This window comes from Equus caballus, chromosome 12 (genome assembly GCF_041296265.1).
Source record: "Equus caballus isolate H_3958 breed thoroughbred chromosome 12, TB-T2T, whole genome shotgun sequence".
NCBI classification, from domain to species: domain Eukaryota; kingdom Metazoa; phylum Chordata; class Mammalia; order Perissodactyla; family Equidae; genus Equus; species Equus caballus.
In genome coordinates, this window is record NC_091695.1 from 40,676,059 (window position 1) to 40,803,165 (window position 127,107).

Below are 127,107 nucleotides of genomic sequence, written 5' to 3' on the forward strand. Positions count from 1 at the left end.
CACTAGGACTGAGATCAGACTGAGTATGATTTAGGCTGGAATGAGTCTGGTGAGAGGCCTCATGTGAATATTAAATAAGGGCTAATTTGTAATGGGAATCTCTGAAAAAGTTGCAAAATGGGTGTGCTTGGGTCAAACATTTAAAGGCTGTTAAAACACTTGTCACTTCCCAACCCTACAGCAAGTCCCTCTTAGGTATTAGTTTGGCTCAGAGAAACCCAAAAGCCTTAGATAAAAGAAATGAGATCGTCAAGTTTCAAAGAATTGCGTGCACAACTGTTTATTTTACATCTAAGAACTATGGTCTCAGGAGTCATAGACTCCTTCAAAAATGGTGAAATTTGTCTAGAGACAATGTAGAACTGCAATGGTCATTCTGGGAAATAATCTAGTTAGATAAAATCAATGCAAAAGCTTAGAAAAGCCTTCAAGATTCAACAGTTAAAGATTCATTGCAAAAGAGTAATAAAAAATTAAAGAGGTAAGAGTTACCTAAAACGAAAGACTATACTGCTGATGTAACACTGACTTAACTCCTACTGCCTCCTCTATCCTCTCCTACTTGAGTACTTATTCTAGTAACCTTCTGAATGAATTGTTTTTCCAGTCTGAAAAGACTACATGACCATAAGCAAAAGCTGCCCAGGTTAATGGCCTTACAGATACTCCCAAATCTACCTTTGAAAAAGGACACCATATGGGCTCCAAAAGATGTTGATGGGACTCTGAGGAATATCCTGGTAAGCTGCTTTAGTTTCCCAAGGGGAAACTAAAATTATAATTAATCAAGTTATCCAATACTGCCAGATATATTTACTGTTTGTTCTGGCCGAAATCCGACAAGATATTTACAATGATTTAATAACTTTACGGTCAGAAATTTTGCCAAATTGAAAACTGATATTTAGAGCCTGATAGGAATTTTTCTGTAGCCTCCTCCACTAAGTTACAATGAAACTATAACCCAGAGGGAAAGAAACATCCCAACAGGAGGTAAATGCATGTTTCAGTCCTTTTTGTCAATCCCAAAACTTTCTTTACTCATGTCAAAATAATTGTACATACTGAGATATTAGAAACAGAATTATCCTGCAAATATGCCCCAAAATCCCATCTTGAAGAAACTTGGATACCTTCTTTGTACCTTTGTGATTTAGCAGTTGAAAGAAAATTAAGGTCAGTTTTACAGAACTACACTACTGATACTATATGTTAATTTAAAAACCGTTAAAATATTTAATTTTTGTCAGTCTGATCACACAATTAATAATCTTCTCTCTCTGGAAGAGAGGATTTCTCTGGATTTTCTTTCTCTATATATTTAATTTGCCCATCGTTTTTCTCCTTCCCGGACACTTCCCGGATGTAGAAGATGTCTACCCACATCTTCTCTAGGACCTAAAAGCTATTCTTTGAAATGCAATATTTCTCATCAAAAGCAAAAAGAAAAAAGAGATAAAGTACTTGAATTTGGGATAATAAGAAATCTCAGAAATTGTCTCCACAAATATTAGTAACTATAAGTTCTCTGTGTCTGTCTATGTATCTCTCTGTAAATCTCCCTATATATACATGTATTGTAGATGTGTGGTAATTTCTACCTCCTGATGGTATTGCTAAAATTGGTTTGTAAAAGAGCTCTATTTAATAGCATTAAAGGTCAAGCACTTGTAAGCATTGGGCATTTTAAAATTCTCAAAAACGTAATACACACTAACCCAAATTCTTTTCAAGTTCAAGTGATCTGGGAAAATATTAGGTATAAAAGCTAGCTTAAGTTTGTTGGTTTAATTAAACAGACATATGTTTAAAGTTACAAACATTGAGTATAATGCAGGTAAACAACTTTTATTCTACGTAGGTTTATTAGTCAAAATTATGTTATCTCTGTTGCAAAATTTGTCAGCAAAAAGTCACTTCAAATGATGGCTGATTTTGTCCAATGCCTAATGAAGTTTTTCTGGGTGATCTAAATATAATTGTTAGGAGCAAATAACTTGGTTAGATGTAATTGAGATAAGAGTTTATAGATAAGCTTTTTGGCAACATTATATTTTATGGCATGTTTACTTAAAAATAGCTCACAAAATGTTTTTGGTAACCCGAAACTTTAGAGTTTTGCTAAGTTAAATTAAATGATGAGAAATTTATTAAATATCTAGATCATTCTCAAATAAGATAAAATAGAGAAATATTAATTGTTGACCACAGGTTTATCTACCCTTGACTCCCTATTGCAGAGAAATTAAAGATAAATTTGGGTCTATTAGTAAACCTGTTTTACGCCATGCTAAAAAATTTTCTTTGAAAAAGCATATGCTTCTAGAAATTATAAAAAATATTTACAAATCTTCCAATCCACAGAATGCTGATATAAAAGACAGTTCATAGTTGTTTATTATCTTATTTTTCACAGAGAAATTAAGGATTCTAAAGTTAAAAATTCTAATATGAAGGTGCATTTTGTTAAGGGAATTGACAGTAATTTTGTTTCAGAACGGGAAGGAGAAAAACGATGGGCAAATTAAATATATAGAGAAAGAAAATCCAGAGAAATCCTCTCTTCCAGAGAGAGAGGATTATTAATTGTGTGATCAGACTGACAAAAATTAAATATTTTAACGGTTTTTAAATTAACATATAGTATCAGTAGTGTAGTTATGTAAAACTGACCTTAATTTTCTTTCAACTGCTAAAAGACAAAATTTTCTTGGACCATTAGGCCTGCATCTGATAAGAGATTATGAGAGAAAAGGAAAGATTTAATGTTGTATCAAAATTATCTTCTTTGCTTTGTCAGGGCTTTGATTATGTAGGAAAAATGGAGTCTTCTTAATATTAAAAGAACTAAGTTTTGCTAATAGGTAATTAAATATTAAGTTTCATATTGATTTCCGATCCTATTTAGTCTAGCGGCCAAACCTTTAGGTATCTTTGACGAAGTTCCCAAAATCAACTTCTAAAAGTGAAGTCTTTTTGATCTGGAAGAAACTGGGATTTTTCCAGAGAACACCTGGAACACTTCAAAAGATTTGTTAAACTAACCAAGCTTATTTGATATGTTAAATTACATAGGAAAAATTGTCGAATAAATGATAGTATGCCTTCTTTACGTTGTATTTGCACAAGTATATAAGTGTCCAAGAAATTGTGTGAAATTCCTAGAAATCTGATATGTCCTGGAATAATTCTATTACTTGTAATTCTAGCTATTATCGTAAATGTTGTATAATGTCCTCTGGGACCTCAATCAAAAATGGACAACAAGCGCATCGGGAAAATGCCCCAGCTGACTTTCAGGCAGAGCCAGCAGCAACAGAATGTGTACAGAGAGTGGCACACGTGGATGAAGTCCATCTGCTTCTGAAAAAAATGACACCTCATCGTCAGCCTTTTGCCATCTTGACATCCTTGTCACATGGAAACAATCTGCCGCTGAATCAAAGATGTTAAGATGGGTAAACAATTGTGGTAAATTAACAAACACTCAGGGCTAAGGGAAACACAAGATGGCCCCTTGGTTCTTTCCAGCTCCCTAGTAAATCCCATTTTTCGGTTTTTACATTCCTTTACCCACTATACTGCATTTAAGAAAAATTATTTTTGTCCCCTGAGGCTTCAGACAGCCTCTATCTGCTCCCTTTGAACACATGCAGCTGGACTTCATTCAAGTGCCACTTAGTATGGGTTATCAATATGTTCTTGTTAACATATGTATGTTTTCTGGATGGGTTGAAGTCTTCCCATAAAACAAGGCTGATAACTTCATAGTGACAAAGAAACTGTCAGAAAGTGTCTTTTCCACTTTGGGTATACCTTCCACAATCTCCAGTGATCAAGGCACCCAATTCACTGGGCAAAACATACAAGTCTCAATTAAAACCTTGCAAACTTTTTGTAATTATCACTGTTCTGTCACCCTTAACTATTGCACAAGGTCGAGAGAACTAATGGTTTTAATGTTTTTTCAGACTTAAAGAAATGTTTTCATTTAAGCGATCAACAATTTGGTAAGATATATCTTTGTGAAAAGAGATAAAGCATTAGTTCTTCTCTCTACTTGATCCCTCAGAATTCAGAAATACTCAGTCACTATTCTTGTTTCACTTATATAAATAATAGGGCCAATTTTTAATATAAAAACATTACGTTTACTTTGGTTATCTTTAGTAAAAGATATATGTAATTGTAGAAAGAAAAATTATGTTTGCACCTGTGTAGATATTAAAATCTAGTCCTGTTAATTGTCCTTGAGGTTTTGTTATATATGTGTAGACTGGACTCCTCCAGCCTAAAACATTTCCTTTGGTCATGCTGACTGTTTGCAGTACCCACTTTGGAAAACATAAACTCCACACGAGAGAGTCACTGGCAAACCAATGTCTATTGGTATACAACCTTCTGCTGATCCCATGCTGTTTCATGCTAGTATGATCAGCTGCTGTCAGTTTCTAAGTCTTATGCTCAAGTCTATCATCAACAGGTTAAAGAAGCTTTCCTAGATCCTCATTTAAATGATCCTGTTAGTCACACTCTAGAGCCTAGTGACTAAGTATTCTAGAAGCTTCATCAGAGGAAGACAGGCTTCAAGCCCTATTAGGAGGGACCTTACTAAGTGCTCCTGACCACTGACACTACTACAAAACTAGAAGGCATTGTATAGGTCTGAAATCTGATCCTGTAGAAATACTGGAGGCTTCCAAATCAAATTGACTATGAATAGAAGTAGCTGATGTCAACATAGACTGCTTCTACCCAAGTCACCAGAAAAAAACTTCCTACTTTTTTTTTTTAAAGATTGGCACCTGGGCTAACAACTGTTGCCAATCTTTTTTTTTTTTTTCTTTTTTCTGCTTTATCTCCCCAACCCCCCCCCCCCCCCCGTACACAGTTGTATATCTTAGTTGCAGGTCCTTCTAGTTGTGGGATGTGGGACGCCGCCACAACGTGGCCTGACCAGCGGTGCCATGTCCGCGCCCCGGATCCGAACCCTGGGTGGGCCGCAGTGGAGCACATGAACTTAACCACTCGGCCATGGAGCCGGCCCCCCTACTTTTGCTAAACATGAAACACTTTTCTATTTTATTTCTTTCCTTTACTCTGGCATTGACCTGGGAAGATAACGCCTTCATCTGTAATGCTCAGGCCACTGCTAAGGGGAGTAACCTCTGGAATTTAGAACAACTTTTAATTTCAGGCTAGGAGAAAATGCTCACTGACCCCCAGCTTGAACAGGCAAATGCAACAATTCCTGTGAATGAATCCATTAACAGTGCCACCTTAGTGGAAGTAGTTTGTGCCCCAACAGGATGTATCTATGTCTTCAGTGTTTATCACTCTCTTTGGACTTATGAATGCCTAGATGATTGCTGGGCAATGCCTCTTAGGATATGTAGCTATGCCCCCATCTATTCTACATAGGACCTACCAGGAGACCTTCATTAATTCAAAATTAGCTCCCTTTCACAAATCCCTAGTTCCCTGGTTAGGGGTAAATATAAGTGAGGCTGTGATCAGAAACTTCTCCTTAGCTCTTGAAAATATTACAGACTCCACTGTTAAAGCAGTAGCTGCTCAACAAAAATCCTTAGCCTCTCTGATGTTCTTGGTAATAGATTAGCCCTTGATTTTCTTTTAGCTGAGCAAGGTGTCTTTGCTATGGCTACACCACCTGCTGTACCTGGATCAACATTCCTGGGGAAGTTGAAACTCAGTTACATGAGATGGTTGACAAAGCCACTTGTCTTTAGATGGTGACTCCTTTAGTGAGGTCCTTCTATGATGGGTTTGGGTCTTAGGGACCGTGGCTCCAAACCATACTCCAAACATTGGGAATTATCCTGGTTATTGTAAATATAATAATCTCTCTGGCAAGTTACGTTCTGTCAAAGGCTTTAAGTGCATGTTTGCAGCTGCTAACCACCAAGCAAATGATCTCCTTGAGACTGGAATGTCAGAGAAGGAACAAATAATGACCAATTAAAGACTCTGAACCTCAAGATGTGACCTGTAAATATCACAGGGATTAAGCAAAAACATCATGACTTGTGAATATCACACAGAAGATGAGAAAAAGTGATGAGAACCACGGAGTGGTGGCTGACAGTGCAGCAGTGCCTTAATTTTTTTTTAATCACATCTCTCAGTGAGGCTGAAAGTTTTAATCAAATGAGGATAATTGATAAAATAAAAAATATCAAACCCAAAATGGCCCCCATGACAGCAAGCCAAGACTGACTTACAGTTTCAGCCCTCCAAGGAATGTGACCTTTAAACAGTCAATTTGAAATTTCCTAAGTTGCACAAGTAAGGTAATTGGCATGATAAAACCCATGCCAGTTCTATTTCCTCAATAAAGAAGATGTTCTGGCCCGAAATAACCCTTTCTTTTCTTTTGCTAGTGATTTCCTTACCTTATAAAAACCTTCCATTTTGTGTAACACCTCATATTGCCCTTCTAGTAACTGGATGGGATCCTGATTTGTGAATTGCTTAAGAAAGCCAATTATATCTTCATATTTACTCAGTTGAATTTTGCTTGTTAACAGATGCTATGTGAATTATATCTCAATAAAGCTGTAAAAAAAGAAATTTTAATGGATGACTTAGTGCTAATCTATAGTGCTATGACATTTTATCTCATATTTTCTCTTCAATTCTTCTCTAGCATATCATGCATGTACCAGATAGGAATTTTATGACATCACGGTGGAATTATTTATTTGTTTCTCCCTTACTCACTGGACTTTAAGAGCCATGAAGACCTTATCTGAAATATTGCTTTATTCCTTGAACTAGCACAGAAAAGGTCCTCACACGTGTTATCTGGATGAATCAACAAACCAATACAAATAAGCCTCAGTATGTGTTTACCACCGGTTTGCCTTTCTGGCCACCATCACTGTCCATTCCGCCTCCATTTCTAGTAAATTACTGTCAGTGTGAATTTGTGATATGATTTTAATGAAGCAGAATGTCAGTTATGAGAAGGACATGATTACACCAGATTTCACTGGCTTTAATTTAACTCAGGATTGTTTTCCCTAACTCTTTTAATCAAAATTCAGCATTAAACAAGCAAAATGCTTTCTTTTCTTTTCAAAGGGAACTTAAACAGCGTTTCATTTTTGAGTGAAATTAGATTTTCTGGGAAGAACTGCATACTATGTAGCGGGTTTATTTTAGATTATTTGCTAAGATTCTGTAGATCAAAGTCCACTGCTGACGTTGAAGCACTGCTGAGGACAAAAATTTTTACAAAGTACACCTTTAACAGGTTGAATTGTCCACCACTGGAAGTACCTGAGCAAAACATTTCCTGCTGTAACTAAGGAAAACGGCTAACTACAGGCCCTAACACAATCTTGAGAAACAGCTTCCATGGCCCTGCTTTGGAAGACAGACAGGGTCAATTGAGGAGAAAGTGTGGTCATCACACATTTAGCGTCACGTGTGGAAGGAAATATTTTCTCTCAAACTTTTCTAGATACAGTCATTTTGTCTCATCTTGGGGATCACCCGTTGAGCCTCCATGGCCTTTCAGGACCTCCTGGATCAAGTTGGAGGCCTGGGGAGATTCCAGATCCTTCAGATTGTTTGCCTTTGTATTTCCAGCATTATAGTGTTCCCTCATGTGCTATTGGAGAACTTCACTGCAGCCGTCCCTGGTCACCGCTGCTGGGTCCACATCCTCGACAATGACACTGTCTCTGCTAATGGCACTGGGATCCTCAGTCAAGACACCCTCCTGAGAATCTCCATCCCACTGGATTCAAACCTGAGGCCAGAAAATTGTCGTCGCTTCCTTCATCCCCAGTGGCAGCTCCTTCACCTGAATGGGACCTTCCCTAATATGAGTGAGCTGGACACGGAGCCATGTGTGAATGGCTGGGTGTATGACCAAAGCTCCTTCTCCTCCACCACTGTGACTGAGGTAAGAAGCCCTGTAGATGTGCTCTGAGTTCATACTGTGGGTGTTTAGAGATAGAAAAAATAATGAAGATGCTTCAAGCCTTCAGTCATTACATAGGTGCTCATTCTTAAATCTTTCAGGAAATATTAATTGCTTCTTTATTAAATGCTTTACATTTAAATAAATAATAATACTAATGAATTAAAAAATAGACTACTATTGTAGTGATTTTATTCTTGAAAAGACCAAAGTGTAAGCAAGTAATTTATGTAATATGTTAAAAATGTTATGCTAGGTCAGTAATGCTTACCATTTGGTTGAAAATTATAAATACTTTGGAGATTGATGAAAACCTCCATGTTTAAACTGTACCCCAGTGCAGTCACATACGTTGTCTTCGAATAAATTCAGGCATAAATAAAATTTTAAAATTAAAATAATTGCATTCTATTGCCATGATTAAGCACCAGTTTGCATGAAGTAAAACAGAGAATTAGTAAAACTTATAATTTTAGAGGAGTTTTCCAGAAAAAATTTATGTTTAACCTGAGATTTAAATTAGAATGGCAGGTAATGTAGAAAGGGAAGCTGGAAAAGAAGATAGGGGCCTAATATACTAAAATTTGCAAGTAATGTTAAAGTGTTTCCATGCAGGGATTATAAAATGCTGTGGAGCTCTCCTTTGCAAGTTTCCTTCTCTTACAGTGGGACCTGGTGTGTGAATTTCAGTCACTGATCTCAGTGTCTAAATTCTTAGTCATGGCTGGAATGCTGGTGGGAGGCATCATATATGGCCATTTATCAGACAGGTGAGTGTCTCTGGATCACAGCTCTCTTTCCTGAGTATTTTCATCATTTCATGAATCATTCTTTCCTTCAGAAATAGATATTATAAATTACACTGTCCTAGAGCTTCCTTGGTCTCCACTTCCCAGATTTTCAAGAGGAGAACTAATGAGTGTGGTGAGTGCTACGTTTTCAACATTGACCTTGGTGTACAAGACACAGTAGTGACATCTCCATTAAATTTGGAAGCACATCAGGACAGTATGTATAGAGGAGGTGCTATAACATGTGGTTTAGAAACATGAGCAGGTATTAGCTACGGGAATGATGAGGAAAATGTTTCATGTCGTGAGATCCAGCCTGTTTGAAAACACAGATATGGAAAACTGCTATCTTGGCCTTGGCCAGGGGTGCCATATTCAATCCTTCCTGTACCCTGTGAGCTGAATGTTTGTGGTTTCCCAGAGAATGGTCATCATGGCCTAGTTGCCTTAGTATGAAGAGTAGATTTTTCTATAAAACCTGTGGGGTGTAGAACAATGTGTTCTTGGTAGTACATTGAAAAATTATGCCAGGAAACTTAATTTTTGTGTTTGCAAAAACAAGTTTTTAAAGGTAGGCTTTTCAGTCATGTAAAGTAATTAATCTGCTAACAGCTGATCAAAGTTTGTCATATGAGTAGTTTGGGATATTCTGTGCCTGACAGTATCCCTTCTGAAAGAGACTTCTTCTGAAATCATTGTCAACACCCAACCACGTCTCTTCTGAGGGAGGTGGAGTGCAGGATGTGCCCCTTAACATTCACCAGCATAATATTTTCTGTTGTCTCAGATGAGAAATGTGAACACTAAATATATCACAGTAAATGTAACATATAAATGAGTTCAGAGTCAGTGTGTTCACTTTCAGGAGCCCAGTAACACAGCCTTCTGGGACAGTGTCATGAGAAATTATAGATATATCAATTTTCATGTGTCATGGGGTAGCAGAGTTTGGGGATGGAAAGGGCCTAGTCACAGATTACAGTGGAGAAATAGGTGAAATGGAGGGGTCAATATAATCTAAGTATTTTGAACTTCATCAGAAAGCTGAGAGGAATAACTAAAGGATTTCCTTCGTCAACATTTATAGTTTGTAGAAACCATGCATGTTTTCCATTAAATTTATTTCTAATTAACTTAGTTTTTGAGGCTAAGAAGTTGTTTTTTGTAACTTTAATTTCCGATTATTCATTGCTGTTATTTAAAAAAATGAAATTTACACTTATATACTGAACTTACCAACTGCCACCTTGATAAATTTATTTTTTAGGTCTCATAGCTTTATTGTGAATTCCTTAAAGTTTTCTACAGAACTATGTTTTCATCTGCTAGTAATGAAAGTTTTACTTATTATTTTCCTTTCTTTTTCCTTTTACTCTTTTTCTGTAAATAGCTACAACATTCAGTATCATGCTTAATGAAAGTGGTGAGAGATGATAAAATCTTGCCTTATTCTGACCTTAGGTAGAATGCATTGTTCTTTCAAACTTGAGTATAATGTGAGCTATAGGATTATAGTAGATACCCTTAATTAGGTTTAAGAAGTTTTCCTCTATTTTTGGTTTTCTGAGCATTTTATGTGAAAATATTGTGACATACAATAAGGACTACTGAACACATTCTATAGACCATCTAATACCTGACAGAGAATCTTGCTTGAGAACCTTTGGGAAATCAAGACTTTCAAAAACAGCCATATATAAGGGGGAATTGATAAAGTCATGATCAAGGCCAGGCAAAGCACATTCTCAGAAAAGACATGAGAACATCTAAAGCTTTTACCTCAGCTTGATACCTACCCACAGTGCAAGCCTAGCTAAGCCTTTAAGGCTTTCCCAAAACCAGATCAAACATGCAAGCACTGGGGAGGAAATCTCCATCAAAACTTAGCTGAACATGAACTAATAGTTTTGCAAAGCAGTTTGGAAAGGTCTGAAAAGAATAGACTACCAAGCCCTGTGACAATTAATAAAAGAATGAGCAAACCCTGAGTAAGAGAGCATATCTAATTTCCAGATTTAGCATAGTATGATAACCAAATGCTCAATTTTCAACAACAACAAAAATATCAGAAGGCATGCAAAGAAACAGGGAAACATGGTTCTTAAAAAGGAAAAACTAAAACCTGACAGAGACTGTTCACATGAGTAAGCCCAGAAGTCAGACATTCACACAATGGCTTTAAAACAGCTGTCCTAAATATTTTCAAAACACTGAAGTAAAACATGGGGAAAAAAAGAAAATAATTCAGGAAAATACTCCATGAACAAAAAGAGAATATCAACAAAGTGATACAAATTATAAAAATAGAAACAAATAGAAGTTTTGGAGGTGAAATATATAATGAGTTGAAATTTTCTCTAGAGGATTCAACAGCAGTTTTGAGCAGATGGAGTGAACAGTGAACATGAAGATAGTACAGTTTAAATTATTGAGTCTGATGAACAGGCAGAAAAAAGAATGAGGAAAAGTGAACACAGCCTAAGGGACTTAGGGAACATCAGCAGGAACCAAAATACTAATTATGGGAGTCTCAGAAAGAGAAGAGAGGGAAAAAGGGGCAGAGAGAGTAAATGAGAAATAATGCAGGAAACTTCCCAAATTTGATGAAAGATATCAATCTACAATGAAATCCAAGAGCCTCAAGGAAATCCTAGTAGGATTAACTCAAAGAGACCCACACTGAGACCCGTTATAATCAAAATGTCCAAAACCAAAGACGGAGAGAGAATCTTTTTTTTTTTCTGCTGAGGAAGATTCACCTTGTGCTAACATCTGTTGCCAGTCTTCCTCTATTTTGGATGTGGGCTGCCAGCACAGCATGGCCACTGATGAGTACTGTAGGTCCATGCCTGGGAACCAAACTAGGGCCAACAACGTGAAGTGTATCAAAATTAACCAATAGGCCAATGAGGTTGGCTCAAAGAGAGAATCTTGAAAGCAGCAGGAGAGAAGCAACTCATCACACAGAAGGATCCTCATTGAGATCATTTATTAATTTCTCATTAGAAACTTTGGAGGCCAGAAGGCAGTGGGATGATATGTTGAAACTGCTGAAAGAAAAACACTGTCAGGGCTGGCCTGGTGGCAGAGTGGTTAAGTTTGCTTATCAAGCCATGCTGTGGCATGTTTCCCACATATAAAATAGAGAAGAATTGGCACAGATGTTAGCTCAAGGCCAGTCTTCCTCAAAAAAAAAAAAAAAAGTCAGTGAAGAGTTCTATATCTGGCAAAAGAATCATTTAAAAATGAGTTAAAAATTAAGATACTCACAGATGAACAAAAGCTAGTGGAGTTCAATATCACTAGACTTACCCTACAAGAAACATTAAAAGGGGAGATTCACTTTGCGATTAAAGGGTACTAGATAGTAACTTAAAAAAGAAATAGATATGAAGAGAAAAGTTCTCTGATAAAGGTAAACATATAGGCAAATATGAAAACAAGTATTATTGTAATTTGGTATTTATGTTTACTTTTTATTTTCCAAAGGATTTAAAACAAAAATGCATTAAAATAATTTAAAATCTATGTTTGTGTATAAAGTTGTAATTTGTGATATCAATATCATAAACAGGAGGAACAGATAGCGGTATAGAAGTAGAGACTTTTGTGCAATTGAAGTTATCAATTCAAACTAGATTGCTGTGACTAGGATGTTATATGGAAACCACAGAAAAAATATCTATAGAATATACACAAAAGGAAATGATAAGGGAAACAAAGAATGTCACTACAAAAAAATCAATGAAGCAAATAAGCAGTCAGCAAGAGGGAATGAAAAATAAATAGCTGTAAGACATACTGAAAACAAATAGCAAAATAACAGAAGAGAGTCCTTCCTTATTATTAATTACCTTATATGTAAATGGATAACACTCTCCATTCAAAAGACAAAGATTGACAGAATGGGTTAAAAAAAATAGGATCCAACTATATGCTGTATGACAGACTCATTTTGGATCTAAAAACACAAATAACTGGAAAATGAAAGGATGGAAAATGATATTTCATGTAAACAGCCACCAAAAGAAAACTTGATTGACTATTCCTAATTCCAGATAAAATAGACTTTAACTCAAAACTTGTTATAAGAAGGAATTCAAATATTGATTTTAAGAAAGTCAGTTCAACAAGAATATATAACAATGATAAACATAGATGCACAAAACAACAGAGCCCAAAACATACAAGGTAAACACTGACAGAGTTGATAAGTGAAATTGACAGTTCTAGAATAACAGTTACATAATTCAATAAATCACTTTCAATAGTGCACAGAGCTACCAGACCAAAGAACAATGAGAAATAGAAGACTTTAACACTATTAAGCTAACTAGACCTAATACACATGTATAGAACACAACAATAGCAGAATACACAAAATTCTCACATGCACATGGAATACTCTCTGAGGTAAACCACATGTAGGACACAAACAAGTATCCAGTGAAATAAGACAGGCACAAAAGGACAATTATTGCATGATTCCACTTGCATGATTCCACATAGTCTCAGAGAAAAAAAGTAGCGTAGACATGCCCAGAGGCTAGGGCAAAGGGAGGAAGGGGAGTTATTGCTTTATTGAGCACAGAATTTCTATTGGCAATGTTGAAAAATGTTTGGAAATAGATAGTAATGATGTTTGCAGAACATTGTAAATGTAATTGTCACTGGTTTATACACTTAAAATTAATAAAAACAGCAAATTTTCTTTTATATATATTTAATAAAAAATAAACACAAACGTTAATATAAAACGGAAAAGCAAATATGAACATTGATAGACACTGTATGTGGCTCAAGAAGCCTAAAACAATAGTTATCTGGTCTTTACTGGAAATATTTGCTGACTCCTGGTGTAGCAGCCCTCTGAGGCTCTCTGTCGATTTTTTTGAATCACTGTTTCTCTCTGTTCTTCACCTTCTATAGCTTCTATTGCTCTATCTTCAAATTCACATAGTCTTTCTCTTGTGTCCACGTGGCTATTAAGTCACAGTGAATATTTATAACAGCAACTATACTTTTTGAGTTCTAGAATTTCATTTATTGTGGTTTGTTTCATCAATTTCTCTGCTGAGAGTGCCTATTTCTGAGCTGTGATTTTCATACGTTATTAAATCATATTTTACTTGCATCTTTGAGGATACTCCTACTACCTCCTTAAAATACTTATTGGTTAAATCAAAATTTGTCTTCTCTCAGGAGAGGTTTGAATGATTTCTATTCTCTTCAGAATGGATTTCATTTCTTTGGTTCTTCACATACCAAGAAATATTGAATTCTATCTTTACTATTATAATCATTAAGTTGTGGAGATTCTATCTTCCAGTATTATTCATCAGTAGTACTGATTCTTTCATTTTAGTGAGTAATGTTCATCCTGGGATTGAACTAAAAACTGCTTCTTGGGCAACTGGCCTCAGTTCAGATCTTTGACTTTGACCAGCTTTGAGCTTATTCTGCACGTGTGTGTTTCAGAGACCAGTCAGGGATGTGTGGTACACACAATTTAAAGACTCCCTCTTTGTCACTTTCCATTGCTGGATCTCTCACTCTCATCAGTGTTTCCAATCTACCACAGTCTATCATCTGCTTCTCTAGGCCACATGAAGGCAGGTTTTACACATATACCCCAATCACTGTATTTACTGTGTGGTTTGCAGCTTACTCAGGTTATAGCCATGGAAACAGGATCTTCTTTATATTGTTCCCTATGTGCTCTCCTCTGAAGGGCCATACACACTCCACCACAGACTACTTGCTTCTGTGAACTCTTGAATACACCAGTACTCTCTTTGAGTAGTTGCTTTTTGTGTTATGCACAGTTTTATACATCTTTTCTGAGAGAGTGGAGGGAAGATTGTAGAGTAAAATTCTTTTATCCCTGGAACCTGACATGCACCCATCAAAGGCTTTTAGGAGAAGTATTTTGATAGAATTTTAATCTGCCTTATTAGTGCTTCATTGATAATTAACTGAGGGAGCAAAAGTGATGTAATGATATCATTTAAGAGACTATCAAATAATTCTAAGGAAAAAGGATGGGAACTTTAATTAGCAAGGTGACCATGGAAATGGTAACAAGGAGCTGGATTGGGAAGCTATCTGTGGAAAGATACAATAAGATTTCCTGATGGCTTGACATATTTAAGAAGGAGGCTATGATATGGCAAAAGGAGGATCAAGGATGATATCTATATCTTCAGCGTGAGCAAATGGATGAATGCTGATATGGTTAAATAATCTGAGGGAAGACAGGAAAAGGAACCCATATGGAGGAGAAAGTTAAGACTTCTGTTTTGGACATAATAAATTGGAAGTGCCTATTGGTGATGCGTCAGGAGATGTCAAGTTGGAGAAGGCAGTACTAAGAATATTGGCAGGCTTGAAAACAACTTACCCCAAATATAACCTCTACCAGGCTGATATTCAGCTCATAAATACCCAAGCATCCTAAGTATTCACCATCTCCCCATGACCCCTCCTTAGTAGGCAACTCTGCGTGAACACTTCAAGTGTCAAGGTCAATGTCCATTATTAATGATCAGCGACTCACAAATATTGATTGTTAAACATTTGGAATATCGCTTCTGCTCATTATAACATCCCTTTCAGCCAAAATTCAAAATTTACAGTCTCATACTTTTCTCTGGAGGCCTCAGTCCTTAAAAAAGTTGAATATCTTAATGTTCAGTTGTAAATAAAGCAACTAAAATCTTCATGGTTTGAATTTCTCAAGCAAACTAGACCTCACCTTTGCTCCATTGCAAGGGAAAGAGCCATGCTGGTGCCATTGTAGACACAAGTCATAGAAACTCTTGGTGAGGGTGACACAGGGTACTGGCACGGACTTCTGGTACTCAGACAGCTACCTTAGTGACCACGGTCTTGTGCTGATTGGACATTAGTCTGAGCTTAGACAAACCTACTAGCATCAGTTCCTAGAATCTCTTCTTCCTTGTGCATCCTCAATGCAATAGCCCAACTTCCCTTGTTGCTTGAGTGCCCAGTCATCCCACATGCCTGGGCAAGCTAGACTTAATTATGAATAACATACCTTTATTGGTCTCAAAAGTATCCCATCGAGGATGAAAATTTTACGGTCACTCTACTTATTCATGACAGAAAGAAAAGAGGATTCCTATGTCAGAGGTCGGAGAAAGGCAATAGTTGCTAAAGCATTCAAGCCTTTTGATAGTGATGAAGTTGTTAGGAACCCTGATCTAGGACACTGACTCTGAGAATATACAGAATGACATCAGATTCTTTTCTGCCTAGCGTCTTTCAGGATCATAGAAGCATTAAATATTTGGGGCAAAGAGAAAGAAATGATAAGCCACACTTTCTGCCAGAGACTAGAAACTGTTTACCAATGGTTCTTTGCATAATGTCAGTAACAAAAGCCCTTCGCTATTCCTACTGCATTTTTTTACTTAATATTATTATATTTCATTTTTAATACTTGCCTCATTGATATTTTGAATGAGTACACTTTTACCATCGTCACCAATTCTAGCCATAATGAGTCCAACTTTAAGAGAAGCCTATTCATATAAAATACAGAAAATGTATCCATTTAACTTATTTTAAAAGGTTTTTTTTTTTAGGGAGATTAGCCCTCAGCTAACATCTGCTGCCAATCCTCCTCTTTTTTGCTAAGGAAGATTGGTGTCCATCTTCCTCTACTTTATTTTTATTTTATTTATTTATTTATCTTTAATTGCAATAACGTTGGATTATAACATTATATGCCTTTCAGAGGTACATCACAATATATTTCAAATTCTGTGTAGATGACATCATGTTCACCACCCAAAAACTAATTATAGTCCATCCCCTCACATGTGAGCTTAATCACCCATTTTGCCCTCCCCCCTTCCCCTATGGTAACCACCAATCCAATCTCCAATGCTATGTGTGTGTTTGTCATTGTTTTTATCTTCTACTTATGAGTGCGATCATACGGTATTTGACTTTCTGCCTCTGACTTATTTCACTCAGCATAATACCCTCAAGGTCCATCCATGTTGTCACAAATGGCCAGATTTTTTCATTTCTTATGGCTGAGTAGTATTCCATCATGCATAAATACCACATCTTCTTTATTCATTCGTCCTTTGATGGGCACCTAAGTTGCTTCCAAGTCTTAGCTATTGTGTATAACGCTGCAATGAACATAGGGGTGCACGTATCTTTATGCCTTTGCGTTTTCAAGTTCTTTGGATAAATACCCAGCAGTGGAATAGCTAGATCATATGGTAGATCTATCCTTAATTTTCTGAGGATACTCCATACTGCTTTCCATAGTGGCTGCACCAGTTTGCCCTCCCACCAGCAGTGCACAAGTGTTCCCTTCTCTCCACATCCTCTCCAACATTTGTTGTTTCCTGTCTTGTTAATTATAGCCATTCTGACCAGAGTGAGGTGATACCTCATTGTAGTTTTGATTTGAATTTCCCTGATAGCTAAGGATGTTGAGCATCTTTTCATATGCCTGTTGGCCATCCATATATCTTCTTTGGAGAAATCTCTTCTCAGATCCTTTGCCGATTTTTTAATTGGATTGTTGGTTTTTTGTTGTTGAGCTGTATGAGTTCTTTGTATATTTTGGATATTAGCCCCTTATCTGATAAATGGTTTGCGAATATCTTCTCTCAATTGTTAGGTTGTCTTTTTGTTTTGTTGATGGTCTCCTTTGCTGGGCAGAAACTTTTTAGTTTGATGTAGTCCCATTTGTTCATTTTTTCTTTTGTTTCCCTTGCCTGGTCAGACATGGTACTTGAAAATATGCTGCTCAGACCGATGTCAAAGAGCGTACTGCTTATGTTTTCTTCTAGAAGTTTCATGGTTTCGGGTCTTACATTCAAGTCTTTAATCCATTTTGAGTTGATTTTTGTGCACAGTGTAAGGTAATGGTCTACTTTCATTCTTCTGTATGTGGATGTCCAGTTTTCGCAACACCATTTATTGAAGAGACTCTCCTTTCTCCATCGTATGTTCTTGACTCCCTTGTCAAATATTAACTGTCCATAAATATGTGGGTTTACCTTTGGGCTCTTGATTCTGTTCCATCGATCTGTGTATCTGTTTTTGTGCCAGTACCATGCTGTTTTGGTTACTATGGCTTTGTAGTATATTTTGGAATCAGGGAGTGTGATACCTCCAGCTTTGTCCTTTTTTCTCGGGAATCTTTTGGCTATTCAGGGTCTTTTGTTGTTCCATATAAATTTTAGGATTCTTTGTTCTATTTCTGTGAAAATTGTTGTTGGAACTTTGATAGGGATAGCATTGAATCTATAGATTGCTTTAGGAAGTATGAACATTTTATCGATGTTAATTCTTGCATCCAAGAGTATGGACTATCTTTCCATTTCTTTGTGTCTTCTTTGATTTCTTTCAACAATGTTTATAGTTTTCGGTGTACAGATCTTTCACCTCTTTGGTTAAGTTTATTCCTAGGTGTTTTTATTCCTTTTGTTGCAATTGTAAAGAGGATTGTATTCTTAATTTCTCTTTCTGCTACTTTGTTGTTAGTTTATAGAAATGCAACCAATTTTTTGTATGTTGATTTTGTATCCTGCGACTTGACTGTATTCACCTATTATTTCTAAAAGTTTTTTAGTGGATTCTTTAGGGTTTTCTATATATAAAATCATGTCATCTGCAAAGAGTGACATGATTTTCCAATGTGGATCCCTTTTATTTCTTTTTCTTGCCTGATTGCTCTGGCTACGACTTCCAATGCCATGTTAAATAAGAGTGATGACAGTGGACATCCTTGTCTGGTTCCTGTTCTTAGAGGGACAGCTTTCAGTTTTTCTTCGTTCAGAATGATATTAGCTGTGGGTTTGTAATATGTGGCCTTTATTATGTTGAGGTACTTTCCTTCTATACCCATTTTATTTAGAGTTTTTATCATAAATGGATGCTGTATCTTGTCAAATGCTTTCTCTGCAGCTATTGAGATGATCATGTGATTTTTATTCTTCATTTTGTTATGTGGTGTATCACACTGATAGATTTGCAGATGTTGAACCACACCTGCATCCCTCAAATAAAACCCACTTGATCGTGAGGTATGATCTTTTTAATGTATTGTCGTATTCGATTTGCTAGTATTTTATGAAGATTTTTGCATCAATGTTCATCAGTGATATTGGCCTGTAATTTTCTTTTTTTGTGTTGTCCTTGTCTGGTTTGTATCAGGATGATGTTGGCATCGTAGAATGAGCTAGGAAGCCTCCTCTCCTCTTCAATTTTTTGGAAGAGTTTGAGAAGGATAGGTATTAAGTCTTCTTTGAATGTTTGGTAGAATTCACCAGGGAAGCTATCTGGTCCTGGACTTTTATTTTTTGGGAGGTTTTTGATTGCAGTTTCGATCTCCTTACTGGTGATTGGTCTATTCAAATTTTCTACTTCTTCTTGGTCCAGTTTTGGAAGGTTGTATGTTTCTAAGAATTTATCCATTTCTTCTAGGTTATCCAATTTGTTGGCATATAGCTTTCCATAGTGTTCTCTTATCACCTTTTGTGTTTCTGAGGTGTCTGTTGTAATCTCTCCTCTTTCATTTCTGATTTTACTTATTTGAGCCTTCTCTATTTTTTTCTTGGTGAGTCTAGCTAAGGGTTTGTCAGTGTTGTTTATCTTTTCAAAGAACCAGCTCTTGGTTTCATTAATTCTTTCTATTTCTTTTTAGTCTCTGTCTCGTTTATTTCTGCTCTGATTTTTATTGTTTCCTTCCTTCTGCTAATTTTGAGCTTTGTTTGTTGTTCTTTTTCCAGTACCTGTAGATGCGCTTTTAGATTGTCTATTTGGGATTTTTCTTCATTGTTAAGGTAGGCCTGAATTGCTATAAACTTCCCTCTTAGAACCACTTTGCTGTATCCCACAGATTTTGGCATGTCGTATATTCATTTTCATTTGTCTCCAGGAATTTCTTGATTTCTCCTTTGATTTCTTCAAGGACCCAATCGTTGTTCAGTAGCAGTTTGTTTAATCTCCACATTTTTGTGGCTTTTCTGGTTTTCTTCCTGTAGTTGATTTCTAGTTTCATACCTTTGTGATCAGAAAAGATGCTTGGTATTCTTTCAATCTTCTTAAATTTATTGAGACTTGTTTCGTGGACTAATATGTGATCAATCCTGGAGAATGTTCCATGTGCATTTGAAAAGAATGTGTATTCTGTGGCTTTTGGGTGGAATGTTCTGTATACATCTACTAAGTCCATCTGGTCTAATGTGTCCTTTAAGGCCAGTGTTTCCTTATTGCTCTTCTGTTTGGATGCTCTATCCATTGGTGTAAGTGGAGTGTTAAAGTCCTACTATTATTGTGTTACTGTCTATTTCTCTTTTTATGTCTGTTAATAATTGCTTTGTATATTTAGGTGCCCCTATGTTGGGTGCATAGATATTTACAAGTGTTATATTTTCTTTCTTTTTTTTTTTTTTTTTGAGGAAGATTAGCCCTAAGCTAACTACTGCCAATCCTCCACTTTTTGCTGAGGAAGACTGGCCCTGAGCTAACGTCCATGCTCATCTTCCTCTGCTTTATACATGGGACACCTACCACAGCTTGGCTTTTGACAAGCGGTGCCATGTCTGCAGCACCCGGGATCCGAACTGGCGAACCCCGGGCCACCAAGAATCAGAACATGCGATCTTAACCGCTGCGCCACCAGGCTGGCCCCTACAAGTGTTATATTTTCTTGTTGCATTGTTTCCTTTATCATTATGTAGTGTCCTTCTTTGTCTCTTGTTACAGTTTTTGTTTTAAAGTCTATTTTGTCTGATATAAGTATTGCTACCCCCGCTTTCTTTTCTTTGCCATTTGCATGGACTATCTTTTTCCATCCTTTCACTTTCAGCTCATGAGTGTCTTTAGGTCGGAAGTGTGTCTCTTGTATGCAGCATATACATTGGTCTCGTTTTTTTATCCAATTGGTCACCCTATGCCTTTAGATTGGAACATTTAGTCCACCGACGTTTAAGGTAGCTATTGATAAATATGTATTTATTGCCATTTGTTACTCCTTTTTTCTGGGTATTTTAGTAGTTCTTCTCTGTTCCTTTCTTCTTCTCTTGCTCTCTTTCCTTGTGGTTTGATGCCTTTCTTTAGTAATACGTTTGATTTCTTTTGTCTTACTTTTTTGCTTACTTATTATATGTTTCTTATTTGTGATTACCATGAGAATCCTATTTAATATTCTATGTATATAACAGTCTATATCGAGTTGATAGACTCTTTAGCTTGACCTCTTTCTAAAACCTCTACTTTTTCACTTCCCTCCTCCCACATTTTATGTTTTTCAAATCATATATAGTCTCTTGTTTAGTGTGTGTCTATCCATTACCCTCTTATCATTGAAATAGGTTATTTTAGTACATTTGTCTTTTAACCTTCATATTATCTTCACACATAGTTGATCTGCTACCCTAACTATATTTTTACCTTTATAAGTGATTTTATTGCCTGGGTTTTTTTGTTGTTGTTTTGTCTTTTTAATAATTTTTTTAAATCTCTATTTGTGGTCATTTCTTTCCCACTTAAATAAGTCCCTTCAGCATTTCTGGTAGAACTGGTTTCTTGGTGATAAACTCCTTTAATTTTTGCTTGTCTGGGAAGCTCTTTATCTCTCCTTCCAATCTGAATGACAACCTTGATGGGTAGAGTATTCTTGGCTGTAGGTTTTTTCCTTTTAGCACTTTAAATATGTCGTGCCATTCTCTTCTTGCCTGTAGGGACTTGGCTGAGAAGTCCGCTGATAGCCTTATGGTCTTCCCTTTGTATGTCACTTGTGGCTTTTCTCTTGCTGCTTTTAGGATTCTCTCTTTATCTTTAATTTTGGACATTTTAATTATAATATGTCTTGGTGTGGGCCTCTTTGGGCTTATCATGTTTGGAGCTCTCTGTGCTTCCTCAACTCGGATGTCTGTTTCCTTCCTCAGGTTAGGAAAATTTTCATCTATTATTTCTTCAAATAAATTTTCTGCCCCTTTGTCTCTCTCTTCTCCTTCTGGGACACCTATAATCCGAATGTTAGCATGCTTGATATTGTCCCAGAGTTCCCTTAGACTGTTCTCATTCTAATTCTCTTTTCTTTTTTGTGTTCTGCTTGGGTGATTTCCTCTAGTCTTTTGTTCAGCTTGCTGATCCATTCTTCTGCATCCTCTACTCTGCTATTGAGTCCATCTAGTGAATTTTTCATTTCCAGTATTGTATTCTTCATTTCTGATTTTTTTTATATTTTCCACTTCTTTGCTGATGAGCTCACTGTGTTCATCCAATCTTCTCCCAATATCTGTGAGCATCCTCATGATATTTTGTTTGAACTCTTTGTTGAGTAGGTCACTTGTTTCTGTTTCAATTAGTCCTTTTTCTGAGATTTTGTCCTGTTCCTGTGCTTGGAAAGCATTTCTTTGTTTCCTGCTTATGCCTCTTTCTCTGTGCTTATTTCTATGTATTAGGTGAGTTAGCTATGTCTCCCAATCTTGGAGAAGTGGCCTTATATATGAGATGCCTTATGAGGCCCAGCAGTATGCTTTGCTCTCCTCACCAGTCCAGAAGATCCAGGAGTGATCCCTTTGTGGGCCAGCTGTGTCCTTCTGCTGTGGCAGGGTTGTTCCCACTTCAGGTACCCATGGATTTAGTCTTTTCTTCCCTGGCCAGCTGTTTGTAAATCCAGTTTGGGGAGCCTCAGCACCGTTGGCTGCAAAGTCTATCAGCATGCTCCTATTGCAGTTTCCCTCTTAATTGGGTTGGTACCCAGTGTAGCTGGTTGCTAGGCTCAGGGGTGTACAGTTGTGATAGACCTCAGGCCTACAAGGCTGTTGTCATTTCTCTTAGGAGTGCAGCTGAGTGGGGCTGGCCCTTGGCATGAGGGCACTCAATTGTTTCAGGCTTTGGAAGATGGGGTTAATTCTTTTTATGGCTATTTGTGAAACACAGATTTTCTGCCACTGATAAGCCTCACCCCCCATAGGACCACACACACCATCAACACAGTCTTGGTCCACGCAAACTTCTCAACCCCCTGGAGTGTACCCTGATGCCGCACTGGAGAGGCCCCCACCTCTCCACCAATGCCCCCGTTAGTTCACCTGGTCCTCACACCAACCCTGCCCCACAGAGGTGGACACCCGTGCCTGCCTGTAGAGGATCAAGGCACCCAGTTGATGCAGGCTGAAAAGTAGCCTGAGGGCTTGCTGTTAGGTGGGGCCAGACCTTAGGGTGGGTTGCCTGCTCTGACTGAACTGGATTAAATCTGTGCTCTAGTGGGCGTGGCAGACCCCTGGGCTAACAGGCCAAGGGATGAACTTCAACAGCACCTACCAAGGTCTTTTCGGATTTCAGACAACAGTTTTTCTGGGGGTATCCTCGCTGCAGTTAATAGCCAGCACAGCAAGACAGTAAGACCCCTGTCTCAGTTGGGCTGAGTCTGAAGGATGCTTATAGCAGTATTGGCCCCTGCTCCAGAGCTCACTTCTCCAGGGAGGGCTGCGTACCTTAGGGTGTCTCCCGCCTAGCCACTGCTCCCAAAGGTGGCTTTTTTCCTCTCCAGCAGGAATTTCTGCCTTTTCAGCCTTAGTCAGGACTGTCCCTTGTTGTGGGGGTTCTTTTTATCCAGTTTTCAGTTTTCGATCTGGCGTAATTTTTCCAAAAATAGTTGTAACCTGGTTGTGTTCATGAGAGGAGATGAGTTCAGAGTCTGCTTACGCCACCATCTTGACGAGATCCCTCTCCCTACTGCGTATTAAAAGCACTCTCAAGATGTCACTTTTCCTCAGCTTGATCTATAGATTCAAGGCAATCAAAATCAAAATCCCAGCAAATTATTTTGTGGCTATGAACAACTAATTCTAAAGTTAATATGGAGAGGCATAAGACCCAGAAGTGCCAACACCATATTGAAGAGGAAGAACAAAGTTGGAGGACTGACGTTATTTGACTTCAAGACTTACTATAAAGCTACAGTAATCAAGACAGTGTGCCATTGATAAAAAAATGGAACAGTGTAGAGTTCTCTGAAATAGACCTACATAAACAGAATCAACTGATCTTCAACAAAGGAGCTGAGGCAATACAATGGAGCAAAGATAGTCTTACTGACAATTGGTAGTAAAACAACTAGACATAAACATGCAAAAAAGTTAATTTAGACAGAGACCTTACACCCTACACAAAATTAATTCAAAATGGATCACAAAACTGAATGTAAACCATAACACTATAAACTCCTGGATGATAAGATAAGAGAAAATCTAAATAACCTTGAGTTTGATGATGACTTCTTAGATACAAGCCCAAAGGCCTAATCCATGAAAGAAGAAAATTATAAGCTGGAATTCATTAAAATTAAATTTTCTGCTCTACAATTGATGGTCAGGAGGCTGAAGAGAGCTGCCAGGTGGCAGAATGGTTAAGTTGGCACATTCTGCTTCAGCAGCCCGGGGTTTCTGGTTTGGATCTTGGGTGCAGACCTACGCACCGTTTGTCAAGCCATGCTGTGGTAGCCATCGCACATATAATGTAGAGGAAGATGGGCATGGATGTTAGCTGAGGGCCAGTCTTCCTCAGCAAAAAAAAAAAAAAAAGAAGAGAGAGAGGAAGACTGGTGGTAGATGTTAGCTCAGGGCTAATCTTCTTCAAATAGAAAAAATAAGAAACTGAAGAGACAAACCACAGACTGGGAGGAAATATTTTCAAAAAACATATATTTACCTAAAAAAATAATTTTTAGGTAAAAAATACAAGGAGCTCTTAAAACTCAGCAATAATAAAACAAAACAAATAACCTGATTAAAAAAGAGGCCAAAGACCTTAACAGAGACATCACCAAAGAGGATATATGGACAGCAATGAAACATATGAAAAGATTCTCCACATCATATGTCATCACAGAAATGCAAATTAAAAGAGCAATGAGATACCACTACAAACCTATTAGAAAGGCAAAAATCCAGAATGCTGAAAACACCAAATTCTGGTGAGAATGTGGAGCAACAAGAACTCTCATTCATTGCTGGAGGGAATAGAAAATGGTACAGCCACTTTAGAAGACAGTTTGGTGGCTTCTTACAATACTAGACCTACTCTTACCATATGATCTAACAATTATGCTTCTTGGTATTTACCCAAAGGAGTTGAAAAGTTATGTACACACAAAAACCTGCACATGGATGTTTATAGCAGCTTTGCTTATAATTGACAAAGCTTAGAAACAACCAAGAAGTCCCTCCATAGGTGAATGGCTATATAAACTGTGGTACATCAGACAATGAAATATTACTCAGTGATAAAAAGAAATGAGCCATCAAGCCATGAAAAGACATGGAGGAAACTTAAACACATGCTGCTAAGTGAAAGAAGCCAATCAGAAAAGGCTACATATTGTATGATTCCAACCACATGACATTCTAGGAAAGGCAAAGTTATGGAGACAGTAAAAAGTTCAGTGGTTGCCAGGGGTTGAGGTGGAGTGTAGGAAAGATGAATAAGCAGAGTGCAGAGGAATTTCATGGCAGGGAAAATACTCTGTATGATGCTATAATGATGAGTACATGTCATTATACATTTGTCCAAACCCATAGAATGGAAAACCCGAAAAGTGAACCCTAATGTAAACTATGGACCTTGGATTATTATGTTGTATCAGTAGTAGGTTCACCAGTTTAACAAATGGAACACTCTGGTGGGGAATATGATAATGGGGGAGGCTATGCCTATCGGGGGGTGCAGGAGCTATATGGGAAATCTCTATATCTTCTGCTCAATTTTGCTGTAAACCTAAATAAATCTACTCTAAAAAAGAGTCTATTTTAATAAAATTTTCTCAAAAGCATCAGCAAGGAATATGCAAATATATTTTTTACCTTTTTAATCTTTTGTTACTTTGTGACCAAAAAATGCTCCACGTAAAATTAGAATATAGATAAAAATTTAAAATACATTTGAAGTTGTCCTCAATTGACATTCTATAAGACAATGGACCTGGACTCTTCGAAAAGATAATGTCATGCAAAAGATAAGTGGAGTGATCATTCTAGATTTAAAAAGACTAACAAAACATAACAGAAAAGTGCAATGTGCAAACCCCAACTACATCATGGATGGAATAAGGAAAAATAACAGCTAGAAAGAGATTTTTTTGGATTTTGTGGCAATTTGAATATGGTCTAGCAGCTGATATTAAGGAATCATTGTTAGCATTCTTACTTATGCTAACGGAATTGTAAAAATATTGAAAACTATCCTCACTCTTAATAAACCATGTTTACGACTTTGGGAGAGATGTGTCATGTGATTTGTAACTGCCTTTCAAATGATTTAACAACAACAACAAAAAACAACACAGAAAGAGTGTGTGATGTGTTTGCATCCATACAAAGAAATACAGCCAATGCAGCAAAATGATATCTAGGGGTGAATCCAGTTGAGGTTTATACCAGCCTTCACTATAATATTCACTTAAGCTATCTTTCATATTTGAAAATTTTTAAAATAGAGTGGTTGGGAATAAATCCACCCAAGTGGGAGCCAACAGTAAGATCATTTTGTTATATTTACATAAATTACAAATACACATTTTAAGTAAAATTGGGATATGTGTGATATGTATATGTGTAATTGTATAACCTCTTTTGACATATTTGCAGATATATATCACATTTTCTTTCTTTTCAAATAAATTTGGTAACATATACAAAAAGAAATACACACAAACCTTCTCACACAAATCATTATAATCACAGCATTATTGTATTAATCAAGGTAACTGGTTGCAGGAAAAAAAAATCCAGAATCATAATTGATTACTTGAGAAAAAGAATGATTCTCACTGATGTCATAATTCGGTGTCAGTCAAAGAGCCATCCAGACCCCCATCCTCTAGGCAATGAGTCAGGAAACAACTCCTTCCATTATATGACTTTTTCATCAATGAGTTCTTTGTTTCCAGCCATGTTGTCAAATGGAATGCATAGATTCAAAATAGATCTTGTATGGACTGGCCTGGACATGGCCTGTATCACTACTGTCCACAGCCCATGGTCAACCCAAAGATACCTGGACCTTACTTAATTATAAGACTGGAAAGTACAGTCTTCATCTGTGTCCAGAAAAAAAGAGAAGGAATGGTGAGAATCTAGCCAGATCATACAAAAATTAATAACGAAACAAATAGACAAGCCATAAGAACATAAAGAATTTGAACAACAATAAGGACCAAATGGACCTAACAGATGTGTACAGAATATGAATTCAACAACAGCAGAGCACACATTCTTCTCAAGTGTACATGGGACATTTTCTAGGATAGAACCTATGTTAGGCCACAAAACAAGTCTTAACAAATTTAAGAAGATTGCAGTCATCTTCGCTGACCGAAATAGTATGAGACTAGAAATCAATAACAGGAGAAACACTTGAAAACTCACAATAATCTCCTGAACAACAGCTCCTAAACAACAGGAGAGTACAACTCTCCTATAATTAAGCAATACTCTCCTGAACAACAAATGGATCGAAGAAGAAATTAAAGGGGAGATAAAAAAAAATGTATCTGGAGAGAAATGAAAATGGAAATACAACATAATAAAATTTGTGGGATTCAACAAAAGCATTCCTAAAAGAGAAGTTCATAGTAGTAAATGTCTATATTAAGAAACAAGAAAGATATCAAATAAAAAGCCTAAGTCAATGCTTCAAGGAACTAGAAAAAGAAAAAAAATAATAAGCCCAAACTTAGCAGAAGGAAGGAAATAATAAGTGAAATAGAGAACAGGAAAACAATAAAAAAGGATCAACAAAACTAAACATTGGTTCATTGAAAAGATAAACAAAATTGACAGACTTTCAGCTAGAGTAACCAAGGAAAAAGTGAGAGGGCCCAAACCAACAAAATTTTAAATGGAAGAGGTAATATTACAAGTGATACCACAAAAATACAAGACGCCACTCTAAACAGCTGTATGCCAACAAACTGGACACACAAGATGAAATGGAAAAATTCCGTGACACAAACAACCTACCCAGTCTGAATCAGGAAGAAGTAGAAAATATGAACAGATCAATTACTAGTAAGGAGACTGAATCCAGCAATCAATATACTCTGAGCAAAAAAAAGTCCAGAAGCATACGGCTTCTCTGCTGAATTTTACCAAACATTTAAAGAATAATTAAGACCAATCCTTTTCAAACTCTTCCAAAAAACCAAAGAGGAAGGAGCATTTCCAAAGTCATTTTATGAGGCCAGCACTACCCTGATACCAAAGGCAGAAAAGGACACTACAAGAAAAGAAAACTAGAGGAGTGATATCAGCCTCATGGCAGTGTGAGTTCTTCCCTTTGTCTCTCCCCTCTAAGCTGTAAGCAGTAGGACATCCACTGGCCAACAAAGGACTCCCCACAGAGCACATCAGAATGTCTGAGAGATCCATGCATCTGTATGTCTGAAGGTGGGTGGTCTGGACCTTCAGGAGGCAGAGGAACTAGGGGATCAGCTCCTCCCTCTCCAGTGGCGAGGGTGATCCAAAATGCAGAGAACCCTGGCAGTGGCAGTAGTGCTCTGACTTGAGGTTCAACAATGGCAATAGCACCAAAGACCAGAAGTTGCAGGAGCAGCAACAGCATACATGGCTTACCCTTTGCCCTCCCTTAGTAGTGGCAGGGGGTGCCCACCATCTGAGGCTTCAGGAAGCACAGCAGTGCTGATGGCTCAGCTCCCTCCCTCTTCCCCAGAGGTGGCAAACCAAAAGGTGGAAACCCTTAGCAGAGGTCGTGTTGTCTTGATCTGAGGTTTCAGAAAGCACACCAGCACTGGAGGCAGAGTCTGTAGGAGCAGCAGCAGCACTCATAGCTGAGGCACCCCCCCCCCCCCCACTCTCACAGCAGTAGCAGGTAGCACTTGTGACATGAGGCTTCACAAACTACAGCAGAACCTGTGACTCAACCCCCAGCTGTGTCACCATTGACAGCAGCCCTACCAGCAGCAGGTGATGCATACAAGACCCTGGGTCCCTGGCAGTGGTTGCAACACCTATTAACACAGCCCCCAGAAGCGGCGCTGTCAGCACAACCAGACAACCCAAGAGAAGCAGCAGCCCAGGTGGTGCATGGGAAAGCAGCACCTGAGCCCATGGATAACCCAAATAAAGCCAGTGGGTGAATATAAGGCCCAGAAGATCTCAGAAGCAGTGAGGTGCTCACAGCCTGGTGACCCAGGAGGCAAAACCCGATACTGAAGCCACATTGTAAGCAACAAGGCATAAGCAGAACAAGGGGGCCACTGACCATGCCTGCTGCATAAGCAGAGGAGGGTGGAAAGTGCAGAATCTCAAATACAACCAGAAGCATATCAGAATCAAAGTAACCAAAGCCTTACCCAAGTAAGAAAGATGTGTACTACCACAAACGCACTGGCAGAGGATCAACTCATCAAGCACTGTGAATAATTGCAGCAGCAACATGGTAGAACAGAAAGAAAATGACAACTCTCCAGAAACCCAACTTGAAGTCAAAGAAGATTGCAATCTAACTGATGGAGAATTCAAAACAGCGGTCATGAAGAAATCCAACGAGTACAAGAAAACTCAAAAAGACAGTTCAAAGGTCTCATGAATAAAACTAATTAACAAAAGGAGTACTTCACCAAAGAGATTGAATCTCTAAGAAAAAAAAATCTGGAGATGAAGAACACAATTAATGAAGTGAAAAATAAACTTAAAAGCATTGGAAATAGAGCAGACCATGTGGAAGGGAGAATTAGTGAGCTCAAAGATAAAAATCTAGAAATGATTCAGGCAGAAGAGGAGAGAGGACTAAGATTTTTTAAAAGTGAAGAAATTCTGTGAGAAGTATCCAAATCAATTAGGAAAGGCAACATAGGGATAATAGTAATACACATTTTTCTCGGGTGCACATGGAATATTCTCCAGCATAGATCATATGCTAGGTGACAAAAAAACTCTTAGAAAATTTAAGAAGATTGAAATCATATCAAAGATCTGTTCTGAACAGAATGGTATGAAACTACAAATCAATAACAGAAGGAGACATTTCACATCACTTTAGCCTTAGCCTGCAGGAACCCCAGAGTCCCAAGTAGAAGTTAAAATCCACTGCATTCTAGACACTATCAGACTTTCTACCATGCTAAATGCATGTGTTAGTACAAGGAATATTTATGATGTACTAAAATTTCCAGTATCGCAGCCCATCTTATTTTGTTTCAATTGGTGTCAAAGGTCTACTGGTAACAGGTTAGATAGGACGGGTTTTGTACTCAGTATCTCTTTACAAACAGGGAGGGTTGCGTCTGAGAAGATCTATTGTTGATTATCTGTTTATTCTTTAAGGTTTGAAGTGCAAAGTTTCACTTGCGAAAACATTCTCTAAATTTCAAAAGGTGCTTCTTTTTACACACTTCTTTTCACAATAGGTTGTTCTCGTTCTCTAACTCATACCCATTTCTCAGGTTTGGGAGGAAGTTGATACTCAGATGGTGTTTGTTCCAGTTAGCCGTTGCTGGCACCTGTGTAGCCTTTGCTCCTACCTTCTTCGTTTACTGCACACTACGCTTCTTGGCTGGCCTTTCTGTCATGACCATCCTGTTAAATAGTAATATGCTCAGTAAGTCAACATTTTTGATCTTGTACATTTGCCATGCCTTAATTTTGAAGCAGACATTCCACCTTTGTTTAAAGTCAAAATCTTGTTTGTGTTTTCTTTCAGTTTTAGAATGGACGTTACCCCAATTCCAAGCCTTGGGAACGACACTGGCGGTTTGTTCCTATAGTGTTGGGCAGATAATACTAGGAAGTCTGGCTTATGCCATTGGAGACTGGCGCACCCTCCAGCTGGTGTTTTCTGTGCCCGTATTTGTCATCGTTCTGTCTTCAGGGTATAAGCTCTCTCTCGGTTTTAGAGGATCCTGGAATGAAAGATGCATGCAATCAGGACACATGAATTTTTTTGGTCCTTGGTCAATACTTGAGCTTGTGCTCTACTAATCTGTGTAATTCCAGAAGCTGAGCAATCAGGGTTGCCAGATAACATTGTGGACATTAAACTAAATTTGAATTTCAGATAAACAAGTGTTTTTGTATAATAACATCCCAAATGTTATATGGCATATAGTTACACTAAAAATTATTCACGATTTGTGTGAAATTTCTATTTATCTAAGAGTTCTGTATTTTTATGTGCTAAGTGGATAAAATACAGAATGTCTCATTGAATTCAAATTTTAGATAAACAACAAATAGTATTTTAGCATAAGTATGTCCCAAATATTGCATAAATATTGCATGGGACATAGTTATACTAAAGAGTGATTCACTGTTTATTTGAATACAAATTTAACTAGGCACAGGGAATTTTTAGTTTACAAAATTGGCACTTCTCCTGAATAAGAGGGGAGTCGACATGACTCCACTCCTGTGTTCCCAGCAGACGAAGTGTGCTGCATGAAGGTGCCATCCTTCTGTTTTCATAGTTATGGTACAAGAGAAGGTAAATTTATTTTCTGGTATAAACGAACTGTGGTACTTATTAGATAGGATGGGAAAGGCATCTGCAGGAGAGGAAAAACTTCCTCCTACCCTCTTAGGTTCTGTGGATGGCTGAAGAATTAAACTGACATAAGACAGATTAATAGCAGAAACACATACAAAGTTATTTACTGTTTTTACATGTACACATGAGTCTTCAGAGGGAAAATGAAGACTCAAAAAGCCATGAGGCCCAAAGGCATACATACATTTTTACACACAAAAATAACCTTGGAGATGTTACAAGACAAAGTGGCTTGGCCATGGGGCATTATTTTGTGGGACAATTACTAGGAAATATATGGGGAAACTAAGAGAAAAGAAGAGTTATTTTACTAAGTTTCTTTATAAAAGTCCATTTCAGTGTCAACTCTCGGTCTCCGGTGATAAGAATGTTCTTCTCTTCCTGGCACTGGATGGGCATCTTTAATAAGGGAAATTTTATGACCTACTCATAGGTAGAAAGGGAGACTTCAGAGAGATCTTCCTGCATCTGCAATTTCTCAAGTGCCTTCAGCTCAAAATTATCAATATGTCAAAGCAGCATATTTTGGGTGGTATATTCCAGACTCCTTCATATCTCTGGACCAATGTTATGTGAAAAGTGGGCGAGAATTAACAGCACTTTTGTTCTTTTCTTTGATAAGGTGGCTGGCAGAGTCTGCTCGGTGGCTTATTATCACCAACAAAGCTGAGGAGGCCTTAAAGAAACTTAGAAAAGCAGCACACAGAAATGGAAGGAAGAATGTTGCAGACACCCTAACTCTGGAGGTGAGGAGGATGGGAGCTGGATATGGGATGTAGGGAAGATGTGACCTACATCTAGATTAGTCAGTATCCATAAGAGGAATGGAGAATAGGATCTCAGGAATGGTTATGGGTTTTCTGACCTCACTGTCCTGGTTCTCAGTGAGTGTCAACATTGTTTGGGTGTACAGTAGGAAAAGACATGCTGTTGATGAAAGTACTGGACACATATTTTACTCACTGGGGGCAGAAAGCACTGAGTATTAACAATTATAAAGATTGTAGACTCACCAAAAGAAAAGAAGAAGGCTCAAATAAGTGAAATCAGAAAAGAAAGAGGAGAAATTGCAACAGATACAAGGAAATAAAAAGAATTATAAGATAAATCTATGAAAACCTTTACATCAAAAATTGGATAATCTAGAAGAAATGGATAAATTCTTAGAATTATACAACCTTCCAAAACTGAATCAGAAAGAATAGAGAATCTAAACAGATAGATCACTAGTAAGGAGATTGAAACAGTAATCGAAAACCTCTCCCCAGAAAAGTCCAGGACCAGGTGGCTTACCCAGTAAATTATACAAAATATTCAAAGAAGATTTAATACTTATCCCTCTCACTCTTCCAAAACATTGAAGAGGAGGAGATGCTTCCTAACTCAATCTATGAGGCCAACATTACCCTGACACCAAAATCAGACAAAGACCAAACCAAAAAAGAAAAATTACGGGCCAATATCACTGATGAACATAGATGCAAAAATCACCAACAAAATACTAGCAAATTGAAAACAACAATACCTTAAAAGGATCATACGCTATGATCAAGCGGGATTTATTCCAGGGATGCAATGATCGTTCAACATCTACAAATCGAACATGATTTACCATATTAACAAAAGGAAGGATAAAAAAACACGTGATCATCTCAATAGATGCAGAGGAAGCATTCAACGAGATCTAGCATCTATTTATGATAAAAACTCTGAATGAAATGAGAATAAAATGACAGTGTCACAACATATCACATATTTTATATTATAGAAAACTGTAAAGAATCAACAAAAACAACCTTTAGAAATAACAAAAACGCGTTGCAGGGTACAAAATCAACATATTAAAATCAGTTGTGTTTTTATACACTAGCAATAAATAGCAGAAAGAGAAATCAAGAATACAATTCCATTTACAATCACAACAAAAAGAGTAATATACCTAGGAATAAATTTAACGAAGGAGGTGAGAGACCTGTATCCTGAAACATATAAAACATTGTTGAAAGAAATTGAAGAACACGTGAAGAAATGGAAAGGTATTCCATGCTCATAGATTGGAAGAATTAACACACTTAAAATATCCATTCTTCCTAAAGCAATCAACAGATTCAAAGTTCCAACAAGATTTTTCATGGAAATGGAACAAAAATTTGAAAATTTACATGGAACAAATTATCCCAAATAAATAGCCAAGGCAACCCTAAGAAGAAAGAACAAAGAGGGAGGTATCACACATCCTGATTTCAAAATGTACTACAAAGCTGTAGTAATCAAAACAGCCTGGTCCTGGCAGATAAACACACACACAAAGATCCATGGAACAGAACTGAGAGGCCAGAAATAAACCCACACATCTATGGATAGCTAATTTTTTACAAAGGGGCCAAGAACTTACAATGGAGAAAGAAAGTCTATTCAATGAAAGGTGTTTGGAAAACTGGAAAGCCACATGCAAAAGAATGAAAGTAGACCATTATCTTACACGATACATAAAAATTAACTCAAAATGGATTAAAGACTTGAATGTAAGGCCTGAAACCATAAAACTCATAAAAGAAAATATAGCTGGTACGCTCTTTGACATCAGTTTTAGCACTATCTCTTTGAATATCATATCTCCTCAGGCAAGGGAAATAAAAGAAAAAATGAACAAGTGTGACTACATCCATCTAAAAAGCTTCTGCACAGCAAAGAAAATCATCAACAAAAACAAAAGACAACCTAACAATTGGGAGAAGATATTCACAAATCATATATCTGTTAAGGGGTTAATATCCAAAATATATAAAGACTGATACAACTCGCCAACAGAAAAACAAACAAACCATTTAAAAATGGACAGAGGATCTGAACAGACATTTTTCCAAATAAGATATACAGATGACCTTGAGGCACAGGAAAAGATGTACAATACCACTAGTTATTAGGGAAATGCAAATCAAAACCACATTGAGATATCACCTCACACCAGTCATAATGGCTATTATTAAAAAGACAAAAAGACCAAGTGTTGGTCAGGATGTGGAGAAAAGGGAACTCTCATATACTGCTGGTAGGAATGCAAATTGGTGCAGCCACTATGGAAAACAGTATGGAGATTTCTCAAAAAACCAAGAATAGAACTACCATATGATCCAATTATTCCACTTCTGGGTATTTATCCAAAGAACATGAAAACACTAATTGGAAAAGATATATGCATCCCCATGTTCATTGCAGCATTGTTCATAATAGCCAAGACTTGGAAACAATCTAAGTGCCCATCAAGGGAAGAATGGTTGCATATATAAATATACGCATATATAAATATATAAAGAGGTTGCATATATGAATATTATGGAGGACTACTCAGCCATAAAAAAAGAAATATTGCAATTTACAACAACATAGATGGACTTTGAGGGCATTATGCTAAGCAAAATAAGTCAGACAGAGAAAGCCAAATACCATATGATTTCACTGGAAGATAAAACAACAACAACAACAAACACATAGACACAGAGGACAGATTGGTGGTTACCAGAGGGAAAGGGGGAAGGGAGGCGGGCAAAAAGAGTAAAAGGGCACAAGGGTATGGTGATGGATGGCAATTAGACTTGGGTAGTGAATGTGGTGTAGTCTACAGAGAAGTCGAAATATAGTGATATACACCTGAAATTTACATAATGTTATACACCAAAGTTACCTCAAAAATTAAGTAATTGAAAATAATTATTTAAAAGAAGCTTGTATATTGGTCTCACCCTGTGTAAGAGAAAGTGATAAAAACTAATCCATTCCCTTCCAGTTAATGTTCTGATGGCCATAACACCAGCAGAAGGACTAGTGACCATGCAGAATAGAGCATAAAGAAGTTCTAGTTTTTCATTCACTTTCTTTCATGGTATATAAGTAAGTGCCTACCTGTGGCCATTTTTGTTCTGTCCCTGGAAATATGGCAGTGATCACAACAGTCCAAATCCACATTGTGTGGAGTTTGTATTCTCCTTATTACAAGTTCCAAGAACATGGCTGAGTGGGAATGCCTCAGAGAAGTCTTCCTTTTTCTTCTTTTCCATTCCAGGTATGGAAGGCAAATATTGCTGTGCATGATTAGTTAAATCATTCTTCATGTCATGCACATATATAAACTATTTATTGAAAAATTATGTTGTGCCAGGCATGATGCCAGATCATGAATATCAGAATCAGTCCTAGTCCCAGCCTTCAAAGAGCTTTCACATTAATGTGAGAGAGAGAAATTCATAGACATTTTTAAGTTCAAAGGTTTACAGTGATAACAGAATGTAAAGAATGCTAACGGAGTTAAGGAAAAAAATTTATCCTTCTTTTATTGATAAAGGAGAGGATTAGAAGTTGGCCACTCAAAAAGAAGGAATAAAACACTTCTGGAAACATGTATAATGGCACATCTGATGACAGATATTATAGTCCCAGAAAAAGCAGAGGTCCTTTAGAAGATTTCAGATAATGCTCCAGAGATTTCAGATCCCACTGAAGATGGCTGGAAGGAATCAGGTTTCCCCAGAGATGAAGCATTACACAGACAATGGCACTGAGTGTTCCTGATATGATGGGGAGAGCACTGGCTTGTGCCTTAAAAAAAAAAGAACGGAAGTGGACATTGAAATTTAGGTGGAGCTCTATGGCACTTCAATATTGTGTCAATATACGCCTAAATTATATAAAATTCTTTTGGACCAACTAACTTCTCCGGAATTATCTTTGGTTCCAATTATCTTTGGTTCTATCTATCTATCTTCTCCTAGTGTTTGACCTACCAGATTGGCCCAATCCAGAGAAGGAAAGCTTAAATATTTACAAGGGTCAGGCAGATACAAGAGCAAGTGACACTGAAAGCAGGGAAAAACCACAATGCATAATCAAGGTGAATGGCAACTGGCAATCACCTTACTGCCAGGTGGAAGAAAGAGAGCATGGCAAGAGTAGCAGTCAAAATGTGGTTTACGGAAGAGATTTTCTTCATGAATGGGTAGCTAATATGCCTTCATTTGATTTTTTTTTTAATTCTGTAAAGATAATGCAGAAATTTGTGGTCTTAGTTTTGTTTGAACCTCCATCTGATGGATTGGCAAACACACCTGCTTCAGACAATTCTTCTAATGTAAAGCTGCTCCACTTTATATTAACACAAATATGTTGATTACTCCAGATCTCTGGGAAGGGTAGACTTTCATTTCTCTAAATTCCCTTCATGCTGACATTTTCTCTAATGAGCTACATGGCATTGTTTCATGTGCAAAGATAGGATGAGAATGGAGCTAATATTATTTGAATAATTAATAAGTCAGTAAATGACTGAGCCGTGCTAGATATAATTCCATATGCACATTTGTGACCTCATGTATGCCTCGGAAATCCTTGTGAGAGAGGTATTATTTCTTCTACTATTTCTTCTCATGATCTTGATTTTTTTTACATTTACTTCTTTTTCATTTGAGGTATAATTGATATATAACATTATATTAGTTTCAGGTATACAACATAATCAATATTTGTATATATTGTAAAACGATGACCACAATAAATCTAGTTAGCATCTGTCACCATAAATAGTTATACAATTTATTTTTCTTATGATGAGAACTTTTTATATCTACTCTCTTAGCAACTTTCAAATATGCAATTCAGTATTATGAACTATAGTCACCATGCTGTACACTGCATCCCCATGACTTATATATTTTATAACTGAAAGTTTATACCCTTTGATCCCCTTCGCCCATTTTGCCTATCCCTTCATCCCCCACATCTGGTGACCACCAATCTATTCTCTGTGTCTATGAGCTTGGTTTTGTTTTGTTTTTTTAGATTCCAAATGTAAGTGAGATCATACAGTATTTGTCTGTCTCTGTCTGACTTATTTCACTCAGTATAATGTCCTCAAGTTCCATCCATGTTATCTTAAATGGCAAGATTTCTCTTTTAGGGCTGAATAATATTTCATTGCATATTTATATCTCACATTTTCTTTATCCATTCATCCATAGATGAGCACAGGTTGTTTCCATATCTTGGCTGTTGTAAATAACGCTGTGATGAACATGGGGATACGTATGCCTTTTGAAGTTCATGTTTCCCTTTTCTTCAGATAAATACCCTGAAGTGGAATTGCTGGACCACATAGTAGTTTTATTTTTAATTTTGGGGGGAACTTCCATACTGTTTTCCATAGTGGCTGCACTAATTTACCTTCCCCCCAACAGCGCACAGGGGTTCCCTTTTCTCTGCATCTTCATCAACACTCGTTATTTCTTGTCTTTTTGAGGATAGCCATTGTAACATATGTGAAGTAACATCTCATTGTGGCTTTGATCTGCATTTCCCCAGTGACTACTGATTTTGAGCACCTTTGCATATACCTGTTGTCCCTCTGTATGTTTTCTTTGGAAAAATTCCTATTCAGATCCTCTGTCCATTTTTAATCTGTTTGGTTTTTTGCTCTTGAGTTGTATGAGTTCTGTGTATATTTTAGAGATTAACCTCTTATCAGACATATGATTTGCAAATATTTTCTCCTATTTGGCAGCTTGCCACATCTTCTTATTCTTATTCAACTTTTTAATGAAAAAGAAATTGAGGCTTAGAGATGTCCTGTTTCCTTCCTCAAAGTATATGCCTAGCATGTGGCAGAGCCATTGTATAATGTCAGATTATAAAGTCTGGGTATAAATCATACAACATCAAGATCTCCCCTGAATTCATCTTCAGATGTAATTCTAGCCATCTCATGCATAGAGGCACAACATATGCCAAGATTTCTCTGAACGACACTGACCCAAGAACCAGAATAAAGGCTCTCAGAAAATTATTCTCCTTTCTGAAAAGAGCTGTTTTTCTACTGAGAGCAACTAGCTGAGAACACCTTTCATGCCCTTCCGGTATAAATGAAGCTTTGGACCATAATCCAAGCTACTCTTCATTTAGTCCCCTTCCTGATCTAAATCCCTAATGTACACACCTGTTTTGATGTCCTGCAGCCAAATTGAATGTCACATTAAAATATCCTTGCCTCTGCATAATTTCCCTTAGGCCCATGTAACTCCCTAAATCACCTTTCATACCACTTTTACACCTGTTGTTACATCTTCCATGGCTGTATTTTCCAAAGGACAAAAAGGGAAATTATCTATCTTGTCCTCTTTTAGGAATTCACAGTGTCTACCACTTTGTGACAACTAAACAGTTTGCTGTTGTTGTTGAAGGTTTTGAAATCCGCCACGCAGGAGGAGCTGGAAGCAGCACAGAACAAACCTCCTGTGTGTGACTTGTTCCGCACACCCAACCTGCGTAAAAGGATCTGTGTACTGTCCTTTATGAGGTAGGCTTCACACAGTGCATGAGGAACTTTAAATAGTGGAGACAGGATTCTATTTCTTATTTCAAAGTTATAGCATGTTATAGGGACAGACTTGAGATAAAACAAGAGGAAGCAATAAAGATAATTGCTATGTCTGGAGGTAGTGAAATTGTTATGAAAAGACCAACATAGAACCAATTATACAGTTAGGAGTTTTGTTATCACGTCACTCTACCAGGCTTATCACTGGAGATGAGGTTGAGAACTTCAGTTATGGTACAGACTTTGACTTTAAGTTTCTTCACTTGTTTGTTTTCATTTTAATTGTTTTAATTTTATTATAAAAAGTAAAGTCCTCAAATATATGCAGCTCAATGAATGTTTCCATGTGTAAATATATAACCATCACCCAGATGAGGATACAGAAAAAATTCTAAGACCCTAGAAGATCCCCTCATGTATCCTCCACAAAAACACTCTCCACTCCCACAAAAAACTAAGCAGCATTATAAGCTCCATTATCACACTGTTATTTTATGATAATTTTTAAATCATTAAGAAATTTAATCAGTTTAAATCCTGGGAAGGAAATTGTGTTTAAAATGTACACAAGATTTGTTTTAATCATCTAACAGACTCAGGAATGATTTTCATGAAGGAGTCTATACCACAGATCCCTGGAAAGAGGAGGCATGAAACAGCACACAGGGCCATTCAGAGAGGCAGCAGGGTCAGTTAGAAGGCAAAAGAGAGAAGAAATGAAAGAGCATGGCCCAGAGCCTTAATCAGTTTTTTTGTTGGAAGGAATGTAAGAGGCGGGTAGGTAACCTGAGTGAGCTTAGGATTGGATAGACTGAATAACTTTAGTGGACTCTGGACTGTAGTGGTGATCTGCAGTAGACCACTACAGGGCCCTCGGGTGATTTAGGGGAAGCGGAATATTGGCTTGTTGTGAGTTTGATAGAGGAGATAGTTGGGAGTGTGGGCTCTGGATTGGTGGCTTGTAAGGTTGGCTCACAGGGGAGTCATTTGCTACCTCTAGGAATTAGCTGGCCCTGGGAAAGGCAGTCTGTCCAGGATCAAGGCCCTAAATGCCAGAGTATCAAAAATACAGAAAATAAGAAAATATAATCAATGCAAAAATATTCTACAAATCAGACCACGCATTTATGCTTTACATCCATCCCTGGTTTCCTGGCTCAATATCATCATTGGTAGGACAGAGAATCTAAACCTTCTGATTTCTTTCCTCTTGTTCACCATAGATTTACAACCTTAATTCCCTATTTTGGCCTGAATCTCCATGTCCAGCACTTGGGGAAAAATGTTTTCCTGTCCCAGGTTCTTTTTGGTGTAGTCACACTTCCAAGCAATTATGTTGCACTTTTGGCACTGAATCACCTGGGCCGTCGAGTCAGCCAGATGCTTTTCCTGTTCCTGCTGGGAATCTCCATTCTGACCACCACGTTTGTGCCTGAAGGTGAGAAATGAGCACGTGTTGAAGAAAGATGTGTTCCTCCCATTCCTCATGAATTGTACTGGTCACACCTATTCGAAGCCAGAAGGAAATGCAGATTCAGTTCTAAAGTTCTCTGAAATCAGTCTGAAAGTGTAGTATATATTCTGCACTTAAGTTGCTGGGGAAAGAGCTCAAGGTCACTTAAGGTTGGCTCTGATATATGATGTATTCATTATATCCAAGAAGTATCTGGAAACTGGTGTCGTCTATTACTGGTAGTTTCTCTATGACAGAATTGCTCACTTACGTTAGGCAAGTCATTCTTTATATAGCAAGCACTGAGGGTCTGGATCTTGACATTGTATGCCATATGAGAACACAATACAGTCACTTTGTCTGGGCCCTTGCTTATTATTACAGCTTCAGTGACAATTTATTCTCTAATCTCTGTGTATCCACTCACATGTCTCATATCAAGTCTCCATAACAGAAACCCTAGTTTGGGAGAATCATCTTGACTTCAAGAAAACAAAAATTCCTTGTCTTCAGGCAAAGAAGTGACAGCGGGAACTAGGTACTATGCAGCTAAGAGCCTGTATCAGAATCTATTTTACTCAATTTAATGATCATATGTCACGAATAGGGTAACCCAGGTGATCATCTTGCTTCTCCTAACTCCCAACATAGTTATGTATGTTACAAGATACCAGATTGGAGCCTCCACTCTTCATCTTGAACATCAGCAATGATGCAAGTTTACTGCCTTACAACAGAGCCCACTCCAGTGTTGTGACTCTTGTAATGAAATTTTTAGTGAAGAGGAGGGAAAGCAGGCAATAGAAAACTGACTCTCTGAAACTTCCCTTCAGAGGTTTCCAAAGTCAGGCATTTTTTTTTTTAAGATTTTATTTTTTCCTTTTTCTCCCCAAAGCCCCCCAGTACATAGCTGTATATTCTTCGTTGCAGGTCCTTCTAGTTGTGGCATGTGGGACGCTGCCTCAGCGTGGTTTGATGAGCAGTGCCATGTCCACGCCCAGGATTCGAACCAACAAAACACTGGGCCGCTTGCAGCGGAGCGCGCGAACTTAACCACTCAGCCACGGGGCCAGCCCCCAGGCATTTTTTTACTAATATAGGTCCTTATACTTAATTATTGAAAAATTATTCTCGCCTAGCCTATTGATCAAGCTTGATCCAGCTTATCAATTAACATAGGAGTTCTATTCTTTTATTTTTCTCTTCTGCTTGACTAGCCCTGTGTCAATATTGTGTAAGCTCCTAGGTTTTAAACTCAAAGATGTGGATGAGTCTTACACCCTCAGTAATTGCCCACATGACAGTCTTATATTCTATGTTAAGGGCAAAGGAGATACAGAACAGAATTAATGGAAGACAGCACCTGTGGGACTCAACTCCCCCTCTCCTTTTCTGGAAAAACTCAGCTATGCAGGGAGAGTTGATGAAATAACTCAATCCTTTTATTCACGATAAGCCATAATATGTACATGTCACATTTCTGACCTGATTAGACATTGCACATTTTCTGCCTCTGTGCAGTTACTCTACAGTACATGTTGTCCTTGCAAACACCTCCAATAGGATCTTCTTCAGCTGTAATTGGAGGGATGTTGATTCCTTCAGCTCCCACTTCCTGAGCCTCACTGGTCTTCCTCTCTCCAGAAATGCAGACCCTGCGTGTGGCTTTGGCAACTTTGGGAGTAGGAGTTTGTTCTGCCGCTATCACCAGTTCTGCTACCCATGGAAATGAACTGATCCCCACTGTAGTCAGGTATAAAGCTCACGGGTGATGTGTCAGGATCAAAACAAGCCTTTCCCAGATAATGGACATGTATTGGGGGAAGAAAACTAAGACTGGTTAGTTTTTATCAAAAGTAAATTACAATGATAACAAAAGTTATAGCCAAATTTTATCAAAAGCTGACTTTTTGCCCTGCACTTTTATGTTTCTTCTCAAGTAATCTTCTGAACTACAAGAAGGGTAAATGTTATAGGTAACAGTGTTTTTTCAATGATCCAATTTTGTCTTAACGCACATGTGAACTTGAAAATAATTGCTAGTAAATGAGGAAATGTCCAAAACGAGTTGTTATCAATTTCCATGTCTAAACACAATGATGTGCTGTCTCCCATAACCAAAGCAAACTAAAAAATCATAAATTATATGTGTGGATTTTCACCAGATTTTTTTGTATTTTTGTTTGCACCCCAAGAGCACTAGTTTTAGGAGTCATTGGAATTGCTGCTAACATTGGGTCAGCTGTGGCTCCCCTCCTGATGATCCTAACGGTGTATTCCTCCCACCTGCCCTGGATCATCTATGGAGTCTGTGCCATCCTCAGTGCACTTGTTGTCCGACTCCTTCCTGAAACCAGGAATCAGCCCCTGCCTGACTCCATCCAGGATGTGGAGAATGAGTGAGTAGACCTCTGAGCTGTCCTTGAGGGTTGCTGTGCACTATAGGTCTGTAATGAGGAGGGCAGAATACCATTCAGGGTCATTATCTCCAGGGAAATGTTGAGACCCAGACTATTGCCATGTGGTCCGTGCTTTGGTTTGGCTACAACCTCATCCCACCCCCACAGTGACCTCAGATTCCTCCAAGCCTCCCCAGATCACACAGATCCACTCTGCCCAGCCTGCACCAGTAGGTTCAGTGGTAAAGAGGCCAAAATTTAGTATCCTAGTGTGGCTGTCACAGCCCTGAAGATATTTCACAAATATGCACAGAATCAAACATCAGATTCTCATCCCTCTGTCCCTGGAAGCCTTTAGCCCAGGGAGTGAAGGCAAGCTCTCTGAAACTTTTGGTTCCTGTAGGCCTGTATAATCTGATTCTGACTCTCTGTAGAAATAGAACCAATAGGATGTGTATATATACAGTGAGACAGATTTATTTTAAGAAATTTGCTCACGGTATTGTAGGGGCTGGAAAGTCTGAAATCTGCAAGCAGGCAGCAGCCTGGAGACCAAGGGAAGAGCTGAAGAAAGAAAAGAGTTCTCCAGTCTAAAAGCAATCTGGAGGCAGAATTCCTTCTTCCTCTGTGGGACCTGTCATTTTCCCTTAAGGCCTTCAAATGATTGGCTGAGGCCCCCCTCACATTATGGAGAGTAACGTGCTTTACTGACAGTCTGCTGATTAAAATACTAATAACGTCTAAAAAATACCTTCACAGGAACATCTAGACTAGTGTTTGACCAAATATCTGGGCACTATGGCCTAGCCAAGTTGACATATAAGATTATCCACCACAAGACCTGAGGAGTGGCCTGTTCACTGAAGAATCTTAGGGAGCTCAGGGAAAGGACAAGAGTCCCCTCTCCCACAGAAGACAGCGTATCTCAGGGAAAGGAGTCCTGTTGTGCTGCCTATGATAGTCAGACCATCTGGGTTTCACTGGGAAGGAAAGTGTTGAGAATACAGAATTTAAAGTGATAAATACCGGGAGAGGATTCTAAAACTTTTCTGTACTTCCTTTGCCTTTTCTAAAACGCTTCTTTCCAATGCCATGGTGTCCAAGGGTAAGAGTAGAAACTATCAAAGCTGCCTTCCCAGATCCTGCCTGAGACCTGGGTCTTTTTCTTCACAAGATTTACACAAAACCTTGTGGCAGCGTTCATAGTTTATAGTAAAGCTGGTTGGTGAAGGATAAGCTTGCTCTAAAGATTGCAAGACATGTATGATTTTCCATGTCTTTTCATTTTTTGTGTTCATTTCTTTATTGGTTTCATTGTATTTTTACCAGGAGAAAAGGCTGGAGAAAAGCAAAGCAGGAAGTTATTTCCATGAAAGTGACAACATTTTAAGGAATTCCAGGAGCTGATGCTGATTCAAGAGCAAAATATATGGGAGAAATGAGATAATTTCTCATAGGGGAAAATTTGTAAAATAAATAAATAAAAATATATAATGAAGAAATGGACTTTTTCCAATTGCAGTATTAAACTTCTAAGTATAAAATACCTATAATTAATCATAATAAGAAATGTGAAGGAAACCATAATATTTTCAAAGAACTTAGGACTTTTGTATAATTGTGGATAACCAGCCTGTTTCTGGATAGGAAGATTGAATAGTACTAAAAATAACAATACTTCCTGTAATTAATTGGTAGAATAATTGATGTAATTATAATGAAAATCTACTTACTTTTAGAAGAATTTAAAAAAATAGTTACAAGTTTATCTAGAAATTACAGGTAAACAAAGTGATTCCTAAAAAGAGGATCACAGAGTGAGGGGAGGCTGACTATCATATGGGGTAGCATATACTGGACTTTATTATAGATGCAGTAGTCAAAATAGCAGTAGCAGATGCATTTACATAACAAAGGAAATCCAGAAACAGACCATAGTAAATATAACACTGAATATATAATTTTGGAACTGTAAGTCACAGGGCAAAAGAAAAGATTATGCAGCAAATAGCATACATAACTATTTAAAAATAAATGACTAATAATGTGACATCATACCCCACACTGAAAAATATTCTGTTTTAACAAAAAGTAAAATGGGACAAAAAAACTAAAATTTTCACTAGAAAATTTAAATACAAAATAGTGGGATAAAAAAGGTTTTGAAAAGTAAAACAAATGTCAGAAATTTAAAGACAGGTGGATTTGAATAATACCCATTTAAAGCCTCTGCTGGGCTAAATCCTAACAACTTGCCAAAGAAAACTAGGAAAATATTTACCAAAATGATAAAAGCACTTAACTTTTGCTGGTGAATTTTTAAGTGATTGCTTCTTTCTTCTTTGTAAGTTTCTGTATTCAAAGCTCAAACAAAGAATATGTGAAATTCCAAAATATTATGTCAATAGATGTCAAAAATGAAAGAGCAAATGACAAAATAAGCAGTTTTCAAAATATACCTTTAAATATGTAGAATTCTATCTACCCAAAAGATAAATAATTCAATAGAAAATGAATAAAAGGCAGAATATATCATTTTCAAGAGAAAAAAGCCACATAGGCCATAGATTTATGAAAAACTGTAGAAACTCACCGGAAATTAAAGACAGACACTCAAAGGAAGACCAATTTAATGAAAGTGTGCTCAATTCAAGGTCGGTGAGAGTGCGGTTTAAACAGAAACTCATTGATTGATGGTGGAATTATAAAATAATTCATGCTGGAGAGCTGCTAAAAACGCAGTTTGGCATCATTATGAAGAGCTCTGAAATAAACACTCATGCATTCAGTGTCCATTTATTGAGCATGTAGTAACTACCAAGCAGTGTGGTAAGCACTGTGCACATTAATATAAAATGAAAAAAGAGACATAAGACAGATTAACAGGTATATATCTTAGCACACAAGTGCAGATGTGGTCTCACATTTTTATTTTCTGCAAGTCAACATAATTTTAATTTAAGTTCCCATTTCCTCCAGGTTGGCAGGAAATCACAGATCAGTTATCTTCAGGGATTCTTTGCACAATCCTTCCTCACCAGAACTATCTAGATCCCATGGGTATATGCAATACCACAATGATGAGGTGAGAACAAGTGAGGGCAGCTACTGGTTATCAGTACTCTGTTCAAAGAGATTACCAGGTTAATAGTGGCCTTTACATGCATGCTACAACTCCCCATTCACGACATGAGGTATTGGAATCTGGGGTTTCCAGTCTATCCGTTCAGCTCCCTATGCAGCCACTCTATTTGGGTCTTCTGCTTCTTTGGGGAACTAAGACGGGTCAGGTCTGGGTCCCTCTCCCCCATAACCTGAAGAGAATCCTCTAATTTCAACTCTTACCAATCACCCAACTTCCTTCCTCTTTTCTCACTACCTCTTCCGGAGACCCTCTAGTTCTTCTATGGACTTTAGATTTTGAAAATAAAATCAATCAATCTTACAAGCATCTTCTGTTTTTCACCTGTAAAATGCCTCCCAAGAGACAAAGAAGCATAAAAATGACAAACTATAGAATGTGGAAAAGAGACAAGGAAAAGAAATTTTGAGGAATCGTCCATAATGAATATCTTTGACTTGTCCAGCCTCATTCTTCCTCCTAATGAAATGTTTGAGATCTTATCATGGAAAAGACCAGGTAGGACCTCTTGTTGTTCACCTTGAAGGATGCTGGCCAGTCCACCGATTCTGGTGTTTCTGGGGGAAAGTGTCCCGCAGTTCTTCATGGGCATTTGATGTTGTAAGCCAGCAGCTGTGTTCCATGAGATGGTCAGTGGTGTAGGGCTTGAAAAAGAGTGAGGTATGGAATGACATCAGGGAACAGTAGGAATAATCAGAAATTCCTCTTTTCACATGGACAAGAAAAGGACTGGCAGAAACTATCTGGTTAAATTTTCTAGAAATATGAAGTATATTCAAAGCTAGCAGCTCCTAGGTGAGGGGTTAGCTGATAAATCATAATTAATTTCAGTTAGTTTCAATCATTACCATAGTAGTGGTTACCATCCACACACCTTGTCCCTATGGCAAGGAACCATACCCATGTTCCTGGAGCCAATTGAGGGAACCAGAGGGGGAAGAAAGGACCTCGTCCTTCAAACACCAGGGATCCATGTCCTGATTCCTGATTCTGATCACAGAGGTGCCTACATACAGGCAGCTGGCCATTCTTTCAAATACCACAGGCTGAAGCAGCTTCAAGAGATATAAAGAGAAAACACTTACTTTTTTTTTTCTTCTTTTCCTTTTTTCTCTTTTTGGGAGATATACATTTAAGAAGTAGGACAATCAAAATAAACCACATATACAGGGAAATTTACAAGTCAAAACACAAGCTCAGATAAAGATTCAAGCTCAGAAAAGAACTGAGAAGAGCTTAAGATTTCATCTTAAGCTGATCTCTGGCACAGAGACACCCTGTAACAACTTTTGTTGAAAAAGAAGAAAACAAACCCTGGGAAAGGCAGGAAATCTGACTTCCAGTTTTACCACATTAAGATTCAAATGCAAAGTTTTCAACAAAAAGTTGTAAGAGACACAAAGAAAGAGAAATATATTACCCATTCAAAGGAACAATGAAATCAGAAAAGCATCCCTGAAAAAGCCTAGAGGATGAATTTACTAGATAAAGCCCTTAAAACAACTGTCTGAAAGATACACAGTATTGAAGGGAGACTTGAAAAAAGAGAGGAAAATGATGTGTGGACAAAATGAAAATATCAATAAAAAGCTTGAAAATATAAGAGGGACTGAAAAGAAATTACAGAGGTGAAAAGTACAATAACAATAGTGAAAATTTCAATAGAGGAGTTCAAAAGAAAAGTTATGCACGCTGAAAAAAGAATCAGTGAACCTAAAGATAAGGCCATTGAAATGGTCAAGTCTGGGAAACAGAAAGAGAAAATATTTTTTAAAAATCAAAGAGAGAAAGAGCCTAAGAGACCTGTGCATCACCATCAAGATAACCAACAAATGCATTGTGAGATCTCAGAAGGAGTGACAGAAAAGAGAACAAAATAAATATTTGAAGAAATAATGGCTGAAATTTTCCCAAATTTAATGAAAGACGTGAATCTACAAATCCAAGAATTTCAACAAACTCCAACTATAATAAACCTAAAGAGACCCACACCAAGACAGATTTATAACCAAGATGTCAAAAGATGAAGAGAGACTCATGAAAGCAGTAAGAGAGAAGCAACACATCACATAGAGAGACATCCTCAATATTATCAGCCAATTTCTTCAATTTCTTGGAGGTAAGAAGGCAGTAGGCTGATATATTCAAAGTGCTGAAAGAAAAAAATTATCAACTGTGAATTCTATACCCAAAAACAGTCCTTCAAAAAGGAGGGATAAATTAAAATATGTCTGGATAAAGAAAGCTCAGGGAGTGAATTACCACAAGATCTGCCCTGCAAAAATACTAAAGGTCATTTTCAGGTTGAAATAAAAGAACACTAGACAGCAAATCAAAGCTCCAATTATGTGCTGTGTATAAGAGGCTCGCTTTAGAGGCAAAGAATCAAATAGGTTGAAAGTGAAAGGATAGAAAAAGATATTTTATGCAAATAGTTATCAAAAGGGATCTAGTTGGCAATAGTAGTACCAGACAAAATAGACTTGGAATCAAAACAGCTACAAGAGATAATAAAGAATATTATATATTAATAAAAGTTTCAGTACAAGAATATCTGACATTTATAAACATTTAAAAACCGAATAACAGAACCTCAAAATATATAAAGCAAGAGAGAGAAAGAGGGCAAGCTAGGAAACACAAAGCAATTATTCCCCTATGTCAACACTAATTTTAAAAACTAGAGACTGAATAAAGTAGCTTTATATGAGTTCTGGAAAACAGGCAAAGAACTACATCAAGAAAGTGAATACCAATCAAGAAAAAGGCATATTGAAAAAGATGGGAAATTTTTACTTACCCTTACCCCACCTGTTGCCCATTGCAGCAGAGTAATAGTCTGGAGGAAGCCACAGCCCAGCTCACAAACCTTATGCACAACTGGAGGGAGCATATACGATCTTATTTGCAGTATTCTAAACTGTCTGGGAACTGCAAGAAGTAGTGGCCTCCGTTTTGCCTAAGAGCTTGAGGCAGGAGAAGGAGCAAAATTCAGGACTCAGGCTGGAAACAGAGACTGAAAGTGGTAGGCAATGGTTGTAAAGGCTGGAGGGACTATAGTCATATACCACATGAGGACATTTGATCAACAGAAGAACGCGTATTCGATCATGGTCCCATAAGATTATAATGGAGTTGAAAATTTCTTAAAAGTGTGATACCTCCTCAAGAAAAGCCCCAGAAAGGTCCTCCAACACACATTCTATGGGAAGGCATTGTTATCATAGGAGATGACAGCACCATGCATGTTATTGCCCCCAAAGACCTTCCAGTGGGACAAGATGTGGAGGTGGAAGAGTGATATTGATGATCCTGACTCTGTGTAGTCCTAGGCTAACATATGTGTTCGTGCCTTAATGTTTAACAAAAAAGTTTACAAACTAAAAAAACATAAAAACCTTAAGAATAGAAAAACGTGTATAGAATAAGGATATAAAGAAAGAAAATGTTTTGGTGTTTTTACAGCTGTAAAATGTGTTTCTGTTTTAAGTTGTTACTATGAAAGAGTCAAAGTGTTAAAAAAAAATAGAAGTTTATAAGGTAAAACGGATAAGAAGCTAAGAATAATTTATTATCAAGGAAAGAAAAATATTTTTTTATAAATTCGGTGTAGCCTAAGTGTACAGTGTTTACTAAGTCTGCAGTAGTGTACAGTAACGTCTTAGGCCTTCACATTTACTCATCACTCACTCACTGACTCACCCAGAGCAACTGTCAGTCCTGTTAAGCTCCATTCATGGTAAGTGCCCTATACGGGTGTACCATATTTTGTGTTTTATACTGCATTTTTAGAGTATCTTTTCTATGTTTAGATATGACTAGATTCATGAATATTTACCATTGTGTTACAATTGCCTAGAGTACTCAGTACAATAACATGCTATACAGGTTTGTAGCCTAAAAGCATTCAGCTATACCATATAGCCTAGGTGTGTAGTAGGCTATACTATCTAAGTTTGTGTAAATACACTCTATGATGTTCGTACAACAACAAAATCTCCTAATGATTCATTTCTCAGAAAACATCCCCATTGTTAAGCAACACACGACTGTATTGATCGATAGAAGCCTGGGGCAGACATTAGTCATGGGGAAATACAACAGACCTTCTAAAGCTCCAAGTGGAAGCTGTGGTGAGACTCTTTGCAAAATAAATAAATTTAGAAGTGGCTGTGTATAGCTGGGAATTGATAAGGCCACAAAAGGACCCACACTGGATGCATTCTCAGAAAAGAATTGAAAAGACCTCAAGCTCCACTTTGAGCTGATTGCAAGTCTCAAAACACACTCTGTTAATTAATGAAGGACATCCTCACAGAGCCAGGCTACAAAGATTAGCAGAGGGAACTGTTTCTTCAAATGCCCAGTTTCCAACAAAGCGTCACAAGGCATACAAAGAAACAGAAAAACACAGTGCAATCAGTGGAAGAAAATGGCATCGGAAACCATTCCTATGTAAAAATAGACCTCGGACATACCATACAAAGACTTTAAAATGACTGTCTTAAATATGCTGAAAGAGCTAAAGGAAAACAGAGACAAAGAGCTAAAAATTGTCAGTAAAACTATATGTGAACTACATGAGAATGTAACAAGAGGTAGAAATTATAAAAAGGAACCAAATGGGAATTCTAGACCTGAAAACTGCCATAACAGAATTGAAAATATAAGGAATTCATGCAATCAATAGCAACCCCCTGACCCACCCACCACCCCCCCCCCCCCCCCCGCCAAATAACCCAATTTTAAAATGGGCAACGGAATGGAATAGAAAAATGGAATTTTTCCAAAGAAGAAAAATAAGTGGCCCATAGGTATATGCAAAGGTGCTGAACATCACTAATCATCAGGGAAATGCAAATCAAAACCACAATGAGATGTCACCTCACACCTGTTAGAATGGCTATGATCAAAAAGTGAGGAGATAACAAGTGTTGGTGGAGATGTGGAGTTATCTATTGCTGCAAAACAAATGACTCCAAAATTTAGCAGCTTAAAGCAACAAACATTCGTTATCTCACACAGTTTCTGAGGGTCAAGAATCATGAAGCAACTTAGCTGGATACTTCTGGCTCAAACTCTTTCATGAGGTTGCACTCAAGCTGTTAGCAGAGGTTGGACTTGTTTAAAGGTTTGACTGGTGCTGGAGAATCTACTTCCAAGGTGGCTCACTTTTTGGCTGCTACTGATAAAAAGGCTCCGTTCCTTGCTATATGGGCTTCTTCTCAGGGAATGTCCTCATGACATGGCAACGTGCTTGCCCAGGAGCAAATAACCCAAAGATGGAGCAATCAAGATGGCAGCAACAGTGCCTTTTTACCACTGCATCTCTAAAACCACACATTATCATTTCTTCTTTGTTCAGTTATTCAGAAGTGAGCCACTAAGTCCAGCCCATACTCAAGGGGGACAGGGCATTCCGACTGTTAAAAGGAGGTTTATCAAACTATGTGTGGATATATTTTTTAAAAAACCATGAACTGCCTCCCTGTTCAATTTCTACCTTCACATCCCTAATACGCTTACAAGAGCAGGTTCTAGAAACACCTCCCATAAAACTTCCTGATAAACATTTCTTCCTCAGATTCTCTTTCCCAGGGTAGTGACCAAAAAAATCTATGGCAATGGCTAATGAAATACAGTAATACTCTGAGCAAAAATAATGGACTGCCAACAAGAGTATTCCTTAATATAAACACTCAAAAGAAATCAAGGAAAGATAATCAGCAATTTGAGGGTAGCTGCCCCAATAAAAACTCACAACCCTTTGTCTAATTTCCACACCAGAGCTATTTCTCAGAACCCAAAACCACTGACTGGAGGAGAAGCCTCATCCCCAGAAGGAAGAATGCTGAAACACCACAGTAATTGCACACATGAATGATTCTACCCGTCCTTCTCAGAGAGATATTACACCAGTTACTTGGGTGAACACATGCTGCAAAAGTTTTGAGGACTGCAGTATACAGAGCTCATGGGGATAGTAATATAGAAGAAGTCAAAAAGTCATCATGCTGCCCCTCTTAGAACAGGAACTTGGTGGTCAGGTAACTGAGTATCCTGACTACAGCCTCACTCACAGTAGATCCACAGGGTCCACACTCTGAAAATGATTATGTCCCCACTCCATGCATGTATAATGGGATTGAATATGCTCAGAAGTTTGCAGGAACCCCTCATTGTTCCCTTGGCCACTGAGGTACGAGCTATCCTAGTGGAAAAAAACAAGTCATATTGTTAGGTGGAGCAGCAATCCATCCTTGCACAGAAGTGGTTCTTCTGGGACAAGCTCAGATAGGGACAGAGGACACAAATAAGCTGCATAAGAAGGATGTTCAGAGACCCTGTCGTCTACAAATTTTACACCTCATTTCAGTTCACACCAAGCCCCTCTGGGTGTCTGTTATGACTACATCACAGAGGAAGAAAGTAATTGAGCTAGGTTCACATGTGGAATGATTCAGTATATGGATAAAGGCCACAAGTGCACTGCTCTTGAACTACTGGCCCACTCTAGGTGAACTTGACAGTCAATACTGGCAGAAAATTCTCTAAATGGGCAGGGATTCAGGAATTACACCTGATGATGAAATTTGTGTAGAAAGAAAAGTACCCTTCCTTAAGATATAGGAATTAAAAAGTTTTCAAATGGCTGAGCTTGTTGGTCTGACATGAAAACAGAAAGATTGGATGATAGGAGGCCTTTGCAAGAGGCATGTAGAGGCACCTATGAAAGTACATGAGGTGTAAAGATCATTGTATCATATTCATCTATGACTAGACACCACAGACCATAGAAGAGGCATTTAAAAAGCAAGAAACCAAAATTAGTTAGAGTTGATACCAACCGTCTTCTTTCATCAGCCACTCCAGTGCAGGCAAAACTGGCTTCTGATTGGAGGCAAGGATTGAGGCTATGGACAGGTCCAACAGCATGGGCTCCCACTCACCACCACTAAACTATCTGCTTTTGCTGCCAAATGTCTAAACTACAAGGAACAGAGACATATTCTGTGTCATCAGTATGGCACCATTCCTCAAAGAGACCAAACAAGCACCTTGATGACAAATTGATTACATTAGACCCTTTTCATCTCCAAAGGGGCAGGGGTTCATATTGAATAGAATCAACATATATTCTGAGTATAATTTCTCTTTCTTGCCTTCGTGGCCTCAGCTGGCACAGCTATCCAAAGGCATTGAGAGTGGATGATCAACCAAAAAACTATGCTTCATAACATTTCATTGAACAGAGGGTCACACATAGAAGGAAAAGAGGGATGGCATTGAACTCAAGACCATGGGATCCCATGATTCTATCATACCCTGTGCCACCCAGAAGCTCTGAGTTCCAAGAGCAATGGGACAGCCTTTTGAAAGTGCCGATGAGATTTCAGTTAGGAAATGGTACTCTGCTAAAATGGGAGATCATTTTCCAGGATGCGGTATATACTCTAAATTGAAGGCACACTATATGGTGCTTTTTTCCCTCAGAGGCAGAATAAATGGCCTGGAAACAAAATGGTGGAAGTTGACATGGCTCCATTTGTGAAATTCTCTGTGCCCCACTTGGGGTCTTGTTCTGTCTGTCCTTGCAAATCAAGGCTCTGTGAGTATTGAGATCCTGTTATACAGAGTGTAAACATTTCCACCAAAAGAAACAGGGAGGGCCTCAAACATAAAGCTATGCCTACCCCTTAGTCACATCAGATTTCTGGGTGAAAGGCTAGGAGGCAAGGAAAGGAGTCACCAATCTGCCTGGATTAACAGACACTGATCATCAGAAGGAGTAGAGCTGAACTTTTCAATGTGCCCACATAATTTTCTCTGCCATCGGTAGTCCATTGGGGCATCTCTTGGTACTACTCTCCTTGATTTTGATAGTAAAGGGACATGAGCACTTGCCAGGACATGAAAATGGCATAGTGTTTAGGGTCTCTGACACTGAGGGATTGGATCTGTATCATTCCTTGTATGCCACCTAGACCAGGAGACTGAGAGATGCCTAGGATGGATTGTGGAGGAGAGAGATGATGAATAACATTTACAGCCCTGAGATCAACTATAATGGTGGGATGTGTGTGTGTAGATCATCACTCTAGCTCCCTTTTATATGTTTTCCCTGAAGCAGGTCTTCTCTGGTGAGATGAACTTATAGAAATCAAGTGGATCCTTGTAGCACAAATAGTGGACTGTGATAGATGCCATGATAGCTGTAATGCATCATCCAGGTTTCCCTTTCAGGATCAAAATACTAATTCCCCAATGCTCTGTTTTGGCAACTGATGGTTCATAGCTTCCGCTGGAATTTCCCTCGGCCAAAAGAAACTACATCTTCCAAGGTTATGCCCCACTAGTGAGGGACAGCCTGTATCCATTGACTAGTCAATGTGGGGTTACAACAGTTTGCATGATGGCTTCTTTCCAGACATTTCTGAAGGGCCATCCCATCACATTTGCCCATGGGCTGGCTTAAGGACTATCTATCATGATTCAACATGTACCTCTCAGTAATCATGCCTCCCTCACACACTTATAGATTGTAGTTCTAAAAGTATGCTCTTCTAAACCTCCTACGTGTAAATTTGTGCCTCAAAGTTTTTGTCCCAGGAAACCAACCAATGACAAATACTAAAATGTCTGTGGGCCTGCAGTGGAGCAGCCCAAGAGCATGAATAATGTTTCTTCATTTTTGACTGGAACCATATTGAGTTCCCTACAATTGAGAAACCTACAATTTTCTCTCTGGTCTTATTGTGATGACGCAAAAATATTTACTAGGTAAAATTGACTGGATTTGGAATTGACTGAGCTTTGAGTCATTGTAAAGGGAGAGTCAAGGGTATTGTAAAGGTTTTTGACATAGGTAACTGGTGGATGGGAGTACAATTTACAGAGATAAGCACAGCAAGTAATGGCAAGAGGAGGAGGATCTGAAGGAGATAGTAGCAATGATACATTTCTGTTTCTCTTGTGATTTTTCTAGCCATTCCTAATATCTACTTTGCTGGCTTTCAGGGCTGTGTTTAAAAACCAGAGCCACAAGACTTCATCCTTAGCCATCTTCTCTACTATTTTGACATAACTTCTTTGGTGCTCCCGACACTAATAGGGACTTAACTTGCATGTATATCTGCAATGTTTCCAGTCCATAACCTCTATTTACTCTAGACATATATTTCAAATACCAACTAGAAGACGCCACCTAGATATCCCCAAGCAAATAATGGAAGGAAAACATATATCTACTCTTCTTATATTTTGAATTTAGAGAATGTCGTTCAGATGTACAAGAAAGAAATATAGGAGTCAATTTAATTTCTTCCCTGTCCTTGTACCTAAATTCGATATTCAATGATTCGCAAAATTCTGATGATAAAAATATATCACCATATAATATCTCCATAAAACATCTCTCGAAATCATCTCTTTATGTCCATCCCCAATGCAACATCTTTAATTAAGACCTTTTTCTTAACTCACACAGCCTATTGCAATATCCTTTCAACTAGGTTTCCTTGACTCCAGTAATATTCTGCTTTCTCTTTCCTTTTCCACTTTCTTGCCACCCCTCTTTTAAAAATCCTTTGGTGGGTCTTTTAAGTGTGTGGCAAGACCCACTTATCCATTAAGTATGGTAGGCACAGTGCCTGAGACATATAATACTTTTAAACACATTTTTATTTACAAATGTTTTTACTTTTTTCTAAATTCAGGAGAAAAGGGAATATAATAATAATAATGATAATAATAATACTGCATATTTAATGATGAATCTATCCTGAATAATTATTCACCTTTATACCAAGCAATCATAAAACATGATTTTTGGAGGAAAGTGTGCACAAAGGCAAAGTTCTTAGGGCCCACAAAAATCATAATTTGATCATTAAGAAGAAAGGAATGGGGCTGGCCCACTGGTGTAGTGATTAAGTTCAAATGCTCTGCTTCAATGGCACAGTTTTTGCAGGTTCAGATCCCGGGCATGGACCTATACACCGCTCATCATGCCATGCTGTGTCAGCATCCCACATACAAAATAGATGAAGATTGCCACAGAAGTTAGCTCAGCAACAATCTTCCTCATGGAAGAAAAAAAAAGAAGGAAGGAATAAGAATACCCCCAAACAACAAATGACCTCTACACTTGGGATAGAATTAGTTGTCCTCACCACACTCTGGGGTATTCAGAAAAGCAGGTCTCTTCCCTCAAGCCTCACCCTAGACACAGAATCCTCTTTCCTGATGTTCCTCCTTATTGGAATCCATGTTGTTACTGTTACAATGTGTTAAGTGAAAGAACTCAAACACAAAATACTGCATACTGTATCATTCTATTTATATGAGAATCTAAAAAAGTCAAAACTTTAGCAACAAAAGGCAGATTGTCAGCTTCCAGGAATGTGATGCGGAGAGTGGGGGAGGAAAAGAGGAGATCGGGTGGTGGGGAAAGGAAGTGGTTGCCAAGGGGCTTCAGGGAATTTTTCCGGATGCTGGAAATATTCTCTATTTTGATTGTCATATGGTTACATGACAGAATACAATTGTTAAAACTCATCAAATTGTACACTTTGGTAAATTGTATTTGTGTAAATTATAACACAATAGAGCTGACCAAATGAAGGTGGGATGTTTGCCACACTTTTCCAATGTCTCTTCCACCTTTTAAGTGCTTTTAAACCAGCAGCAACAACCAATAGAGGGGCCAGCAATGGACATACAGAGAGTTCCCTGGGTGGGCAACAGTCTCATTTTTCCTTCACCATCTCCCTGAGCCCTGGGTATTTTTGGAGACGCTGAAGTTTAGGTAGGGGGGAGTGTATGGTAATTAAAAAGCCTGGATCTTAAAAAGTGAAAAGAGAATCCTGATGCACAACATGGGGATCTCTTTTCAATTATCTCATGGTAATTAAGAGACTGTTCAATGGGATTGCATAATGGCCCTGAGTTTCATGTTGTGACATGGATGGATCACATCAAGGTTTCACTCTCAATTTCTCATTATTAGGTATGCAGAGAAGCTAGAATCCACTACCTCAATCCAGAGGCTCTCCTTACTCATCCACTTTACATTAGGCGTAGACAGCACCTTCTTTCTCACTGAAGACATGGAACAGACAACCACAAATTGATTTATCACTGTGTGTGTGTCACAGGCTACAATTTTTCTGACCAGGAGTAAGGAATTGGAGTCTCACTGACTTTTGACTCATCTTCGCCTGGAAAAGAATTTCTGAAAATCAAACATGATTTATGTTCGTTTGGGTTCTTTAAACTGCAAGCAACAAAGCCAGCTAGCTTATGCAAAAAAGGAGGGTTTTGTGAAAGGATATTGGGGCAGCTTAGAAAATCAAAAGAAGACCTGAAGGACCATGTTTCAGGAAAGCAGGGACAGGGGCATTGCTGGAACCTGGGCAGCAGGAATCTGGAACCTTCTCTCTGAAGCCATTAAAATGACCCAGCCCCAACAATTTCCTTTCTCTGCATCTCTTTAGCCAAGTTTCAAATTCTCAGGAGAGAGTCATTCACTCAGAATGACTCCACAGTAACCTTATATGTGTTACCCATCCGTACCTCCTAGCCATGAATGATTCATCCAAGGGCAGAGGTATGGCACTTAAAATAGGTCAGTTTCACTCACTTACTCATCCATGGCCAGGGATAAATGGACTTGGTTCTTCTCTGAATAAAAGGCCTTCTGTCGCTCCTGTCTATCAGAAGACTAATGTATTTCAGGGTAGCTACTATCATTAAGGGAATAGCTTCATCTTTCAGACACTTGAGTTTCAGGTAAGTTTTGCAGTCATGTAATTAATCTAATAACAACTGCTGTCACAGTTTGTCGTATGAAATTTTGGGATATTCTGTGTCTGCCAGTACCTCTTCTGAAACAGCCCTCTTTTGATCACTGCCAGCACCTAACCGTGTCTCTCCTGAGGGATATGGAAGACGTGAGGTGCCGCTTACCATTCACTGGATATTAACTGTTGTCTTAGCTGAGAAATGTGGACACTAAATATACCACAATGAATGTAACATATAAAATGGTTCAGAGTTGGAGTGTTCATTTTCAACAATCTAGTAACCCTGCCTTCTGTGACAGTGTCATGAGAAAATATAGATTTATCAAAACAACAACAAGCAAACAAACATATAGATACAGAGATTATATTGGTAGTTACCAGAGGGGAAAAGGGTAAGGAGGAGACAAAAGGGGTAAGAGGGCACATGTGTACAGTGATGAATGGTAATTAGTCTTTGGATGGTGAACATCATGTAGTCTACACAGAAATCAAAATATAATAATGTTATAAACCAATGTTACCTCAATTTAAAAAACAGTTAATAAAAGAAAAATAAATAAATAGCATAATTTAGAATGAAAAAAGAAAATACAGATATATCGATTTTTATGGATCATAGGGTAGTAGAAGTGGGGAATGGAAGGGGTCTAGTAGCAGATTACAGTGGAGAACTAGCTGAAATTGAGGGAGCAAGATAACCTAAGAATTTTTAACTTCATCAGAAAGCTAAGAGGAAAAACTAAAGGATTGTATGTAGGAGAGGGGCTTGATACAATTGATATTTTTAAAATAACACTCAATTATTCATAATATCCGAATACTGGAAACAGTCTAAAAGTCTATCATTAATAGAATAAACAAATAAAATGCAGGATATTCACATAATGAATTCACATACAGTAAAATGAATGAGAAAACTACTCTTTGCAGTTACATGGATGAATATAAAAACAATTTAGTCTAGCAGAACAAGCAAAATACAAATGATTCCACACTAGACTATTGCATTTCAGTACAGTCAAAACCAGGGAAGCTATACTATGTTGTTGGAAGCCAGAAAATTAATTCTCTTTATTGGGGTTGCATTGAATCTATAGAGCAGTTTGGGTAAGATTGCCAGTTTTAACATATTGAATTTTCTGATCCATGAATATTATTGAGCTCTCCATTAATGTAGATTTTTTTTAATTTTCTTTTTCAACGTTTAAAGTTTGAAGGAATAGTCATGCTTTTTTCCATTAAGTTTATTTCTAATTAATACAGTCTTTGAGAATATCAAGCTTTTTTTGTAACTTTAATTTCTAATTATTCATTGCTATTATGTAGATGCAATTGACCTTTACACCCTGATTTACCAACCACCATCTCTGTAAGCTTTTTTATTAGTTCTAGTAATTTTATTGTGAATTCCTTAAAGTTTTCTCCTACACTATCTTTTCATCATAAAATAAGTAATGATAGTTTTACTTATTTTAATATCTTTTGCCTTGTACTCTTTTTCTGCCTATAGATACAACATTCAGTACAATGCTAAATGAAAGTGGTGAGAGATGATAACCTTGCCTTATTTCTGACTTTAGGTAGAAGCATTGACCCTTTCACTCTTGATTATAATGTGAGCTTTAGGATCATAGTAGATGCCCTTAATAAGCTTTGAGCAGTTTTCTTATATTTCTACTATTCTGAGTATTTTATTATGAAAATATTTGGACATACAATAAGCACTAATGAAGAAATACTATAGACCATCCAGGGCCTAAAAGAGAAGCTTTGTTTAAACTCTTGGGAAATCAAGACAATCAAAAGCAGTCAAACATAAAGTGGAATTTAGAAAGCCATGTGCAAGACCAGGCAAAGAAGGTGCTCAGAAAATATGTGAGAGGATCTAAGACTTTTCCCTCAGGTTGATATCTACCCACAGTGCAAGCCTAACTAAGTCCTTAAGGAATGCCCTTAAACAGATCCAATCTGCAAACATTCGGAGAGCACCTGGCATTCAAGGAAATCTTTGTCAAAAAATTAGTTGATCATGAGCTAATATTTTTGCAAAATAATTTGTAAATGTCTCAAAGAAATAGACTACTAAACCCTTCATCAATTATAAAAAGAATGAGAAGACCAGGGGAAATAGGAGAAACGTGATTTTCAGAGTTAGCACAGTATAATAGTCAAAAGCCCAATATCTGGCAAAATTATCATTTAAAATGAGTTAAAAATTAAAAGATTTACAGATAAACAAAAGCTGATGGAGTTCAATACCACTAGACATACCCTACAAGAAATGCTAAAAGAAGTCATTCAGATTGAAATTAAAGGGTGCCAGACAGTAACTCTAAGAAGAAATAGATGTGAAGAAAAAAGGTCTCTGATAAAGGTAAATGCATAGGCAAATACAAAAACAAATATTATTGTAATTTTGGTGTATGAAGGTACTTTTTATTTTCTAAAGGATTTAAAACACAAATGCATGAAAAATAATTTTAAATCTATGTTTAAGTGTATACAGATGTGATTTGTTATATCAAAGTCAAAAACAGGGTGGTAGCATATAGTTGTACAGAGACTTTTATGCAATTGGAGTTAAGTTGGTATCAATTCAAACTAGATTGCTGTAACTTTAGGATGTTATATGGTAACCACAGAGAAAATATCTATAGAATATACACAAAAGGAAATTGTAAGGGAAACAAAGGATGTCACTACAAAAACATCAACTAAACAAGAAAGAAGGCAGAAATAGAAGGAATGAGAAACAAAAAATGTGTAAGACATGCAGAGAACAAATAGAAAAATGGCAGAAGTAAGTCTTTCCTTGTTAGTAATTACCTTAAATGTAAATGGATTACACTCCAGTCAAAAGACAAAGATTGGCAGAATGGGTTAAAAAAATAGGATCCAACTATATGCTGTCTACAACAGATTCATTTTGGATCTAAAGACACAAATAATTTGAAAATGAAAGGCTGGAAAAAGATATTTCATGCAAATAGTCACCAAAAGAAAACTTGGTTTGGCTAATCCTAATATCAGACAAAATAGACTTTAACTTAAAAACTGTTATAAGAAACAAGAAGGAATTTATATATTGATTTTAACAAAGTCAATTCAACAGGAATATATAATAATGATAAACACAGATGCCAAAAAATCAGAGCCCAAAATCTACGAGGCAAACTCTGACAGAGTTGAAGTGTGAAATAGACAGCTCTATATCAACAATTATATAATTCTATACCACACATTCAATGGTTGACAGAACTACTACACCAAAGAGCAATGATAAACAGAGGGCTAGAACACTATTAAACCAACTAGACCTAACACACACATATAGAACCCAACAATAGCAAAATACACAAAATTCTCATGAGCATATCGAATACTCTCTGGGGTAAACCACATTTAGGACACAAACAAGTCTCAAGTGAAATAAGGCAAGCCCAAAAGGACAAATATCGTATGATTCCACTTATATGATTCCACAAGTTCGCAGAGAAAATAGGCCACTTATAAATTGTTAAATGTAGTGATATTTGTGTTATCAGACCTTTGGTGGCAATCTGGTAGTACTTTACCAAAAAGGGGTTAGGAACATAGTGATGGAGCCACACTGTGCAGCACTGTGCAACAATTAGGAAAATAAACCGGAAGCACACCATAAGTACCATGACTGAAATGAAAATTTCACTACAGGGGTTCAAAAGCATATTTGAGCAGGCAGAAGAAAGACTCAGTGAACTTAAAGATAGGTCCATTGAAATTATCAAGGCTGGGACACAGAAAGGCAAAATATTGAAAAAAGACAGACAGAGCCTAAGAGACCTGTGGGACACCATCAAGATGACCAACAAATTAATTGTGGAAATCCCAAAAGGAGTGACAGAAAAGTGGAAAACATACTCTTTGAAGAAATAAAGCTGAAATTTTCTCACATTTAATGAAGGACATGAATCTCCAAATCCAAGAAGATCAACAAACTCCAAGTATGATAAACCTAAAGAGACCCACACAAAGAAAAACTATAACCAAACTGTCAAAAGACTAAGACAAAAAGAGACTCATGTAAGCAGCAACAGAGATGCAACTCATTACATAGACAGAGCCTCAATATTATCAATTTCTTTAATTTCTTGGAGGTAAGAAAGCAGTGGCTTGATATATTCAAAGCATTGAAAGAAAAAAGTTATCAACTGAGAATTCTATATCTCACAAGTATGTCCTTCAAAAATGAGAGGTAAATTAAGATATACCTAGATAAAGAAAAGCTCAGGGAGATCATTACCACCTGGTCTTCCCTGTAAGAAATGCTAAAGGTAGTTTTCAGGTTGAAATGAAAGAACACTATATATACTGCAATGCAAAGCTCCATCTATAGCTGCATTCAAGAGGCTCACTTTAGAGGCAAAGACACAAACAGGCTGAAGGTGAAAGGATAGAAAAAGATATTTCATGCAAATAGTTATCAAAATGGATCTGGTTAGCTTATACTAGCATCAGACAAAATAGACTTGAAATCCAAAAGGTTACAAGAGACAAAAGAGAATTTTATATATTAATAAATGTTTCAATACAGAAAAATATCTAACAATTAGGAACATTTACACACCTAAAAACAAACCTTCAAAATATATATAAAGTAAAAGAAATAAAGATGGCAAACTGGTAGACACAAGGCATTTGTTCCCCATGGCAACATTACTAAAAAAAAAAAAAAACAGAACCAGAGACTGAATAAAATATTATAGGAGCTCTGGAAAACCATCAAAGGACTACAGCAACCAAGTGAACACCAATCAAGAAAAGGACATATTCCAAAGCTAGGAATCCTTGGTCACCCTTACGCCACCCTTTCCCCAGTGCAGCACAGTAATAGTTCAAGGAAGCAGCAGCCCAGCTCCCAATCCCTTCTGTAGAACCAGAAACAGCAGAGAAGACCTTCTGTGCAATGTTCAAAAGTGTAGGGGGACTGCATGAAGTAATGGACTTTGGTTTGCCTAAGAGCTCGGGGCAGGAGAAGGGGCATAAGTCAGATACAGGCATGAAAAAGAGACTGAAGGCTGCAGGCAATGGTTATAAAAGCTGGAGGGACAATAGTCGTGTACTGCATAATGTGTCAGTCAACAACGGACTGCATATATGATGGTAGAACCATAAGACTACATCAGAGCTGAAATTTTCTGAAAAGAGTGACACCTCTTCAAGGAGAATCTCAGGCAGATCCTTCAAGAGGTATTCCAGAAGAAGGCATTGTTATCATAGGAGGTGACAGCTCCATGCGTGTTAGTGTCCCTGAAGCTCTTCCAATGGGACAAGATGTGAAGGTGGCAGGCAGTGATATTGATGTAGGTCCTGTGTAGGCCTGGGCTAATGTGCGTGTTTGTGTCTTGGTGTTTAAGAAAAAAGTTAAAAAGCGAAAAAAAAATTTAAAAAACGTTAAAAATAGAAGAAAGCTTATAGAGTAAGGCTATAAAGAAAGAAAATATTTTTATAGCTATAAAATGTGTTTGTGTTTTAAGCTACACATTATTAGAAAAGAGTCAAAAAGTCTTATAAAAGTAAAATCTTATAAAGTAAAAAAATGACTAAACTAGGGTTAATTTATAATTGAAGAAAGAAAATATTTTTTATAAATTTGTGTAGCTGAAGTGTACAGTGTTTATAAAGTTTCCAGCACTGTGCGGTAAAGCCCTAGGTCTTCACATTCACTCACCACTCACTCACTGACTCACCTAGAGCAACTTTCAGTCCTGCAAGCTCCATTCATGATAAATGCTCTATACAGGTGTACTATTTTTTTTATGTTTTATATTGTATTTTTAAGGTACCTTTTCTATGTTTAGATACACAAATTCTTACCATTGTGTTAGAATTGCTTGCAGTATTCAGTACAGTAACAAGCTGTATAGGCTTGAAGCCCAGAAGCAATAGGTGATACCATAGAGCCTAGCTGTGTAGTAGGCTATAACATCTAGGTTTGTGTAAGTACACTCTATGACGTTCACACAACGATGAAACAGCCTAATGATGCATTTCTCACAACGTATTCCCGTCATTAAGAGACACAGGGCCGTATAGATCTGTAGAAGCCTGAGGCAGAGATTACCAGGGGAGAAACACAATAGACCATCTAAAGTCCCAAGGGGAAGCTGTGGTGAGACTCTGCAAAATAAAGAAATTTCAAAGCAGTTGTGTTTACAGGAGAATTGATAAGCCACACAAAGATCAACACGGGATGCATTCTCAGAAAACACCTGAACAGACCTTAAGCATCACCTTGAGCTGATTACAAGGCCCAAAACACCCCCTGCCAATTACTGAAGGACATCTCTGAAGAAAACCAAGCTGCAAAGATTAGCAGAGAAAGATGCATCTTCTTCAAACACCAAATTTTCAAGAAAGCATCATAAGTCTGACCAAGAAAAGGGAAAACATGGTGCAATCAAAGGAAGAAAATGGCGGCAGAAACCATCCCTGGGGAAACATAGGCCTCAGACATACCAGACATGGACTTTCAAACAACCGTCTCAAATATGCTGAAAGAGCTCAAGGAAAACAGAGACAAAGAACTAAAAGATATCAGGAAAACTATATATGAACAAGATGAGAATATAACAAGAGATAGAAATTACAAAAAGGAACCAACAAATTCTGGAGCTGAAAATACAATAACTGAATTGAAAATAGAAGAATCTCACACAACTCACTAGCAAAGAACCAAATAACTGAGTTTTACAATGGGCAGAGGACTTGAATAGACATTTCTCCAAAGAAGACATATGAATGGCCCACAGATATATGCAAGGGGGCTCAACATCAGCAATCATCAGGGAAATGCAAATCAAAACCACAATGAGACATCACTCACACCTGTTGGGATGGCTATTATCAAAAAGAGAAATGATGACTGTGTTGGTGGAGATGCAGAGTTATGTATTGCTGTGAAACAAATCACTACAAAACTTAGCAGCTTAAAACAACAAACATTTGTTATCTCACACAGTTTCTGAGGGTCAAGAATCCTGAAGCAACTTAGCTAGATACCTCTGGCTCAAGCTCTTCTGTGATTTTGCACTCGAGCTGTTAGCAGAAGTTGGATTTATCTAAAGGTTTGACTGGTGCTGGAGGGTCTACTTCCAAGATGCTCATTCTCTGGCTGCTACTGAAACAAGACCTCAGTTCCTTGTCATAGGGGCTTCTCCTCAAGGAATGTCCTCATGACATGGCAACCTGCTTGCCCAGGAGCAAATAACCCAAAAGACACAGCTACCAAGACAGCAGCCCCAGTGCCTTTTCACGACTTAATCTCCAAAACCACACATCATTCCTGCTTTTTTCAGTATTCAGAAGTGAGTCACTAAGTCCAATCCAAACTCAGGAGGTTGGGGGGGAACTTCAACTTTTAAAAGGAGGTTTATCAAATTATGTGTGGATATATTTCTATTAAAAACTATGAATTGCATCACCATCCAATTTCTACCCATGTCCCTTATGTGCTTACAAGTGTTAGTTCTAGGAGCACTCCCTATAAAACTTCCTGCTCATACATTTCTGCCCAAGACTCTCTTTCCAAGGGAACTGACCAAAAACAACCCATGGCAATGGCCAACAAAACACAGTAACACCTGCTTCATTAATAACAATAGCTAACAGAAAAATGGGCTGCCAAAAAGAGTATTACTTAATATACACAATCAAAATAAATCAAGGAAGGGGGCCGGCCCGGTGGCGCAGTGGTTAAGTTCACACGTTCCGCTTCGGTGGCCCAGGCTTCACCAGTTCAGATCCCAGGTGCGGACATGGTACCACTTGGCAAAAGCCATGCTGTGGTAGGTGTCCCACATATAAAGTAGAGGAAGATGGGCACTAATGTTACCTCAGGGCCAGACCTCCTCATCAAAAAGAGGAGGATTGGCAGCAGATGTCAGCTCAGGGCTAACCTTCCTCGAAATAAATAAATAAAGGAAGGATAATTAATAATTCAAGGGTAGCTGTCCCGATAAAAAATCATGACCTCTTATCTAATTTCCACACCAGAGCTACTTCTCAGAACCCAAAACCAGTGACTGGAGGAGAAGGCTTATCCCTGGAAGGAAGAAGTCTGAAAGACTGCAGTAATTGCACACATGAATGATCGCTCCAGTCCTTCTCAGAGAGATCTAACACTATTTACTTGGATGAACATACACTGGGAACATTTTGAAGACCGCTGGACACAAAGTTCATGCTGACACTAACATCGAGGACTCAAAAAGTCATCCTGCTGCCCCTCTTAGAGAAGGAGCATGGGGAGTCGGGTAATACGGTATCCTGACTACAGCCTGACCCACAGGAGATCCACAGGGTCCACATTCTCAAAATGATTGTGTCCCTACTCCCTGAATGTACTTGGGACTGAGTACACTTGGAGGTTTGAAGAAACGCCACATTGGTTCCTTGGCCTGTGGCGTACCAGCTATCCTAGTGTGAAAAACCAAGTAGAAACTGAAAACTACTGACTAAATCCTTCCCAAGAGAGCAAATCAGAAATAATAATGTATTCCTGGTGAGTAGCAGAAATTATTCAACTTTTAGAATGCCTACAGCACGCAGTTTCCATCGTGTATCCATTTAATTATTTGCAGGGCCAGAGTTAATTTCACTTGAGTCCGGTCTTGCAAATACTTGATGGATCTTGGAGGATAACAGTGGGCCACTGCAAATAGAACCAAATATTAGACCCAGTTAAGGCTTCTGGCCACGTGTGGTGTCTTTGCTAGAGCAAATTAACACAGATTCGTCTCATGGCACATGAGTACTAATCTGTGGAATGTGTTGTTTCCCTCTCTATTAAGTAGAGGCCTCCTAGGCACTGTGCTTGCTTCTTAGTGGTGGGAGATGCAAGGTACAATAATCTGTCTTCTATTTCGCAGGGTCTATTATGGCATGCCCCAGCCACCTGGAATTCTAAAATATCCCTGATGTTGTGGGCTCCTGAATATGTGCAGTTTATCTCCCCCAGTTAGTGTCACATATGTCTTGCCAAAGCCTTCAATGTATTGCTATTTCTTAATCATCTACTCTGATGAATATCATGTCATTGGTGTAAAGTACCAACCCGATATTCTATAAAATATGCACACTTTTATAAAATGATAATAACTAAAAGCATTTCATATTCACATGAGATTGCACTCTTGCCCCAGGAATGTTATCTCCCTGCCCTATCTTTATAATATAATGCAAAAACTTGGAGTGTGTGAATAACAGATCAAACATGCCATATATACCTCTTTCCACCCTTTTCTTAATATTATACATCTGCCAGGGTCCTCATGTTTAGCATCAGGGTATATGTTCTTGATGGACAAGCCTCTGTGAGCCTCCTCGACCCCACCTTCCTGAGCCCAGCCTTGCAGAGTAGTAACCCTGAGTGTGAGGCCCCAAAAGGCAGTTTCATCAATGACCTATAATCAGTTGTTAGAGGACTGTTTTCCTCTTGCCCTGTGAAGTCCCAGGGCCTTGGGGGAGGTGCCTCAGGGCGGCCCTGGACACCCACCCACAGAGTATAGGGGTATGCAAGAACAGAACGCTCAGCATCTGCATGTGAGCGAGACATACTGAAACTTCTTGCTCCATCCCTCTGAGAGCCAAGATGGTGGTGAAGCCGGCTCCTGCCACAGTATGCCAGGCTGGGCTCCCTGAGATGCCAAAGCTGCCCTCCTGAGAGAGTTCAGTGTTTGGGCAAGCTCTGCCACAGCCACAAGTTTGTGGTTAATTCACACCAAAGAGGTTCTGACATTCCATGGCTCCCTAGTTGCTCCCCAGACTGCGTTCCTCCCCCACCTCAAGCCCACATCCATAAAAGGACATACCTTGTTGCTTCAGCTCTGTGAGAAGATACTAAATGCGGGTAATCACAACTCAGTGTCTATACCCTGCAGAGAACTTCCATCCCAAAGGTGTCATAGATCAGCTTTGAAAGTTTATCCTTCTCACAGATATCCATTACTACTCACCTTATAGCCAAGGCCTGATGTTAGGATTATATGCAATTGATTCTGCCTCTGCTGGTGAGCCCCATGGATGATGTGGATGACTCATTCCTTCACCCTGCCCAAATTGTCCTTTTCCTTATATATCATCAGGTCTAAAGTAATCTCTTCCCCCCGAGTTCATTATAATCCAGCTCTTGATTTCAATTTCCTTATTTCACCAATGGAGACTAGACTGCTATAAATATTTACCCAGTTAAAGCACTGGATAAAGCTGGTTGGGTGGGGCAGACGTTTAAGGGGCCATAGAGTCTGTAACGGAGATAAGCAACACATGGAGCCACAGGCCAAGTGAGAGTCCTAAAGCATCTAAAAGAGCACCTGGAACAGCATGAACACTCCATGAATGTCGCTATTGTTGTTGTGATTACTATTTAACTCCCGTCAACTGTTGCAGAGCATGTCTGAGGGGGGCATCCAGGCTAGCAGATGCTGCTCCAGCTGCCTACATGAAGCGCTGGGCCCGGCTTCACCCAGAGCTGATCTATTTTTACACTTTTATACATCAGGTGGTTCAGTGACATCATTCCTGAAGGGAGGGTTCTGCTGCTAATGTAAAGTGTGGAAGTCATTGCTCTGGAAAATCACTTGAAGCCATAGGTTCCTTGTCTTTCCCACTCAGAACTTCTCCTTGCCACCTGATCACTGCTCACGGGTTCAGTCAAAGGTGGGAGAAGCCAGCTTCCATTAGGATGAAAACACAAGGGAGCTGTGGGCTCAAATGATTTTTTTAAAAGCCTTTCTTTTGAAGTAGAACTAGAAGAACCCAAAATCGCTCATTGACAAAGCATCCCCCACATTGCTGGAAACTCAGATATGCTTTAACTTTCAGGTTGAACTTTAAGCAATCTTTTTGAAAAAACATATAAAAATTAATCTTTTTATATTTAACCTAGCAAACTGAATACTCAAAGTTACCAAAAATGTTTTTTAAAAAAACACCATAATCAAGAAAAAACAAAAATCACTTCCTCTGTAGCAAGAAGCAACCTAGAATTCATAAATACTTGCCTTCTCGTAAAGAGTCTGCCTAGCTGATCGTCAGCTTCAAAAGCACTGGGAACAAAAACTTGGAGAGAACAGAATTTTAGTGACTCAAAGAGCCTTCTTAAGAGTTTGTATAACCATTTTCCATTCTGCTAAAGTGATGAAAGAAGTTTCAGTAGAATAGTGTAGGGGTCTAAATGGTCTATGATTGTCAAAATGTAGGGTATCCAATGCCCTCTGACTTTACGTGGCACTTGACTATGTGAGATGAAATCACCCAAGTCCTACAGATTCAGGAGTCATCTTTTCCTTTCAAATCTTACTTTTTGGGCCAAGCTCTCCTCCTACGTGACTGCAGGAAATCCAGTTGTCTCCCGAAGGATTCCAGAAGACATGGATATGGAACCTCTCTCGTCTTCTTGCTTGCTAAGAACTCCCTCTGGTGGTCCCTGAACCTCTTCTCTCCATAGCTACGGCCCTCTTGTGTATCACAAACCACACACACTGGTCCCTTCTTTTACTCCCCTTCTCAGCGCTAGGCTTGAGAATAACAAAATGCGATTAGAAGCTTAAGACAAAAGCTTAAAACTAGGAACTGGGAAGGAGTTTATTTCTACTCCTAGTGTCACAAGGGGTCCATTTCTCCCTTCAGCCTCTGGCCTGCTGCCCCAGGGGTGGGGTTCATGCCCCTTCACTCAGTTAGCATCCCCTGCCTGACATGTTTTCCAGTCCCTATCTCCCACTCCTAGCCAGAAAAACCAGATCCCTTTATTGTCAGAATACTCTCTTCAGAGGTTATTCACTATCTCCTGAACTTGGCCTTCTATCATTAAGCAAAACATCTGGAATGTGTGCAGCACCTGTGGGCTCATGTGTACCTAATACCTGGGCCTCCCTCCCACTAAGGAACAGAGCACGCTCATGTTCTCTGACTTGCCGTGTATCGTGCCAAGTGACACTGCCCCCACCTTCTCACCCTCCCAAACTTAAAAGGAATAAACACTAAAAATAAGCATACAAACAAGAGACCAGTATTTAACATCTCGGGAACATTTGCATTCAGATTACTTTTCCACAGGATGCCCCCACCAACACTGGGTACGTGCCTTATCTCTACAACAAAAAGGCTCACCCAAGTGGTCCTACTCCAAGCAGAGATTTCAGTTTTTACCCTAGAGTGCAGAAACTGCCACAGGTTTTTTTAATAACATTGTAAGAAACCCTCATCTCCTCATCTGCAAAGTGTGGGGTGTGCAGTGCAGAGCTTGATGAACAACTCGGAAGCAGAAGGAGACTGCTCTCCAGCCGGTGGTCTCTGTTCCGTGCTCCATCATGCCTTGTGTCCTCTCAACGGACTCAGAACTTCTCACTGCCATCCCTGACCACTGCTCGTGGGTTCAGGCAAAGGTGGGGGCAGCCAGGGCATAGCACTTGGTAAACACTCGAAAATGTTTGTTGGATGAAAGAGTAAACATAAGCCCTGATACGCTCCTGAGAGTCTTTGCCCCTCTGGGCACAAACTGTAAAGAAGCCAGGGAAGTGTCCTTCTGCCCCAAATGTAAGCAAGAGATGGATGAGTCCTTTGCTTGGAGGTTACTAAACCCTCCCTGGCATGCAGGAGTTGTTTGTTAATCAAACAACATCCAGTTTGTTCAATTAATGATTAATATGGTCTGTGTGTTCAAAGTCATCTTCAGATCAAAAGATTCGCTGATACATGACTCAGTTGTTTTGAAGTTAAAGGGACTCTGCTTGAGAAATTCCTGGTACTCGGGTTCTGCTTCAAAGGAAGGCTCAACCTAGACCTTGTAATGAATGAAGAGACTGAAGGAAGATGTATTGAGAACTCATGTGATTTTGGGGGTGGGGGAGATGACTGGGGAACTAGGGGCCATGGCTTTATCCTAGTCATGACTCACAGAAACGAGGTCATGCTCTAACTACCAGCACCTGGAACTGCCACACAAAACAAAGAGAGGGGCCACTCAGGAAGGGGAGGTGGAAGACAAAGACACACACCCAGGCTCCAGCGTCTAGGAAACAGGAGGAGGCAGTCAATTAATAATCTCCTATTTGGATTAATAAGAGAAGAACGGAGGGGAAAAAACTGAAGAGTTTCATTGCAGATCTATGTTCTCCAAATAGGAGAAAGGCTGGTGGGAGACCCTAACCGATCTTACGTGAAAAGTTTTGGGGGTTCCATCCTGCTCCCTTCCACCTTCTTCATATTTCCTAGGCATTTTGAGAGGCCTTCTCCGGCTTTGTTGGGTGGCTGTGGCTTTCAATTGACACTAATAACCCCCAGTCATAATTGTAGATCTTCCATCATGTCAACATTCTTCGAAACACGGAAATCACTTCTCCCTCACCCTCATTCATAAAGAAGTCCACTGATTAAATTATTTCAAAGATTCATCTGGAATCAGTGAAAATAGAAATTTCAAACCTTCTGGTACTTACAAAGTAGAAAAGCAAGATAAAATGGTCTTATTGATTATACCTAAAATTGCGGTTTTTTAAACAATAAAGAAGAAAGCTGATATATAATTTTAAAAAGAAAATATTTCTCGGGAAAGGTGTTCCTGGATTAAGGCACAGATGGTCCTGAATAGTGAGTTGCAGGTTTCCCTAAAGTCCTCCTTCCCCGAACCGCACTGTGGGTCTGAAAGGGCAGAACTAGGATAAATGGAAACAAGCTAGAGACGTTTTAGTTCAATAAAAAGAACTTCTGAAAAGAGTTCTTCATTACTAGGAATGTTCCAGCAGAGGTTTCCAGGATGTTTCAGATGGCATTCAAGCATCTCAGACTAGGTCAGCCTAAGAAATAGGCAAGGCTCCGGCTTACAAAGAGCAAAATGAAATAAGTATATGAAACGCCTAGCACAGTGCCTGGTGCCTAATAGATGCATAGCAAATATTAGGTTCTTCCCATCCTGAGAGTCCATGGGTCTATGGTCACATTTTTGGATGTATTTCTGGAGGGGTAATTGGATACATTCTAGATTCTTCCAGAAGCTCACAATTTTCTTACATGGGACCATTGAGAGAGGAAGGCAAGGGGAGGAAAAGAGGCAAGTTCTCTTTGCTGCTGTCAGCAGCTCCTCCCCTGATTGGAGTTTTCAGCACCGTCAGGCAGTCACTGGTTTGGGCTTCATGCTACCCACTACCGCTGAAATCACTGCTCCAGCAGCCTTTGCTCCTTCCATCAGGGCATGCTCCACCTGCAAGGCAGATTAGTCCACAGCACACTCAGTGACAATCCCAGGCTTGTGTCCTGCCCTCTCCCGACCTCACCTCTCCCCTTCAGGTACTGGCCTGCCTGTAGCTTTTTCCTACAGGAGGAAGCAACCTGTGCTATCCTTTATTTCCAGAGATCCCAGAGCTGCAAGAGACCTAGAGAAGCCAGGATAGCCTGAGACAGACATCAGAGGCAGATGCACTCCCCTTTGCCTGGGAAGCATCCAGGGCTTCTGGTCCCCTTCCTCCCTCAGAGCCATTTGGCCCAGGGTCTACCTCCAGTGTGGGGCTCAGAGCAAAGGATCTCAGAGTGGCAAAGTCACTTAGGCCCTCATTCTACATACAGGGAATCTGAGAGCCAGGGAGGGGAAGTCACTTGGACAAAGTCACACAGTGAATTAGCGTCCACACTCAGATCTGGGCTTAGATCTCACTGTAACCATGGGACCAGTTTAAACTGACCCCGTCTTATCAACAACAGAATGTTAAAGTTGTTTTCCAGGGGCAGTGAGCCAAAACTACAAGTCATGTAGCTGAGCATACACAGAGGAGAAAATTTTGACCTGAAATAACACCTGGAACCAAAGATTCTCCCCAACAGAACCAAAGGACCGAGACACAACCAGGACTTGAAAGCCGCACTCTCTTCAGAAGCGAGGGGTCCGTTGTCGGGGAAGATGCAGTGTTAAAGCCCCTTTCCACACCTTACCATAAACGTGTAAATCCTTCCAATCAAAACCTGCCCCACCAGCACTTCTGTGTACCAGTCTGTTCCCCCTAAACTCTTAAATTTCAGCCCAAACCCTGGACAGGGGAGACAGATCTGACAGCCTTGCCTCCTATCTCCTTGCTGGTCAATCTCACAATAAAGCCTTTTCTTTTCTCAAAGCTGGTGCCATAGTATTGGCTTTCTATGTGCATCGGGCATCAGGCCCTCTTGCTTGGTAAGGTCATGACTGCCAGGCTCAGGCTCCTTAGAAGGGCCTCCTATAATCCTCTTAATCCTTCGGGTCTTCTTTTTGTGTACAAATGTTCATGGAATGGGAGACCCCTCATACCAGAGCCCACCAAGCCCCTAGCACTGGAGCAAGACCTTGCAAGAAGGGAATGAGACTAAGAGAGAATGCAGAGTGTAAAGGAAGAAGATGCAGAAAGTGGGAGGGTGCAGGGGGGGAGTGGGTGAGGCCTGTCAATCTCCACAGAGAGATGGGATAGTGATAGTTGAGAGACCAATATTGGGATTTGAGCCAGTATGTTAAAAGAACCTAAGAAACACAGGAAAGAACGTGGAAAAATTATGTTTCACCTTTCACCCTGGATTTTTTCCAACTATTAAAAAGACGATAATAAATACTTCCACTCGTCTCATGGGATTTAGTAAGGATCAAATATTGACCAGAGCAGCTCATATTGTTACAGATATGCAGACTCTCAAGGCTCTTTCACTTGTACTGTACCACATTTATCACCATCCTACATGGCGGGGGTCACAAATCCACATGCAGTACGGGCCAGGCAGGTAATGTGGGTGAAGGTGGTAGGTGGCACACCTAACCCAACGTACCCATCTAAAAGGGCAGGCACTGCGTGGCCCCACAGAGTGTCAGCAAGCGGGAATGTGGGCCAATGGCTTGATCAGTTTTTCAAGACAGTCTGGGAATCCACATCTTTTTATACAAAATTTCTATATTTTTAAATGTTGGCAAGTAATTCAAATTAAAAAAAAAATACTGTTCATCCAAGCAAAACATTCTGTGGGCCAGATGTGGCCTACAGGCTACTAGTTTGCAACTTTAGCAATAAAGTGTCTACTTAAGTCTATCTCCATTTTGTAAAGGAAGAAATGGTCTCAGAAATAAGATGGCCTGACCAAGGAGACCATGCTAGTAAAGCACAGAGCCAGGACTCCACCTAGTGGTTTTACTGTTAAGCCTTTTGCCTTTTCTACTCCTTCGTGGGACAACAAGGGGAAAAATACCTCCCGAACTGTAGGTCCTGCAGAAATAGAAAACCAACTAGTACAACAAATGATACGAAAACGCTGATCACCGTTCTGATCTCTGATAAGATGACAAGCCCACGAAAGCTCAGTGGGAAGCCATCGTCAGAGCCAATGGAGCCATACCTGCTGGCTCCTGGGCACACCGTATCGGAGGTTGTTGACAAAATGCTCACAGTTCCCTTCGATCAGGCTATACTGCACTATCTTGTTGATCATCTGTTTTGTACGCTGGATGATGTTGTCCACAGGCAGGGGCAGGTAGGTCCCATCCAGCTTGTTGTTGATCTTCCAGGAGCAGCCATGCAACACATCCTCCAGGCGACTGTACTTTACGACGGCCCGGTTGCTAAAGATGGAAGTGATGCTGCCGGCCTCAAATTCCTCACCTAGAGACCAAAGATAAACAAAAGTTGGAAACCCACAAGGGGTAGCAGGGCAGAGTACTGGCTCACTCCAAGACGGTGGGTAAGCTGCTTCCCTTTGGGGTCTTGGTTTCACCATCGAGAGAAGGCACGGCAGAGGATGGGGAGTTGGGTTAAATGAACTGAAAAGGACCAACTTTCCCAAGAAGCCTTCTGCCCTGCACTGCACTCCCCATCTTCCACCCCCACAGCAATCTCTTTCTCAAACACTCTAGAGGCACCTTACAATGTGGCCCGGGACTCAATCTTGTGTTGTACAGACCTGACCAAGTCCTAGGATTGGAGTCTTCTTTTCCTAACCAGACTTCAGTAATCTTCACAAACGTGTGACGAGCACCCTGTGTAAGCGTCAGCTCCTGGGAAGGGGCTGTCACGTGCTTCCATGACAAGCCTCCGTCTGGAGCCATGGCAGAGGCACAGGTGAGGCCAAGCAGACAGGGCTCTGGATGGTACCCATCCCCACCCACCAGCTTCCCCCCGCAACATCCCCAGAGCCATTTCGCCTTTCTCTCTACTCAAACATTGGGATTTTCATTAACAGTTTAAAAACAGAGTTCCATAGCTTTGAAAAAAGAAATGTGTGAGAGCTGCTATATCATCATATTCAGTCCTTAGAGGAAACAGAGACTCAGAGAGGGCCAGGAACCTGCCCAAGGTCGAGGGGGTGGTAAAAACCAGGACTTTTTCTGCTGCAATAGTATGGATATGCCAATATGTGAACCCTTCCCCTCTGTAAGTTGTCCAAGAGCAAGAAATATCCCTTGTTCTTTTCTTATGTATTTGAAGAAAACCTGCTGGTTTTACAAAAGCTGGCAGTAGGCAATTCAACTTTCCAGAACAAAGAAGACGGAATTCATTTTTAGAGAAAGATCTAAGGGGAGAGTGGAGTCCTAACTTTTAATGGATCTCTTTGGTTGTACAAGAGGGAGGTTCCTGGATTTAATCTGGAAAGGAGAGGTGGTGGAGTGTGTAAGATGAAGCAATTTTTCCATTCTTCATGCACCCTCTGAGTTGGGAAATGGGGAAGGGTGTGAGTGGATGGGGCAGAGAAATGGGGAAAGGTGTGAGTGGATAGGGCGGAGAAGAAGCGATGGGGGCAGGACTCTGCTCTGAGGCAAGGTCCCAGCAAGGAGAGAGGCTAGACAACGGAGGAGGGCAGGATGCAGGGACAAGAGCAGTGAATAAGGTGTAGCCACAGGCCCTTGGTACCGGTGCCCCTCCATAATTTAATCTTGAATGGGGAGAACTTTCCCAAGATATAAAATTCAAAAGCCACCAGAGACTATGCAGTGAAGCCCCTCCCTCCCTTCTCCCAACTCCTCCAGGTCCCATCTCCCACGGTGAGCACTGTGGCCAACGCTGCTGAATGCCCAGTTATAAGTTGTTTCCCATTCTATGCTGTCATCTTCTGTTATCACTACCCCCAGCCCCGAGCAAATCTCCTCTAAAATTTAGCTAACCACTAGCTTAATCTCAGCCTTGTGCTAACAGTGCCTTGAGAAATGACAGGAGAAACTCTGCCCACCCTGAGGGTAGAGCATCCTGGGACAGGTTGGAAGAGCAGGGAGACAAGGTGAGGGTGGAGGTAACAAAGGTGATCAGGAAGCCGGAAGCAGAATTTGGAGACAACCAGAAGCAAGCAACAATCAGAACACGTAAGCATCTGTACTCATCCTAGGGAATCCTCAGAAATATGAGGAAGGATACCGAATTGTGGCCAATACAAATGGAGGCTCATATTCTGAAACTGGCATTTTAAAAGAAAGGGTGGTCTAAGCAGTCGGGGAAGCTGGGGGCTACTTTAACTTGCATCTCTCTGAGAGCTGGACACCGCAGTTTTTGGTAGACAGAGACCAAGCTCTATCAGACAGTAAATTAGGGTCCAGTGGTGCTTTGGGTCATTTTCTCGCTAAAGGGCAGCAGCTGAGGAACACAGCAATTAGCTGTACTTCTTTTTACTTTGCTAACTTCAATATCAATAATTCAATAGAGTATCCACTCTTACTCGGGGGAGCCAGATGGACCACACAGTCGTCTTCCACGTAGATGGCCCAGTGCTCGTAGCCAATTCGGAAAATCTCAATCAGGTCTCCAGGTCTGGGTTTTGGTTTGCCCTAGAATGGAAAAAAATAAAACAAAATAAAGAAACCGCGCATGCCCAGGGAACTCCAGAGACCCTGTTTGAGGATCAGCCTAAAGACACTGCCTTTTGTCACTTCACAGAAACCCAGGCTGCGGAAACTCTCTTCACACAAAAGACCAAAGGACCTCTCCCCGTCCTGCTGTCCCTCTCATTATTAAAGCCATCGAGGCTAACTATGCCACTTATCAATGTATTGCCTCTCACTCTGAATGCACCCTCTGAAAACGCTCTGTGATAAGTGATGGAACTCCCCTATAAGCCTTTCTCCTTGAAACTGAGCACCATGTTAAGTTTTCTCAATAGAGGGCATTGGAGGGACATTAAAAGAGGAAGGCGAGCTCCCGCAGTTTCTGGCTTGGGGTGGCGGAATGATGGTCAGCAGGCGGGGTGTGAGGACATCTAGTAGAGCTCTGCCTGAGCCCAGAACATTCTATCCCCATCAGTCTTGCAGCCTTGGCCTGGCAATAACCTTTGTGGGGCCTTCTCAAGAAAGAAATCAGTGCCCAAAGGCCTTCTGCCCCTGCTGGTGTCTCGAGTCCCTGTGTGGATTACCTGCATGGCCTGCCTGTGGCCCAGAGGGTCCCCCCTACTCTGTATGCCCACCCCAGCAGTTTCCGATAGTCAGCTCCCTGCCTACACTCCAAAGGGTTGCACTTGCCCAGCAACTGCAACGGGCTCCAGCCTGGCCAAACCAAACTTCTCTGCTTCCCAGTGGGTGGACCATACTCTCCAATGTGGTCTGAAGCTCTTCAGGTCTATCCCTCCTTGACTACTCTTCCACAGGTCTGGGAGACCATATTGAGTTTCTTCACATTTTACAGTTGCTCTTTTATCATAGTTTAATAACTCTTTACATTAAACGTCCCCTGTTTAACCTACCTTGTGGTGTCCATCTCTTGATTGAACCCAGACTACTGATGCGCTATCTCTTCAAAGAGCCCTGGGGGAGCAAGACTGTTCATCTAAGAGGCATTGTGTGTGTGTGTACATGTGTGTACACAATACAGTATTGTGCACGTGAAAGTTTGTTAAGAGAGTAGATCTCATGTTAAGTGCTCTTACCACAATTTTAAAAAAAGAAAGAAAGAAAGAAAAAAGAAAACCCAGAGCCTCTGCCACTGCAAACCCAAACTAACAAAAGAAAAAATGAACTCTCATAGTCCATATCCTTCTCCTCCAATAATGCGCATCCCTCCCAAACTGTCCCCAAGTTTGTCCGAGAATGATACTGGGGTGAAGCTCTGCTCACGGATTCTCTCCCTTAGGAAGTCAGAGCCAGCAGAGAGATGTGAACCATCCCACCCACCCATCAACTTTACATTAATGTCCTTGCTTGTCCCAAGTTTGCAACAATTTGCCCATTTAGTCTAAGTCTAATTTCCTCGAGGCTACATCTCTCTTCCAGATTCCCAGCCCTATTTCCCTGGCCAAGGACAGCCATTTGCCAGGGCAAAAACTCACAGAAGTAAAAGGGAGTTTTTCACCTGTTTCTTTTAAGGCTTTTCTGAGACATAATCTACATCCCATAAAATTCATGCATTATAGCGGTACAACTCAATGACTTTTAGTAAATTTACAGTTTGTGCAACCATCACCACAATCTAATTTTAGAACATGTCCATTATCCTAAAAAGATTCCTCATTCTCATTTCTCATCCCCAACCCCAGGCAACCTTGTCCCCATTAGCAGTCACTTACCTTTTTTCCCCCTATCCTCTCCCCCCAGCCCCAGGCAATCATTAATCTGCTTTCTGTCCCTATAGATTTGCCTTTTCTGGACATTTCATATAAATGGAATCATATAACACATGGTCTCTTGTGTCTGGCTTCTTTCACTTGGCATAAGGTTTTGAGGTTCATCCATTTGAAGCATGTGTCGGTACTCCAGTATAAGGACACACCACATTTTGCTTAAACCACTTTGTTCTTTTTCAATACTATTTTGGCTATTTTGGGTCCTTTGCCTTTCCATATAAATTTTAAGATCACCTTGTCAATTTATATCCCCTCTCCCCTCAAAAAATGCCTACTGGGAGAGGGATTTTGTTTAATTAACAGACCAATTTGGTGAGGATTGCCACCTTAATATTAGAGTTTTCCAATCTACAAACATGAAATGTCTTTTCATTTGTTTAAATCTTCTTGACTTCCCCTTTGCAATGTTCTGTAGTCTAGCTTTCATGTTAAATTTACTCCTAAGTATTTTTATGCTGTTATGAATTGCTTTCTTAACTTCATCTTCAGGTGGTTCATTTCTAACATGCAGAAGTACAAAAGATTTTTGTGTATTAATCTTGTATCCTGAAACCTTGCTGAACATATTTACCAATGCTAATGGTGTCGTAAGTGTGTTTTTGTGGATTCCTGAGGATTTTCTACATTGAATAGATGTGTTGAGAGTGGCCCTCGTTGTCTTACTCCTAATTTAGTCTTTCATTATCAAATATGATGTTAATTGCAGATTTTTTGCAGATGCACTTTTTCAGGTTGAATACGTTTCCTTTGATTGCTAATTTTTTAAGACGATTTTTGTCATGAATGGCTGTTAGATATTGTCAAATGCTTTTTCTGGGTATATGGAGATGAGCATATTATTTTTGTCCTTTACTCTGTTAATATGGTATATTACATTAATTGATTTTGAGGTGTTTCACCAAACTTGCATTCCTGGAATAAATCTCACTTAGTCATGGTATGTAATCCTTTCCGTATGTTGCTGAATTCAATTTGTCGGTATTTTGTTGAAGATTTTTACATGTACATTCATAAGAGATATTAGTCTCTAGTTCTTTTCTCTGTCTGACTTTAGCGTCAGGGTTATATTGGCCTCAGAGAATGAGTTGGGAAGCATTCCCTCCTCTACTTTCAGAAAGAGTTTGTGAAGGATTCGTAATTTTTCTTCTTTAAACATATCGAGGAATCCTCAAGTGAAGCCATCTAGGCCTGAGCTTTTCCTCATGCAAAGATTTTTATTTACTAATTCAATTTACTTGCAGTAGGTCTATTCAGGTTTTCTAGGTATTCTTGAGCCAGGTTTGTAATTTGTATCTTTCTAGGAATTCGTTCATTTCACTAGGTTTTCTAATTGGGAGCATCAAGCTGTTCACAGGATTTCTTTATTATCCTTTAATTTCTATAAGATTGGCAGTGGGTCCCATCTTTCACTCCTCATTTTGGTAATTTAAGTTCTCATTTTTTCTTGGTCAATGTAGCTAAAGGTTTGTCGATTTTGTTGATCTTTTCAAAGAACCAACATTTGGTTTCATGATTTTCTCTACTGATTTCTGCTTTCTATTCCATTGATTTCTGCTCCAATATTTATCCTCTCTTTCCTTCTGCTTGCCTTGGGTTTAGTTTGCTTTCGTTTTTCTAGTTTCTGAAAGTAGGAACCTTGGTTGTTCATTTGAAATCTTCCTTCTTTTTTTACATAGGCAATTACAGCTATAAATTTTCCTCTAAGCACTGCTTGAACTGCACCTCATAAAATTTGATATGTTCTGTTTTAACTTTCATTCTACTCATAGCATCTTCTAATTTCTCTATTTTTCTTTTACTTATGGATTATTTAGAAGTATGTTGCTTAATTTCCAAATACTTGTAGAATTCCCAAATTTCATTCTGTGATTAATTTCTAATTTAATTTGATGTGAACAAAGAAAATACTTTGTATGATTTGAATCTCTTTAAATTTGTAATCTAGAATATGGTCTATCCTGAGGAATATTCATGTATGCGTAAGAAGAATATGTGTTCTGCTATCGTTGAAAGGAATATTCTGTAAATGCCACTTAGGTCAAGTTGGCTAATATCATCGTTCAAATCTTTTATCTACTCACTGATTTTCTGTCTAGTTGTTCTATCCAGTATTGAGAGTGGAGTACTTAAGTCCCCAACTATTATTTCTGAATTGCCCATTTCTCCCTTCAATTCTAACAGATTTTGCTTCGTGAATTTTGGGGTTATGTTGTTAAGTGTGTATACATTTATAATTGTTATATCTTCCTGACGCATTAACCTTTTTATCATTATAAAATGTTTCCCTTTTTCTCTAGTAATATTTCTTGTCTTAAAGTCTGTTTTGTCTGTTATTAGTATAACCATTCCAGCTGTGGTTACTGTTTGAATCTTTTTACATTCTTTTACTTACAATCTGTTTATGACTTTGACTCTAAAGTGTGCCTCCTGCGGATGGCATATAAGCAGATCTTGTATTAATAAGTCAGATGGTCTCTGCCTTTTGTGGAGTGTTTAACTGATTCAAGTTTCTTCCTGTTGACTTGAGTTACCGTCTGATGTCATACCTTTAATGCAAAATAGCTTCATTTCAACCCGCCCCCTGGGGCTACTATTGTCATATTTATTACTTCTTTGCATGTTAGAAGACCCACAACAGAACTTTATGATTATTGCTTCATTCAATTGTCTTTTAAATTAGAATAATTTATAGAATAAAATATAAAATATAGATTTATTCTCTTTTATCATAATAACCTATGTAATTACCTTGACTGTGCTTTGTATTTCTTCATGTGGATTACAGTGACTATGTGAAGTGACTTCCTTTCAACCTGAAGATCTTTCTTGGCTGGTTTTTTCCTTCAGTGAGGAAGATTGGCCCTGAGTAACATTTGTGCCAGTCTTTCTCTATTTTGTATGGGGGATGCCACCACAGAATATCTTGATGTGTGGTGCATAGGTCTGCACCCAGGATCAAAACCTGCAAACCCTGCGGCACTGAAGCAGAGCACACAAAGTTAACCACTACGCCACCAGGCCAGCTCCTGATATTTCTTCTAAGACAAGTCTTCTAGCAACATATTCTATCAGCCTTCATTTACCCGAGACGATCTTTTATTTTTGAAAGATAGTTTATTGAATATAGGATTTTTGGTTGACAGTTTTTCTTCTTAAGCAGTTTCATACACCATCCCACTGCTTTATAGCCTCCATTGTTTTTGATGAAAAGTCAGCTATTAATTTATCATGGTTCCCTTGTACATGATGAGTCTTTTTTCTCTTGCTACTTTCAAGATTTTCTCCTTGTGTTTGGCTTTCGACAGTTTGGATTCTGATTCCCCCCAGGGCTGGTAGCTGTTGCTATTTGTTTGGTTTTTTAGTGACTCATCTGGACTAATTCTGTGATATCTGTTTCCCTCACAGCATGCAACCATTGATGGATCTCCTTAGGTTGTTTTTTGTTTGTTTGTTTGTTTGTTTGTTTTTGTTTTGTTTTGTTTTATTGAGTTAATGATAGGTTACAATCTTATGTGATTTCAGTTGTACATTAATGTTTGTCATTCGTGTTGTAGGTGCACCATTTCACCCTTTGTGCCCACTCCCCACCCCACCTTTCCCCTGGTAGCCACTAATCTGTTCTCTTTGTCCACATTTTTAAATTCCTCATATGAGTGGAGTCATACAGAGATTATCCTTCTCTAACTGGCTTATTTCACTTAACATAATTCCCTCAAGGTCCATCCATGTTGTTGCAAATGGGATGATTTTGTTCTGTTTTGCAGCTGAGTAGTATTCCATTGTATATATATACCACAACTTCTTTATCCATTCATCTGTTAATGGGCACTTCTATGTCTTGGCTATTGTAAATAATGCTGCAAGAACATTGAGGTGCATAGAACTTTTGGAATTACTGACTTCAAGCTCTTTGGATAGATACCCAGTAGTGGAATGGCTGGATCCTATGGTAGTTCTACTTTTAATTTTTTGAGGAATCTCCCTACTGTTTTCCATAGTGGCTGCACTAGTTTGCATTCCCACCAGCAGTGTATGAGGGTTCCATTCTCTCCACAACCTCTCCAACATTTGTTACTATTAGATTTAGATATTTTTATCATTCTAATGGGTATAAGGTGATATCTTAGTGTAGTTTTGATTTGCATTTCCCTGATGATCAGCGATGATGAGCATCTTTTCATGTGCCTATTGGCCATCCGTATATCTTCTTTGGAGAAATGTCTGTTCATGTCTCCAGCCCATTTTTTGATTGGGTTGTTTGATTTTTTTGTTGTTAGTTGTGAGAGTTCTTTATATATTATGGATATTAAGCCTTTGTCAGATATATGACTTGCAAATATTTTTTCCCAGTTAGAGGGTTGTTTTTTTGTTTCAGTCCTGTTTTCATTTGCCTTGAAGAAGCTCTTTAGTCTGATGAAGTCCCATTTGTTTATTCTTTCTATTGTTTCCCCTCTCTGAGAAGACATGGTGTCTGAAAAGGTCCTTTTAATACAGATGTCAAAGAGTGTACTGCCTACGTTTTCTTCTAGAAGTCTTATGGTTTCAGGTCTCACCTTTAGCTCTTTGATCCATTTTGAGTTTATTTTGGTGAATGGTGAAAAAGAATGGTCAATTTTCATTCTTTTACATGTGGCTTTCCAGTTTTCCCAGCACCATTTGTTGAAAAGACTTTCTTTTCTCCATTGTATGCTCTCAGCTCCTTTGTCGAAGATAAGCTGTCCATAGATGTGTGGTTTTATTTCTGGGCTTTCAATTCTGTTCCATTGATCTGCGCACCTGTTTTTGTACCAGTACCATGCTGTTTTGATTACTGTAGCTTTGTAGTAAGTTTTGAAGTCAGGGATTGTGATGCCTCCTGTTTTGTTCTTTTTTCTCAGGATTGCTTCAGCAATTCGGGGTCTTTTGTTACCCCATATAAATTTTAGGATTCTTTGTTCTAATTCTGTAAAGAATGTCATTGGCATTCTGATTGGGATAGCATTGAATCTGTAGATTGCTTTAGGTAGAACGGACATTTTAACTATGTTTATTCTTCCAATCCATGTACATGGGATGTCTTTCCATCTCCTTATGTCGTCATCCAATTCTCTCAGAAAGGCCTTGTAATTTTCATTATATAGGTCCTTCACTTCCTTAGTTAAGTTTACCCAGAGGTATTTTATTCTTTTTGTTGCAATTGTGAATGGTATTGTGTTCTTGAGTTTTCTGTTAGTTCGTTATTAGAATATAGAAATGCTACTGATTTATGCAAATTGATTTTATATCCTGCAACTTTGCTGTAGTTGTTGATTACTTCTAAGAGTTTTCCAATGGATTCTTTGGGGTTTTCTATATATAAGATCATGTCGTCTGCAAACAGCGAGAGTTTCACTTCTTCCCTCCCTATTTGGATTCCTTTTATTCCTTTTTCTTGCCTGATTGCTCTAGCCAGGACCTCCAGTACTAGGTTAAATAAGAGTGGTGATAGAAGGCATCCTTGTCTCGTTCCTGTTTTCAGGGGGATGGCACTCAGTTTTTGCCCATTGAGTATGACGTTGGCTGTGGGTTTGTCATATATGGCCTTTATTATGTTGAGGTAGTTCCCTTCTATGCCCATTTTGTTCAGAGTTTTTATCATAAATGGCTGTTGGATCTTGTCCAATGCTTTCTCTGCATCTATTGAGATGATCATGTGGTTTTTATATTCCTCAGTTTGTTGATGTGGTGTATCACGTTGATTGATTTGCGGATGTTAAACCATCCCTGTGTCCCTGGTATGAATCCCACTTGATCATGATGTATTGCTGAGTTCTGGTGGCCAAAATTTTGTTTAGAATTTTTGCATCTATGTTCATCAGTGATATTGGCCTGTAGTTCTCTTTTTTCATGGTGCCCTTGTCAGGCTTTGGTATCAGCATGATGTTGGCCTCATAGAATGTGTTAGGAAGTGTTTCATCCTCCCTAAATTTTTCAAATAGCTTGAAAAGGATAGGTATTAAATTCTCTCTGAAAGTTTGGTAGAATTCCCCAGGGAAGCCATCTGGTCCTGGGGTTTTATTCTTTGGGATGTTTTTGATTGCTGTTTCAATCTCTTTCCTTGTGATTGGATTGTCTGCTTCTTCTTGAGTGAGCTTTGGGAGATTGTAGGAGTCCAAGAATTTTTCCATTTCCTCTAGGTTATCCATTCTGTTAGCATAGACTTTTTCGTAGTATTCTCTTATAATCCATTGTATTTCTGCAGAGTCTGTTGTTATTTCTCCTCTTTCATTTCTGATTTTGTTTATTTGAGCTTTCTCCTTTTTTTTCTTTGTAGGTCTGGCTAGGGGTTTGTCAATTTTATTTACTTTCTCAAAGAACCAGCTCTGTTTCATTGATCCTTTCTACCGCCTTTTTCGTTTCAATAGTATTTATTTCTGCTTTGATTTTTATTATTTCTCTCCTTCTGCTGACTTTGGGCTTTATTTGTTCTTCTTTCTCTAGTTCAGTTAGGTGTAGTTTAAGATTGTTTATTTGGGATTTTTCTTGTTTGTTAAGAAGTGCCTGTATTGCAATGAATTTTCCTCTTAATACAGCTTTTGCTGTATCCCATATGAGTTGGTATGGTATGTTATCATTTTCATTTGTTTCCAGGTATTTTTTTATTTCTTCTTTAATTTCTTCAATGATCCATTGCTTTTTCAGTGGTGTATTGTTTAGTCTCCACATCTTTGTGCCTTTCTCAGCTTTTTTCCTGTAATTAATTTCTAGCCTTATAGCATTATGATCAGAGAAGATGCTTGTTATTATTTCAATTTTTTTAAATTTGTAGAGGCTTGCCTTGTTTCCCAACATATGGTCTATCCTTGAGAATGTTCCATGCGCACTTGAGAAGAACGTGTATTCTTCTTTTTTAGGATGAATTGATCTATATATGTCTATTAAGTCCAATTGTTTTAGTTTTTCATTTAGCTCCACTATTTCTTTGTTGACTTTCTGTCTGGATGATCTGTCAATTGATGTGAGTGGGGTGTTGAGGTCCCCTACTATTATTGTGTTGTTTTTAACATCTTCCTTTAGGTCTGTTAATAGTTGCTTTATGAACCTTGGTGCTCCTATGTTGGGTGTCTAGATATTTATAAGCGTTATTTCTTCTTGATGAAGTGTCCCTTTGATCATTATATATTGTCCCTGTGTGTCTCTCTTTACCTGTCTTATTTTGAAATCCACTTTGATATAAGAATTGCAACACCTGCTTTCTTTTTTTTTTTTTCTAAAGATTTTATTTTTTCCTTTTTCTCCCCAAAGCCCCCGGTACATAGTTGTTTATTCTTTGTTGTGGGTTCTTCTAGTTGTGGTATGTGGGACGCTGCCTCAGCGTGGTTTGATGAGCAGTGCCATGTCCGTGCCCAGGATTCAAACCAACAAAACACTGGGCCGCCTGCAGCCGAGCACGCAAACTTAACCACTCAGCCACAGGGCCAGCCCCAACACCTGCTTTCTTTTCCTTGCTATTAGCTTGAAGTATTGTCCTCCACCCCTTCACTCTGAGCCTGTGTTTGTCCTTGGGGCTAAGGTGTATTTCCTGGAGGCAACAAATTGTTGGATCTTGTTCTTTAATCCATTTTGCCACTCTGTGTCTTTTTACTGGAGAGTTCAATCCATTTACATTGAGAGTGATTATTGATGCATGTGGACTTAAAGCTGTCAATCTGTTGCTCATTATCTGGCTTTCCTGCTTTTCGCTTCCTGTGTGCTTTATCCTACCCATTTGATACTGCAATTTCTTATGCTGGGTTTCTTAGATTTTGCTTATTTATGTTTTGTGTCTTTGTTCTGTTGTTTAGTTTAGTGGCTACCCTGAAGTTTGTATCTAGAATCTCGTGTATAATATAGTCTATTCTCTGGTGGTCTCTTACTTACTTGGCCTAGACTAATTTAGTCCCTTTGCTCTTCCCCTCCTAAATTATTATTTTCACTTCTTGTTCCAACTTGTGTTATGAGTGTGTAGTTAGAGTGATAAGATCATCTCTGCTTTGGTAGTTTCCTTACCTTTATCCTAATGTCATAGTTGAATATTTGCTATCCTATTCTGGTTCTATTTATCTGTCTCCCTACTCTGTGGTTTGTGACCCCTTTCTCCCTTTTTTCTTTTTTCAGGTATGAGAGCCTTCTTGAGGATTTCTTGTAGTGGAGGACTTTTGGTTACAAATTCCCTTAGCTTTTGTTTGTCTGAAAAAGATTTAATTTCTCCCTCATATCTGAAGGATATTCTTGCTGGCTAGCGTATTCTTGGCTGAAGATTTTTATCTTTTAAAGCTTTGAATATGTCACTCCATTCTCTCCTACCTTGTAAGGTTTCCACAGAGAAATCTGCTGAAAGTCTGATAGGAGCTCCTTTGTAGGTAATTCTCTTTTGTCTTGCAGCCCTGAGTATTCTTTCTTTGTCATTCATTGTTGCCATTTGTACTACTATATGCCTTGCAGTAGGTCTTTTTACATTGACAAATCTAGGAGATCTGAAAGCTTCCTCTACACACATTTCTCCCTCAATCCCTAGATTTAGGAAGTTCTCTTCTATAATTTCATTAAGCACACTTTCTGCTCCATTTTCCTTTTCTACGTTCTCGGGAATTCCTATGATCCTTAAATTCTTTCTCCTCATTGAATCTGCTATCTCTCTAATACTTTCCTCATTCCTTTTCATCCTTAGCTCTCTTTCTTCCTCTGTCTGGAGTCATTCAGCCTGTCTATCTTCGAGTACGCTAATTTGCTCTTCTACGGAGTCTACCCAGGCATTCAGGGAATCCATATTCTGTTTTATCTGGTCCATTGTGTTTTTCATCTCTAGTAATTCTGTTTGATTCTTCTTTATAATTTCAATCTCTTATGTGAAGTAACTCCAGAACTCGGCTTGTTTCTCTATCTTTCTCTCTACCTCATTGAGTTTTTTGATTATTGCTGCTCTGAACTCATTTTCATTTAGTTTACCTAATTCCAAGTCCTCCGGACTTAATTCTATGTTTTTATTATTTTCCTTCTGGTCTGGGGCTTTTATAAATTGCTGGATGGTAGAGGAGCGTTTTTTTTCGCATTGTGGTAGAATTCGGTTGCAGTTTCAGCCTGTCGCCACTAGATGGGGGTCAAGTGCCGCACTTTCTGAGCTCTCCGCCTTCGGGCAAGATGGCGGCGCCCAGTGCACTTTGCCAGGGCGGGGGTGGTTTCTCTCGCCACGGATCTGGATTTGATCAGTTCTGTTCTCTGGTCTCCCGGGGCCCTGCATTTATGGGGTCCCTGTGCAGGGAAGCTTTCCCCCTTCAGCGGGTTTCCACTGTACTGGTGGCAGGAGTCCTAGATGATCCCCTGGTCATGCGGCCCCTCCCCTGCTCCTTCCCAGACCCGCCCAGTAATCCCGGTTTCTAGTGGATGGACTGATATTCTCTCCTACCCCGTTCCAGCTTCTCCGAGGTGGGCAGCGGGGTTCCGTCCTCTGTCTTTTGATACTGTAGGTCTCTGAGTCCTGGTATTAGGTTCATTAGCTGAAATTCAGGGGTTTTTTCAGTCCTTTGTTGTACTTTGGAGGTGAGAGAGTCAGCTCACCCCGCCATTTTGCTCCACCTTAAGTTTGTCTCCTTAGGTTGTTTTGTTTTTGTTGGTTTTTGGCTTTTCTTGCTCTCTTAGTTTGTTTGTTTAATGAGGAAGATGGGCCCTGAGCTAACATCTATTGCCAATCTTCTTTTTGTGGCTTGAGGAAGATTGTCCCTGAGTTAGTATCTGTGCCAATCTTCCTCTATTTTTGTATGTGGGATGACACCACAGCATGGCTTGATGAGTGGTGTGTAGGTCTGCACCCAGGATCTGAACTTGTAAACACAGGGCCAGCAAAGCAGAGCACAAAAACTTAACTACTAAACCACAGGGCTGGCCCCCTCTTGCTCTTATCTTTAAGCCTGGCTTCCTGGACCAGCATAGCTTAATGGTCATCCAGTGACTGGTCAGAGGTTGAGCCATATCTTGAGCCAGTGAGGCTTTACCCTTTGCCTACGGAGCTCTGTGTAGTTTGGAGAATTCATTCAAGGTTCTAAAGTTTACAAGTATTTCCAGGTTTTACTTTCTGCATTCACAAGGCCTCACATTCCTCCAGGAACTGGGGACTCATACAGGCTGCCTCTAGTCTCCAGTGAATGTGTGTACAGCCTTGTGCACCCCTTTCAGACCACCAGGTATATGTGGCAGCTTTACAAGACCCTCTATAAATATCTTATTCCACATTACATTTCTGGCTGATCTGGCAGTCTATTGCTTGTCTTAACCAACATTGCAACATTTGCCTAGTTGCAACTTTGGCCTTCCATGATTCTTATCACTGAGGTCACTGTTGTTTTCCACAACTTCCCTGGGCATGGAATTTTCCATACTCTGCTGCAAATAAAGTCAGTTGATCTCTGCTGCCACTGCCAGTCCTCTTGGCACGGCCCACCCAGCCAGGTACAACTTCCCCACCACAGAACTGGGAGGTGGGGGAGGGGGTGCTGAAACACTGCAGACTTCCACTGTTCTGAGATTTCAAGATTCCATAGACTTTCTTGAATTAACAGTCTTCAATTTATTCTATGCCTTTGGCCAAATTCCAGAGTCTTTAAATGGTTGTCTTTGATAATTTTGTCCAGGTTTATCTTTACTTTTTGGGGAGATTTTCTGAGATCCTCATTTAGCCATTCCAGAAGTCCTGCCCACTTGAGGATATGGGTTTTTATGGGCACAAAGCAGACCATCTACACTAAAATATTACATGGAAGGAATTGAGGCCAAGAGAGAAGGGCTTTGTCCAACGTTCCACAGCAAGTCAACAGCAGAATTACAACCAGAACCAGGTTTCTGTCCCCATGACCAAACCAACTCTGTCTTCTTCTGCCTTGAAAATACATCGGCAACCAAGCACCCAGTAGAGGGCGCCCCAAACCAGGATTCTCATCCAGAAAGCAGAATTATATTGCAGGAGACAAAACCAGACTTCATTTTCCTTTACCATAGGCCCAGAGAAAGAGATGTGGATTCATCCCTCCCTAAAATCTAAAGGGTGGTAGTATATCGAGGACAGTGAGAGCTAAGGGTTGGGAAGTCAGCTCATAAATAATGGCACAGATCAGAAGTGATGTGATGATGGTGGATGGATATGGAGGACCAGGAGTAGTCCAGGGCACAGGTAACAGAGCAAGCAAAGAGAAGGAAAGAGTAGAGAGCAGGAGGACGTCTTCCTCAGCCTATAAAATAGATTAAAAAGAAACAATGAGCAAATTAATAGGATCCTCTTTGTGATTCAAACACTAAGAAGAATATAGCATTTTAAGCAATGCCTCTGTCCTGATAAATGGCAAAAAGAGATGAGAGTCATGTTTTAAAATGTCCCTAAAGAATTCCGAATTTCAAACATTTTTAATTTCATTTAAAAACTAGGTCTAGGTCAATATTTACATGTGCTGACACAGGTAAACAGTTAAATTATCTTTCATTTAAATTTAGGCATAGACAGATCTTTGATTCATAGATTTTATAATTGTTTTTCCCTTCTCAAAATGTTTAAATGAGAGAGAAAGAGAACTTATTAAGTCCAATGTCTTTGCAAGGACAAAGGCATTAAGTGAGGCCATTTCTGCTCCTATCTACACATAACACAGGAAAGCCCATGCTCACTGATACTGTAGCCTAAAGACCATTAATATCTAAGCCCTGACAGTAGGCTGGAAAAAAAAGAAAGGATTGAGGACAAAGGATGAACAATAACAATAACCTCCTGCAGGTTCAGGAACTCAAATCAATCAAACTCTGTTTCAGGCTATTTCTGACACTGATCAGGGCGGGATGGTAGTGGCGATAGTAATGTCACGGGGCAGGTTTTGCTGAGTCAGTTCCAAGGCACACCCAGATGAGACTTCATGTTACCCTTGAACCAACCCCTGACTCCTCACTCTACTGAGCACAAATTCCAATACCTGAGAGTATTGACCAGTGACATTTACCCTCCAGAGTGTCTCATGGAAGGCAGGGCTCCCAGAGTCTACTGAGCCAGGTGGACAGTCACATACATTCTTCCTAGGAGTCTGCACTTCCCCTATGGATCCATCCCCCACAAACCACCCCCCTCTATTTCATTCCACCCAGCTGGGTCATTCCCACTGACAACAGCGGCAATCAACCAATCAATACCCTTGCCGTTATTTCCTGGAATAACTGCCAGTAGGAGGACAGCACAATTCACTGTGATGCTAGTCTAAGCCAGAAAACAATCCAAAGAAAGCCATGTACTGGTCATCAAGGATGTTAAACAAGCTTTTGGTACAGGAAGCAGAAGGCTCTGAGATCGAGGGAGTGGGGAAGAGGTGGGAATTTTAGAATTTTAAGGAGTTGTCTTTTGTTCTTTAATACTCTTCACCTGCGGTGTAGCCACTGGATGATGGGCTAGTACAGTGAAAACCTGAATGGGATTCACGACAGACTTAACAGTGATCTAGAATCACCCACTGTCTTGCTAAATTTTCTCCCACTGTAAATCGATTATATTGAGCCTTGGGTTCCAACTTTGGTTGCAAACGGAAATGACCTGGAGAGCTTGAAAAAACTGATTGGTGTGGAGTATGGCCTGGGACCAGTTTTAAGGGCTCCCAGGTGACTCTAATGGCAGCCAAGGTTGCAGCCATATTGGAGGCTTTCCCAAGGTCTCATCCATCTTTTTTCCTTTACTTTACCCTCTCCCCAGCATTCCATGAACCTCAGTAAAGTTGTGCATAGCCTCCGGGGAGAACTCCAGTCCCAAGAGATGCTTCAATCTCCAATTCCAGATTCAGGTTTCTCTGCCCTTTTTCTCTTTGGAATAAGATGTTGCTTCAAAACCTTCCATCATCTGCTAATTATTTCCTTTGCACAGAAAGGGAACCAGCTTTGGCCCTTCTCCCAGAAACAGGCACCCAGTTAGGAAAATTAGTCTTTCACAAGGCCCCTGGATAAGAGTTTCTAAAAGAATTATCAATCTGACAGGTGTGGCGCAGAGAAGTGGGTGGAAGGTTTGTTCCTGCCTGTGGCATGTGACAGGGAGGCAACAGCAAAATCACAAAGAACATTCCTTTGAACTCCTGGGAGTAAAAACATGAAGCCCCTAGACTGTTTCTAGGACACAGACTCTCGGGTCAATCTCTGACGAGGCATAGAGCCGATGTGGAAAGCTAGGAGCAGAAGAAAATCATCAAGACACAGGAATTAGGAGTTTCATACTCAGTTCTGATCCTAACCCAGATGATATCTCAGAAATAAAACCCAGAGCCTCAAATGTTGACATGACACAAGAGAGAGAGAATATGAGTTAGAATAGTAGACAGCTACAGACTCATAGAAAGAAGACAGGGTTTGTTGTCACGAGACCTGGTTCAAATCCCATCTCTGCCACTTACTAGCTGTTCAACAGATCTTTAGTAGAACTTCTGAGAGAGCAGAGATATTGTTCTTTACAATTTCAATGTTAAAAGATTATTATATGCCCAATGGAGTGCATTACTCCTAATTACTCTGTTATGAATCTATCACTGTGAATTTATTTCTAATCCATTGTAATGAATACAATGGTTTCATTCACTCTCAGAAATTCTCCCTTTATGTATTCAATCAACAAATATTTATCAAGAACCTACTATTTTATGCATTGGGAATATAGCAGTGAATAAGGATAACAAGTACTCTGCCTTCTGGCTAGAGGGAGACAGGTAATCAATAGGCAAATGACTATATAATGTGATAAGTGCTATTAAGGCAATAGATGGGGTGATATGATGGAGTGTTATGTTGCTGGGCTGCGGGAGACTACTTTAGACAGTATGCATAGATTGTAGCAGTGGTAGACGGTTGGCATTCTTCTGATAACAACCCTCTCATTTTCCTTTGGGTAATTTCTCCCTTCCTCCCATCCATGTGATTCTAGTGGGGATGCCAATCATGGCACCTTTGTCAGCCTGGACCAGAGTCTTTCCCTTGGATTTTTATATGGAAAGCAAGGGAAGAGATGCTCTCTCTATTTTCTCTGGGATTGCTAAGCTGGGCCTCTCTTCCCCAAACCCCATGGAAGAAACTGTTTTCTATAGAAGTAAATGAAGCCATCAACCTGAAAGACGCCAAGAGGAGAGGTGGGCAGACAGAGGGAGGCCCGGACAGTGCAGGGGCCCAGATCCTGGTTGCAGTTTCTAAAGAACCCTGAGCTGCCCAGGTTCCTACAGTGAGTCCTCCCTGAGCCTCAGTTACTCTAGTAACCTTCCAATAAAAAAATCTCTTTTGACTTATGCTAGTTAAAGCTGGTTTTCTATTACTTACGACAAAAATCCCTTGTTCATGTACTCATTTCCTCAACAAGTATTTACTGAAAATGCACTATTTGCCAAATACTATCATAGACGACTAGGATCAGTGAACAAGGAAGAAGTGGTACCTCCTCTCGTAGATTTTATATTCTAGTGAGAAGGAAACAGACAAATAAGTGAACAAGAAAACATCAGGTCAGAAAAATTGCTATCATCCAACCAAAACAGTGGTGTGGCAGAGGGTGACTATGGAGCGACTCTGGGACACATGGTCAGGTGAGAACTCTGTGAAGAAGACTGAGGCTGAGAACTTAGAGGTAAGAAGAAAATTCTGTGAAGACCTGGAGGATGACTCCAGGCAGGGGGCAGCACAAAGACGCTTGGGTGGGACAGTTCAGTGTGGCTGAAGGACTCTGAGGGGGAGAGAATGTCGGATGAAGCTGTAGAAGGAGAAAGGGACCAGATGATGGTGGAGGTGCAGGCCTTTCTGGCATGAACCAGACAGGAAATGAGAAGTGGGAAGCTGGAGACAATGAGGGCAGACAAGTCTTTCAAGATCCTGGATGCGAAAGGGAGAAGCAGCATAAAGTGGGAAATGAAGAGAAACAAGGGGTCCAGGGAGGGCATTTTCAAGACAGGGAAGACAACAGCGTGTGTAAGTTCTGGGGGTGAGGCTCCAGGAGAGGGGAGATGGAGAGGGCAGAGAAAGAGGATTAATGGGCAGCAAAGGGATCCCAGAGAAGTGGGAGGGGCCAAGATCAAGAGCACTGAGGAGGAGTTGATCTTCAGATAAAGAGGTCGGAGAGGACCTTTCCCAAGACAAGACATGTATTGGTCTGTTCTGGCTGCCACCACAGACTGGGCACCTTAAGGGAAATTTACTTCTCACAGTTCTGGAGGCTGGGAAGTCCAAGATCAAGGAGCCAACTCAGTAGGTTTCATTATGAGGCCTCTTCTCTTGGCTTGTAGGCAGCCGCCAGCGCCCTGTATGCTCACATGACTATTTCTTCATGTGTTGAGAGAGACAGCAAGCTCTCTGGTGTCTCTTCTTATAAGGGCGCTAATCCAATCCTATCAAATCAGAGCCCTACCCTTACGATCTCATTTAACCTTAATTACTTCTTACTCCAAATGCAGCCACACTGGGGATTTGGGCTTCAACACATCAATCGGGGTGGAGGCACGAACATACACTCAGTCCGTAACAACACATATGGGCTGGATTTGAAAACCCAGGGAAGAGCAGTCCTAGCAAGCTGGTAATTGCAAAGGCCCTGAGGAAGGAAAGACTTGGGTTCATCTGACATACAGAAAGGAGGCTGGGATGGCTGATGCAGAGTGAGCAGGGGAGGGGATGATACACGATGAATTTGGAGATGATACATAGATGGAGAGACTAGAAAGAAAAAAGGAGAAAATATGGGCAGGGCAGGCGTGGACCTGTGTCCATGGCCAGCAATCTCTAAGGCCTCACTTGAGGAAAAGAGCTGGCGTTCCTCATGTGCTAGGACCTCAAGATGCATTTATTTCATCTGTCCTATCTTGGCATTAATTCACCCTGTTACATAAGGCAGTAAGTAATTCTGTGTATTTTAAAGCATATGTACGTGGCTTGGCGAAAGCAGCAGAAACAGGAGTCAAATGAGAGAAGGACTGCGTCCAGTGCCTCAGAACAGCAGGGGAGAACAGGAGACATTAGAGAAGGTGAAAAGTAAACATGTCCATCAAAGATACGTGCACAGACCTCAATCAGGTTAAGATGAAATCAGAACAGCTTGAAGTGAGACATCCCGGCAGGTTTTTGTCCTAACACTCTACAGCAGGGAAAAGGAAATGAAACCATGTATAACGTTATACAAAGTTTCATATGGGGAGCTGGTGATGACGTCACTTATCACATTGTAATGTAAGTTCTTATCTTCTTCCTATTTCCCCAAATTATCTGTGAGAACCTTGAAGGCAAGGACAAGAACATCCTCCCAGACCTCTGCAGGACAAAAATCTATAGAAAAGTAATGCTATATAATCCTTATTTCACTCTATTGACGCTGGTACCTGAGGTTTACTGTAAATATTCAACAAGAACAAGATTACCCTTCAACCTTGTTCTCAACACAGACACAGATGAAAAGAAGTTAATCTTGTTAATTTGCTCTTTTCTTTTTTAACCTGAGGGGTGACTCAAGAGTCACAAGATTTATGAACTTATTTTTGCAGAAGAAAAAGAATGCCTTTAAGGAAGTTATGATCACCAGATAACCAACCCCCAGCTGCTGCTGACGCCCAGAAGTCTGGTTGTCCAGGGGCTTATCTGGAGTGAAAGAAACATGGATTTCCCCTTTGTTTCTCTAAATCTCCTCCTCCCAAATCCCTTAGCTCTATAATGACCCCCTGCTTTCTTCATTGTTAAGGCAGATTTGAGAGAACCTATCCTCCCACCTTCTTGTTTTGGCCAATTCTAATAAACCTTTCTCCATCTCCAAGCACTGATGTCTCAGTGACTGGCTTCTTGCACATCGGGCACACGAACTTGACATTAAGAAGTTCGCTATCATAAGTAAAATCCTATTCATCTCACTATATTTTTGCCAGTAACATTAAGTCTTACAGGCCTGCTTTTTTGCTTATAATGTTATCAAATGAGATTCCAGAGCCTAATCTTAAAATGCAAGTCTTCCTAAATTTCTGCTTAAAAGGAGTCTTCTGAAGTCTTGAAGGCAAGGCCACCCTGCAGCTACAGAGGCAGCAGTGAATTTCTGCATCATAAAGCCTGCTAAAGAAGCTGACTTGATAAAGTATTAAATTGAAAACATTTACGAGAATATCAACCTTGTTACACTGTGCAATATGGAGGTTTCATGAACATTCGTACCTATTACCAACTTGCTCTGTTCTCTGTTAATATAAATCAGTCCTTAGACTATCACTTGAACAAAATGGTCTGAAAACATTCTAGAAGTTTCTGTAGTGTCCTGTGGAAATACCCTTCAAGGAGAAACTGAAATTCTTATTTGTGGTTGGGCTTGACAATTCACTGACCAGTAATAACGTTGTCATCATCGACACCTCTGTATTCCTAGCCAATACAGTTTAGACCAACTCACTTGCCACTTTCTTCTAGCATAGAATCAACTGGCACTTTCCTCTTCTAGCATGCAATGAGAAATAAAAACCCTTGACTGTCAGGATTATTATTTTACTAAAGAGACCAAGAGTCTCGCCTCCCTTAAATGAGTATAGTGCATAGGTCATAGTGAACCCGACAGTAACCAGGATCATCAAGTTCTCGGCAGAACCTGAGCATCAGGAATCAAATCGCACTAAAGCCACGGCTAGAAGACACTTTCAACAACACCGGGTCCAATCTCTCCATTTCAGTTGTTGTCTGGGGATGGGGGAGGGATGGGAAGACGGATGGATTTACACAGGGGCACAAAGAAGGTTTTGAGAGTGATGGAGACGTTCATTATCTTGACTGAGGGATGGCTTCACGGGTGTAGACATATGTGCTAAAACACATCCATTTGTATATTCTAAATACGTGCAGTTTATTGTGTGTCAGTTACACGTATGTCAGCTATACCTCAATAAAGTTCAACAAACAGCACAATAAAGCTGTTTTTAAAAAACTGAAAAGGTATAATCAACATCCTAACTCAGTGTGCAGTTCAACCTGCCACACAGTCTCGAGAAAGTAGCATACAGTATGCAGGTAGAGAAGAAGTCGCCGGGAGGTTAAAGCTATGCGCTGTCTAAGAATTCTCCTGATACCCACCTTAGCTGCTTGCTTTGTCAATTTGCCTGCCCTCGTGGGTTTCGGGGTTGAATTCCATTCTGCCCTCTTCTGGTTCGGTGTGATCTCCAAGTTAACTACAACCTTCTCCCTAAATGAATTTTGTGGTGGTAGAGTTAACAAATAAACATTATTTCACAATTATTGGAAATTCCGTATTCTTTCAGATTTGTGAATTTAAGATATCTTTCAGTTTTGTGATTCCATGAAACATTTCCCCTGAAGCTTGTTCCTATAATGCCATTAGCTGTTATACAAAATAATTGCTGTTTACTGCTTTCCAGATAATTGTTTAAAATGCTAACGATAGCAACGAGTAGCTTTCGGGGTGGGGGGGAGGTTGGGGGAATTTTTTTGTTTTGTTTTGTTTTTGCTAATAATCTTTTCTAAATATTTACCAAGGTGATACTTGCACAAAGCTTTTTTTCTTTCTTTCTTTTTTTTTTTTTTGAGGAAGATTAGCCCTGAGCTAACATCTGCTGCCAATCCTCCTCTTTTTGCTGAGGAAGCCTGGCCCTGAGCTAACATCCGTGCCCATCTTCCTCTGCTTTATATGTGGGACGCCTGCCACAGCATGGATTGCCAAGCGGTGCCATATCCGCACCCAGGATCCAAACTGGTGAACCCCGGGCTGCCGAGAAGCGGAACGTGCGAACTTAACCCCTGTGCCACCAGGCGGGCCCCTACCCAAAGCTTTTGAAAAGTGGTTCCAGAACATAATAGCTTATAATGAAATGCAACCTTCCCAGGCTAGTAGGCCAGAAGCAAGCTCCTTGAGCCCTTGAGCTGTTTCTTCCAATAATTAGCTCCATATTTCGGAGAAATCTAGTTGAGTCACAAACACTGTAACCATAAGTAACGTGAAACAAATCAGTGTATTTTGTCCCTTGAAACAAAGTTTTACAGGAGACAAGTGAAACTGAAGGCAAGAATACGCTTTTGGGGTAGTATAGTAGAGTGAAATATATCGGAGCCAAAAAGACCTGGGTTTGAATCCTGGCTCAGATACTTGCTGCCCAGCATTGGGTTAGTAAATTAATCTGTCTGAACCTCAACTTGATTATCTATAAAACAGAGATGATCTTTGTCTCACCCAGTTGTCAAAAGGGTTAACGGAGAAAGCATATGTATACACCTGGAACATTACCAACCCAAAATGGCATTTTCTTTACCTTTCCCCACTCTTTAACTTTTCTCCAAAAGTACAACAGGGGAAGGGGGAACCCCTCACTTTTACTATAGCTCTTCTCGAAAATTTCAGCCCCTCAGAATTTTAAAAAGAGGCAAACATCATGTTTTTAATGAAAGCGAGTTGGGGAAATTTGCAAAAAGGTTGCATCATGCATTAGTTAGTGAGGCCAGCTGGCAATATTGTAAGCACCCTTCTTAAGCAATTTAGTTCTCAGGGGTCTGGAGAAGGCCCTGTGGCTAGAAACTACTGCAAGGCAGCCTCCTGCCAGCAGGTCCCCAGGCCTGGTCACAATCTATAACTACCGTGAGTACCCCAGCCTTCTGCCTACTGGTTCATGGTAGGCTGGTTGGCACAGAAACCATCTCAGGATTTGTTTTACAGAAACACCATCAAAGTCAGTTCTTTAAAGACTTTTACCAGCCAAAGACCCAGTCCTTCCCCGCAAAGAATCTTACCCCTGCTGGATGCTTCTGCCCTGTTCTAATGTGCCCTGCTCCGGCTGCTTGGGCGAGAGCTGGACCAACGCTTGAGAGTCCCCCGATTCTTCTAATTCAAGAAAAAAAAAAAAACCTGTATTTAAACTACAATTGCCTTCTATGGGAATGAAACCTGTGAAAGAAGAGTTGGAGCCATCACCTTGACTGCTATATGAAGGTGGGGGTCCCAGCTCTAGCCTAGAACGTGCCTGGCTCGTGCCTAGTCCTCAATACACTTTTGGATGAATGAGGGGGATCCTGGGACGATACTGGAGAGGGCTCAGTTCCTCTGGAAAGAGAGACTGTGGAATTCCCGGGGACAGAACTGGGGAGAGGACGAAGTCAGAGTTGCCTCTATCCCAGATCGCAGGAAGAGACCTTGGGTCTAGGCCCCACAGCAGAAGCTTCTGCGGAGCTTTCTTAACTCTCCCTGCCGGGCAGCTGCCACCTCTGTCCCACTTCCACCTGAAATACAGTAGGAGGGTAGATACCCGAGAGGGTCGCTGGATGCCTGGCTCGCTGTGATTGACTCATAACAAATGATCATTCCGAAATACGCACTCATTACGGTTAACAGGCATTTCACACAATCAACAAATATCTATGAGAAGGAGCCTTGAAGGCAGCTACGGTGACGCTCCTGGGTCTGACAGCCCGCGGGGACCTGGAGAACGACCCGGAGGGCTTCTAAGCCTCGGCGCGGCGGCTCGGTGGGGAGGGGACCCATTCCTGGGCACCCCTGTTGGGGCTCAGTTGAATGGCCAGGAGCAGGTTGACTGTCATTTGGTCCCATACCTGCGGTTCTTGAGGCGGGTTTGGGGCGGGACCTGGGGAACTTAGACAGGCTGGGCCTGCACTCCCCCCCGGGGGCACGGCTCAGGCCCATCTCGCTGCGGCCCCGCCGGTCCTGCTAGGGGCGGCGCGCCCAGCCAGTTTCCAGTCGGCGCGGCCGGACCGCGGGGTCCAGGGCACCAGGGGCAGCGCCGTGCGGACCCGCGGCAGGGAAGGGCGGAGGAGCGAGGAGGTGGAGGCGGGGCGCGCAGCAAACGGCGGGGGCGCGCGGCCAGAGGCGCACGGGGCGTCGGCGGCGAGGGCCGGGCCAACGGTGAGAGCGCGGTGAGCGCGTTCCCGAACAGAGAGGGCGCCAGTCCTGGCGCTTGAGGCCCAGGAATCTGAGGGACTTTTGAGAGGAGAGGCAGGCAAGGCGGCCCAGGAAGTTGTTCACGGGATGGAAGTTAACGCAGAAGAGTATGTGCAAAGACTCCAGAGGTGGCACCTGTTGTGGCTGGAGAAGCTGGAGTCATGGAGCAGACGGAAAACGACCCAGAGAGAGACGTCGAGGGCCTTGGGAGGCACATTCGGGAGTTAAAATCCTAACAGATTCAGAGTTTTTCTTTAAATTATATATATTATATAATTAATTATATGTAATATGCATATATATAATATGTAATATATACAAAAGAATACGTGGGATACATGTAGTTATGAAACATGGTAATAAAAGAACTACCCGTGAATACACCATCCTACTTAAGAACCGGAACATACTAACAGGGATGCTCCTCACACCTGCGTGTTCTCTTGACCAGACTCCCTGCCTCCCGCACCAGAGATGACCACTCTCCTGAGTGTTATATCTATGCTGTCCTTGCTTCTTAAAATGACTTTTTAAATCACTTCTTTGTATCCCTAATACACTGTTTCGTGTTGCTTATTTGGAGCTTTATAAAAATGGTATCGTGCTGTATGTTATCCTCTGCAACTTGCTTCTTTCAAAATTGTTCCTGTAACACACACACATTGCTGTATAGATCTGTCATTTGTTTTCCCTGCTGGAAAATATTCCATTATGTGAATATACCACAATTTATTGATTGGGTGACAAAACCCCTTGATTTGTTTTTTCTCATTTGGAATTAGAAAACTATTGAAAAGAACCCGAATTGTGTCCTGGTGTATGCATGCAAGAGATTCTTTAGGATTTAATACCTAGGAAGGTATGCAAAGGTTCAACTTTACAATAGAATACTAAAATGTTTTCCCAATTGATGGTACCAATTTCACTTCGATCACCAATGTGTAAGAATTCTTGCTGAGGGCTGGCCCAGTGGCACAGCGGTTAAGTTCGCACGTTCCGCATCTCAGTGGCCCGGGTTCGCCCGTTCGGATCCCGGGTGTGGACATGGCACTGCTTGGCAAGCCATGCTGTGGTGGGCGTCCCACATATAAAGTAGAGGAAGATGGGCACAGATGTTAGCTCAGGGCCAGGCTTCCTCAGCAAAAAGAGGAGGACTGGCAGTAGTTAGCTCAGGGGTAATCTTCCTCAAAAAAAAAAAAAAAAAAAGAATTCTTGTTGATTTGCATCTTCACCAACACTTAGCCCTGTCATACTTAATTTTCCACATGAGTGGATGTAAAATAGTATTTCACTGAAGCTTTAATTTACATCTCACTAATCACTAATAAGGCTGAGACCTTTATATATATTTATTATCCATTTAGATTTCCTCTTTTAAAAAATGCCTGTTCATGTCTTTTGCCCATTTTTCTTCGGAGTTATCTTCTTATTCATTTTTAGGAACTGTTTATATATTCTTGATACTCACCTTTAGTAAGTTGTATTTGTTTACACATATTTTCTTCCCATTCGTGGCTTGTCTTTTCCCTTTTTGTATGATGACCTTTGATGAAAAGAAGTTATTAACCTTAATGAAGTAGAATTTCAGTCCTTTTTTTGTGATTAGTTCTCTGTCTTTTCATGAAGTCCTTTCTTGCCCTGAAGTCTGAAAAATATTCCCTTATATTTTCTTGTAAGAGCTTTAAAACTGTGTCTTTTTCATTCGGTCTACCTAGAATTGATTTTTGTGTCTGTGTGAGGCACAGATACAATTTCTTTTTTTTCCCATAGGAATGATCATCTATCTCAGCATCACTTATTGATACTTTCTCCTTCCCCTGGAGATGAGCAAGGCCTCCTCTGTCACGCGTCAGACTTTCATGTATGAGCAACAATATTGTTGGTTCTATTCTATTCCACTGGCAAATGTGTCTCTTTGTGCTACTGTCATGTGACCTTAATTTCTATATCTTTATGATGTCTTTTATATGGATATCTTGAGATTCCCCCCTCCCTATTCTTCCTCAGGAGTTTGACCATTCTTGAGCTTTCCCTTCCATAAATATTTCAGAATTAGCTTGTCGAGTTGCTCAAAATACTCTCTGGGCATTTTAATTGAATACGTTGAATCCATAAATCAGTTTGGCAGTTTTGACCTCTTTACAAAACTGAATCTTCCAATCCATTACATATTATCTCTATTTGTTGGTCTTCTTTACCATGTTTCAAGGAAGTTTTATATTCTTCATAAATATCTTATCTGAGGTATGTTACATTTTTCCTTCTACTCATTTGGAAGTTTACACTCTTTTATTTATCACCCTCAAAATTTCACCATGCATGCCCGAAGTCTAAAAGTCATATCCTAAATACCCCTTTGAAACAAAGTAAGGACCTAGAACTCTTTTGCTACAATCTCCCCCTCCCATGCTATTTCAGTTCTGCCCTTTTTTTAACCCTGAATTCATGTTATTGTTATGATTACCATTATTATATTATACAGACATATGTTTAGATTTCCCTATATGTTTGCCACTATTGTGCTCATCATTCCTTCTTGCAGCACTACTCTTCCCTCTGAGGTCACCTTTCTTCTGCCTAAAATATAGATCTTTGAAGCTCCTACAGTGAAGATCTCTTGGTGATGAACTCCCTGCTGTCGTATGAGGACCTCAGAGGTTCCTGTCGTATCACGCGAAGGAGGAGAGGCAGAGGAGCAACAAGCAGCCAGGCTGGACTAGAGGGCTGGGCAACGATGGACTCTTATTTCTGCAAGGACCCAAAGGGAGACCCAGTGCCTCTCTGAGAGGGTCCTCACTGGCAGAGAGTGTTGGAGTAAAATAACTTGGCCTGCACACTCTCTGTACCAAGACCACATACACAGAGGCCCCCAGCACTAGGGCCAGAACTGCACAGAGCCAGAGCGAGTCCCTGACTGCCCCGTGGCTTGTCTAGGGTCGGTCAACCCTGTTCCTCCTCCCTGCCCCCAACTGCGGTAGTTCCCGCCTCCCCTTTCATTCCAGGGTACTGCGGTGGGAGGGTGCTCGAAGGAGTAAACTGGGCTCCTCCACTTCCAGCTCATTAAGTCATGCATCTCTCCCCAGCAAACAGGATGTGAGGTCAAAAGCTGTACACTGGTTGAGTTGTGGTTTTGGGTTTGGGGTTGTTTGGTTGTTTTGTTGTTGTTATTTTGTTTTACTTCTTATTACGGAAATTTTCACACACAAATAAAAATAAAGGAAACGCCATAGTGGATCCCCATTTACCTTTCACCCAGCTTCTCCAGTTGTCACTACATGACCAATCTCATTTCATCTATATCCCCACCCACTTCCTCTACACCCGGATTATTTTGAAGCACATGCCAGATGCTGTATCATCTCATCTGTAAATATTTCAGTGCCTATCTCTAAAAGATAAAGAATCTTTTAAAAATAGAGATGATTCCAATATGGTTAACATTTAAAAATATTTTTGCAGTTCCATAATGTTATCAAATAGCCAATCAGTGTTCACATCTCCCTGATTGCTTACACATTTTTTTAACTGCTTTTTTGTTTGAACCAAAATTCAAATAAAGTCCATAAGTTACAATCGGTTGATGTGCCTCTTAATTTCTTTTAACTAAAGCTGGAGGCAGCAAACTGCAGCCCATGCACTGCCATGCACTGTCTGTTTTTGTATGGCCCAAGAGCTAGGCTTGGTCTTATACATTGTTGAATGGTTCTAAATATAAAAGAAGAATATTTGTGTGGTGTGAAAATTACATGAAATTCAACTTTCAGTTCCATAAAGTTTTATTTGAACGTAACCACATCCTCCACTTACATATTGTCCAAGGCAAATTTCACATCACGAGGGCAGGGTTGACTAGCTTGTGTGGCATCTGAGACTTTATGCCCTTCAAAGGCTAAAATATTTACTATCTGGTCCTTCACAGAAAAACCTTGCCAATCTCTGACCTATAGGTTTCTCCTCCATGTTTTTTTCTCTTGTAAGTTTTTAATTGAAGAAGTTGGGTCATTTGTCCTGTAAAGTCTCCCGTGGTCTGGATTTTTCTGTTCTTGTTCAACATGATCATTTGTGCCCTGTATTCCTGGTAAACCGGTAAAATCTAGAGACTCAATCAAATTCAGATCCAATGAATTTTTTTTTCAAGGGGATTTCATTAGTGGCAATGTGTTCTTCCATGGGGAAGCAAATACGTCTGCTTCTCTTTCTCTTTGTGATGTCAACAACCATTGATTACCAGTCCTAAACTGGTCTGAGTTGCAATAACCAAATGATTGGAAAGTGATAGTGATGAAGATTATTTTGGGCTGGTTACTTTTGAAAACTGCAGACAGGGAAGGAGGCTCTGAGGAGTGGAATTTGCTCGCCCTTTGATGAGAGAGAGACATTTGCATTTGTGAAGGAAGTCTCCATCTGTGGGGATGTCTCCCTCTCTGCACCAGGAGGAAGCGGGGATGACCTTATCTCTAGAAACTCTTCATGGGGAAGGCAAGGACTTAAGTTGTTTACGGTCTGGTAACCTCATGTAACTGACCCCCCCACCCACCACCACCAACATCCTCCTTTGTCTTTGGCTGACGATAATATTTAAGGTGGTGCCTTCTGCCATTTACTTAATCTGGTTTGATTCTTATCTAAAAGTTATAAGACCACCCAATAACCAGACCCCACCAGCACTGATACCATTTTAACAACTCTTTTTACATATTCTTTCCTTTGTCTTGTAAAGAGATAACTCACATACCTATGCCTTAAATTTAGCCCTACCCTCAACCCATGTTTGCAGCAGCAGCTCTTTACTGCCCATGGATCCTGTCCCTATGCTATTCCACACTATTCTCTAAATAAAAGAGCACTACTGCCAGACCTTGAGAGTCCAAGAAATCTTTCTTTCGACTCCTTGGCTCACTGACCCCACATCAACAGGAGCTGCCTATCACTTTGATGGGGTCTGCAACCTCCAGGGAAGAAAGAGTCAACAGGTACAGTCAAGAACAGTGGTTGGAAAAAATTCAAGCTGCCTCAGGTTTTGAGTTGAGATTCTTAATTGCTTTTAATTAAAGCAGGAGGCAATAAACCTATGATTCATGGGGAAGGGAAGAAGTTTGGTAGGACACATATCAAAGTAATGAGAAGCATTGTATTAGCCTTCTGAGGTTATGGATGATTCTTGGGGCTTTTTTCCCCCTCTTTTACAATATTTCTGTCTAAATGGTTCTAACTCTTTGGGGAAAAAAGATAAATAAAAAGCAAGTGGCTCTGGGGCTGGCCCTGTGGCCAAGTGGTTAAGTTCGCGTGCTCCGCTGCAGGCGGCCCACTGTTTCGTTGGTTCGAATCCTGGGCGCGGACATGGCACTGCTCATCAAACCATGCTGAGGCAGCATCCCACATGCCACAGCTAGAAAGACCCACAATGAAGAATATACAACAATATACTGGGGGGCTTTGGGGAGAAAAGGGAAAAAAATAAAATCTTTAAAATAAAAAATTGAGGTTGACATTTAAAGAAAAAAAAAAGCAAGTGGCTCTGTCCTGTTGGTTCTCCCCTCGAAGTGTATGCTTTCTCTCTCCATCTAGACTGGAAGCTTCTTGAGAGCAAGATTGATGGCTGCTCTCTTTAATCATCACAGCACCCACGTATGAAAAATGGCTGCAGCCACTAAAACTCACTTACAGGGCAGAATAGCACCAAAAGAAATTGAACCCGTTTTCTCAAGAGTATATTAAGATGCTTTCAGACAACGCACCTTCATTCATTCAACACAGATTGAACATCCCCATGGCTGGGCTCTGCCCAGACTGGTTCCTACATCCCACCCCCTCTAAAGTGGTCTTGACTGGAATTAGCCAGCTTGCTGCCCCTCCAGATTATACCTGCAGCTTCCCTGTTTTTTGTTAATGCCACCAAAATCTTCCCAATCATTTGGTTCAAGATGCCGAAGTCACTTTTTTGGCCCCCTTTCCTAACTTCCTTTATCCAGCCAGCTGTCAGGTTCTGTCATTTCTTCTTGCCTAGTATTTCTCCTAATTATCCCACCCTCTGTTCCAGGATGATGTAAAACTGGTCCCTTGAACAAGAGGATCCATGAGAGTTTCCAGTAACCTAGGAGGGAATCAGATGGAAGAAAGGGGTAGAAACATAGACCAAATTAGGTTAATCTATGCTTTAGTCCTTCCCTAGGCCCAGAGAGTTACACTCGTCCAGGAGCAGGGATTGTGAAAGATCAAAAGAATGGAGATCAAAGAATGGAGAAGAATGGGGCATCTTGAGATCCCTGACCATGGATTATGTTTCCCGGGCTATTAATTGGTAATTGATGGATATAGGTAAAATTACTTCAGTTACAATCTGCGGCCAGGGGGCAGAGTATGTGACTAGTTTGTGCTTGGCCACAATTCTACATCTGCTGGGAGAGAGATAAGGAAGGAGGCAGAGACCAGACAGGAGCCGTAAAGCATCACTTGCTCCAGTCATTCATTCTCTAAATAGATTCGGAGCACTTGCTCTGTATCAGGCATTTTGCTCAGTACTAAGGATGTAAGAATAAATCTGCCTTCATGGAAGTCATAGGTGGGGAATAGGAAGAATGGGAGATGAGCATTAAATGTCTTCAGTAGAGAATGACCAGTTAGGATAGTGCTCTGGGGGAGAAGTACAAGGTGTAGGGAGCTGGGCTGTGAGAGGGGGCCTGGGGCAGGGGGGTCCCCTCAGGGTCAGGGTCTTCATCAGCCCTTTCCTGGACCTCTCCCAAAGCTCCCCCTCACTCTGGCTCAGGAAGAGAGATTTTCCCTCTCCTTACCCCGGACAGACCAACAGACACAAAGACCCTCTCTAATTCCGGAGCCTCTAATATTCACCAAGTTCTTGAGGTGACTTAAACCCAACCAGGTCCCTCCCACCTGCCAAAAACCAGGGTCACCTGAAAAGAGAAATGAAACCGCGCCATCCTTCTCCTTTCTGCTGCCTCCCCCGGTGCAGGCCCTTATCAGCCCCCACTCCTGACAGGTGCAATAGCCTTGAGGTTTCAGAAAGAGAACAGTTATAGCTAATCTTCCGTCACAGGCAGAGTTGTGCCTCTCCCTCCACCCCCGTCAGCCCCAAAATGCATGTTGAAGTCCTAACCGCCAGTAACTAGAATGAGACTGTATTTGGAGATAAGGCCTTTAAAAGGGTAATTTAGGTAAAATGAGGTCACATGGGTGGGCCCTAATGCAACATGATCGGTCTCCTTATAAGAAGAGATTAGGACACAAACGCACAGACCAAGGGGTAACCATCCACAAGCCAAGGAGCGAGGCCTTAGATAAAACAACCCTGCTGACACCTTGATCTTGGGCTTCTTGCCCCTAGAACTGTGATGAATTAAATTTCTGTTGTTTAAGCCACCCAGTCTATGGTATTTTGCGAGGTGTCCTTAGCAAATTAATACGTCTTCCTTCCTCAATGCCCAGACCAGAAGCTGAGGCTCTGATGGGCAGAGGGGGAGGGTGCATTTGCCTCAAGAATGGTGCTACGACACTGAGACCAGGCCCCAGATCTGACTCCCAGGGGCAGGGCACCATGTTGCTGTCCAACTGGTTTTTCCATGTTTGGTTTCTCGTTCCTGCTGTGTATATAGATGATAGTGCCTGAGCACACCTCTGATTGAATTTCCACACACAAAGCACCTTGAGCAGCCCAGCTCCACCTACCCTGCAAGATCTGAATAAACTGCTTGGTTCCATCCCCCAAGCCCTGCCCGTTAGCATCTAAGTCAGTCCTTCTCAAACAGTAACATGTATCAGAATCACTTGGGAGAGACCATTAAAATGCAGATTCCTGGGCCCTACACTCAGAGAGCTGTGGGGGACTGAAACTGGCCACCCCAAGATATGTCTCTTTGGCATGAGGATTATTTGGGGCTGGTTACTTTTAATAAACCACAGACAGGAAAGCAACTGAAAAGTAGAATTTACTTACCCTTTGTTAAGCAACATTTACATTGTAAAGGAAATCTCCATCTGCAAAGATGTCTCCCTCTCTGTACCAGGAAGAAGGGGGGATGACCTTATCTCTAGAAACTCTTATCAATGCAGAAGGCAAGGACTGAAATCTGCATAATAATCTTATTGTTGTTTACTGTGCTTGTCTGGTAACCTCCTGTAACTGACTCCCCCCACCCCCAACATCCTGCTGTGTCTTTACCTGAAGATGATATTTAAGGTGGTGGCTTCAGCCATTTGGGTGAGTTGCTTAGATTGCCTGAGCCTCCCATGTATACATGTGATGAAGCTGTGTTTAATTTTCTCCTGTTACTCTGTCTCATGTGAATTTAATTCGTTCTCCGGCCAGAGAAGAACCCACAGTGGGGAGAGGAAATGTCTTCCTCCCCTACAGAGCCCTCTTTAGCAGGTTGAGGGGGTCAAAAGTTTGCATTTCTAACAAGCTTCTGCCCTTGAGTAACAACGGCTAAGATGCTTTTCCCAAGGGGCCCGCCCCTGCACTCACCCCTCCATCAGGGCAGCAGCTTCCTCTTCCCTCAGCACCCCTGCACTGGGGCCTTTGCCCAGCTTCGTCCTGCCAGGAATTCCCTGCTGCCAAGTGAGATGTTGTGGTCAGATCCCCGGGACCTCCCAACCCAGGATAAAGGTCACAGGTTCTGCTGCTTTTTAAAGGGAAAGCCTTATTGGAATTTGAACTAGAACTGGAATGACTCCTGTGCAAAGAATCATGGGTGAGCTTGATGAAAACGCAGCTATCTGGGCCCACCCCCAGGTACAGACCTGCCTTGGAGACATGCTGCAATAGTTGCCCTCTCTATATGCAGATGATGAGAGGGAGGCCCAGAGAGGGCAAATGACTTGTCCCAGGGCACACAGCACGTTAGAACAGAGGCTGAGCAAGGTGCAGCTGTGTGTTCCCCACTGCACGCTGCTGCCTTTTCTCAGCCTAAGGGGACTCTCCTCTCCCCTTGCTCTTTTCTCACCTCCCCTCACTCTACTCTCTTGTGACCGCAGCTGGGCCCTGGCATTGCCAGCTGAAGCTGAAATCGAGCCACAGGGGACTATAAAACTTGCAAAAGGGAGAAGAGTGGGAAAGGGACAGGGAAATGAGAGAAAGAGAAGAAAACTTTGTGGGGAGAGAGGAAGCAGGGAAGGAAGAAAGGTGAGTAGAGGCGGAGTGGGGAGGGGAAGAGGAGGGGAGGACGGAGAGGGAGCAGATGGAGGGCGAGGGGAAGCCACTCAACGGCATCCAGGAAGCTGGGGCGGGGCTTCTCCTGGGACCTGCCCAAGTGCACCTCCCCCGCCCAGCCTGTGATCTGGGAGGGCTCAGAACAGAAGGCAGCCCCAAAACCACAAACCTTGGTTGGCCCCAAAGGAGCCAGCCTCTGGCCTTCCTCTGCCAAGGCCGTGGGCTTCAGACCCAGAGGGGCTAGTTAGTCAGTTAGTATGAGCTTCCTACCCCTGGACAGGGATTTCTGCCCACAGCCCCACTCCAGCTGGTTGGGGCTCTCCCAGGCCCGCTGCAAGGGGCATTAGGACCCTGCTGGGCACAGGGGAGACTAACAGCTGGGAGAGCTGCCCCAGGCTCTTAGGATCCAGGCTGGGGCTGGGAAAAGTGAGTCAATCCAGTGGGGGCTCCTGGAATCAGGATCAGCAGCACAAGTTGGAGACACCCCACCCCTCATGTCATCTGGAGAGAAACTGGACCCACTTCCTGACACCTTCATCCTGCAGCCACCCGTCTTCCACCCGGTGAGCAGTCGCTGGGATCTGCAACCGCCTGGGTCTCAGGGCTCCTCCCTTCCAGCTGAGCCCTGCTTCCCCGCTGCCCACCCCAACCCTCCCACCCCCCCTGCCAGCCCTCTGCACCTGCCTATAGGCTCTGGAAGGCCCTCCTGAGCTTAGCAAAGTGGCTGGCCAGCCAATTCCCACTAATGAGCACTAATTATCCCTTTCTCTCTACTTGGCCCTCTCTCCCATGAGAGTTGCATCGGCTCAGTTAATTACAGGCCAGGCCTGGAGCCTGGGAAGTGGGAGGGACTGAGTGCTGAGCCCAGCAAAGCTGTGGGAGCTGTGACACTCAGGAGCTCCCCGCCTCCCCAGGTGCCTGAGTAATGGGGGGAGCACTGCCCAAGTTCCAACGGCTCCTTGCTTTGCAGGCTGCGAGCTCCCACCTAGCGGGCCCACTGTTGGGTCTCGGCTCTTTCTAGGTGGTTTGGGTTTCTGAAGGCTGCTGGGAGTTGGAGAACACCACGTGAAGGCCAGCTTGTGATACTTTTCGATGTGCACCTGCTGCATGTTCACATTCACTCTGCAAACACCTACTCAGAGCCCTCGCTGCGCCAGGCGGGGCACTGAGCACAGAAGGGAAAGATAGGGCTTCAGCTTTGAGAGGCTTGTGCCTCCCAGCGTAAACAGCCAGCCCATACATCTCCCTCTAAGCCAGCCGGCCAAGGAGCAAGCTAGCCATGCGGGTGAAGTGTTCTAGGAACACAGGGGAGGGAAGGGATAGTTCAGGCACTGAAGTGGACAATGCTTGGAGAGGGTGTCAGAGAAGATGTCAGGAGCCTTGAAAGTCAAGTTGGATTTCACAGGGGGGAGGGAGAGCAGAGGAAACAGCCCGAAAAGGCAGAGAGTTATAAAAGTGTGTGTTGTATTTTAGGAATGCCAGGCAGCTTCGATTGTTAGGAATCTCTCCAGCCATCCATATCAGGGTACCTCTCAGGACCCGACTTGTCCATCCTTCTGCCCTCCAGTTCCTGGACTCTGGCCAAGAAACAGGCCTCAGGAAGTTTCTGGAGGCCACGGCGCCATCTAGTGGGCAGCAAGCCTCACTGGGGACACTATTGCGCCCTAGGAGCTGGGGAGAGGGGCTGGGCTGGTGCTCCAAGGAGGTGAAGGAGCTGAACTTGGCTTCCCTGGTGCAATGTGGCTTTGACATGTGAAGGTCGAGGAGTGGGGAGTAGGCAGAAGGGAACATTTCAGAGAAAACTAATTTTTCCCCCAAGGGCATTTTCCGTTTGGGGCGGGAGAGTTGAGTTTCCTTGTCCTTCTTCCCTTCCCACCATCCTGTCACAGGGGTCTCTAGGCTCTTTCTCCAACCCTGTATGGATGGGTTTCTCCCCTTGTTCAGGTGGTTCCTTATGTCACGACAATTTTTGGTGGCCTGCGTGCGGGCAAGATGGTCATGCTACAGGGAGTGGTCCCTCGCAATGCACACAGGTAAGGGGAGTGCTCCACGGGGGTGCTGGAGCTCAGCCCCAGAGGCATCGAGCTAGGGGTTCCTCTCTGCCTTCGGGGTCTCTGGGGGTCTCTGACGGGAAGTGTCCCTTCAGAGCCCCACCTCTCACCAGGTTCCAGGTGGACTTTCAGTGCGGCTGCACTCTGTATCCCCGGCCAGATATCGCCATCCACTTCAACCCTCGCTTCCACACCACCAAGCCCCACGTCATCTGCAACACCCTGCACCATGGGCACTGGCAGGTCGAGGCCCGATGGCCCAACGTGGCCCTGCAGAGAGGCGACAGCTTCCTCATCCTCTTTCTCTTTGAAAATGAGCAGATGAAGGTGAGTGGAAGGGATGGGCCTCGAGTGTCCGGAGCTTGTGTCCTTCCACCCCTCCTTCCTTCAGCTGAATTCTCCATGTCACCATAGTAAGGGGTATTGGGGGGAGGGGTTGAGGACCAAGGAGCTGCTGAGCCCGCTTCCAAGCTGCCCTGGGCCACATGGCCTGGAACACATGGCAGCAGGAGCCCTGTATGGTGCCCTGGCCCTGGAGAGGACACCACTACCATAGTCACAGCAAGCACTGGGAGAGCTCTTGCCATGTGCCAGGCACTGTTCTAAGCCCTTAAATATCAGCTCATTGAATCCCCAAAACAACCCTTGAGGAGGGTACTTTCAATCTCCCCATCTCACAGCTGAGGCGGTGGGGGCACGGAGAGAGAACCAGACCTCAAGGCTGTCACCACCCATGTGACCTCCTGCCAGAAAGATGGTGGGATCTCCAGACTTCTCCAGGGGAGAGGGGAGTCGGTGGGGAGCCAGCAGTGGGGGGAGGGAGGGACAGGGGTTCACACAGCCTCCTGAGCCTCCATTTCCTCCCCTGTGGATGGGGATGCTGCTGCTGCTGCTGCTGGAGAGTCTGCTGAGAGGCGAAATGAGGGGCGATGTGGGGAAGTGCTGTGTCAGGGGCAGAGAGGGATGTCGAGAGGTGCCTTGGTTCCAAAGCCAGCTCTGCCATCTGCCAGCTTTGCAACCTTGGGAAGGTCACTTAAGTTCCCCAAGCCCCAGGCACCTCGTCTGTAATATGTACATGCCTCCTAGAGTTGCTGTGAAGTTAAATGAGGAAAATTCCATGTAAGAGTGCGCACTGATTCCTGGCATGTTAGCACAAACTCAGTGAGCATCAGCGGCTGCTGAGCCAGCCTCTGTCTGTCTCCAGGTGAGCGTGAATGGACAGCACTTTCTCCACTACCGCTACCGGCTCCCACTGTCTCGGGTGGACACCCTGGGCATATTTGGTGACATCTTGGTGAAGGCTGTTGGATTCCTGAACATCAACGTAAGTTCACTTGGAGCCGAGGACTGGATAGCAGCAGCCCCTGACTCCCCCTGATGCCTGGACAGGCCCGGGACCCCCTCCTGCCCGAGACAAGCCCTGTCACACCAATTATAGCCAAGGTAGAGGGGATCCGTCCCGGTGTCAGATATGAGTGGGGTAAGGGGCAGAGAAAGTGACCTCAGAAGGGGTACCCCAGAGCCTTAGGCAGAAGTCGGTCCTGGATGTGGGGTCTGGCTGATGCAGAAAAGCAACGGCCAGGAGGTGAATGACTTGGAGACTTGCAGCGGGTGGCCCAAACATAGCAGCTGGCGATATCATCCCCTCCCGAGGAACTTAGTAAAAATGCAGATTTCTAGGACCAGTCAGTCTGAGGTGGGGCCATGGAACCAGCACGTTCAAAACGCCAGGTGTGAGAACCACTGACGAGGCCGATGGGAAGAATGAGGGAGCCGGCAAGGCCAAAGCTGGCCTCTGCCCACCTCCCAGGCACAAGCAGGGCAGGCAGGGCAAATAAATAGCTCTCAGGACTTGCAAGGGTCTGGAATCCTGCCTGTTGCTTTTTCTCTTTCTGAACAGCCGTTCGTGGAGGGCGGCAGCGAGTATCCGGTTGGACACGTGAGTCTCCTGAGAACAAGTTTGGCCCCTGTGGTCCCAGCCATGCGAGCTGAGCTGCTGGTTCTCCCCCCTCCCAGCGTGACCTGTCCTGCCCTGGGCTCTTGCTCAGAAGACACAGGGCCCAGCTGCCCTTTCCTTCCCTGTGCTGTTGCCATGGATACAGCCCGTCCCTGCAGAGCCTGGATTTGCCTCTCCCAGCCCAGCTTGGGAAGATGGCTAGGGGTGGGCTGGCTGCCCAGACTGGACAGGGCCCTGGCATTCCTTTCAGAAGATCGCTTTAGGTTGGAGCTTTCAATTCCCAGAGCAACCCTGCAAGGCAGCTGGGGTCGGCCTGTGGGGCGGAAGGCTAGATGAGGCCCATGTACTTGCCCAAGGCCACACAGACCCTCCATCGAGTTCTTCGCCATTATTCCAGGGCTAGTGTCCCTCTGAATTCAAGAAGACCCTGCTGGAACTCCAGTGACTTACTTGCATTGTCTCTGAGAGAGACAAACCCCAAATATCCTCAATTTTTAATAATAATAACAAGAGGTTCCCTCATTGAGCAAACTCCACAAGGCTTGCATGTCTCCTCTTTCCTTCCTTGACAGCCTTTCCTGCCGAAGAGCCCCCAGCTGGTAAGTGACCTCCCTCAGAGGTTCTGTCTCCCCCCTGCTCCATGAGGGGTGGGAGGACACCCCCACCTGGTAGGAAAGGCCCCCAGGGTTTGTCCTACCTTTCTACAAAGCTGCAGGCTGTGGTGGGCAGGGCAGCTTCAGGCTGAAGCTACAGCTTCTTTGTGCCTTCTCTCCGTTTACTCTGCACGCAATTAACTGATACTTTTCTATGCCAGGCCCAGCACTGGGCTCTAGGATAGAGGGACAAGCCAGTCCCAGCCCACCAGTTGCTCTTGGCTGGTGGGGAGGCAGACCAATGAAGGACCATTACAGTTCAGGGTGCAGTGATGGGGGACATCCATGATGCTCACGGCACAGAGGGGCCCGGAGCTCAGCCTGGAGAGGACTATAGGAGGCCAGGCCGGCAGTACGTGCTCAATAAACGAGCAAAGCTGAGTCTCCTCCTGGCTGCAGGCCTAGAGGCAGAGACTGACCTGCTCCAGGGCTCCCGGAGGGCAGCCCAGAAAGCCACTCCTGGGGGCGGCAGCCCCCCAGAGCCCCTCTGTGAGCCACCTTCTCAGTCATCTCCCTGTTCCTTCAGGAGGTGCCCTGCTCACGTGCCCTTCCGCGGGGTCTCTGGCCCGGACAGGTCATCATAGTGCGGGGGCTGGTCTTGCCAGAGCCAAAGGAGTAAGTACGCGGATGGAGGGGAGGGAGAAGCGTGTCTGTGCCGGGCGCCAGCTTTATAAGCATTACCTCTTTATCTCCAACTCCACCATTTAATCCCCATCTTACAGATAAGGAAACAGAGGAGAGGGAAATCGCCTAGGGTCACAGACCTTGTGACAGTCAGGCTGGGATTGGGACCAGGGCTCAGGCTGCCTCCCGGGCCCCCGCAGCCCCACTTGTGGGAGTATCTTCCCTGCCTGTGTATCTGGTCAGGCCAGCCAGCCTCTCCTCGCAAGTCCCTGCTGGGGCCTCAGGAAAGGCGCTTTGCAGGCGCAGGCTGAGACCCAACAAGAGGATGGGCCCCCCCTTGGTGACACAGTGCCTGGTTTAGGAAACACAGCCTGGTGGCCCCAGAGGGGAGGGCAGGTGCTGGGAAGTGGGGACTCGGCGGGACGCAATAACTAACTTCTCCAGTAGGGGGCGCGCCCGCTCCCTGTCCCAAACCGTGAGCTCCAAGCCAGTTAGACAAGGGTCTTTCTTTTTCTTTTTTTCTTTTTTCTTTTTCTTTTTTTCTTTGTCTCTTTCTTTCTTTCCTTCCTTCCCTCCTTCCGTCTTTCCTCCCCTTCTTTCTGGAAATGCATTGGATTTCTAGGCCAGATTGCCTGGGACTGACTTCTGCTGAGGACACTTTCTACCTGTGCAACTTCAGGGCTGTTACTTTTCCTTTCTGTGCCTCAGTTTCCCTGTCTGTAAAAGGGGTAATAATAGTGCCGGCTTCAGGGGTGGTGTAAAGGCTTAGAATTGTGCCAGGCGCACAGCAAGTGCTCCACAAATGTGGTGGTACCAAATTCTCTCAGTGGAGGGGCAGGGGGACGAGGGGGGCACCCTGTGTGTTCCCCGCCAGATCCCCTTTCATTTTGATTTTATTTTTGAAGTCACTGACCTCACTAAACCCTGGCCCCGCATACTCCTAATCAGGCCTCTGAATTCTGGGGCAGTGCTGCACGACCCTGGACAGCATGGGCCTCCAAACTGGGTTAGGTTCCTGATTTTGCCTCTTATAAACTGTGTGGTCATGGGCAAGTCCATACACCTCTCTGATTCTGGCGTCCTGAGCTTCCCTATTGTAAAAAAAAGAGAAATATAATCCCAATTTTATAGGGAAAATGAAAAAGTTCCCAGTGATAGAAAGAACACTTCCTCCTGCCAAAATGTGGAGAGGTGAGACCAGGTTCATAGTTCAAAGTCACATGGTTATTATTAGTGATACAGCAGGTAATTTTTTTTTTATTTTATTGAGATCATAATGGCTTTTAACATTGTGTAAATTCAGGTATGCATTATTATATTTCAGTTTCTGTATAGACTGCATCGTGTTCATGACCAATAGTCTAGTTTTTAGCCAACACCATACATATGTGTCCCTTTACCCCTTTTGACGACCCTCGACTCCCTTTTCCTCTAGTAACCACTAGTCTCTGTTCTCCTCATCTGTGTGTTTGTTTATCTTTCCCATATGAGTGAAATCATACAATATTGTCTTTCTCTGTCTGACTTATTTCCTTTAACCTAATACCCTCAAGGTCCATCCATGTTGTCGCAAATAGCACAACTCTGTCTTTTTTTAATGAGTAGTATTCCATTGTTATATATACCACATCTTCTTTATCCATTCATCCTCTGATGGGCACTTGGCTTGCTTCCATATCTTAAATCCTTTTGAATTGTTTATTTCTTATCTTGGATAAATACCCAGTAGTGGAATAGCTGGATCATATAGTATTTCTATTTTTAGTTTTTTGAGGAATTTCCGTATTGTTTTCCATAGTGGCTGCACCAGCTTGCATTCCCACCAGCAGTGTAGGAGGGTTTCTTTTTCTCCACATCCTCTCCAACACTTATTTCTTATCTTATTAATTATAGCCAGTCTGCCAGGTGTCAGTTGATATCTCATTATAGTTTTGATTTGCATTTCCCTAATAATTAGCGACATGGAACATCTTGTCACGTGCCTGTTGGCCATCTGTAAATCTTCTTTGGAAAAATGTCTGCTCAGATCTTCTGCCTATTTTTTGATTGGATTGTTCTTTTTGTTGTTGTTGAGTTATACGAGTACCATTGTTATCCCCACATTACAGATGAGGGAACTGATACAAGGAGACAGTAAGTGACTTGTCCAAGGTCACAGGGCTAGAAAGTTGCACAGGAGCATTGAACCCAAATAGCCTTGCTCTAGCCCCTACACTATTGGCAAAACACTTAAGACTATACCTAGCACATAGAACTCAACAGATGTTAGCTAGTACTATTATCATAATTATCGCTATTTTGAGGAGCGGAAGCTGAGGCTCAGGCAAGGTAATTTGCTTCCCAGTGGTCCTCCAGCCAGAAGGTGATAACATGGGGATTCATCCTAAGACTCCATCAGCGGTTGCCACCCTTCTGAGTTGTTAGGTGTCCAAGGGCTTGCCTGTTTCTGCGAGGGAATCTTCCAAATCTTCCAGCCCTTCTCCCACCTCCATCCTCCCATCAGGGCCCAGCAGCCACAGCCCAGTGGAGTCAGGGAGACATGGCCTGGCAGCTATGGAAGCTGAGTCCCTTCTCGGCCCTTCCACAGTTTCACACTGAGTCTGCGGGACAAGGCCGCCCATGTTCCTGTGACACTCAGGGCTTCCTTCGCAGACAGGACTCTGGCCTGGATCTCGCCCTGGGGACGGAAGACGCTGATCTCGGCCCCCTTCCTCTTCTACCCCCAGCGATTCTTCGAGGTCGGTCAGAACCAAGTGGCCTCATCCCTCCGTCCCTCAGGGGTGGAGTGCAGAGCAGCATTCCCATCCAGGAGACTGGGAGTCACTGGGGAGGTGGGGAAGCCAGAACCCACTGGGGGAGAGAACACCCATGCCGTGGCTCTCAACCCTCCATGGTGGCACCAGGGAGTCCACACCCAGAAACCCAGATTTAATTAATCAGGTGGCCCTGGCAAAAGCATTATTAAAAAGCTCTCTGATGACTCCAACGTGCAGCCAGGGTTGAGAATCACTCCTCCAGGGGAAGCAACCCCTGTCACAGATGGTGAAACTGAGGCCCAGGGCTGGGAAGATCCTTGTGAAAGGTCCCAGTGGGCTGGTGACAAGCTGGGCCTCTTGTCCTGTGCTTTTGCACCACATGGGTCCAGTCCTTGTGTCCTCTGAGGTAAGGAGGGGCTCTCTGGGTGGGGCATCAGGCAGGTGATAGAGGGTCTATCTGGAAGCCTGCAGTGCCTCATGGCCTCATTTTCCAGGTGCTGCTCCTGTGCCAGGAGGGAGGGCTGAAGCTGGCGCTCAATGGACAGGGCATAGGGACCACCAGCCTGGACCAGCCAACCCTGGAGCGGCTGCGGGAGCTCCGGATCAGTGGCAGCGTGCAGCTCTACTGTGTCCACCATTGAGGAGGGATCCAGAGGGCCTGACCAGGGAAGAAGAAGGCCAACCTATGCCTGGAGCTACACAGTATGGCCTGCCTCTCCTCCTCTCATTAGACTGTCCACCTGTCACCACCATGTCACGCCTGGCTCGCTCTGTGGCCATGAGCCTATGACTGCAGGAGTGTTGGGCCCCACAGCAGAGAGAAGGCACAAGGGGGTGAAGGCTCCTCAAACTCTGCCCCTCCCTCCACCAGGAGCCTGAGATGTGTCTCATCTGCCTTCAGGACCTAGAGTAGGAGGCTGGTTTTGTAGCCCAACAAAGACACTCAAAATACAGTGGCCTAAAGAATTTAGACGTTTATTTCATTCTCACCTAACAGTTTAGGAGAAAATGGTCCAGGTCAGTGAGGCAGCTCTGCTCACCATGGACATTCAGGGTCATCCTGGTCATCGTCCCGCCACTCCCAGAGCATCAGCATCATCTCCCAGGCTGATGCTCAGTGGCAGCCATGTCTAGGTTCCAGCCACTGAGAAGGCAAATAGGGAATGTGGACAAGGCCCCTGATTTCCTAAGCCCCGGGCCTGGGATTGGCACACACTGTTTTCACTCGCTCTCAGGGGCGAGCACGCAGTCACAGAGCCACGCTGTCTGCAAGGGACGCTGGCAATGTTCCCTGGGGGGAGGGCGGGTGCCCAGTCACAGTTCTATTACTGCGATTCCTGGTATCTTTGGGTTTATTTGTACCATCTTATTTCGTGTTTTCTATTTACCATGCTATTTTTTCAGCTTATATTTTCAGCTTTCTTGCTTGCTGTTGGATTAATGAGATCTCTTTATCATCCTCGCTTTTTTTTTTAGACTGATTTGTAAGTTGTAGATATGGTTTTACACCTCTGGTGGTTATCCTTACTGTATATTTTATTTTTTATTAACACAATAAAATTGACCTTTTGGAGTGGGTAAAATTCTAGTTTTAACATATATGTAGATTTGTGTAACCACCACCACCATCAGGATGTGTAAGAACTCCTTCACCCCAAAAACACCCTTAGTCACCCCTTTGTCGTCAAACCTCCTCCACCCACTCCCTGAGCCCAGGTGACCCACCAATCTCTTCTCCATTACTCCAGTTCTGTCTGTTTGGGAATGGTGTGTAAATGACGTCATATAGAACGTGGCCTTCTGAAACTGGTTTCTTTCACTCAGCATTATCCTTTTGAGATTCATCTAAGTTGCTGTATGTATCAGTGACCCGTTCCTGTTTATTAATCAATGGTGTTCCATTGTCCCACAATTTGTTTATGTATTGACCCACTGAAGAACATTCAGGTTGTTCCCAGTTTTTGTCAATTATGAATAGAGCTATTAAAAACATTTATGTACAAGTCTCCGTATGAACATAGCTTTCCATTTCTCTGGGTTTAATACCTACTAGTAGGATCGATGGACAAGACAAACCTGGATTATACTGCTACAACATAAAGGAAGTGTTATAGGTTGAATTATGCCCCCCCCATTCATATATTGAAGTCCTAACCCCCAGTACCTCAGAATATGACTGTATTTGGAGACAGGGTCTCTAAGAGGTAATTAAGTTAAAATGAGGTCACATGGATGGGTCCTAATCCAACTGGTGTCCTTAAGAGATTAGGACACAGACACACAGAGAGGACCAATCTTGTGAAGACAAAGGGAGAAGGCAGTCGTCTACAAGCCAAGGAGAGAGGCCTCAGAACAACCCATCCCTCTAGAATTTCTAGCCTCTAGAATCATGGCAAAATAAAATGCTTTTGGTTAAGCCACCTTGTCTGCGGTATTTGTTACAGAAGCCATAGCAATACACTCTACCTTCAAAACATGTCAAGAATCGAATCATTTCTTGTTGCCTGGAAGACTGCAAACTGCTTTTCCCGCCTCGACCCTTGACCCCGCAGACTATTCTCAACACGGGAACCGGTGAGTCTACAAAAACTACATAAGTCAGATCATGTCGCTGCTGTGCTCCAACCCTCCAGTGGCTCCCACTTAATTCAGAGTAAAAATCAACACCATTACAATGGCCTGTAGCCCCATGTACATCAGGTTCTTGTCAGCTCTCGGCTGTCATCTCCTGTGACCCACTCCCCGGCTCCAGACACCCTGGCAGACACGTGCAGCCTCAGGGCCATGACAATAGCTGCTTCCCTGCCCAGGACACCTTTCTACATATTTGCCCAGGGCTCATTCCCTGCCTCCTTGAGTTCATTACCCAAAAGTCACCTACTCAGTGAGGCCGTCTCCAAACACACTATCTGAACCTGCACCTCCCCACCACCCGCATCCCCATTCCCTTCTCCATTTTTCTCAGCTTTGACCATCTCATATAGTGTCCATCTCACTATATTTTTGTCAGTCTCCTGGACAAGAAGGTAAGATCCACAATGGCACCTATTCTTATCAGCCTTCTTCACAGGTGCATCCCCAAGTGCCTACAACAGTGCTTGGCATGCAGTAGGCCATGCAGTAGGCACTCAGTCGATACCCGTTGAATAAAGGACCAAGGTGAGGCTCCACCAAGTGCTGGGTATTGCATCAGGTGGTCATCTCAGAGTTAGACCCCCTGAAAACCCCCGGCACTTGCTCACCTGGGGAACAGTGCAACCTCGATGACTGGCCCTACCTCTTCCCTCAATGCCTTGTCCTCCTTGCCCTTCTGGGAGGTTATGTTTGCATCTGTTACTGGCTACCATGAGGGATGACCCTAGAAATATCTGTGAGACAAATGTGAATGGATGGTAATCAGTCTTTGGCTGGCGAACATGATGCATTCTACACGGAAATTGAAATATAATGATGCACATCTGAAATTTGTGTGTTGTAAACCAATGTTACCTCAATCCAAAAAAAGATGTGGAATAAATCCCAGAGCCAGCTGAACATTTCTCAGGGAGGATCGATGCCACAAACTGCTCAAGAGCTGAGCCAACCTGACAGCAGAGCCGCTGAGGAGGAAAGAAGGCTGGAAGGTGAGGCAAGAGTAACATCCCAGACGTGGAAGCAGGAGAGGAGCAGCTGAGGGGAGAGGCACAGACCTCAGCGGCAGAATCCTCCTGACGGCCTCTACCCTGAAGACGGGCCTCCGTAACTGAAGCCCAGTGACAGAGGTGGCTCCAGCTGGGCCAGCAATGACCCGAGTCACCACCTTCTGGAGCTCCAGGTCCACAGGCTCACTGCCTCTCTGCTGACAAGGACGAAGGCTCCACTCTTAAAGAGAAGGCCATCGAGAGGAGGAGAGGTCAGGCGACTACCCAAAGTGACACTACTTGAAAGAGACAAGGCCTGGCTGCTTTTTTTTCTCTTTTTCCGTTTTGAACATGACTTTAATACAAGGAGGTGAACAGTCAGTGACCCTTTTACTTCTTTTACACATAAAGCTCTTTTGGAAACAGAACGGGCAGTGCCAGGCCTGGGGACAAGAACAGAGGAGCCAAGGGACTTTGGACCCCTGTGTCTGGAGCTCTGTCTGGCCAAAGGAACCTGGGGCGGGGGCTGATGCTGGGAGAGGCCGTTCCCTCCCTGAGTGCCCTGGGCGCAAGCTCCTTCTGATGAGGTCTCTGCCGACATCCACAAGCCTGCTGCATACTCTTCCAGTCTCCAGTGAGTCAACCACCCCCACTTTCATGCCAGATCCTACAGAGAACCAGTCTGATTGTTCGAGAACTGGTTTCAGCCTCTTTGTCGCCTTATAATAAAGCTGTTAGTGATGGTGGATGGAAGTAGGTGAGTGCATCTTATGTGCTGGTTGCCTAGTCAAAAGCCACCCACCGGCTTCCAGTGGCTTAAAGGCACCAGTGATTCCATGTTTGGAGGTACGTAGTCATTGGCCTTTCCATCTAGAGCAAATGTTTAGTCTCTCTCTAAAGAAAGTTTAGTATTGAGTAGTTTTTAAAGAGTGTCAGAAGGAAAGTGAAAGTGAAATTCCCAACTTTGATATGAAGCTGGTCCATGAGCAGCAGAACCTCCAGACACCATGGCTCAGGTCAGTCCCCGGGACATTTCCATCAGTGGCTGTACAGCGGAGGGGCCACTCTGCTCCTACAGAGAGCTCAGTCTGGGTTGCTGACCTTGAACACAATTAACTCTAGAGCTTGAAAGGCTTTGGAAGGCTTTCACAGAAAACTGTATTTGTGATTTAAAAGTCCCTTTTCCTACAGGGCTGTGAGCTCTTCAGGCAGAGTGAGCCTCCTCTCTGTGTCTGGCACACTAAGGGGAAGCGGGGGCGCAGCGACCCCAGTGTGGGAGGAACTGTGGGGGTCTTGGAGCTGTGGCTGGCTGAGCTGAGAAAGAAGCTGGAGTGTGGGCAATGGCAGGACCCAGAACTGGGGTGTGAGTGAACCCCCACCTTGTCTGCTCAGCTGCAAGCTGGAGTTTGGGGCCTTCTGAGCTCCAGTCCTGTCTCTCTCCTCTTTCCCCCACGGCATTTGTCCTCCCTTACTAAGTGCATTCGAACTTCAGCATTCTGACTCTTAAACCTCCCCTCTTATCAGCCCTGATCTCCAGGTTAATGCAAGTTCCAGGGAGGGGCAGACAGAGTTCAGCGGTGTGCAGCTGAAAAGAAACCCAGCTGACTTGGGCTATTGCTGGAAACAGGGCAATTGTGGCAAGACACGCTGCACATTCCAGAGGGCAGTCTACCCTGTGTGTCACCTGGTTCTGAGAAGGGGTTTCTTGCTGCCAAAATGAATCAGGGCTCTGTTGCCTGGGGAACCTGTCTCCTTATCCAGGCAGGAACCAAGGTCATAGTTCATCTGCCACCAGCTGTTTCGACAGAGTCCAGGCCTTGCCTTAGTTAGACAGTTTCAGAGTGAAAAAATCCCCTTGTGATTCCAAAGTGGAGACAGTCTCCGGGCCTGCCCTGTCCTGGCTATGATGGAGGAGGAGCTAGGCAGCAGTCTTGGCCCCGCTGGTCCTCCAGCCCTCTTCCATGTATATTTCTTTGTCCCCCTTTCCAAGCCAGGCCCTTTGCTGTATCCTGGAGACGCAGGGAGAGAAGGAGAAGAGCATGCAGGATCCTGCTTGAATGGAGCTCAAAGCCCAGAGGGGTACAGACAGGCACAGAGAATTGCAACACATGACCCATGCAGGGAGAGGCAGAGGTATTTGTGGCCTACGGACCAAGAGAGTGAAGTTGAGCTGAGGTGGGGCCTTCAGGGCAGTTTCTCAGAGAAGGAATGTCTGATGGAGGAAGAAAAGGAAGAGTGGATATGAGGAAGATGGCTGGCGATAAAAATAACTCATGTGCAGAGCATCAGAGAGAAGAGCAAGCTCTGCGATGAGAGAAAGGAAGTGGTTCAGTCAACCTGGGGGTCAGAGCACAGGGAAGGCAAGGAGGGGTGAGGAAGGACCAGTCATAAAGGGCCTGTGAGCTGCCCAAAGGGCATGCCCTGTGCCCTAAGGCCAGAGGAAGGTCATGGCCAGAGATGTCCTTTGGGAAAGCCAAGTGGGTCTTGGGGAGACTGGATGTGGAGTGGCAGGGATAGGAAGAGAGAGGCTGGTTGGGAGGCCATGGGGGTCACAGAGGCAGGGACTGACTGCCCTGATCAAAGTCAGTGGGTGGGAGATGGGAGAGGAAGTAAAGTCAGGAGAAACTTCTAGAGTTAGCATTGACTGGACTTTGTGATTGGCTGCAGGTGGCAGTGGCTGGGGGTAGGTGGGGCAGAGGGAAGGGATGAGGGAGGGAGTTGGAGGACCTAGGATGGCCCTCTTTTGGGGCTGGGAAACCTAGAATGAGGGGTTGGAGCAGGGGATGTTATTCCCCAGATCAAGAACATAGAGAAAAGGGGGTCAGAAAAAGAATTAATTCTTGCAACCTGGGTGACCTGCAGTGGCCCATTGACGTTGTAGGGAAGAAAGACAATTCCTCTACCCTCTAGGTCCTTGTGGCTGGCTTCAGAATTAAACTGACGTGAGACAGAATAAGAGGACAGACTAAAACAAGGTTTAATAACATGTACATATGGGAGAAACCCAGGAAAACCGAGTAGCTTGCCAGAATGGCTGAAGTCACCACCTTAAATACCATCTTCAGCTAAAGACAAAGGAGGATGTGAGGGGTAGTGGTTTGGGATTTCAAAGAGGAGAAATAAAATTTACAGAGAAGGAAACATAAATGTTTGCTATTTGCTGAGCCATCTATAGACAACGTGACCCGAGAGATAGAACTTTAATAAAAAGGGGCTTGCTGGTGCCTTTCTGTCTATCATAGCTATTTTACATTGTACTGTAGTTATCTTATGGTATTAGATCCTTCCTGGGACAGGCCTTCTGTCTTAAACTCTTTTAGGCAGTTGTAGGAGAGGCCAAAATTTCTTTCAGAGTCTTTTGCCCTTAAAAATAATCTAGGAGGTGCTGGCCCAGTGGCCGAGTGGTTAAGTTCTCCTGCTCCGCTTTGGGGGCCCAGTGTTTCGTTGGTTCGAATCCTGGGCACGGATGTGGCACCATTCATCAAACCACACTGAGGCAACATCCCACATGCCACAACTAGAAGGACCCACAACAAAGAATATACAACTATGTACCAGGGGGCTTTTGGGAGAAAAAGGAAAAAAAATAATAATCAAGGAAGAGAGACACATTTTGAGATGGCCAAGTCTGATCCCCCAAAAGATCGAGGAATGGGGTGAGGAAAGGAAGGAAGGCAAGACTACGGGGTGACTGGGGAGACATGTGGGCAAAGAAAAGACCCAGCTGGGCCTCTTCACACAAGTGACCTTGAATAAATCATCATTCCCTTGGAACCCCGGTTCCTGCACCTGTACAAGTGGGATAATAACCCCTCTTCCTCAGGTTGCTGTGTGGATTGAAGGGCCAGATGGCAGGGGTCTACCACACTGCTGACAGCTGTGTGACCCCACAAGATTCTGGTCCCTGGCCAGACTGCCTGTTGGGTCACAATAAGATCCCTTCAATTTGCATCTCTCGGAACATCAGCTGTGAGAGAAGGTCATCCCGAGGCCACAAGGGGATCTAAGGAGAGGACTCGATGTGACTATGGACACCATGAGTAGAGGGTGCTGGGCTCCAGGGCCAGTCTGCAAGGAGAGAAGAGACTCAAGACCGACTTTCCAATGTTGGAGCTTGGATGGCCCTGGAGCTTGGACATATAGGAAAGATGTGGCACATACGACCTCATGAGAACATATGTGCAGAAACACATCCACACAGACACAAGCATGTGAACACACATCTGAATGAATCAGACACACTCTCTGGACCCGCTCTCCTTTCTCACTTCTTGGGTAGGGGGAGGGAGGAAGAGGGGTTCCCCATGCTCAGGTCTCCGGAGCCTGCACAGTGGAGATGCTGTGAGAGCGACAGCAGGGCCTGGCCTCCTTCATGTGACAAGTGCTCCCATCTCCCTGGTTTCCTATGCGGCGATGAAGCTGTAGCATCACCCCTTCCCCAAAAGGAGCCACTCTCTTGAACAGGGGCTGGGGCTCCAGTTCATGTACATCTGGTAGTTCTGTCACAGGGAAGCCAAACGCCACACCTGGAGGGCTCGTGGAGACTCTGGAGTGGCTATGAGCGCTGGGCCATCTACACGGGAGATGAGAATATGGTCCATCTGGCCCCTGCAAATAGGGAAGGATTTTCAGCTTAAATATCAGAACTTGAGTTTGTTTGTTTGTTTGTTTGTTTGTTTGTTTGCTGAGGAAGATTCGCCCTGAGCTACCATCTGCTGCCAATCTTCCTCTTTTTTTTCATACGAGCCCCTGCCACTGAATGGCCACTGACAGACAACTGATGTGGGTCCACTCCTGGAAACCGAACTCTGGCCACCAAAGAGGAGTACGTCGAGCTTAACAACTAGGCCAGCGGGGCCGGCACCAGCCCTTGAGTTTAGAAGCATGAATGTGTGCGCACTGAACTGTAATATCGTATTGCTTCCTACTGAGCACCCTGGATTCTTTGGAAGTAAAGGACTCAGGACCTTTATTCTCTATAGGATGCAGTTGTATGGCATTTTTTGGTAAACCCTCTCCTGTGTCCCAAACAGAACTTGTTTTCAAAAGATCCATACATATTAGCCTGGCTCCATGGAGAGAGGGGCCCATCAGAGTTTGCGAGTCCTGGTTCCAAATCCTGGCTCCACAACATCTCAGCAGAGACCTGGCTGTGCTGCTCCATCCCTCTGCGGCTTGGAGACAGTTTCATGAAGTGGGGATGATAACACTTACCCCTTTGGGATGGGGAAGGGATGAAATGAGACAGCATGTCAACCACCAGCATGGGGCCTGGCACAAGGGAGGTAGTTAAGAAAAGCTGTCTCCTTCTGAATAATCAATGAAAAGAGCAGGATCCATTAATCATTGAATCCCATACACACTGAAAGAGAAAGAGAACGAGTGGCAGAGGAGAACCCTGAAAGGTGAGCCTGGAGCTCCCTGTCCTGCTCCTTCCCGCCTCTTTCTGCCCTGCACCCTGATACTGTCAAGAGCTGAGAGTTTCTCAGTCTGTGATTCCCAGGTGAATTCTCCACTTCCTTAAGCAACGAGGTCAACAACCCCCTGCACTACATAGAATACAGACCCCGGCCCGCAGATGCGATTGTCAGTTCTGTAAAGGAGAAGTTTGTTGAACGGATGGAGTACACCCCTGTGTGGAAGGCAAGGTGAGCTCTTTCTCACTGATCTGCGCTAGGTCCCACAGGTGAGACACCTTTGGCAGGAGGCCTCATTTTTTAGGGTTCTGCTCATGCTGGGGGAGGGAGCGCTGGCAACAACGGTAGGACCAACACATTATTTCTCACAATACTACTAAGAGCCACTATTTATTGAGTTCCAACTCAGTATGAGGCATTTTTAGTAATTTAAACTCATAGGTTCTCACAACCACCCCGCTAGGTTGATGTCATTTCACACCTTCCCATGTGAGCACCCGGAATTCGCCTAAACCCATGAAATCTAAGCTCATTCAGGTGTGGTGGTGGTGTTTTTCCCCCAGGACAGCACTGCTTGCTTGGGGAACTGTGCTCACGAGGATGGCCAGTGGGCAACCCTGAGAGCACACACTGACCAAGCAGAAGAGCTGGTTCTGACTCTGGTGCCCCACGGTCCAGCTGTGTGACTTCTGAGCCGTTATTAGCCAGTCTGCCATCCTTCATCCCTCTATCCCAACTACATCCCAGGAGTCTCACGAGAATGAAGTGTGTGGGAAGTCCCGGAAAACTGAGAGTGCTGCTCATATGTGGGCTGCTGTTATGAACGGCTTGTTGTCCCCACAGCCCTGGGGGTGATCAGAGAATGACTTATCATCTCCGGTCTGCGGTGGAGGGAATTGAGGCTCAAAGAAGTCACATGATCTACCTAAGGTTCATCAGCACAGATCCTGTCATTCTGAGTCCAGCTATTCTCTACTCTCCCTTCTGCCCTTGGAATGAACAGGTAACTGGATACAAAGTCAACACACAGAAATCAATCATATTTCTATATAATTGCGGTAAACAACTTCAAAACTGAAGTTAAAAAATACCATTTCCAGGGCCAGCCAGGTGGCGCAGTGGTTAAGTTCACACATTCCCCTTCGGTAGCCCGGGGTTCCCTGGTTTAGATCCCGGGTGAGGGCATGGCACCACTTGGTAAGCCGTGCTGCAGCAACCCATTCCTGTTAATCAATCAATGATGTTCCATTGTATCACAATTTGTTTATCTATTGACCCACTGAAGAACACTTGGGTTGTTTTCAGTTTTTGTCAATTATGAATAGAGCTATTACTAACATTTGTGTGCAAGTCTTTGTATGAATATAACTTTTCATTTCTTTAGGGTTAATAGCTAGGAGGAGGATTGATGGATCACATGGTAAAAATCTATCTAACTTTAGAGAAAACTTTCAAAGTAATCTCAGAGTTGCTTTAGAGTGGCTGTACCGTTTTGCGTGCCCACCAACAATATATGAGATTTCCAGTTGTCCTGCATCCTCATCAGTACTTGTTATTGTCAGTGTTTGTTATTTTATCCATCTCGTTGGTGTTTAGGTGTATCTCATTGTGGTTTTCATCTGTATTTCCCTAATGGCTAAGGATGTTGAGCATCTTTTCATGCACTAATCTGCCATTCGTGTATTCTCTCTGGTGGAGCACCTATTCAGATCTTTCTCCATTTCTTAATTGAGTTATTTGTTTTCTTATCATTGACTTTTAAGACTTCTTTATATGTGCTGGGTAAAAGTCCTTTGTCAAATATGTGACTTGTAAATAATTTCTCTCAGTCCCAGCTTGTCTTTTCTTTCTCTGATCACATTCTTTCATGGAGCAAAAGTTTTAAATTTGGATGAAGTCCAATTTTTTTCCATTTTAT

At 41.6% G+C, this 127,107-nt stretch overlaps 3 protein-coding genes across 13 annotated transcripts; 2 read left to right on the top strand and 1 right to left on the bottom strand.

Moving 5' to 3' along the window:
• Positions 1-7,213: 7,213 nt before the first annotated feature.
• On the top strand, positions 7,214-44,028 carry LOC100064607 (organic anion transporter 7). 3 transcript variants are annotated; one of them, XR_011424069.1, is made up of 10 exons: positions 7,224-7,933; positions 8,618-8,721; positions 30,212-30,366; positions 30,469-30,637; positions 31,934-32,057; positions 38,481-38,653; positions 39,898-40,112; positions 41,772-41,880; positions 42,323-42,526; positions 43,856-44,028. XR_011424069.1 is itself a non-coding variant. In XM_014729638.3 (10 exons), exons 1-10 carry the CDS (start codon positions 7,532-7,534, stop codon positions 43,914-43,916), a joined length of 1,659 nt encoding a protein of 552 aa, XP_014585124.1. In that variant the 5' UTR covers positions 7,224-7,531; the 3' UTR covers positions 43,917-44,028. The 3 variants fall into 3 exon arrangements, 2 of the variants coding, with proteins under 2 accessions (XP_014585125.1, XP_014585124.1); XM_014729638.3 differs by having other exon boundaries at positions 38,538-38,653; XM_014729639.3 differs by lacking the exons at positions 30,212-30,366; positions 30,469-30,637 and having other exon boundaries at positions 7,214-7,933; positions 38,538-38,653.
• On the bottom strand, positions 39,176-98,920 carry PLAAT5 (phospholipase A and acyltransferase 5). 4 transcript variants are annotated; one of them, XM_070230049.1, is made up of 6 exons: positions 98,603-98,880; positions 97,787-97,877; positions 96,122-96,230; positions 76,157-76,265; positions 73,853-74,115; positions 39,176-40,180 (listed from the first exon to the last, which is right to left on the bottom strand). In XM_070230049.1, exons 1-6 carry the CDS (start codon positions 98,691-98,693, stop codon positions 40,175-40,177), a joined length of 669 nt encoding a protein of 222 aa, XP_070086150.1. In that variant the 5' UTR covers positions 98,694-98,880; the 3' UTR covers positions 39,176-40,174. The 4 variants fall into 4 exon arrangements, with proteins under 4 accessions (XP_070086150.1, XP_070086149.1, XP_005598316.2 ...); XM_070230048.1 differs by having other exon boundaries at positions 40,034-40,180; positions 76,151-76,265; positions 98,603-98,893; XM_005598259.4 differs by lacking the exon at positions 39,176-40,180 and adding an exon at positions 71,114-71,711 and having other exon boundaries at positions 98,603-98,920.
• An 8,771-nt stretch (positions 98,921-107,691) lies between these two features.
• LGALS12 (galectin 12) lies at positions 107,692-118,568 on the top strand. 6 transcript variants are annotated; one of them, XM_070228825.1, is made up of 9 exons: positions 107,692-108,084; positions 110,056-110,144; positions 110,276-110,489; positions 111,367-111,486; positions 112,063-112,101; positions 112,692-112,718; positions 113,299-113,387; positions 115,984-116,134; positions 116,647-118,568. In XM_070228825.1, the coding sequence occupies exons 1-9, from the start codon at positions 107,776-107,778 to the stop codon at positions 116,791-116,793; spliced, it is 1,185 nt and encodes a 394-aa protein (XP_070084926.1). In that variant the 5' UTR covers positions 107,692-107,775; the 3' UTR covers positions 116,794-118,568. The 6 variants fall into 6 exon arrangements, with proteins under 6 accessions (XP_070084926.1, XP_001495576.4, XP_005598319.2 ...); XM_001495526.7 differs by having other exon boundaries at positions 107,693-108,674; XM_005598262.4 differs by lacking the exon at positions 112,692-112,718 and having other exon boundaries at positions 107,693-108,674.
• Positions 118,569-127,107: the final 8,539 nt, after the last annotated feature.

What these genes read in the sequence shown, in the direction of transcription:
- LOC100064607 (XM_014729638.3), top strand. Translation starts at nt 7,532, where the DNA reads ATGGCCTTTCAGGACCTCCTGGATCAAGTTGGAGGCCTGGGGAGATTC. An exon ending in GTTAAATAGTAATATGCTCA is followed by an intron (nt 30,367 to 30,468) that starts GTAAGTCAACAT and finishes GTTTTCTTTCAG; the next exon opens with TTTTAGAATGGACGTTACCC. An exon ending in TGTGTACTGTCCTTTATGAG is followed by an intron (nt 38,654 to 39,897) that starts GTAGGCTTCACA and finishes TGTTCACCATAG; the next exon opens with ATTTACAACCTTAATTCCCT.
- PLAAT5 (XM_005598258.4), bottom strand. Translation starts at nt 98,693, where the DNA reads ATGGGCCTGAGCCGTGCCCCCGGGGGGGAGTGCAGGCCCAGCCTGTCT. An exon ending in ACCCGCCTCAAGAACCGCAG is followed by an intron (nt 97,878 to 98,602) that starts GTATGGGACCAA and finishes TTCTTGAATTAG; the next exon opens with AAGAATCGGGGGACTCTCAA. An exon ending in TCTGGCTCCCCCGAGTAAGA is followed by an intron (nt 74,116 to 76,150) that starts GTGGATACTCTA and finishes TTTGGTCTCTAG; the next exon opens with GTGAGGAATTTGAGGCCGGC.
- LGALS12 (XM_070228824.1), top strand. Translation starts at nt 107,776, where the DNA reads ATGACTTGTCCCAGGGCACACAGCACGTTAGAACAGAGGCTGAGCAAG. An exon ending in GTCCCTCGCAATGCACACAG is followed by an intron (nt 110,145 to 110,275) that starts GTAAGGGGAGTG and finishes ACCTCTCACCAG; the next exon opens with GTTCCAGGTGGACTTTCAGT. An exon ending in ACCCCCAGCGATTCTTCGAG is followed by an intron (nt 116,135 to 116,646) that starts GTCGGTCAGAAC and finishes CTCATTTTCCAG; the next exon opens with GTGCTGCTCCTGTGCCAGGA.